The 106,011-nt window shown below is 35.3% G+C and overlaps 5 protein-coding genes across 10 annotated transcripts in view; 3 read left to right on the top strand and 2 right to left on the bottom strand.

Moving 5' to 3' along the window:
- Positions 1-4,560: 4,560 nt before the first annotated feature.
- Positions 4,561-42,407, bottom strand: LOC128226808 (uncharacterized). The gene is made up of 25 exons (XM_052936870.1): positions 42,295-42,407; positions 40,709-41,038; positions 39,893-40,437; positions 34,118-39,440; positions 24,834-25,494; positions 24,169-24,285; positions 20,013-20,148; positions 19,164-19,209; positions 18,714-18,822; positions 18,050-18,204; positions 16,704-16,902; positions 16,287-16,395; positions 15,896-16,054; positions 15,431-15,662; positions 14,711-14,863; positions 13,697-13,887; positions 13,135-13,402; positions 11,969-12,066; positions 11,662-11,748; positions 11,228-11,451; positions 10,724-10,808; positions 10,310-10,494; positions 10,011-10,083; positions 9,427-9,558; positions 4,561-9,188 (listed from the first exon to the last, which is right to left on the bottom strand). The coding sequence occupies exons 2-25, from the start codon at positions 41,001-41,003 to the stop codon at positions 9,075-9,077; spliced, it is 9,696 nt and encodes a 3,231-aa protein (XP_052792830.1). The 5' UTR covers positions 41,004-41,038; positions 42,295-42,407; the 3' UTR covers positions 4,561-9,074.
- Positions 42,408-42,758: 351 nt separating this feature from the next.
- Positions 42,759-58,770, top strand: LOC128225592 (28S ribosomal protein S29, mitochondrial-like). Its single transcript, XM_052935480.1, has 13 exons — positions 42,759-42,839; positions 44,687-44,973; positions 46,221-46,322; positions 48,696-48,804; positions 50,113-50,205; positions 50,390-50,538; positions 51,609-51,683; positions 52,486-52,565; positions 54,573-54,654; positions 55,436-55,495; positions 56,835-56,942; positions 57,650-57,764; positions 58,563-58,770. The coding sequence occupies exons 1-13, from the start codon at positions 42,824-42,826 to the stop codon at positions 58,646-58,648; spliced, it is 1,362 nt and encodes a 453-aa protein (XP_052791440.1). The 5' UTR covers positions 42,759-42,823; the 3' UTR covers positions 58,649-58,770.
- A 65-nt stretch (positions 58,771-58,835) lies between these two features.
- Positions 58,836-62,335, bottom strand: LOC128225593 (uncharacterized). Its single transcript, XM_052935481.1, has 7 exons — positions 62,313-62,335; positions 61,000-61,119; positions 60,804-60,849; positions 60,175-60,341; positions 59,689-59,778; positions 59,384-59,468; positions 58,836-58,962 (listed from the first exon to the last, which is right to left on the bottom strand). The coding sequence occupies exons 1-7, from the start codon at positions 62,327-62,329 to the stop codon at positions 58,876-58,878; spliced, it is 612 nt and encodes a 203-aa protein (XP_052791441.1). The 5' UTR covers positions 62,330-62,335; the 3' UTR covers positions 58,836-58,875.
- A 96-nt stretch (positions 62,336-62,431) lies between these two features.
- Positions 62,432-101,904, top strand: LOC128227510 (early endosome antigen 1-like). Of its 6 annotated transcripts, none has more exons than XM_052938128.1 (44): positions 62,502-62,535; positions 63,185-63,267; positions 63,452-63,585; positions 63,785-63,888; positions 64,088-64,322; positions 64,537-64,572; positions 66,029-66,195; positions 66,780-66,911; positions 67,224-67,316; positions 70,813-70,867; positions 71,169-71,378; positions 71,628-71,836; positions 72,077-72,226; positions 72,826-72,956; positions 73,185-73,359; positions 73,596-73,745; positions 74,050-74,151; positions 74,559-74,667; positions 74,799-74,911; positions 75,243-75,332; positions 75,523-75,669; positions 75,852-76,030; positions 76,288-76,347; positions 76,972-77,117; positions 77,362-77,564; positions 77,841-78,065; positions 78,272-78,376; positions 78,644-78,781; positions 79,197-79,358; positions 80,839-80,853; positions 81,329-81,484; positions 81,785-81,916; positions 84,640-84,813; positions 85,077-85,175; positions 85,766-85,900; positions 87,482-87,645; positions 87,892-87,985; positions 89,723-89,752; positions 97,261-97,396; positions 97,646-97,737; positions 98,058-98,126; positions 98,377-98,579; positions 99,103-99,181; positions 99,787-101,904. In XM_052938128.1, the coding sequence occupies exons 3-44, from the start codon at positions 63,477-63,479 to the stop codon at positions 99,841-99,843; spliced, it is 5,370 nt and encodes a 1,789-aa protein (XP_052794088.1). In that variant the 5' UTR covers positions 62,502-62,535; positions 63,185-63,267; positions 63,452-63,476; the 3' UTR covers positions 99,844-101,904. The 6 variants fall into 6 exon arrangements, with proteins under 6 accessions (XP_052794089.1, XP_052794088.1, XP_052794091.1 ...); XM_052938130.1 differs by lacking the exon at positions 89,723-89,752 and adding an exon at positions 88,577-88,591 and having other exon boundaries at positions 62,503-62,535; XM_052938129.1 differs by lacking the exon at positions 63,185-63,267 and having other exon boundaries at positions 62,432-62,535.
- A 3,140-nt stretch (positions 101,905-105,044) lies between these two features.
- LOC128227969 (RNA-binding protein RO60-like) overlaps positions 105,045-106,011 on the top strand; it is a 5,089-nt gene continuing 4,122 nt past the window's right edge. Inside the window, exon 1 of the mRNA XM_052938961.1 lies at positions 105,045-105,208. Coding sequence (XP_052794921.1) covers positions 105,089-105,208 — 120 coding nt within the window. The 5' untranslated portion in view covers positions 105,045-105,088. The remainder of the gene's footprint in view (positions 105,209-106,011) is intronic.

The following is a 106,011-nucleotide window of genomic DNA, read 5'->3' as shown; positions in this document are numbered from 1 at the left end:
CCCTCTTGTTAATTGTTTGTGTACATAGAACACACAGTGTTAACACTTTTATATTGATTTAAACAGACATTATATTACAGTGTCGTAGATCATGCAGGCTAGATAGTTTTCAATTACTCATCAATGCATCTGCATTTAATGCTGTTTTGTGCATCACGTATATTCAATTATCATTCCCAATTATGTGTTTCTGTTTGTGTGCATTAATGTTTTATAACCTTGAATAGAATCCATTCATACATCAGATGTGATTAACTTCATCTTCAAATGACAATAAACACTGTTCAATTCATTTGACATCTTATACTTTATTTTATGTACAAAAAAATATTTTGTTGGTCAAACTGTTATCTGTTTCTCTAGTGTCAAAGCGATGGTCACATTCTATGATGTTTAAGAGAATGAAAAATGGTTCTCCAACTTTTGGCCCTGACCTTGTTGGTACGTGGCTGGAGTTAGTCAGATGAAGCAAACATTAATAACTCTCATAAAACCTTTAAACCCTTATGTGGATTTGACCATTACAGTAAGTCACTGGAACAAACACTCTGCACATTGTTATATTCAATCCTCCCATTGGTTAAGAGAATGAGTGAATAAAATAAATGATCTTGCACCTTGAGTTTGAGCTTGACCATGTTTAAAATATAACTGAAGGCTGGATGTGAGGAAGATCTAAGCAAAAGTTTTTTCGAAAGCCCTCACAACTGTTTCGTTTTGAAGCAGACGCGCACTCAAGCAATCACAGAAGGTATGACAACCCCCCGTTAGTAGCCTAGACACAAGATGTTTTTAGTGATTCAGGCAGATATTAAAATGAAAATCACAATACTGGTCGATCATTTATGGGCAATGCCAATAATATAAAAACAAATCTTAAAATATGGAACTAGTTCACTTCATAAAATATATAGCTTAATGGCACACATTGTCAGATACCCCTTGCACTACTTGCGCTATGCTTCGTGGGCATATTGGGGTTGAAAAAACTCGTATATCATGAATACTTAATGAGGCAGTTTCATTGGTTCCACAAGGATCAAATGTGGAAAAATGCACAGACACTCATACTCGGATTCCCGAAAAAAAGTATACTGCTGAAATCTCTAATTGAACTCAGTCCGCAAATTTTAAAACAGCTACCTGGACCACTCACCTGTGGAGACAAATGACAATACAGGATTAATGAAGAGTATTTAATTGTAAATTATGATTTCATTGGAAGAGGGTTGTCCTCCATGCCTCATGCATATGCATTAAATGAGATTGTGTCCGTCAATTTTCCCACAGTATGTATGAAGTGTTACGGAAGGAGTACCATGGTTGCTAATGATGAAGGGCACGTAACTATAATTTTATACAAATAGGTGGTGGCTAATGAGAAATATGCCTACCATTGGTACACTTCATTGTGATCATGACTGTGTAGGTTCAAAACAAACTTCTGCAAAAGCCAATATAGCTGTAAGCAAAAACTAAAATAAAAGGGCACATAACTCTCAAAAGACTTTCACAACTAAAAACAAGTGTCACAGTGGTATCTTTAAGACTGGAAGTTGTTCAATCCACTATCTGCATTTACTGCTTAAATTGTAAAAATCATTTTTAAAGCTGTACTCTCACAGATGTACCATTTTAATAACTGTTTTCTATTTTTTGTCTTGGAAAGAGCGAATTTTTGCGTAATATCTGCAAACCAACGATAAAAGATTGCTGACAAAAGATCAGATCGCCATTTTCATATTTCAGTTCAAAAATTAATGTTTTATAGCTTAACGGTTTAAGAAAAATGCATAAAACATCAATTTTTGAACTTAAATATAAAAATTTGCAATCTAATTTTTTGTCAGCAGTTTGATTAAACTGGTTTCCATAGATTTTCTCGTTCCAAGACAAAAAATAAAAAAGTTATCAAAACGTTCAATCTGTGAGAGTGCAGCTTCAAGGTCATGTTACTTAAAGACAAGTAGATTGTGTAGAAAAAATATATCAGACACTACTACACATTATGCTGGTAGCGTATACCAAATATCAGAGCAAAACCTTTAAAACGGTGCGTTAAGTTTGCCCATCATAGTCTGAAATGTAACAAAAGCTGTCAGAGAGACAGCGTGCTTGACTTTCTGCCGCTTTTAGGTTAAAGGATTGCAAAGTTTTGGTAAAACATGCATAGATCACTGTAAATTAGATTACATGCAAAACATTAACCAGAGTTATCTAACTTGATTAATTAAGTAGGTTGAATGGTGGAGTACATTTGTATAAGGCCTAAAAAAATAAATTGTATGGTTCGGGTAACATGGTCCCCAAGAATAGGTAGGGTAGCTCTGGATTTTTTTTTTTTTTTTAGTTTGGTACAGGTTTGTTTTTGTCCTTTTTCAACAGAATTTCAGTTATATAAGGACATTGCTGAGCATCGCTACAGTTAGGTGGTGTGTCATTGCTAGTTGTGTTGCCATTCGTCACACACCTTCCGAAAGCAAAACATTTTCATAATTAATTGTGACAATACTGACCTACTTCAGCATCTCAAAAACATTTCTCTGCCATTCTCCAAGAAGTAAAGTTAGGAATAAATTATAAACTGTACAAATGGTAACATACCCAGGTTTCAATCCCAGTTTAAAAGAAAGTCACATTTTGTTAGGCACCAGCCTATGTCAGAACTCCCAGTATTTTATATTTCCTTTCAATACTAGTAGTATGTTTGCCCTGCTGCTGTTTTATTTAAACTATTTTTTATGATTGCATCTGACAACATGACAAGTGAAAAGGGTCATGCCTTGTCCTGCAGTGGTGGGTGGGGTATATTAAAATTAGACCGGCATTCAATCTTATGTGTGGGAAAAATTGTACTATTATCCAGAGACATTTTGTTCCATTGTATATACCTTACTCTGAAGAGTGTTAAGTCGGAGAATTTCCTGATAAATTGTTTGACAGGAATATCATACAGCTGTTCTTCATACAAACGGGTCCATGGCCCCTTGTCGGATGTTGTCAATCTCGGATACAGATCCCGGCTCGAACAAAAACATTATCTCTACATCTTTGAAACTCGTCTTGGGTGTTATGAGCTTAAACTCCCGACGTTCTGGAGTGGTTTTTTTTCGCAAGTCGCACCAAAAAAACAGTAGGGTCGGCGATATTTTCCAGGTAGGGTCGGGTGACCCGAACCACACAATTTATTTTTTTAGGCCTAATGTGACAATGGCTCAATGCAGTACATTAAGTTTTGCTGAGATATGAACTTATGTGTGCTTACATGCAAAACCGAATTATATGTCAAATATTAAACCCCCCTTATTTGTATCATATGGAAGATAGATTCATACCAACCTTTTGGGGAAACTCAGTTCCACTAAACACTCTACACTCTGATAGGTAAAACCTATTTTACACTCTCGGACAAGAAAGACAATTATCTAAGATGTATAATCTTACTTTCTTAGTTAGGTAAGATGAATGGGAACAGGTGTGTAAAATTTCAATGCATTTCATTTGGTGTGATATCAACTTAAGTGTGCTTACATGCAAAACCCTAACCAAGATGTTATGCTGACGCTAGGGTGAGTAGTATAGCTCTCCTTAGCCTTCGAATAGTCTAGTTTAAGGGCATGTAACTCTTAAGAAGAGAAGGCTATGGGTCACGAAAAATATGTTGGGCACTACTAACAATTATGTTGGTAATGCGTACAGAGTATAAGATTGTCATCTCTTAAACTGTGGGAGAAGTTTGCTACATAAAGTCAAATATAGCTAGAAATTTGTAAATCATGTTCAAGGGCATGTAACTATGACAAGATATGCCGTTTGTCATAATAGAAATGTTTTTGGCACAACTAAACATAATGGTGGTAAGTGTGTACAAGATTGGCAAACTGTCACAAGATACACCCATCAAATTATGGTTGGACTAACTAATTGAAATATGAAGTGACTGGAGCGACATCTGTGGTCATCAACTTGGCCGAGATCTTCTGACCATACACATTGTTCGAGTTTGGTGATGATTGGATTATAGCTTCTTGATTAACAGTGTGTTTAAGGGTTTATTGGAGTTACACTTTGTGTGCAAGTTTTAATATTGCTATCTGACTTTTGACCCCATGTATGATCTTGACCCTGAAGGAACATGTAATCTGCATGTCATTTCCATACAGTGATCATTGTTTTTTTGTCAACAGTTGTTAAATTATAAAGCAGACACAACATTTGAAGCGGTGCATAAAATGACAAAGCAGCAAATATGCGTTCTGTAAACTTAAGTTATTTTTTAACTCCGTTTTATTATGCATATTGAACAACTTCAGCTTTGTTTTGACTTTTATCTGGTGGATTTGAACAAAGTTGTTGTGATGGTAACAAAATGCTGAAAAAGCAGCGATTTCATTATGATCAGAACTTTTGATGTTCAGTGAAGTTCCATATGTGCACAACTTAAAGAGGAATATCACTCAAACCAATGCATAACATTTTAGGTTTATTCAACAATGTATAGTGATTGCATTTGAATGTATTTTTATTCCCGTATCATTAAAAACAATCAGAACAGTCACAATCAGTTTTAAATCTTTATTTTTGTGTAATCATCACAACAAATTTTATAAATAACAATGAAAATCTGCTCACACAAAATGCTTTGTGACTTAACAGGCAGTATTAAATAAAACTGTTCATACAAATAAGCAATATGAGACTGAGATGATATGATCAACAGAAGAAAATCTACATGCTAAACAGGCTAGAAAAGATAAAAATTATCTCCGGAAAAGTAACAATAAAAATATTTCACAACACATTTAGAACAAGAGCTGTCACAGTATGTGACGAATGCCCCCGATTGTGACATTGACATATGAACAAGGTCAGTACATGAAAAGTTGATCTTGCCTTTCAAATACATATGGCAAGTTATTTTAAATTGCCTCTAAACATAAAAAATACCACCCATAGTTGACAACCGACACTGTTATGTCCTTATATATGCAGCAATCCATTGTGAATAAGCACCCAAGTGTGACCTTGACCTTTGAGGTAGGGGCACGGGTCTTGCACGCGACGCGTCGTCTTGGTATGTGGAACACATGTGGCAAGTTATTTTAAAATCTGTCCATACAAGAGAAAGTTACAGCCGGGACACGACAACCTATACTCTATGTCCTATATGCAGCACTCCATTGTGAATAAAGACTAAGTGTGACCTTGACCTTTGAGGTAGGGACAGGGGTCTTGCACGCGACATGTTGTCTTGGTATATGGAACACATGTGGCAAGTTATTTTAAAATCTGTCCATACATGGGAAAGTAACAGCCCGGACACGACAACCTATACTCTATGTCCTATATGCAGCACTGCATTGTGAATAAACACTAAGTGTGACCTTGACCTTTGAGGTAGGGGCACGGGTCTTGCACGCGACACGTCGTCTTGGTATGTGGAACACATGTGGCAAGTTATTTTAAAATCTGTCCATACAAGGGAAAGTAACAGCCCGGACACGACAACCTATACTCTTTGTCTTATATGCAGCACTCCATTGTGAATAAACACTAAGTGTGACCTTGACCTTTGAGGTAGGGGCACGGGTCTTGCATGCGACACGTCGTCTTGGTATGTGGAACACATGTGGCAAGTTATTTTAAAATCTGTCCATAGAAGGGAAAGTTACAGCCCGGACACGAGTTATTGAGCCGGACACACGGAAGGACGGACGGACGGTGCGATTTTAATATGCCCACCTTTGGATGCATAAAAATAAAACATTGTAAAAAGGAAGTCACCAGACTTAACAATATTGCTGTAATATTTTAGGATTATTTTTTTTATATTTTGTACATAAATGTGAAGCTGAAGGATTTCATGACATAGTAATAAGCCCCTCTGAAGACAGCATTAGTAGTTTTCTAAACACCAAAACTAATGACCAATCATATTGTTAGAAACTGTAAATCATCATTTTTCAAATAGGTTAATAATCATTTTATGTCAAAAACAAAGCATAATGAATCTTGAAACTATCTTAACAGTAAATAGTATTTAATTGGCGTACCTTGTTTTAGAAATCGAAGCTTTAAAAATAAAAGAAGAATGTTTTTTAGTAAACATCAGGTTACAAGTAGAATTAAGATTTGCGTACACTTGTATGGGAACCTTTCCTAGCACCAATATCAGATGTAAATAATTATGATAAGTATGGCAGAATAATAATAGTTTGATAATGCCGGACTACCCTCCCTGAAACTTGTTCTTGATAACAGACACTATTCAGCTAAAACACCTGTGTTCGAATCTCTAAATAGGTAAGTTATACATATACATGTGTTTAAACAAAGATGTCATTTAAAACCTCTGAATCTGAATATATACTTCATTTTCAGGTATTATAAAGAAGATTGCTGGTTAAAACATTAAAATGTTAATAAAATCAATTTTATTTAAAAAACAACACATTCTCCCTCCTTACAAAAAGGCATCCAATTCAACAGAATGTATGAAAGCTGCAAGCATCAAGCTCATATACAAAACAAAATAAATAGCTGCCATTTAAAAATATGCCAGAACATGTAAACAGTATTTACAGATATAAAAGCCAAACATTGTCAATGGCAGTATGTCCAGAATTAAAAATATTTTCAGGTTGTATACTGTGAAATCATTAATGTTCGTGGGGCATTAATGTTCGTGGTTTTCGTGGGTTGGGTGAACCACGAATTCAAGATCCCACGAAATATAAACCCTTTATTCACTTTTTCAATTGCCTTGTTACGTACATACTCTAGTATATTCTTTACAGAGGTCGCAGTATACAGTGTTAAAACCTGTCTCACTGTATAACTTACGATCATTATTCTGTTAATATATTATAACTGCCATTAACAAATAATCAACCAAATCAATTAAATGTGTTTTATGCAGCAAATGACAGCTATAAGCACGTGTCCATACTCGATTTTTTTATTTAATAAAATAATAAATCGATTACTAGTATATTGAAGGTTACTAAGCACCGAACGTGACAATATACGCACCTTTTCGGTGTTTTCACAGTTTGCAAAATTCTTAATTGGCATTCAATGGCTTCCCGTATCTGTTTTTATGATCAGGGTACATCTTCTTTTATTACCTTTATTCCCAATTAAATCGATAAGTGACATGGGTATATGCACTAATTGGCATGTCGTACCACATTAGCGAGTGTCATAAACCGAGTGACGTAGAAGACGGAAATCACGGGCCAGCGCGTGGATATTATGCAGACGATCTAGGACGATCGCATCTTCGATTTTTATTTTTTTTCAAAAATGAAAATCCACGAATTCAAGTACCCACGAAATTGTTTTTTTTCGGCAAACCACGAAATTTCATGCCCACGAACATTAATGATTTCACAGTATATATATGTTGATGGACATTCCAACTTTGTACATCCTATTTAAATGAACACTTGTTTTATATGGAAAATAATTTCTAATACCAAACATAAGTATTGTGAACACAATCTAACAAATGCAAATACAAAACACTCATCTTCATAACCAGTTAACATGTTACCATCAACTATAATATATAACATAATGGCACTCAGTATTTAATCTAGAGACAGTCAATGGTTTTATTCTGGTCAAACTTTGGTGATATAAGACTGCATGTTATATATATTACTATCGGACAACCTGTACATATGTGGTAAATTGAGACAAGTGATACAATGTACATCGTAATACCATTAACAATGACCAAACATCTACAATTCACTAACAACTTTGTTAAGAAAACTTTCTAAAACATAATCTTGCATAGAACTATACTTAACAATGGCAAATTTTATTGCGTCACTCAGAAATTATAACATTATTTCAGAACTGTAACACATTACTTCAATCTCCTTCCAATTCAACAATTATCGAAGGATTGCTGGCTTCAAAATAGAGAGACTATGACATGGCTATGATACAAATTGTTCAAAATGGCATAACACAAATGGCTATGTACAAAACAACTCCCGTTAATATTGCACCCCAGTGTTCTGATCCTTATGGCTGTCTATAGAAAAATATACAATACCTCCTTAAACACAGAATATACATGAACATGACGGATATTTACATTGGCATTGCTGTATTTACAAATCATGGCTAACATACATATTTACAATATTTACATATGTACAGAGATGCTTGGAGCTATTGATATTTTACATTGTACAAATGGTTTTCAGATTTGGCTGATTATTTAACCAACAAGTCAATTATATAATAAATACATGTACAGTCAAACCCTGTTGGCTCCAACTGGCTTGGCTCCAGGTTAATTCGCCAGTCTCCAGGAGTTTCAGCCATCAGGGTTCAACTGTTTGAGTGAAATTTATGCTGAGAAACACAACAAAGTAGCGAATGTACAATTGAACTTGGATCAGAAATTAATATAAAGCAACTCAATGCAAGTTAAGATGGCAAGAGATTATACATCTATGCTAATTGGAAAGTTTTGAGTAATTACTGCAGCAAAATACATGAACCAGTTTTAATCTCCACTCCTAGTTACAATACTTGCTAAGAATATGTATATTTAATTCTACACACACTGCACCTTATATTAGTAATTATTTCCGAAGACTCCAGACAGAGTGTAATCCTTCAATTAGGAAGATAGTGAGATTATAATTAGGTAAATGTCAATAACCCTGGCTAATACAGGTACATCAAGGCAAAGTCTTCGATCATTAAATCAAACTTCAAACAGAAGCTGAGGATCTCATTGTGGTCAAGTGTGGCCATGGCTGGTATTTAATTTATAGGGTAAAATTGTTTGTGTCAGAGGTGAATCAATTCTATTTCATTAAGTGAGCATAAAAGAAACCTTTTAATGAGTAGCACAGCCATGTGTGAAAATGTTAACTTTTGGTGTTCATAAAATGACATAAAATTGACATCTCACTTGAACAATTTTTATTTTATGTTAAAGCTTATAACAATAATTTAAATTGGCAATTAAATGCAAAGTCGTGCTACATTAATAATGAGAACAAGCCATTCGAGAAATGATGTCATCGATATGTAATCAGGGTTGTCTATTGGTGATGAGTGAGCAGGTAGGAGAGGTCATTGCGCTTCTTGCTCGGGGAGGTAATGCCTGTACACAAGGACTCGACTATCTTGTTCACTTTGGCTCGCTTGGTCTGCCTCTGTAACAGAAGCATGGCATTACAGCACTGTTTATTACATGGCACATATGCTTTGGCATCTGGACATGAGCCAGTATACTTTAAATAAACAAAATATCTTTCTGAAAATCAACATCATTAATTGTTTTTTACTAAAATCTGAATAATAATGCAGTTGAGAAAACAAGAAAGTAATGACATTCACATCAACCATCAATATATTTTTCCTTAAATTTAACGTGTGGTAACACCATCTTACCATATTGGGAGTGTTTATCCCCGGCTGGACCTTTACTGCAGTCTTGCCGTCAGCCTTCCTCTCACCGCCCTCTGTGCTGCTTGTGCTTTTCTCCCGCCAGTTTCGCTTGTAAGACTCTGGAACTTCGTGCGGCTATAATACACCATGAAATATATACCTTTACAGCTGCAGTAAAACTGACGTTTTAAGTTTAAGTATTTTTTTTGTCATGATCTTAAGATAATATTTGTATGACTTTATAGGCATAACGACATTTATTTTTAAGAAATAAACCGATCTCTTTAAGTCCAGTAAGAATTGTTTATCTAGTCGCAGTAATACACAACTTGGTAATTTTGACGCATTGTTGTCATCCACAATATTTTCTCTGTTTAAAAAGTTGCAACTCAATAAAATGATTATGTTATATGAGCTGGTGTTTGTACAGTTTATTTCACTTATAAAATTACTATGTGTTATCATAACATAGTTTTGTCCTATTACTCAAACAATTCATCCAGAAAATTAAAAGAGCACTTTATAAGAAGTTTGTTCATGAAATGCAAATGAAATACTGACAAGTGTCAGCTAGCTCAGACACTTACAGAGTATGTCCTCTTTGGGTTTAATCTCTTTTCATACATTTCAAAGCAATAGGATTTGGTGTTGACAGGTATCCTGAAATCACATAAGCAAAACATGAGACTATCACAGAATGAGACTATCACAGAAAGTGAAACAAGAACATGAGCAATATTATACAGACACCGAACACTTGTTTTACATCGGTACTGTTGTAAATGTTTAGTTTAAACCTGTGATACATCATGAAGTTACAATCTGGAAGTACATTTATGAACTCTAGAAGCATATAACAATGAGGTTGTCAGTAAAATTGTTCAACCTTTGTTTCGGAGAGATCTTGTAGAACAAGTGGAGCGTCTTGTCCATGCGGTATTCACAGATGTAGATGTCATCATCCCGGTGACCCTTGGGGCGACCTTTACAGTAGGTCAGGAGGTCAAGCACGCAGCAGTAGCCAACAATCGAGTCCAGGGGAAATATCTCGTACAGAGGAGTCCGGAATACCTGCAATTTATGTACACAACAGTTTCAGAATTTATTGAAATAAATTCTTACTTTGTTTCTCAACAATGAAATTTGATGATTCCTTTCTGTCATGCAACTGTGAACAAGGCAACAAGAGATTTAAAACCAGCCTCATCAAAACATTTTTATATACTGTTGTTAAGGATGCAAAAAGAAAGAAGATTAGAATACATTAATTATTCAAAAGAATATTGTCACAAAATGTTACCTCATTTGGAAAGAACTTTCTATTTGGCTCATGAAAAGTTTCATGTGGTCTGACATATGTGTGGCCAAAGGCAAACTTTTCTCCCCTGAAAAGAGAAACAAATATTCTTATTTACAACCTGAAATATTCTAAACTAAAACAGCAACCATATTTATGTACAAGTTGTCACTTTATCTTTACAACATTCTATCTGACATTTTTTATACTTTCGAGATAAGTTTCAACTTACAATAAAAGTGTGGTGCAGATATATAGAACATTCTGTTACTGGCAATATTTAAAACTAAAGTGTATTAATAACTTCTGATACCATCAAGATATATAGCTTTTGTCTACGTGTTGTTCTTCTTTTAATCAACACAAATCAATAAAATAAACTAATCTGAATGCAGTACTGTTATGTTCATTTTTCCTTAAGAATATTTTAATCAAATTTTGATATTTACACAATAATTTAAATGGAAACAGTTCTGAGAGGTGAGACATTAAAGACTTTCTCCTTACTTGTCATTCTTCCATAGACGTTCAATCCTAAATATGTCCATCTTGTCCTTGTTGAGTCCGCCCGACTTCTTGTACGAGTACCTCTTTGACTGGTTCTCCTTCATCACATACACACAGGAGCCCAGTCTGATCTGCATGTCGTCCCTCATCAGTGTCATAAAGTACCGGTTCCCGTCATCAGGCATTTCATCCTCGTCATCAGAGTTGGGAACTATCTCAACCTCCTGGTAAAAATATTAGCCTTTCAAATGAACATTCAGTTAACTGACATTTACAAGGAATTCTCAATTTGTTCCTGCTTCTATACAAGTAGTGAGCCATGAAGTGATACATTAACAGTGACAGTAACAGTTTGATTTTTTTAAGTCCATGTTTTACCATATTGTTACGTATTCCTTTCACAAGCTGAATGCCACGCATGTCCTAGTACCTACCCTGTCTATGGGCCGTGGTTCACACTCATCACACAGGTAGTTGTCCTCATCTCCCTTTACCTTCATGCAGTCTGTGTGCTGCCAAATCTACAACAGTACAAGGTAAACATGCATTATAGCAGTCAAGCGCTGGCAAACATATAATCACTTGGTAGCCAGGTTTTCAAAAGGGACGGTAAGGTATAACCTATGACTTTATGACAATAATTTGAGACTAAATTATGAACTTTAAGGGGTCAATTTCTAGATGATCATAGTATATATTCTGAGGTTACTATTCTATTAAATTACCAGTTGCTGTACTCACATAGCATTTCTCACACTGGATCATGAGTCCCTCGTCCTTGTAGATGCCGCAGATACAGCGGATAACTTCCTCCTCTTCATCCTCCACAACCCACTCTCCTGCACAAATACAAGGTCACATGTACACAAACACATGTCATAAATCATCAAGGTAACACATTTTCATACACATCTCATTCAGGGCTTCTAAAAACCGGCAATTTGCTGGTCTAGACTGATTTTAACCAAGCCAGACCGATTTCAGTTTCAAAAACTGTAATTAAAATCGGTCTGGCTTGGTCAAAATCTGAATCGGCTATGCTGGCTCTAGAGCCTTCTTAAGAATTGCCACATTGCAAAAAAATATTGACAGAAAAGACGTCACGAAAATGTGTGACATTTCTATATAATCAGACTATTGAACAGGTCTTTCTTGTTTTTAGGGAGGGGGGGGGGGGGGGGGGGGAGCCCTGATCTCATTAACTATCAAGGTCAAATATACTCATTACCATACACATTTCATAAATTGCCACATATTCACGCACACAGGTGATAAAAGGTTAAGGTCACATATACTTGCACACATATCATAAATGGTCAAGGTCATGTGTACTCACAAACTTGATAAATGGTCAAGGTCTCATATACTCACACACACATATCATAAATGGTCAAGGTCACATGTACTCACAAACATGATAAATGCTCAAGGTCAAGAACTTGCACACATGTAGTAAACGGTCAAAGTCACAAATAATCATAAAAAGGGTCAAAGTCATGCAAACTGTCATAGGTAAAGTATCAAGATCACTAACACTCATATTTCAAAAGATATTTTTATATAACATTCAGTAAATTTTCACAAACAAACTGTTTACTTTAATTAGCGGACAAACTTCAGAAATATTCAATAAATCATCAGCATGCCCTTAAGTAAAATATAAACAATTTGTTCACATCAAATTGATAATGACAAATAATTTCACTTTATAAATTTGATTGAAAACAGTGCATTACTTGCAAATTGGGAAATACATCACTCCTGCTTTCTTTCATTTCAATAACTAACCAATTCCAAGAACTAATAACTGCTAAGGGAATTATATTTTAATATAAAACCCACTCTGTTGATTGTGAAGATGTTTCAGTGTAATAATTTTAAAAGGCTATTTTTTTATCTAAACCTACCTTTATTGTCTGAGACCTCACTGATGTCAGACTCAGATGAGACAGACATGGTGGGCGTGGCAACCTGCATGTTTTCTCCTCCTTCCAAGTCAGACATGGCCCCACCCTGGGGCTCCAACACCGTTCCTGGGCCAGGGTCAGGAACCCTAGCCTCCCCCGCCCCCAGGATCTCCTGTAATTTGTACATCTGGGACTGCTTGGCTGTACTGTACACTGCCCTCAGTTGCCGCATATTGTCACCCATTTTGGACTTCTTACCACAGTAAGTCTGGAATATAAATTTATCAGCCTGGTATTTTCAAGGATATTCAAGATGATACAATAAAATGTTTCTGCAATTTCTTGATTTTATTGAAATGATAACTCAAAAAGGAAAAACAATCCCAGGTTGTAAAGCCATATTAAAAATCTAAGACTCAATTTCAAGTGATGTATATTCTTGAAAATAACACTTACAAATTACTTACCTTGCCACCTCAATCAAAACAACACAATCTTTTATTTTCATATTAAAAAATAATTTTTAGTATATTAATAAAGTATTCAACTTTTGTAAGTGTACCTCAACATTGTTGAAGAGTTTCATGACGTCCTTCTCAAAGTCGTCAAGTGAGGTGTACTCCCCGGAGAGTATTCGGTTCTCTATCATGGTAAGGTCAATGGGCTCCTGGATCACCTGGTAATACCACGGGTGCTTCTTCCGCGCGGGCAGGTGGTACAGGTCCGGGATAGCCAACACATTCTCATCCTCATCTAAAACAAGAGTTCCATTGTGTTCATGAACTCACTGTGAAAGCATGATTTAATTAATACATTATTGTTCAACTTGGACAGTCATAAGATTCGTTATAACTCAATGGCAAAACAATAAGGTTGTCTTCTTCTTGATGTAGATGAATGAATGAATGGTCTTTGATTCGAGAACAAAAACGGTTTAATGGTATTGAAAAGTTCAATGCATAAAGCACCACTGCAATGACCTGATATGTCTGAATTGATATTTTCAGACATTATAACTCATTTTCAGGAGGGAATTACAGATCAGTATATTCAAGAGAAATTAAACATTTTCCTGGGAAGATTGGTAGAAAGAATTGACAAAATAACATGAATGCAAAACGAAACACGATTATTACTTTATTTCCTGGTATCCAGACGGAAAAATGTGACAAAAAATCACTCACACATTTCAACAGACATAATGCACTTGCAAATAAGAAAATAAAGTAGTGAAAAAGTATAAGCATTAAACTAAAGCTTATGCATACAGACTCCGATGCTATGGAACAGAAAGACTGGGTGCCAAAGCTTTCTTTTGTACATCGAAAAGGGGCATAACACAATTTTTTTTAGCCTTTTAAACATCTGTATATTGGCTCAGACAACATTTGTTCTAAGTTTCAAGTGAATATCGTGTACAGATTTAAGTTAAAGCCAATTTTAAAGGCTTTTCATGACAATGCAACCAATGACACCAAGGTAATCTTAATTCCTCTACTGTTCTTGAAAAAAAAATAGACAAGCTCAAAATATTATCAATCAACATCTCAATGACCAAGTCTGCAGTGTTCCATACCTTTAGCAGCAGTGATGGCAGAGAATATTTCACGACACACCCCGGCCAGACGCGCCATCTTGCCCACCTCAAGGTCCTCCTCCGCCACGGTCTGACGTCGGGTCTTCACTGAACGAGACGTCTTCAGGGCTGTCAACTGGGTCGTTATCACATCTACAATGAGGGAACATGACATATGTAACATGTTTTCTTTTGACATTTGATCAATGCTAATCTTCTTTCTTCTCCATTTTTAAAAGTCTCTTTTCAGACAGAAATGTACATTCTTTTTCACCCTGATTCCAAATGAACTGTTTCAGCTCAGAACTGACATCTTCTTCAAAACTTTTATGTCATCACTAGGTGAAATATATCAGACAATCATGATTTAAAAACAAGAGCATACTGGAGCAAATGCCCACATTTTTCTGATCAATTGCCCAAGTTATGGGCTTTATGACACATGTGTATTGTTTCTATCAACTTGTCTACCAAGCAGTTTGTGTTATGGTCATGGATCTGTCATAGAGAACTTTATTTCATCATCCATTTAATAAAACATTTAAAAATGCCTGTTCAGTTTAGAAGTGGTTAATGAAGTAGCCTTAAATTAATGTTCAAGTTCTTTTTTTTTTCTTTTTTCATCCTGACGACACCAAGGCTTAAATAATATGCTGAACCAGAAAAGCTGATAATATTAATACCGTGAGTAATATAGTCAGTAATATACAAAAAAAATACCTTTCTTAGTGAAGTGCGTGCCTTTCACATAGTCCTCCTCGTTGGCATGTTTGTGGACCACCGGTTCCTTGGTGAACTTCTGTCTGAGTTTATCCAGGTTTCTCACCAGGAAAATGGCGTGCATGCGGGCATACAGACGCTCCTTCTTCTTGATGGACAGCTGGGAGATGAATGGGGGGATCAGTTGGTTACCGAACACAGGAGCACTCTGGCTCTGGGCTGCTGACACATGCTGCAAAATAAACAAAAACAAAGCATTTAAACATAAATGGAGATATTGCAAAAGCAGAGATTATGTCTAACTATTTGTTCTAAGATCACAATAATTGATTTTCAATCCAAATTGATCGCATAAATCTTAAAAGCATAAATAGTCAATTCATTAATTTAAAGCAACCCTTTTAATATGTCATAGATAATGTATGAATATACTGGTAACTTTCTGATGTATGACATGAAACAAACCTTGTTGTTTTCGCCAATCTTGTCAGGTCTAACCTTGGACTTTCTTTTGTCCTTCTGATGTTTGCCCTTCACCTTAGAGAGGCCCTTCTCTGCAGCCTTAGCCTTGGTCCGGCCCCCGATTAAACCTCTACACACCTGGCTTCCACACTTGCATATTTGCTGTGAAATCAGAAACAAAAGGTTAAAACTATCCAGTGACAATTAAGGGGGAACTGCTTTACCATATACACAAACTGCTTCAAGATAAATGTAAAAGAGATCAAATTAGCGTTTTAGTTTATTACGCAGCAAGAGAAAATTCATATCTATTATAAAACATTAATTGATATGTGTTAACAATAGAAATCAATACACTATAAAGTAGGGTCCAAATGAAAGGTGTTGTGTGTACCTGTGCATCATGATTGAAGGATTGGAAGTTGTAGTCATACACCAGCTCCGTTCCAGGCTCGATGTCCTTCTGGGCATACAGGCACATGTGATACATACCATTCACATTCCTGCCAAACAAACAAATTGGAAATGAGATCTTTTTTCTTTTGAGACTTTAAAATTGTTCTTAACAGCAATAGCATTTTTGGATTACGGTATGTGCAAAATTGTAAATTCAAATGGCCGGAATGACATCACAACTTTAAGTGAACATTCCAAAAATATTTTTTATGTACGTTTGACATGTAATGTCATAATTGAACTCATATTTAACTTCAAACATTTGTACTAACCATTGAACAGCCACAAAAAATTCTAATTCTAGCACCAAACCATTTTCAAGGTTCAAATAGGCCAGTATGTAAGCCCTGCTCACCATTTCTGCATCTCACAGTTGGGTTCACAGCTGTGGTTGATGAAGCGTGCCACATTACCCATGCGGTACCCATCTATGACCATGCCACCATCTAGATTGAGACAGTAGTGGTGGCACTCCTGGGAGTACTCCTCTGTCATCCGCCGCCGGAACTCCTGCTCACTCACCACCTCGCCCACATACTCCGTCACAAGGTCACCTGTTTATGGACATTTTTAACTTGCGTTGGTTGTCAAATTTCTGTTTAATTTGGTATCAACTGCCTTAAATTTTAAATAATTCATAAACATATTTGATCAACAGTCATGCACAAAACAAGTTTCAAGAAAATCTGCTAACAATGTGGCAGTCTGTAATATGATACCGTGAAATCAATAATGTTCGTTGAACATTAATGTTCGTGGTTTTCGTGGGTGCGGTGATCCACAAATTCAAGATCCCACGAAATATAGTCCTTTTATTCACTTTTTCAATTGCCTTGTTATGTACATACTATGTTATGTACGTACATACTATGTTATGTACGTACATAGTATATTCTTTAGAGAGGTCGCAGTATACCGCTGTATATATCACAGTATATTTTACTATTATTATTTTGTTAATATATTATATTTGCCTTTAACAAATAACAAACTAAATCAATTCATTGTTTTTTTGATGAACCAAATGACAGAAACACTTGCTGTAATGTGTGCTATTCATGAAAATCTCCAGGTTTACAAGATGTGCATGTTGAATGTCGGTACTCGACTTTTTTCTTTAAAGAAATATTTAATCGATTACATTGATTGTTTACTCAACTACATGCACCTTCTCGGTGTGTTCACAGTTTGCAAAACTCTTATTGGTATTCAATGGCTTCGCCTTTCCATATCTGTGATCAGGGTGCATCTTCTTTTCTGACCTTAATTTCCAATTAAATCGATAATTGACATGGGTATATGCACTAATTGGCATGTTGTACCACTATTGCGAGTGTCACAAACCATATGACATAGAAGAGGGAAATCATGTGCCCAGTGCGTGGAGGTTATGCAGACGATTTAGGACGATCGCAGATTCAGAATTTTTTTCAAAAATGAAAAACCACGAATTCAAGTACCCACGAAAATGTAAAATTTCGGAAAACCACGAAATTTCATGCCAACGAATATAAATGATTTCACAGTATTTATTAAATTAAAAAGAAATGCATCTAACATTTTTTCTCAAACTTTGTCTTTAAAAGTAACTAAAAGTGCATCCTTCACCTTTCTATCAAGACAAAAATACAAAATAAATAAAATTTAAATGGTTCATTTGGCTTAGATAAGGATAATATGGAAAAACGCTTAAGAACTAACCGCCCTTGATGGGTTTGATGGTGCGGACACCGAATCCCCGTTCTTTAGTAAGGAACTTCTGGAGTCCAGGGGCAAACTGGCGCTTCTGTATGGCCTGGTTCGAGCAGGCCGGACCACAGGGGCACATGTCTGTGAAACACTCAGAGTATATCAACCTGAAAGCATAGTTGTATTGTTAGTACACAGATATGAATGGTGAAGTAAGGACTTTATTAAAATCATTTTCTGCACGCAACATTTTGTTGTAAATAAAAAAACAACACCATCTTTAATAATCAATACAAGTATATAACTTCATCTTGTGGTGAAAAGATCATAAAATACAAGACACAAAATGTCAGACATATCCAATTTCTGTTTTTACTCTTATTCTACAGCCATAGCCCGATAAGTAACTACAAATATAATACAATAAATGTGTCAAGCTCGGAAATTAGGTTTAGCAAATGACATTTAGGCTCCTATTAAGAGAAGTATGTACAGGAGCAAAGGAATTGCTAATGAAATTCTACAATAATGTTCCACACAGTGATCTCGTTTACCTGAGCAACTAAGGGATAGAGCCAATTCCCCATATGAACATGTTTGTCAATTTCTTTTTATCTCAAAATGAATAAGGCCGACCTTACATTCATAGTGTTGATGCAAGTGTACACATGTATACCTGTTAAGGCAGTCCTCCCCACAACCTTTCGCTCCCTGGCCTAGTGGCACTGAACAGTTACAGGTATGAGCCTCATAAGGGCACGATGGACGCGCATCCACATAGATGTCTGAAATCGGCAGAGGATAAGTTGGCTGAGTAAGATATCGTGAAACAAGGATAATGCTCTGGCCATGCTTACACACAATGGAAAAAGTAATATAATTTGTCTTTTAAAATACCACTGCCAAGATTATAATATCTTTGTATTGAAACTATATAATTTAACATTAATCAATGTGTGAAAAATAATTTTTCAAAAGCCATTATTTCAGTCTCATTTTACATCCTGCTTTCCAAAGTTTGAAGGGCAATATGCCAATTATCATCCATGCTTCATTGTTAATTTATTTATGCAAACTTAATTGAAAGAGGATTTTGCTGCCATTCAAAAACCTAACCCAGACTTACTGTTTCTTATCTTCCTGTACTGCTGCCCATCACCCTTCTTCGGAAGCTATTAATGTAAAAAAAGGAAATAAATAACTGTTTTAAGTCAATAAAGTCATTGGGAATCAAAATTAGAACATGGAAAAGGAGGAACTGTGACAAACACAGACATTATCCATCTCAAGAGATAATTTACCACATAAATTCTCGAGGGAACTATATACTGTTTCGCTTGAAAAGCATTTTAAGAAAAATGAAAGACAATATAATTTATAAATGTTCAACACAACAGGGGATAATTTCTGACAAGAAATTATGATGATGTCTATATGGGGACTGTAGCCAAAAACATAATAAATTTCTGCCTTCAAAAAGAATGCTATGTGCTTTACAAAATGCCCCTGTTCATATTATTTCTTAATAAAACATACTCAGCATACAAAATAATGTCCTTGAGAATCCACATCACAATTATGAGGACAGACATATAAATCACTTAAACACCTAACAATTACGAAAATGTTCTTGTTCTGCCGAGAATAAACCATGGTTATGTACTGGAAATTAAATGTAAAGCAGCTGATGCACAAGGGTAACTGTTCTTCACTCAAAACAACTTATCAAACTTATTTTGTGAATGAATTAGAATTAAACAATAATGCTGCATTAACAAAATCTTGACAGAATCTTCCCAGCTTTCAATGGCAATTTTTTTAGAATACCATAAAATTTGCAATTTTTCTTTTTTATGAATAGACATCCATCAAGTCAAATGATACGTTATCACTAAATGGTGCAACAGCTTATGTGATAACTAGCAAACAAGCAGTGACAGTATGGAAGTATGTTTCCAGGGCATATTGTTTGTACCATATCATTGTAGTGTAGCCACCAGGTGTCGTACGGGAGCTGGAAGTCAGTCACTGTTCGCAGCATGTGGTGGCCGAAGTGGAGGGGCGGGTCAAACGAGAAGATCATACTGCTCATGTCTTTCTCCTTCACACCACTGAAATATATAAGAAATATTCTCATATGAACTAGTTGAAGAAGTACAACTGGAACAATGATTTCAGTTATTAATTACAAGAAAGTGTTATCTTATTTTCACCTTTTTGGTTCAAGGACAACCACTCAACATATATATCAGTGTGATTCTTTTACAACTTTTAACATACAAATGCTGAAGGGGATTACCATAAACAAAGTTATTCATTACTTTCAGGGATTTAAACCGTTAATAGAAACTGTAAATCACATTTATAATAATAAGGGATTAATAGAACTTCCTCATTCCAATAAATATTTTCTATCCATCAACAAGTTTAAAAAGCATAAGTTGCAATTTTATGACACAATGCAAATATTTACACCAAATTTGGTTAACAACAATTAAATAGAGCATCACAGATTTTATATTTTATTAATAATTTTGCTTGATTTATATGCGTCCCATTTTCCACTCTCTTAAAGTGCAATAAAGTCAATTTAAAAATGAAATGACATTATGTCTGAAACCTCTGAAATATTCATAACATTGACAGCACTCCCTTGTGCTCAGAATAATTAGAAATAAAGTAATTGAACTTGATATACAATTACAGTGTTTCTAATGATTATTTAAATTCGCTATAATAAAGTTGAAAGCTAATTTGTAGCCTTTCTTTTCCTGTTTAAGTACAGTGAAAAGTAAATCAAAGGTTTCTTCCCACTCCTCATAAATAATTGGTGTAAAATAACGCATTAGTTTGGGGGAAAGCATGACAATATCTGCAAACTTAATCTGGGTGTTCAAATAATTTGCCCATGATTCACATTATCTGGCACCTTATCTTCATTTCTTCGTTATCTTGATTTTTCATCATACAAAAAGCAACCTTTAAACAAAGCTTACTTTTCGCAGTCTTAAAATGTTGTCAGTCAACTCAAGCAAATCATTAACACGAGAATCATCATGTGCATTTTAAATAAATGTATTGTATGACATTTACTGATTTTAACATTGTTTAAATTTTACAACAAAAAACATAATCTAGTGATTATAATTGAGTTCTGCTTAAAAATCAATGTTGACAAGCATTGATTGATAACACGAGTTAGTATTTACATAACATGAACACATTCACAATTAAAACCGTGCATCATTATTTGCAAACTATTTTAACAAACAATGTCAAATTCAGCAGCTGAATTCTCCAGTAGAAACACATTAATGATTGGTTTTGACAGCTATTAAATACAATTAGCCCAAACAAATTCACTTTGGACACATAACTAGAGTAAGTCAATTAAGATTTTTGTGACAGTTAATGCAATTTTGCATCACATTTCGTTGTATAGTACCTGAAGCAGGTGTTAACAAGCAGTAAACTACCCCACGTCACCCACCAGGACACACCAGGACAACCGCTACTCACAGGGACACAAAGGCAAAACCCATTAATGTTCATTTTCTACATTAACCAATCAGCAGCAGCCTGTCCATAGATTTATGGCAATTTTACAAAAATCTGTCCTTGTTGTCAACTTTCAATGTTAAATGATTTCCAGTGTTTTCCTTGTATTGCTGTTTAATTATAAAAATCTGACTACCCGATAACATTAAAATGTAAAAAGTTACTACCTTTTTCTTCAAGCAAGAAACCAATATTTTTCATTGTTTTGTGAAAAATAAAAAAAAATCTCAAAATTTAACCTGGTCAATTTTTCATTAAAACCAGTTTAAAATTTCTATTGAAGTAAATATAACAATTCCCATCAATTCCCACCAAAATGTTTCAAGGACAAAATGTGACGGTTAGAATCAAATGAATCAAAAGAATAAATATATACTTTACAATTTGTAAAATGCACACTCTTAACCCTTTACTTCATGTAAACCTAAGCCATTTCAGGCTGCCAGTGTATGGCTTATCAGTTCATATCAGTACCCTACTTCATAGGAGATTTTTGATATTATTGGAATTTTAACCCTCATGTACTACAAACCTATTTTCTTAGTATTTCTTTTGGTTTAATCAATAAGTCATCAATGTAAAGTTTATAGAGAATTAAATTTCCAATCCAGTCATATAAATTTTATTTTGTTATCTAAATTATTTACGCATGATATTCATAAATAAACAGAAAAATATGTCAAATTTGATGAAAATTAATTTTTATTACACTTTTATTTATCAAACATAACACAAAATATTATATAAACAACATATTTTTATAATTCATTTAATGCAACCTGAATTGAAACAAAGATGGACAGAATTAAAAATAATTCACAACAAAGAAGCACGGTATATTTATATATATGAAACAGAAGAAAAAAAAAGTTGATCAACAGTCACAGTACGTATAACTTTCGGTTATTAAACAATACAATGAACAGATAAAGTTATTATTCAACTACTAAATGAGGCCTGCATGTTGTTGTTTTCTAAATTTATATCGTTTATTGCATGTCCAGGTATTGTCATTTGGGTTTGATTTTAAAAATCCTCATTTCTCGTATCCTTGTGTGCGTGACGCCGAGGTCCGAATTCGCCATCTCGACGTCGTACTCAAACTAATTTTAATCGAAGTCAGAATGTTCCGATTCGTCAGACAAACACTGAAATATAAATGACATTATTCAGGAATGTTGTTTTAAACTGAAGTTAACAAGGGCAGAAATTAGCTCTACATTGCATTCTTGTGTATTCGAAAACACGTGTTTCAACAGCTGATCGATGTTAAATTGGGTCATGTCAAAGTTTAACAATAGGGATAGTCATTATTTTATAACACATTTGTACTTACTTTCAATTTGTAGAAGCAGATGCGCATTTTTATGACCGGATTAGCGAAACAGAAGTGACACATATGTCCCATATAATGATTTATGGCCTTTGTTTATACAAGCCAGATGATTTTTTGTTTATCCAACATGGCCGACATTTTGACACGTTTTCGAACCATGACCTGTGACGTCAGGCGCGTGATCAATAAAATATAGTTGTATTATTGGTAGTTAATTATAACTTGCAGTATTGTGTAAATTTCCACGAGGAAAACGAGAAAGGAATGCCCACAAACCTGCGCAGTCAACGTTTTACGCATCTTGATACCAGTGACCTTATTTCGCGATTTTCCGAAATTCTTTAAATAGTAACATAGTGTTTTTTTTAGTGCATTGTATTTATCGATGTTTATACTTCATGAATATGAATTTATAGCGAATAAACAAGCATCAGGTATGAAAATAAATGCCCCTACATTACGAATACGTAGGATTACGTATCTATGAAGCTATGGATAAAACGTTAAGATCCGTATCTATGAAGCTATGGATAGATAAGTAAAATTGCGTATCTATGAAGTAAAGGGTTAAGACTGTATTTCACAGCCAATATTCAGGTAATTCAATATTAAGGCTTCAATGAAGATACTGAATCAAGAGGTCAATGCTTTTTACCTGTCACACCAAGATAAAAAGCGGTAATTTCACATTGCTATCCCAGATAATGGCGCTTTAATATGAAACGAATCATGGCTCCAATTTCACTATTTTATGTACAAGCCCACAGGAAGAAAATATAATTATAATATCAGTGAGTGTATTTGTTGTTGATCTCCTAAATTAATAATATAGCGCTGATAAATAAGTAGTTTCCTTAACAAGCCAAACTGAAAATTGTGTTTATGGGAATATAAAACATTCCATAATACTTGATATATTACTCTTTGAACTTTTCACATTTCTGTTCTTTACCTATTTACATCTATAGGCCAATAAAAATTGAACAACAATAATTGCTAACTAGTGGTGAACTTGAATTAAATGTAACATATTTTACATTTTTCTTGGATTACAGTGAAATGGCCTCAAGTTTGAGATATTTCTGCCATTTCAAATTGCACACTGTAACATTTCAATTTTTGCTTAAATTCAAGAACTGTCAGTGTCATTACCGGTAAGCATATGTGACACAACCCAATTTTCTTCCTATTAAACAAGAACACATTCATAGCTTATGGATGACCTGTATGAACCTACCTCTCGTCCTTATAGGAGTCAGAGTAAAGGCCAGCCTTCTGGTAGCGCTTCTTCTGCAGGGTCGACTGTTTCTTCACAATGCTTGTGTCACTTTCCCGGCTCTCCGCGGACCCACGCCTGAAATTATGTTATACTTTCAAAAACAAGTTGGTTGTCATCTAATGAATCTAGTGATTTCTCTGCGTTAGATATCAATCAATCAATACATGAGTATAGGTCTTTTTTTCTAAAACTAAACAGACAAAGATGAATGATGATATTTTTTAATCAATCAATTTTCAAGGCATATCAAAGGATAAATGTATTTGTGCTTTTTATGTTAGCAAATGATTCTCGAAACTGACATTCAAACACCACATATGGATAATGCATGAAAACTACTGCAGTCGCTTACAAATATCAATGCACATGATCATAACAACAAAACCAATTTAATTCACATTGTAGCATCATTAGTCCCTTGGAGCCAATTACCCTTTAAAATCCATCAAGTCATTTGTTACGAATAGTCACTATAATTAGTAAGAACGCTGATTTGTTTCCGAGGAGTTTACTGTAGAGATACAAATGTTATGGAAATTTTAAATTAAGTACTCTTCAGAAATTACTTTAAAAATATGTACATATATGTATATAATTAAACAGACCAGCACAGTTTATCATACCTTTTGCTCCCCTTGTTTCCATCATCGTCATCAGGATCGCTATGGCATCCATCTTCCCGATGGATTGTGGGAAGTGGTTGGGACTCCGGGCAGATTGTCTGGCGAGACGTCCTCACAGCACCACCCTCGGTCACTCCATCTCCTGGCAGCTTCCTTTTTTTAGCTTTCTTGGTTGATTTTAACTTGTCTGATTTAACATGTTTTCTTTTTAAGTTATTTCTATTCCCAGCACATTCATCTGACCTATGATTAGCACTAGCATTAATCTTTTCCACCTCAAGATCATTGGAATCATTATCACAGATATCATCAGCATCATCAACACTAACAGTAGCTTCAGAAGATAGATTTATTCCACCAAGAAGTGAACCTTTCAGAACGGTCTTATCCTTTGAAGAATCCTTACTAGTTAAATCCATTTGACCACAGGTGACACTACTGCCAGATGTGACCTTGTGCCCATTTCCAGATCTGGCCACTGACCCCACCTTGGTGGTGAAAGTTAAGGTGGTTGCCATGGATACAGGGTCAGCCCCAGTGACCTGGGGCCGTGGAGGGGAGAAGGCCGCAGAGGATCCAGACTTGGCCACGGAGGCAAAAGAGATGTCATCACTACCATCATCACCAAGCTTGAATGTATCCTTCTTACGCTGGACATCTCCTGGAAACAGGAAAACAGAAGTTAATCTGTTATAATCTTGATTTTACAATGATATCAATAATTTTTGGAAAATCTGGGAGGCATTCACATTTAGTGTTATCAGTAGGACGACTGTGTATATTTCAATGAGATCACCTCAGAGCAAACATGAACACTCATTTTTCTTGTTGTTTTTTTCAGGCAAAAAAGGGGCATAAATCCTCTTTTATTAAAGCCAGAGTATGGGTCTTGATATACACATGTATTATCTCTGAAAATCTTGGATGTTTATTTTAATTATGGCTAGGGTTGAAAATTTTGCACAACAACAACAACAACAAACAACACCAAGGCTATGACAAAACTTCAAAAACAACAACAAACAAGCTACTTTGAAAAGCAAAGAAGCTAAGTTGTTTTTAGTTGCTTCAAAAACATTAGATAAATCAAGTTTTAAGGTATGGATGGAACTAAGACCTTCTTCAGACTTAAACTCAAGAAGGTCATATAATTTTTATTAGCTTCAAGACACTCCCTCAATTCTTTCCTAGAGAACAGCTACTGCACATGTGTTTCTGACATGTATACCAGTGACATACATTTCCTGCAATTATTCTCAAAATGTTTCTGTTCATGATTGCACCTAACTGTCAGGACATAGGGATGCTGGAGTACACAACATTTAATTTTATTTACCTTGAGTCTTGACAGTTAACAACCGTACTCCAAGAATATACACAATCTATCATTTGTGTCTCTGCCGACCATGTTGATTGATTGAATACTACCATTATGTATCCCTTAGAACAGTAAACGGTATCTTGTCTGCATGATAAATGTTGCATTAATAGCATTAAGAAAGTTTATGTTTTGACAGAATATCATGATTTCCAAAATATAATGAGGCTTTATTTTAACAGGTCGAGAACTGATCATTCAAACAAAACTGATATGATAATCTGAGCAATCATATGATTGAGATGTTTTCTTCTTTTAATGATTCATAGTAATTTCTCATTCATGTGTGTCATAACAATTTTTTTTTGTGGTAGCAAGTGCTTCCAATCACCAAACAATGATAATCATCCACAACATCCTGCAGGCTGGGATTGTCAGCGGCAAACTCCACTGGGTATAATGGCTTATTGACAGTAACTGTAGCAGGAGCCGGGGAAATTTACAGGCAATTACTCTTCATGTTGGTTGTGAATCAGCCTAGATTAACTGACAGGTAGATCTATGAGTATATAACCAGTTAGACTCCAGTCAACAGTAGGAATCTTAAGGAAAGTTTGAGCTCTTAACATGGCAAGACTGAAGAGGTTGCAAAGGAGTTATTCTCAACTGACAATTTGTGGTTTTCCGATTACATTCATAGACTCAAACTTTGATAACAAAACGTCTGCTAAAATGGACAAACTAATATTATTATAATGATAGTTTTTCATCTCGTTTCTAACGAAATCATTTTCTCTATTTGTCACGTTTTTATGTATGAGATCAATGGTGTGTAATTACTCTTTAAACCTTAGGATTATTTGTGTGCATTAATGCGATCAAATGTCTCCCATTTTCTTCCCCAGAATTAATCCAAACTGTATGTTTTATATGCTCATTTGATAATGGCGTAGCACTTATCTGCGTGTGTCAATCAATAGAGGAACTCTCTCAACTTTCCTGTGGAATAAGGGAGGACCGCTGTAGATTTGGAACCACAGAAAAACATCTTTCAATCAATATTTGTTACAGAATAAATATGTTTTGTTATCAAATGGATTAATGGTAAATGTTTCTAGAGGGAAGATTTTTCTCCGATCTATCTTGTGGCTGGTAAACTTTGACAGGATGGAGTGATATTGGGAGACTGGCAATACGTTCCCCAACAAGGATGCTCATTACATGTTTTCCTGGAAACGCTCGCATTAATGGCCTTATGCTCAGATATTTTTACTAAAAAGGACGTGGCCCTTTCAGGCCCGAAGCCTAGGATAAGTAAAAATACTGTCGGGCAAGTAGAAATTCCAACTTGTATGCCGAACAGGCAAGTCATGTATTCAGTTTGACTAGCTTTTCAAAACGGCTTCTGGACTGGTTATTATGCCGGATGTACATGTTAAGCACAAATCTTAATTCATGAAATGTAAACAGTTGATTTCATTCGCTGATTCTGTTTTATAATAAAAACAACAAACACTAAAATAATATATTTCAATGAAGTGATGTTTGGCCTTCGTTTTGTTGAAGTTGCCATGCCAGGAAAGAAAACGCCAGGACTGGCCGGAAAAATAACAATAACAGACACCATAATAAAAAGGACGAAACTATGAACAAACAAGAGCTGTCACAGTATGTGACGAATGCCCCCGAATGTGACAATGACCTATGAACAAGGTCAGTACATGAAAAGTTAAAGATCAAACAAATACATCTGGCAAGTTATTTTAAATTGCCTCTGAACATAAAAAAATACCACCCATACTTGACAACCTACATTCTTATGTCCTTATATTCAGCATTCCATTGTGAATAAACACTAAGTGTATCTTTCACCTTAGAGGTAGGGACATGGGTCTTGCACGTGACACGTCGTCTTGGTATGACGAACACATGTGGCAAGTTATTTTCAAATCTGTCCATACAAGAAAAAGTTACAGCCCGGACATAACAACCAATACTCTGTATCCTTATATGCAGCACTCCATTGTGAATAAACACCTAAGTGTGACCTTGACCTTAGAGGTAGGGACACGGTTCTTGCACGCGACACGTCGTCTTGGTATGTCGAACACATGTGGCAAGTTACTTTAAATTCTGTCCATACAAGGAAAAGTTACAACCTATACTCTATGTCCTTATATGCAGCATTCCATTGTGAATACACACTAAGTGTGACCTTGACCTAAGAGGTAATGACACGGGTCTTGCACCCGACACGTCGTCTTGGTATGTCAAACACATGTGGCAAGTTATTTTATTATCTGTCTATACAAGGGAAAGTTACAGCCCAGACACGACAACCTATACTCTATTTTGTTATATGCAGCATTCCATTGTGAATAAACACCAAACCTTGACCTAAGAAATAGGGACACGGTCTTGCACGCGACACGTCGTCTTGGTATGCCGAACACATGTGGCAAGTTATTATAAAATCTGTCCATACAAGGGAAAGTTACAGCCGGACACGATAATCTATACTCTATGTCATTATATGCAGCATTCCATTGTGAATAAACACTAAGTGTGACCTTGACCTTAGAGGTAGGGACACGGGTCTTGCACGCGACACGTCGTATTGGTATGTCGAACACATGTGGCAAGTTATTTTAAAATCTGTCCATACAAAGGAAAGTAACAGCCTGGAAACGACAACCTATACTCTATGTCCTTATATGCAGCATTCCATTGTGAATAAACACTAAGTGTGACCTTGACCTAAGAGGAAGGGACACAGGTTTTGCACGCGACACGTCGTCTTGGTATGCCGAACACATGTGGCAAGTTATTTTAAAATCTGTCCATACAAGGGAAAGTTACAGCCTGGACACAACAACCTATACTCTATGTCCTTATATGCAGCACTCCATTGTGAATAAACACTAAGTGTGACCTTGACCTTAGAGGTAGGGACACGGTTCTTGCACGCGACACGTCGTCTTGGTATGTGGAACACATGTGGCAAGTTATTTTAAAATCTGTCCATACAAGGGAAAGTTACAGCCCGGACACGACAACCTATACTCTATGTCCTTATATGCAGCACTCAATTGGGAATAAACACCTAAGTGTGACCTTGACCTTAGAGGTAGGGACTCGGTTCTTGCACGCATCACGTCGTCTTGGTATGTCGAACACATGTGGCAAGTTATTTTAAAATCTGTCCATACAAGGGAAAGTAACAGCCCGGACACGACAACCTATACTCTATGTCCTTATATGCAGCATTCCATTGTGAATAAACACTAAGTGTGACCTTGACCTAAGAGGTAGGGACACGGGTTTTGCACGCGACACGTCGTCTTGGTATGCCGAACACATGTGGCAAGTTATTTTAAAATCTGTCCATACAAGGGAAAGTTACAGCCCGGACACCAGTTATTGAGCCGGACACACGGACGGACGGACGGTGCGATTTTAATATGCCCACCTTTGGGGGCATAAAAAGTGAAAGACAATTCCAGCCATCGTGGCAAGCCAATAGACCTTGACTCATGTATGAAAGTGGTAGAAATACCATATTGTTCTTCATGTACGCAAATCCGGGTATAATCAAATGAAACTGCATTTGTTAAAAGAACCAATCTTAACGAATAGATGTCACTCAGAGAGTGAATTAAATGAAAAAAAGAAGCTTTTTTTACTTTTATTTGGGCAAGTAAAAATGGATTTGGGCAAGAACATTTTGAATGTTCAGAAAAAAACTTTCAGAAACTCGTTATCATGTGGTGGTTTCTTTATTATGATTATGCTACTACTGCCACTTAAAACATAAAAAAAGTATATTTAGGAAAAAAATATATAATTGTTTGTTTCGGGTAACCTTCCCAATATTCTAGGTAGGGTAGGTAGGGATTTTTTTTTTTTTTTCAAAATCTGTCGTAAGTTCAGAGTGTTTTCTTGCACATGGCAGTCTTTCCTACATTACTGTCATTGCCTGACTTTGTTTTATCATATAAACAATAATTCTGATTAAAATCTGCATTTATCCGCCCTTCGTAACTCTCTATTCGCTAACGAATATTTTTTTTGCTCTGAAACGGAAAAAAATAGTTAGGGTCGGCACATGTCGGGTTAACCGAAACAGACATATTTTTTTTTTAGGCCTTACCTAACGGTAACCAGTGTAATATATAACACCACTTATTAATAAATAATTGGCAAACTGCAGTGAGAGAATTTTTCCAGTCATGGGGATCTGGTTCCTGTACCCATAAGAAAGGCTCACATCATTTAAGCTTTGATGGAGAATTTCAAAATTTCACTAGTGTACCAAAAAATTTCATTTTATTTTCTTGACGTTTTAGAGTTATGGCCAAGGTTAAAGTTTTTGCACAACATATCCGCTGTCTTCAATAACAATACCAAGGCTATGACAGTACCTCTAAATAAAACTTTGAATAACACACTAACAGAAAATGGCACATTAAAATTATAATTAATGTTGTTTTTTCCTATTTGAGGAAGATTTAGTATTTCAAGGATATGAATGGGACTCAAGTCTAAGGTGACAAAATTTGGTCATGAAACAGGCCCAACAATTGCCCGTAAGTCATGAGCAAAATTTCCAAAACAAAACAGACGTTTTAGCACCTCCATTTTAAAGTTAGCAAGCACCCAAATTTAATATTGATGCCAAGTTTCACAACTCCCTCTGGTGCAATAACATCACATAAAGCCCACACTTCATCATTGCCATGAATACCCTAATATAATTAAGTCTGACATTCAATACAGAATATCATCCATTTTTCCTGAAATTGCCCAGAAATCATGACCAATTCTCCTGTAAATAGAATATTACTTAGGTTTTAGCAGAAGAAAAATGTGAAGCAAATCATTAATACGCTTTATGATAATTCAAAACACAAGTATTGCCTAAATTCCTTTTTCAAATTGTTGTCTGAGCTTGCAGAAGGTTAAAAGTTTGGCAGCCATAAATTCCAATTACAATGCAGGCTTTCATTACCCTGTGATTATTTTGTAGAGTTTCTATGGTTTCTAAAAGATTTGTAGAAAACATTTCTAAAGTAACAGCCAAAACTTTAAGATGTCAAATGGATACATCTTAAAACAACTGTCTTTAAAACTTGTTCAAAAGATTGTAAACAAGCTGCCAGTCACCAGATACCATCAGTCTGTTTTTATCTCTTAAATTTGAGACTTGATTTTAAATTCTATTAGACACATCAACCACAATTTCCTCTGCTGCTTGAAAGTCTAATTGTTGAAATATCAAGCACACGGGTGTTCGTGGAAAGGAGAAGGACATTAGGTGCAATCCCACAGAAGTATCTGTCTGAGTAGTTTTTGCAGGGCAATTGATTATCTAACAACTTGATAATGTTGGGCATAATGAGCCAAACAGAGTAAAAAGACCTTTTGGCTGTACCAAGAGCTTTCATTAAGAATTTTAAAGTTTCTTTGAAATGAGGAATTTTAAACATCTGTTCCACAAGTTTCAAACTTCACAAATTTACATTTAAATAATTCATTTTACTTGAACTTTACAATGAAAACTACATGAGCAAACTGAGTAGTCAAAGGACTACCAGACACAGTCTCTGTATGACCGGGAATTTAAACAACATAAAATGTGAGTACTGAGCGAATCTAAGACTGGTTTATAATAAGTGACCATAAAAGTAAGAATGACACCAGGTTTTGGATGTTTTAAACTTCTACTTAGAGTGTTATATAGCGCCGTTAATGGAAGCCCTGAATATGAACATGTTTTAGAAGGTACATGTCTCTCTGTTCGGTGTAAGATTAAAAAAATATAATAATTAAGGCTTCACACTGATAAAGTCTGTAAGTGAACAAGTCAGTAAGTGAACATGTCTTTTAGTGGACAAGTCAGTAAGTGAACATGTCAGTGAACAAGTCTTTAAGTGAACAAGTTTGTAAGTGAACATGTCTGTAAGTGAACATGTCTGTATGTGAACATGTCTTTTAGTGGACAAGTCAGTAAGTGAACATGTCAGTGAACAAGTCTGTAAGTGAACAAGTCTTTAAGTGAACAAGTTTGTAAGTGAACAAGTATGTAAGTGAACAAGTCTTTAAGTGAACAAGTATGTAAGTGAACAAGTTTGTAAGTGAACAAGTCTGTAAGTGAACAAGTCTTTAAGTGAACAAGTCTGTAAGTGAACAAGTCTTTAAGTGAACAAGTTTGTAAGTGAACAAGTCTGTACGTGAACATGTCTGTATGTGAACATGTCTTTTAGTGGACAAGTCAGTAAGTGAACATGTCAGTGAACAAGTCTTTAAGTGAACAAGTCTTTAAGTGAACAAGTTTGTAAGTGAACAAGTCTGTACGTGAACATGTCTGTACGTGAACATGTCTTTTAGTGGACATGTCTTTTAGTGAACATGTCTGTACGTGAACATGTCTGTACGTGAACATGTCTTTTAGTGGACAAGTTTATAAGTGAACAAGTATGTATGTGAACAAGTCTGTATGTGAACATGTCTGTATGTGAACAAGTCTTTAAGTGAACAAGTTTGTAAGTGAACAAGTATGTAAGTGAACATGTCTGTACGTGAACAAGTATGTAAGTGAACAAGTCTGTAAGTGAACATGTCTGTACGTGAACATGTCTGTACGTGAACATGTCTGTAAGTGAACAAGTCTTTAAGTGAACAAGTTTGTAAGTGAACATGTCTGTAAGTGAACATGTCTGTACGTGAACATGTCTGTATGTGAACATGTCTTTTAGTGGACAAGTTTGTAAGTGAACAAGTATGTAAGTGAACATGTCTGTATGTGAACATGTCTTTATGTGAACATGTCTGTAAGTGAACAAGTCTTTAAGTGAACAAGTTTGTAAGTGAACAAGTCTGTACGTGAACATGTCTGTATGTGAACATGTCTTTTAGTGGACAAGTCAGTAAGTGAACATGTCTTTAAGTGAACAAGTTTGTAAGTGAACATGTCTGTATGTGAACATGTCTTTTAGTGGACAAGTCAGTATGTGAACATGTCAGTGAACAAGTCTGTAAGTGAACAAGTCTTTAAGTGAACAAGTTTGTAAGTGAACATGTCTGTACGTGAACATGTCTGTACGTGAACATGTCCTTTAGTGGACAAGTCTGTAAGTGAACGTCCTTTAGTGGACACGTCTTTATGTGAACAAGTCAGTGAACACGACTGTAAGTGAACATGTTAGTGAACAAGTCTGAATGTGAACATGTCAGTGAACAATTATGTAAGTGAACAAGACTGTAATTGAACAAGTCAGTGCACAAGTCTGTATGTGAATAAGTCTGTATGTGAACATGTCTGTAAGTGAACAAGTCTGTAATTGAAGTAAGCAAGTCTGGAAAACAAGTCTGTAAGTGCACATGTCAAGTGCACATGTCCTTAAGTGAACAAGTTCATAAGTGAACAAGTCTGTAAGTGAACAAGTCTCTAAAATTCTGTTTAAAAACAGTGGATGGAATGAAAGAATGATTTCCTGTAAATCATGGTCTATTTTCCTGCATTCTTAAGTGCTGTAACAGACAGGTGTTATATGATATGATGCAATTTATCAGATTTACCTGGATTTTAATTCTCAATTTGCTTGTTTTCAGATGATAATGTTGCAGACACAAAAGCAATGAAGCCAAACATTTCTTGTTAACGACTGCATCTTCACAGTTCAAAGATGCTACATAAGTGTTGAAAGATTTCTCAATTTTTCATTTCAATTTTTTTTTTGACAAGCGTAACAAAATGGCTTTAATCAGATCTTTACAATTAAGAATTATTTAATATCTTTTGGTATGTACCAGTAACATGAATATTACTTTTTACGGTTTCCACAACAAAGGATTAAGTATACTTATTTAAGTTAAGAATATTTTAAGATGTAAAACGAGATTATGTTAAATAAATGGAACACAGTACGGACCTATATCAGACTAGGGTTTCCAAGCCTATACTTACCAAAGGCAAACTCAGACGGTTGATGTGGGGCTGACTGTTTCCGGGGACGTCCAACTTTACGTCTCTCTGGCTTTCCATCATCCCCTGCACCGATGGAAAACAGCTTATGGCGCTTCTTCGGCGGCAGGTTACACTGTCTTTGACCGCTGCCATCATCTAGGTCCATAGAACTCTCACCAAGAATGCTTATCCTTCTTCCTAGTTTAATCTTGTCTTTAGTCGACAATTCATCATTCTTTGGCTTTAAAGGCTTAGCTTTTTCAAACACAAACAGCTTGTCTTTTTTCTTTTTCTTCACATCAATTCTCACAATCTTAAAAATAGATGGCAAAGGCACCTCCCCAGGTCTTACTCTAAGATAGGTTTCGCCACTTGGAGAAATGGCCAAACTTGGAAAAACATCAGTAACTAGGTCAACTTCAGCAATGAAAACTGGGTCAACAATGTTCTTATGCTTGCTCTTAAAATGAAACATTTTTTTCTTGTTCTTTTTCCGCCTGTGTTTACTCATCTCCATCCACAGCTGGATGGCTGACGTTTTAGCACACAAGTTACTCCCAACACCACTGTTGTCAGAGTCGTGAGAACTTATTGACTGTGCAGGTTCCCGAACACTAAAGTCATGTCCTTCAGTGTCCATCTCCTGGTCAAGCCTACCAGGTGAGATCAAGGCATCAGATACACTAGAAGGATGTCTTAATTTATTCTGTTTAAAACCCTTCTTCTTCCCAGGTTTCCTTCTTATATCAAGACTTGGTCCTAGGGCAGCAACATTATCTATCTTTTTAAAACTGGAATCATTCTCTGAATGAATATCATGTAAAAGTTTGTTTTTGTTCAAAACTGGTCTTCCTCTTTTTTTTGGTTTCTGTCCAACTTCTGGCAAAGGCCGTTTTCTAGGTCTCCCCCTTTTCTTTTTCTCCTCTCCCAATCCAGGCATGACCCTACTTTCCCTCCACTGCATCATGACGGGAGGAGCAAAACCATTCTCTTGCAGGCTCTCAAATTCATGTGCTCCTTGAACACTTGCTGCTGCTGAACCATTTGGCATTGTTTGCTCCACATTTAGTTTTTTTACCTTGTTCAATGCACCTTTAGGTCTACCTCTTGGTCTTTTCTCTTTCACAACATTACTTTTGACCCTATTTTTGGAACCTTTGGGTCTTCCTGGGCCACGTTTTATGAACATTTCTTGATGGACTTTATGAGGAGGCTGAGCTGCTTTGCACTTAAATTTGTTAAAGCTTATGTATCTGTACTTATTTTTGTACTTCTGCAATGTTAATATTTTTGACTTTTTGCGTTTGTTAGGTGGCCTGCCACGTTTCCGCTGTAATGGAAAGACTGCTGTAATATTTGAAGTATCAGATGAACCCTCTGTTATGATTTTGTCTGACAGTTCATCTACTGGGCTATGATCATCATTGTCCCAGTTTTCAATAACAGTCTGAATGCCATCAATAACATTACGGATTTCAAACTCCGGGTTTTCCATAGCATTTAAGTTCTCATCTATTTCATTATCTAAATTGTCATCATTATCTTCACATTCTGAGATAGGCTCTTGGTGTTCTGTTTTCTCATTATCAGTTTCATTTGCAACCCTACTAGTTGTTTCTATCTCTTCAGTGCTGTGTAGATCAGCTTCAAGTTCTTCATTGTTATCACCGTATGAGTCAGTAATTTGGCTGCTATAGTTTTCAACTATTGCCACTAGCGAGTTAACAATATCCTGACAAAAGTTTTCTGATTCAGATGAAACTGGCACAGGTGTCACTTCAGTTTCTAACTCAATATCTTTGTCATCCTGTTTTGGTAATTCAGATTCAGACTCATGCAATACCTGAGCATGTTCAGTATTCATCGAACATGATGCTTTAACACAATCCTCATGTTCTTTGAAATTATTTTCTATAGCACTTTCATTTTCGTCTGTTTTTATATCAGAATGTTCCTCTTCAATATATTTACCCTTCTTTACTTCAGTCGGCTCTGTTTCCAAATGGGACCTTTTTCTCTTGTTTTTCTTTTTTGACTTCTTTTTCTTTTTATGCTTGTATGTCTCCACATCTGGAACCTCAAGTGGTAGGTGAGAAATAATCTTTTCCACTATTTCTTGTTCAGGAGAATTAGTAAGAAAATGAGATTCACGATCATCTTCATGTTCTGAGGGTAAAATATCATTAACATTAATTGTTGTCAAATCACTTGATGAATTCAGTGGAACATTTGGCGCAAAATTAGCACTGTTTTGTATTGCACTGGCAGCAACATCTAGCGTATTACTGTTTTTTATGAGCGAATGTTCATTATTTCCTGTTGTACAGTTGTCACACTTCTCTTTGGCACAATTTCTACTTAAATAGTCAAATTTATCTTCAAGCCTCTGTTCTTTCTCTTCCTCTGTTGGTAGTCTGCCTTTCTGCAACAATGTGCTTGACTTTCGTGACTGCAGGAACTTTGCTCTGTTCTTCTTTTTGCTTGGTGAATGAGCACTGTTCACACAGGATGACACTGAGTTTCTTGAATCAGACAATGAAGCAGAGTTTGTTGTAGTGTTTACATTTAAACAAGTATAAGCAGATGATGTTGAAACAACAGGAGATGAAAGAGGGGTGTTCTTGGAATACACAGTCGTTGTTTCAGACATTGATTTAACCGATGTTGTGACAGAGAATGAACTGACACTTGAAGATGCAGTTGCACATAAAACACTTGAGACTAGTTCATTTGAAGAAATTGAGATCTTGTCATTGGTAACAACTGATGATGCTGATGATGGTAATAAATGAGAGTTACACAAAGTTTTTAAACAATTTTTTGATGTCTTGTTACCATTAGCACTTAAATTTTCACTAGATACTGAATTTGGAGATTCATTGCCAGCAGGAGAACCAGCTAAAGATTGAATGCCACTATCTGAAGACTTTTCATCATGTTCAGGAACATGTTCTTGTTCGAGTCCGTCATTTATTTGAATCAAATTACCAGGTGGATTGTTAATCAAATGATTGCCAGAATCTGGATTTTCATGATCACTTTGAGATCCTATATTCAGCATATTATGAGTTTCAGTGTGTCTAGAAATTCTCTTTTTGATCACCAAACTATTCCTTCTACTTTTCTTTGAGTTTGAATTTGGTCTCACCAGACTTGACAAGCTGTCAGCTAAGGTTTGTGCCTCATGCACCAAGTCATGCTCTTGGTTATTATTCAAATACATTTCCCTTTCACTGTTTGTCCCTGCCACTTCATCTTCACATTTTTTCTGATGATCAGTTTCACTTTTTCCTGAATTTTCTTGCATTGCTTCATCACTCACTAAATTTGAACTGACAGTGTCACTTTCTGAAGTCTCGCTCCGAGGAATATTGTCACTCTGAACTTTCAACTTTGGTTTGTATCGTTTCTTTTCATTACCCCATGACCATGGTTTCACTTTTCGTTTTCTCTTTTTCTTTGATTTACTGTCAGGGTGTTGAACTAACAGAACAGTTTTAGGCTCTGCAGTTTCAGCAGATTTCTCAGTATTTGTTTCATAAGAATTATGCACAGTAGCTTTAGACAGGGAAAGTGTTTTGTGTTTTGTTTTTTGGGTTTCTTCTGACTGTTTACTGGAATTATATGAGTTTACACTCAATCTTGCCTTACATGTTCTTTCAGGGTATTTTTTCACTACTGGTACCTTAGTATCTATTTGTTTATCAGTTTTACATGTTACTGATTCAGCTTCTCCTGTACGCCTATCTGCAGCCTTTAAAACATTTAATGTCCCCTCCATTTTTTCATTTTGTTTGTTCTCTGTAGATCCACATGTGATTCTTTTACTAGAACTGTCACATTTACCTTTAACCTGCTGTTTTTGTTGAGGTACTGTTTTTGCTTTTTCTGTTTTAGAGTCTTTACTTTTTATTTCTTTGATCGCCTTGGCATTTTTGCTTCTATTGGTCAGTTTGTCCCCTGTTTTTATTTTACTATTGTCCTTCAAAAGTTTACCAGCACTGTTTGATTTCAAGGACTTTTTTACCTTTTCTGGTATATCAGCAGGTTTTTCAAGCTTGCTCTTTCGAATATTGTCTGCTGGCTTGCTATTATCAAAATCAATTTTGTTTGTATCTTTTAAATCAACTTGTTCATTTCCATCTAACCCATGCCTGGTCCGCTTTTTTAGTGGTTTTGATCTATCATTTGAATATTGGGCAGAAATTTTGTGATGAATGGAAGGTTCATGCAATAACTTCAGTTCATGGGCCAATCCTCTAGTGGACTGGTTTTTGCTAGCATTTTTCTCTGAGATCTGATCTCTTTTATGATCTTTCTGTTTTGTTGATCGGCCAATAAATTTCTTTGACACTGTTTTTGATGGTTTTTCCTCAGAAATCTTTTTAGCTGGATCAACTAAGTCTTTCATACTTAAATCAATCCTCAATTCTTTCAAACCTGGATATTTCAATTTAGCTTTCTCAATAATATTTTCTTTTGAAACAAAAACTTCTTCTTGGCAGCTTTTATCTAAACTTCTATGTCTTCTTCCACTTTTAGGTTTGAAGATTGGCTTTCGTTGACATTTTGTTGAATTCTTACTTCCAACATCTGTTTGTTTCTTAATAAATGTTTCAAATGAACCAATATAATCATTGCTAATATTTACACTGTTTGTGACTTCAGAATTACTTGCTTTTTCATCATTTACTTCATCTTTAACAGAATCCATATGACTTGCATCTTGCTGAACTGGAAACATTTGGAACACATTCCTCGATTCACTTGAAGATCTACTGGTTCTGCCTTTACTGATTGTTGCACTTACTTGACAATCTTCTGAAGTATCAGATTTAGAATCAATAATCCCATTATTAGTTTCAGATTGTTCAGTTTGTAAGACAATATTTTGATCTTTTTCCTGAATACTTGAATTCTCATCTAGTTTGTCTTTATTGGACAAAGTAGGTTTTGCAACATCACCTTTGTGTTTATGAGTAGTTGAGTTTTGATCATCTGATGCCTCATTGACTTTTTGTTCATCATTACTACAACCAGAATGCGGTTGTTCATTTCCACTGTTGATTACTTTACCATCATTAAGAATGTCATCTGATTCTTTATTTGACTGCTCATCAGAACTTTCATCTTCACCAACATGTTTATTAGCACCTTCAACATCAATTTGTTGTTCAGAAGATTCATTCCCTTCATTTTCCTGAGAACTGAAGTACTCTGTCAAGGATGCTTCAATAGTACCAATCTGGCATTCATCTTGGGATTCTTCATTCTGTTCTATGTCTTTGCATGAAGTTGCTATTTCGGCTACAGCTACTTCCGCCTGAAAAAGACAAGAATTTGCTGCATTTGATGTAATATCTGTCTACCTATTTTATCCTTTTTAAGTTATAGAATTATAATTTTTTAACAAAACTGACATCAAATGCAAAGCTTTGTATCATTAATTTGCAATTTAAAGACCTGCTTCAACATCATACAACCGCAACGTTTCTCAACCCTAGTACTTCTGTTCTTACAAGGCTATCTCTGCAAGCAACAGAACATGCTACACATGATCTGCATTACTTCATGGTCTCCATCAGTACATATTAATAATTTAAATGCTTTCAAACTTTTTTACTATCATTTTTGTTTAAGATGACCTCATCATCAAGGCAATGAGATAATTCCTCAACTTTCCATCTTCAAAAACAAACAAATGGAAATTTCCCTGATGTGACTATCATTAAATATGACCATATAAATCACTTACAATTTCTTATTATGACTTACCTTTTGACCTTTATTTTCCGTAGAGGAATAAGGCTGAGCTTCAGTATCACCATTCCGAATGTCACTAGGTTTGTTGTCATTATTTGGCAACTGAGGGGTTGATACAAATTCTGTATCATGCAATGAAACTTCTTTAGATAGGTTTCCAGTGTCTTTAACTGGCAGTCCATCAGCATCATCCTCGACACTTTTTTCAAAATTAATGGTATCGTTTTTATTTCCATTACTAGAATTACCATCTTCATTGTTATGATCAAGTTGGTCTTTTTCAGGAAATTGGTTTGTACATATGATATCAGCACTGCCATTTGAAGAACCAGGTGTAGTATCTTTAATGCTAATTAAAACATTATCGCAATCACTCTTCTGTGGTTCACTGGTGTGTTTTACATTTCCAGTTGAAGCATCTGCATCATCTGCTGTGTTATTATCAATAGCTGGTACATCCAACTCGTTAGCTGGTACATCTAACTCGTCAGGAAGAGGTATTTCAGATGGAGAACATGGCTCTAAACCGTGGCATGTTCCAATTTCTGCCTCTGACTCTGAAAAGCAAATTGAATTGTTATCATTATTAAACAATCAAGTTAACCAAATGTTTATCAGCTAGGTTTTCTAAAGGTATTGTACAACTACACCTAAAGAATATCTAAACATCTCCAAACAAGTATTATCAAAGTCAATCATTAAAAGTATTTGTTTGCAACATGTAGTAGGCTGAATGAGAAGTATCCTTGGTGTAAAGAATATTGTGCTAAATGGAAAGTAAATTATGTCATGAATAGTGCACTGGTCAACTTATAAATGTTTAATTACCTTTCTTCTCCTGAGAAGTTATATCATGGGAGGTGACGGAAACACTTCTTGCAGCAACATCACCTTGTTCACTCTGTGTACTTCCCTTTGTTTCCACATTGGAACAGGTCTTTACAGGAGTTTCTAAAACATTATCTACAACATTTTGTGCTTCTTCCGCCTTTTCACCATGTAAATCTTCCTCACATCCATCTTTAACAACTTCTGCTTCATTAACATGCTGTACAGCATGATCTTGCAATAAGCTCTGACCTTCACTAAAGCCTGTATGAGCAGGATCATCTGCTGTGTTCATTTTTGGATTTTCAGCCTGCCATTGAAATGGCACACCTGGAATGAAAAATATATGTTAAAGTTATATATCAAACACTGCATTAATCAAATATTCAAATCAATCCATTGTGACTATTGAATCACATTTAAATTAATTACAAACCAAAATACTTGCTCAAAGTTTAAAACACTAGACAGACATCTGCCTATTTTGCTATAAAAATGGATTGACAAATCTGCATATTTTTTTCTCAAAAAATAAAAATTCTATTTTATAATTCAATACCATTATAAGATCATTTCATAATCTCTATTTTGATTGCTTAGTCAAAAAGGACCTCAGAGGCACTTAAAACCTAATGCCACCAAATAACATTACTGCAAAGGTAACAACCCAAACTAAAATCAGGGGTGTAGCTTGCGATATGGACACACTCAAAACATCAGATGAAAAACACACAACAACATATATTACTACTGTTTGCAAATAAACTAAGTGAAACATGCTTGTCAATCAATTTCACAAACCATGAAAGCAATGCCATTTTACAACGAAGAGACTTTCGTTTGTACATCATCCACAGTGGTTTCCAACAAGTCATGTTTCCATTCTTTAAGTTTTGTTTTTTACCAAGCGTAATTTAGAGCTATGATTGAATTTTTCAGTTGAAACCAATAGAAGTGTACATGTATGAATGTTTTATTATGATAAGCTGGCCTCATGCATTAAAGTATATGCCAAATAGCTAATGGCGCTAGTCAATGTGAGAAGCCATATATTGATTTTCAATTTCATGCAATATGCATTTTTTGCTATCAATATGCTGTCAATAAAATCCAGTTATTACTTAAAAGTAAGACTGTGTTTATTAAAAATTTGCCTTTTTCTTGCAAAATTCGCCTTTGAAAGAGCCCCTGCCCCCCTCCCATATAATTGATAAGAGACAGCCCTGATTTTATTGATGCTGTTTATGTGTCATCATTAAAAGCCACAATACAACTTCTCCCAGCAGATGTCAACACACCACAAAAAAAAACATTTAAAAAAGTAATACATTACATATCATTAAGAGGTTAAAACATTCTGACAGTTTGAAATTACAGTGCACAATGGAAATATTTTTCAATCAAAATACTTGATGTTTAGATGCGTAACAGTAAACTAAGGAATATAATAATATGCAGTGTGAGGAATGTCCCAGGTCAGGACATAAACAAACTTGAACCGCCAAAACAAACACAAAGAACTAAATCAAAGTCAATTGTAATGCTGAATAGGTGGCTTAGTTCAAACATTGAATGTAAAATCTTACCATCCAAGTCAGACTTTACTGCTAATTTGATACCAATTGAGCTAAATGGCGATAAAAAGTTTTAGTCCACACTATTTACGACTTTTCAGACAAAATGGCTGTCTGCGGTTATGAACTGAAAGGAGCAATTCGCTAAAACACGTTAAAGAATTAGCTTTGCATCGAATTTGAGTTCCAACACAATGTTTATTCACAGAAATAAAAATATATTTGTAAACAATTAAAAAATATTGTAAAATGCAGAGGTTATGCTGGCACAAGAAAAAGTATCTAATTGAATTGTCGAAAATGAATACGACTCCTTATGACCTAGTTTAAGAAAAACAACCTGTATGCAAATTAGATATTGACTCAACTTTTTATTTAAGAATAATGATTTTAATTCGTTTTTAAAATGATAACATAATCATATCATTATTATGATGGTTTTACAATATTTTTAATAAAAATATATTACCCGAACTACACAACCAAAAATGGCTGCGCCCATGTGAATGTCATAAATTTTGATTAAAACGAAATTTTAAATATGAAAAGAACACGTTGTAAGTAAATATAACGGTAAATGTGTCAATCGATATTTAATAAAATCCCTAATAAATTAAGTTGAATATTATCTCATGTGCCACCACTAAACTTTAATGTTGAATCAAATGGCTATAATTCGGACTGTTGCATTTCACTGTTACATTTCGGATACTTGTCCACATGCGGGTTATTGCGTATTCATTTCACACGGTTGTCAGCGAATAGTTGGTGTTGTCCGGGATTTAATTTTGTCATGCACCGAGATATTTTAGAATGTTTTGCACATGTGTTTGTTACATAAAGACAGCGTATGTAGTTCCCACGTCCCTACCAATCACTGCATCACTCCTCCAAACTTGATCACAGAGACTTGAATGTATGATGCAGATCCCAACAGCTGCCCCTGGCTTACTTTTAATAGTCTCCTGTGGCCTTAGCTGAATAAAATCAGTCTTGATCCTGAAATAGTCTAAAATAAGAGACGTGTTATACGGGATTCTTCCAATCCCTAACATCTAAACGGGTTTGTGCAAAAACTGGGTGGGTTTGAAAAATATTGAAATTGTATTTAGTGAAGTATTTTGTGTTTGAAATGGATAATAAAGGTTTATATTCATATTTTTACATGTAAACACAAAGCTATTTTGCACAAAACAATCATTAAACACATGATCTACCTTTCTAATAAAACAAAACTTGACTGACACAGACAACAATTATGCCAAGCAGAACAACTCGACTCAATCATAATAACTCGGCCACCTCCGACAAGCTTCGTGATAGACCTCGTAAATACAATTGTAACAACTCGGCCATGACCGAAGTGCTCCGATTGATGTAAAATTGTGAACTGCAGCCTTGCGTTATGTTTTGACAGAATGAAATGAAGAAAACACCAACAAACTCATAATTATTCGTTGGATATTTATTTTTTGTGTACGGAACTAATATACAAAAACATTATCTAGTAATATTTCTTGTTTTTATGATATTTTATGGACGCAATATGCTTTAACCCGGAATCCCGATCGGAACAACTACCCACTTTTGGTACAAAACAATTTGTACGTGAAGGATTTGCCATATCAAAAAGAAATCCGTCAACGTACAATTATTTGGACTAGATTCTGAAAATGATAAAACAACAACATTTTATGGGCTGCTTATCACAATCATCATGGGACACAATACAACTATTAATCATGATTTGTCGACAATATTTCAACTTTCTATAAAATCAAAAAATTCCATAGGATTATATAATTGACAAGAGAAGAAACTCTCCAAAACACGATTGTCATGAAACCGGTAAACATCCAGTTCAGACATGAATTTTATAGCTAATGTACCAATCCTAAGCATATCACTGCGTTTTGCTCAAAGAATAATCATTTTTACATTGAAATGACACAAAAATCTTACCGGTTATTCCAAATTGTAGCAGAAATCCGATTAAAAATATACACACTGTCGCCAAAATTATGCCATACACAAGTCTATTCGACTAATTATACTGCTGTTGTGAGTGCCTGAAATGATCTCGATGATATGATGATACCATCAGGATCATCTAAGCGCTCATAACAGCAGTATAATTAGTCGGAAAGACCTGTGTATGACGAAATTTTGGCGATAGTGTGTATATTTGTAATTGGATTTCTGCTACAATTTGGAATAACCGGTAAGATTATTGTGTCATTTCAATATAAAAATGATTATTCTGATTACAGAGGTATACAATTGACAGGACATTACACTCCTGTTGAGGAAACATCACAATGATCACATAATTCAAACACTGGATAATACTCTGATATGTAACAAAGATACACCCTTTGATTGTTTCTTTAATATTTATTTTCAGGTTATTTCAGTTTGATCAAACATTGTTCCGGTCAACCATTGTGTAGATCTCAGCCAAGACTCCAAGAGTTACACTTAGCTTCATGTGATCAGAAATTGCCTTTATTGCATTTCCTAACAGCCAGACATGTTCAAGGGACTTGTAGCAGATTAGCTTACAGTACTTCAGTAGAAGAAACCTTAGACCCAGAAGCTGAGAGTGAACTTCCGCCACCACCAACCAGAACGGTTTCAGTGGATCCAGAGACATCAGTTAACTTAAATATCAGGACTCAAAGTAATGATCCAGTAAGTTTCCAGTAAGACGGTCACACTAAGAACTCAATGTTCAAGGGGTCACATTCGGTAGTAAAACTTTATGCAAATATGTCATCTGTAAAACTGTAATTAGCCTGACGTTGGTTATGATTCAATCATTCAATTGACTAATTAAGGAATTATATGTCGGGGTTAATTAAAAGCACATGGTTGTATAGTCCAGTGGCTAACTGACCACATCTTACAAACAAGTAACCAGAGCAATGCATGATGATGCCATGGGCGTCCTGTTAATTCTATCCTGTTTGTGTAATCAATCATCACAAATTTTCATCGCTTGGAGGCAAAATTCTTGTCCCAAGCTTGGAAATAAAAGTTAAGAGATAATGCTATAAAGGTGAAGTTTCAATGTTATTTATTTAACAGCAATTATTAAGAAAGTTACATTAACTTATACTAAGTCAGTCTCCTTTGCAATAATGGTGGCATTTTATTATGGGATAAACTGTAGGAGCTTGGAGGAAACCCACTTGTCCGGCTTGCTAACCACCAACCAAACTCACATGCCCTCTGGCTGGGACTCGAACCTTTGTTGCTGTGGTGAGAAGCGAGTGTGCTAACCACCGTGCTAACCGGACAACAAAGTTCAAATTTGTGATAAAGCAATTGAAAGCACTTTTATCACAAATAGTTAAATGCTTTTATTAACCTATATTTTATTACAATAGGTCTATTGAATTATGACTCATCATCGATGAATTAAGTATAATACTAGGTCTAAACCAATAACTAACACTGCGACATGTTGTCATGAAACCTTCTCATTTTAGGGAACCATGATTACGGTTAATGTCTTTGATTAAGTTTGAAAGTCAGATAAAAAGTTCCAGCAACGCTAGAGTTGTGCATTACAATATGGTATCATACATGTATTGATGGATATTGCCTACAAGTTCCATGTTCAAATTTTAAGTAGACTGGATTGATTGGGGTGAAGAATCGCCTAGCCTCTGAGGGGTCCTAGGTTCTTTATTTACTTGTATAGTAAATTTTTTGAAAATCTTCTTTTCTGAAACCGCAAGGGTCAAACTCTTGATATTTAGTATGCAGCCTCATGTAGTGGTCGTTTACCAACATCCTTTATAACCACTGACTATTTGACTTGTCATTTTAATCAGGTGAATGATATAGGGTGATTTTGGCCCTTTTGTTTTGTTTTTGATATTTACTGACAATATTGCTTCATGTGAGTGAATGCGTGTTTTCTTTTTTTCAAGGCCAAACATACTTCTGATGACGAGGGATTGTTTTACACTGTACCTAAAGAGGAGTATGAGAAGTATGTGCAGGATGGACAGTGGCACACTTTTCATAGACAGGTACACACACTTCTTTTAAATGCCTGTTTTAAAACAATAGGACATATTATAGTTTTACCTGTGGATTGCGGGCAGGTATCCAGCGGGTGGTGTCCAGTATGTTGTCTGCTCAATAACTTTAGAAGCCTTTGTCCAATCATTACTGAAGTTGCTCAGAATGTGTATTGGCATAACGTCTTGGACAAGTTTGATAACCAGCCATAGTGCATCAGTCTTGTCCAATCATCCCGAAATTTAGTCAGAATGTGAATGGGCATAATATCTCGGAAAACGTCAATAACCAGCCATATCACTGTAGTCACTCAGTCAAGAGTTAAAGCTAGAATAGAAATGACCTTAAATTGGTCTTGTCTGCTCAATAACTTTAATAAGAAATGTTTGTCCAAATCCTCACCAATTTGGTCAGAATGTGTATGGGCATAGTATCTCGGTCAAAACCAGCCATATTACTCTAGTCGTTCAAGAGTTAGTGCCCTTTAATTATACCCCCACAAACGAAGTTTGAGGGGGTATATAGGAGTGAGCTTGTCGGTCTGTCGGTCGGTCTGTCTGTAGGTCGGTAACTCATGAAAGGCTAGACAGATTTGAAAATTTTTTGGTACACAGGTGTAACATCAGAAGATACAGGTCAAGTTCGATATTGGGGCTGGTGGGGCCAAGGTCAAGGTCACTGTTACTAAAAATAGAAAAACGGTTTCCGGACGATAACTCATGAAAGGCTTGACAGATTTGAAAAATTTTTGGAACACAGGTGTAACATCAGAAGATACAGGTCAAGTTTGATATTGGGGCTGGTGGGGCCAAGGTCAAGGTCACTGTTACTAAAAAATGAAAAACGATTTTAGAAAAACGGTTTCGGGACGATAACTCATGAAAGGCTTGACAGATTTGAAAAAATTATGTTACACAGGTGTACCATCAGAAGATACAGGTCAAGTTCCATATTGGGGCTGGTGGGGCCAAGGTCAAGGTCACTGTTACTAAAAAAAGAAAAACGGTTTTCGGACGATAACTCATGAAAGGCTAGACGGATTTGAAAAAATTTTGGTACACAGGTGTAACATCAGAAGATACAGATCAAGTTAGTGAGCTTGTCGGTCGGTCGGTTTCGATATTGGGGCTGGTAGGGCCAAGGTCAAGGTCACTGTTACTAAAAATAGAAAAACGGTTTCCGGACGATAACTCATGAAAGGCTTGACAGATTTGAAATTTTTTTGGTACACAGGTGTAACATCAGAAGAAGGTGTAACATCAGAAGATACAGGTCAAGTTCAATATTGGGGTTGGTAGGGCCAAGGTCAAGGTCACTGTTACTAAAAATAGAAAAACGGTTTCTAGACGATAACGCATGAAAGGCTTGACAGATTTGAAATTTTTTTGGTACACAGGTGTAACATCAGAAGATACAGGTCAAGTTCGATATTGGGCTGGTGGGGCCAAGGTCAAGGTCACTGTTACTAAAAAAAGAAAAAAGGTCTCTGGACGATAACTCATGAAAGGCTAAACGGATTTGAACAATTTTTGGTACACAGGTGTAACATCAGAAGATACAGATCAAGTTCGATATTGGGGCTGGTGGGGTCAAGGTCACTGTTACTAGGAATAGAAAAATGGTTTCCGGATGATAACTCATGAAAGGCTTGACAGATTTGAACATTTTTTGGTACACAGGTGTAACATCAGAAGATACAGGTCAAGTTCGATATTGGGGCTGGTGGGGCCAAGGTCAAGGTCACTGTTACTAAAAATAGAAAAATGGTTTCTGCTTCATAACTTTAATTGGGCATGAGATATTGTTATGAAACTTGCTGTAAAGGCAGCCTCTGTGAAGACAATGCTTGTGATTGAAAATGGGGCCAGTGGAGTAAAGGTTTTTGTGCACTGTTACGAAAATAGAAAAACGGTTTCCGAACAAACAATACATGCATGATAAAAGAAGATGCAGTGTGCAGTAACCTTCGAGTTGTGGCCTCTTTTCAAAGAATGGTTTGCCATTCGTGTTGCCAGGCGGCATTTGGGGGTATTGGTCACTCCTGTGACAGCTTTAGTTATAGAAATAACCTAAAATTGGTCTTGTCCGATCAATAATTTTAAAATACTTTGTCTAATAATCACCAAAATTGGGTGTCCTTAAATCAGGACGGGTGTATTTTGTGACAGTTGATGACTTGAAGCTATTGTTAATTACTACATTCTTGTTTTAGTGTAAAAGAAAATACAGAACAAATTTCCAAACATTGACAAATTAGAGGAACATTATCTGTAATACTAATTATACTTTTAATGTAGTGCAATACTATGTAGTACTTACTTATTGAAAGGTAAACTCATTCAAGCCCTATTGATCCCCGTTTCATGTTGTTTTGATTGTAGGTGAAGACCTTTCAGGAGTGTGCAATTATGGTGCGACGTCCTGCCCTCGACCTGTTCAGGATGGTTGATAGCTTAAATCTCAGTCTCCCTCCTGCCAGGTTCCTTTTCTGTATCTTTTACAAAACATGTCAAACACCATTGGTTTTGCATATTTACACCAATGTATGTATTATAAATATCATCATGTTTTTCGTTGCTTATTTGGAAGTTAGTCCTAAGGATATGTGTGGAAGACAGTTAAGTGGCTTGCGAAGCTACTGGCTAACCAGTCTTTTAACATTGCAGATATTAAGGTCTGAAAAGATTAACAGTCATTATAAACAGGGGAACTTCAGGCCCCACTAACCATATATTGAAACTTTTGAAAGAAAAAAAAACCCTGTGACAGCGGAGTTAAAATTTGAACAACATCATTATTGTTGACATATAGGGGTTTCTTTTGTCGGTGTCGGTGGCGGGTGTGTCCTGTTTTCACTTGTCCGGGGCATATCTCGTAAACTATTAGGGGTCTCAACTTGAAATTTCATTATTATGAGATAGATCTCAATGAGGACAAGTGCAGTGCACAAGAACTGTTATTCTATCTTCCATATTTTCAGAGTTATTGCCCTTTGTTAATTTTCATGCTTAAAGTTTTGTCCGGGCATATCTTGTAGAATATAAGAGTTATCAACTTGAAACTTCATATGTAGATAGATCTCATGGAGGGCAAGTGCAGTGCACTATAACAGCAACTCTTGCTTTTTTAGTTTTAGAGTGATTGCCCTTTGTTAATTTTCATGCTTAAAGTTTTGTCCGGGGCATATCTGAAAGAATATAAGAGGTATCAACTTGAAACTTCATAGCTAGATAGATCTCATTGAGGGCTAGTGCAGTGCAGTGCACAAGAACCGTAACTCCTGCTTCCATATATTTAGAGTTATTGCCCTTTATTAGTGGTATCAACTTGAAATTTCATTTGTAGATAGATCTCATTGAGGGTAAGTGAAGTGCCGAGAACTGTTACTCTATCTTTCATATTTTTAGAGTTATTGCCCTTTGTTAATTTTCATGCTTAAAGTTTAGTCTGAGGCATATCTTGTAGAAAATAAGAGGTATCAACTTGAAACTTCATAGCTAGATAGATCTCATTGAAGGCAAGTGCAGGGCACAAGAACCGTAACTCTTGCATCTATATGTTTAGATTTATGTTAATTTTCGTTGTTAATTTTTGTCCGGCTTAACGTTGTTACCTGCAGTTCAAATGCCACCTACACTTGAAAGTTAAATGGCAACATCATTGTCTATAAATGAATAAAATGCCAAATCTAACATCTATAATGTCAACAGTAAATAATTCATCAGGCGACACATCTGACTCGCAGAGTTCTAGTTTATTTTATGGCGCATTACCAGAAGTTTCTTTAACTTGTGTTAGATGGTCCACAGGGAAACGGAAAAACTGTCACACTTGCCCATGTTGTTCACAAATATGCCAAAGAAGGCTGGCTCACTATTCACTTCCCTAACAGTAAGTAGCTCACAAAAAATTTGCATTCAAATCATCAATTTATTCTTTGCCTTTTTGAGCAAATTTCAATAGAACAATCAAATAAATCACCAATATAATAAACATAGATGCCTTTTTATCTGCAATAAATAATTATATGAAAGTTGAATTTTTGACTTCTGAAAATTACGTTTATGTATTCCAGTGTTGAATTTGATACGGTATCATCGTGTTGTCCAGCGATCGTATGTTGCGTCCTTTTACAACAAGTCTCGCTATGACCTCACAGAAGATTCTGGTAGATGGCTTGCATTCTTCCTTGAACAAAATAGAGAACTGCTTGCAAAATTCCAAGTAAGTGGTTCTATTTATGTTTAATGCACTTAGGCTTCTAGTGTCTTAGTTTCTTACATGAATAAGACTAAATGCACTTTGTAAGTCTGCATTCCTAAGCAAGAAATAAATATTTAGGCTGGTACATTTAGCTAGGTGTTAAATTATATAGATTTTGATTGCATATCAATATTGTAGCATTTGTGTACAATATACAAATATGGCCGTTACTTTATGGATTATGGTAACCACTGTTCAGTGTGTGTATACCACATCGTAACCTTAGTGCAAGAACTCAATATCTGCTTCTATATCTATATGCAGTTATTGAGTAATTGCACTAAGGTGACGACATGATAAATTATGTCATGTATGCTATGTCGGAAGGGAACATTTTGCTTAAAATAATGACTTAAATCAAAGATAACTTTTCTTCTACTACACTATGTTAAATAAAAAAAAAGGGCAGTCTATCAGACTATGCCGCTTAAAGTGCCCAGTCTTCGTTTTATTGCCGAAGTTTGATAAGGTGACTAGTTTCATCAAACACTTTGACAAACCTGTTTTCAAAATAATATTTTGACAGTGCTCAGTCAGACGGCCATATTGTGAAAAGGTTTGTGAAAGTTTTGTTTGAAAGTAAATTCTCAATCAAACTCTGGTAAAAGAACGAAGGCGGGGCTCCGTAAGCGGTGTAGACTGCGCTATGTTTATCTTTGTTTAAAGTCTTCATTCGAAGCAAAGTAATGCCTTCCTACATAGAATATATGACGCAATTTATCACGTGGTATACACACACTAATTGTTTACTTTTGAATATTTCACTATTGTTTTTGTAACATTTGCCTGACAAATGTTCTGCATAAATGACTGATAGGTCTTGCATTTGAAGGTAAAAACGGCATTTAAGAATTAAGTTTAAAGTATTATTTAAGGGTTCTTAATTTTAAGACTTCCAGGACGTCCAATGTCTATACATGTGAGAGGAAAATTTCTTAAAAAAAGTAACATCTCATGTTAAAAATGGTTGTTTTTTAAGATTCCTTCAGATGTAACTCAGAATGCCCATTTTGATGTAGTTAATGTTTCAGACTACAAAGGACTACCAGTGGTCAGAAAGGGAGTCTACGTCTGCAGGCACACCACTCACCGATGTTGTGTTCTTGGTAAGAGGACATAACTCTCAAATGAATTCAAAATTTTATGACTGACCATATTGCTGTGATTTCACTGATTAAACTTCCTTCTGAATAAATATAAATGTTTGATCTGTGTATGTCCCAACCTGTCACGAACCTTGTGTTGCCTGTATCTTTGAAAGTATTTCACCTACACACATGAACCTTGTAGGAAATATTGATCAGCATGAGAAATTGTGTACCAGCAATTTGTGTTACATTTCTCATCTCACAAAAGTCATAGCCCTTGACTCGTTAAAGAAATAGTAAGATTGGTCTTAGAAATATTGTGTTAGGCTGATATATCAAGAGCAGATTGCTGGTTAGTTTTATAATGCACATGTATGCTCAAGTTGTTAATTCCAAAACACATGACAATAAACCATTCCCGTTTCGTGGCCAAGTCAGTATTCATCACCTGTATGATAGCTCTTGTTTTCAATAACACAGTCTATGAGTTTTTGTCTTGGGATACTTGTCAAACATGTACTTGAGTGTTTATTTGTTGAATTACTGTTACTTTTATAAGAACCACATTAGAGTTTTTTGGGGGTTTTTTACAACTCACAAATCAGAATGGTGACAAGGCAGCGCTTAACCATGCAGCATGTAGTGTGCGGATAAATTACAGCAATGTTCAATTATATTGAATGCTGTCCTTGACAATTTATTTGAGTTACTGCACCCAATACTCTTGTGATACAAGAACTTTACTCTCGGGTATAATTTTAATTATTTGGGTAGTGGGTGAAGTAACTATTACTATCAATATTGCATTATCTTGCTTCAGGGAATAGACCGGATCAAATTTGCTGCTGACTGCATTGGCGTTTTATTAAAAGAAATCAAGGCACAAGCAGCTGAGAAAGAGTAAGTGATCCATTAACTCCTTGTAAGTACATTTTAAAGAACTATGAAAGGAACTCTTGAAAGACACAGGTGTCACACTATGCAGGTAACAAATCCAGTCATCTCTGATCTAGTTTTGAAGATCATATCATATAAGTGCATCTTGATTGCTACCTTGTTAGCATTGGCGGGTGGTCATGCGTTAATAATTTTGCGTTAAAGTTTTCATTTTATGTAATAAAATCAAGAGTTTTTATCCAATGGTAATCAAACTTCATACAATGGTAGAGCATAATGGGAGGAAATGCAGTGTACAATAACCATAACTCTTTTCTTGCTTATTACTGAGTAATTGCCCCTTGTTGCTTTTTTTGTCCGGAGTTTAACTTGAAAAGTACTGGATGGAATTCATTGGAACTTCATACAATGGTAAAGCACAGTGAGAGGAAGTGCAGTGTACAATAACCATAACTCTGTTCTTGCTTATTACTGAGTTATTGCCTCTTGTTACCTTTTTTTTTGTCCGGAGTATAACTTGAAAAGTACTGGATGGAATTCATTGGAACTTCATACAATGGTAAAGCACAGTGAGAGGAAGTGCAGTAATCAAGAACCATGACTCTACCTTAACTAATTACTGAGTTATTGCCCTTTTTTTGCTGTCAGTTTTTTTTCCAGACATTAACTTGCAACCTACTAGATGGAATTTATTAACCCTTCATAAAATGGTAAAGCACAATGAGAGGAAATGAAGTGCACAAGAACCATAACTATATTACAGCTTATTACAGAGTTACTGCCCTTTGTTACTTTTTTCTTGTCCGGAGCATAATTTAAAAACTATTGGATTGGATTCAATAAAACTTCATACAGTGATAGATCATAATGAGAGGGAGTGCAGTGTACAGGAACCACAATTCTATTTCAGCTTTTTACATAGTTAGTGCCCTTTTTTACTTTTTCTTGTCCGGTGCATAACTTGAAAACTATTAGATGGAATTTAATAAAACTTCATACAGTGATAGATCATAATGAGAGGGAGTGCAGTGTACATGAACCACAATTCTATTTCAGCTAATTACAGAGTTACTGCCCTTTGTTTCTTTTTTCTTGTCTGGAGCATAAGTTGAAAACTATTGGATGGAATTTAATAAAACTTCATACAGTGATAGATCATAATGAGAGGAAGTGTAATGTACAGGAACGGCAATTCTTTTTCAGCCAATTACAGAGTTATTGCCCTTTGTTACCTTTTTCTTGTCCGGAGCATAACTTGAAAACTATTGGATGGAATTTAATAAAACTTCATACAGTGATAGATCATAATGAGAGGGAGTGCAGTGTACAGGAATTGCAATTCTATTTCAGCTAATTAAAGAGTTACTGCCTTAGGAGAAAGAATTCCACGGCCATTAAAATTCATTAATTTTTGTCAAATCTTTATGAAACTTGCTGTCTACTTGTTGTCTTAAACATTTGTGAATATGGGTCACCTCAGATCAAAAACTAGGTCACTAGGTCAAATCTTGCAGGCAACAACTAAATTCAATTGCTATTTTATAAACTTATATCCCAATCATGAATTTCATATCTACCCATGTTTTTCAAAATATTTAATTTTAATTAACTTTAAAAATATTTGTGTACATGAAATCTTAGATGATAAAGTGTGTCATCTAGGGTCAAAAGTTAGGTCTCTGGGACTGATCTTTTTGGAAAAGCTGATGTATTAATAAAATTTTCATGTCTCCTCACACAAATGGAATAGTTTCTGTTCATCAGGCTATTTGTATGAACGATATCTCCGATAAGTATAAATATGGGTCTTTTTGGTTAAAAATACTAGGTCACTAACTCAAATCCTCCGTTTGCAAAATTTCATCGTCAAATAAAAATCCGGCTTTAATGCGGCGTTGCCGCATTGGCGTCTTGTTTTGTATAAAAAGTGTGTTATTTTGTGACCATTTTATCAACAGATAGTGCAGAAAAAAATACACCTTTTACATATAGTTGTTAATATTGTTACAGTATCAAAGTGCTGGTAGCTGTTGAGGGTGTTAATGCCTGCTGGAAAGATATCCACAGCATCTTGGATGAAGCTAAGCAACCGGTACGTAACTTGTTCTTTATCACAATGAACAAATGATATGTTTTAAACATAAGAATTTATTGTATCCTACACATAGGTGTGACAGAATCAGTTAGCGATGATTTTTTTTATATTCGGTACATAATTATGGGCAGCTGGTGGAATAAGTACAACTATAACCATACCTCTCCCTATAGCAATGTTATACTTCTAAGTGATGTCCTTTTAGTTTCCATTATTATAAGTCTCTGAATTGCAGAATGGGCACTGTATCCAAAGCTACTTCATGAAGACACCTTTATTTGCATCTTATTTTTATACCTTTACAGGCTGAACAACTTTACAGGCTGAACAAATCAAAAAATATCCAATGCTCCATACTTGTTTAATGATTTATATAAAAATACTGGACTCAGAGATCAAAGTTGGGTTTTTCTGGCACTGACAGGGCTATCATCATTTAGAATATCAGATGTTACTTTTGTCTTCATCTTTTACACGTAGCATGGCAGACACAAAGGGATCAAATTGACTGGCGGTGTCGGCATCCACATCATTGCCTGGGCATCATACTGTCATTTTTCCTCTCCTTGTCTTAACAAAACTTGGCAGCAATGTTTCTGATATAATATCTTGACTGAGTTCAATTAGCAGGCAGGTCACCATTGTCCATCTAGAGTTGAGCCTTGAATTATCAAAATAATGGGCGCTCCCAACAAGTGACACATCTCATTAGCAGAATTTTAGTTATTTGAAACCAACCATAAACAATGTTTATTAGTATTGTTTTTATTATCTGCAGGTGAATGCAAAGCATGTGTCACTCCTTCATCATATACGCACACTGTTTGAACCAAACTGGGTATGTATCTATGTTTTGTATATTTTATTTTGGTTAAGTAGAAACCCAATTTATCAGTCCTGTTCAAACATCTATGTTACTGGGACTATGATGTTATGAACTGAATGCAATATTCTCCTAATGTTTTGAGAGAATACCAGTGTGTAGTTTTATTTATCCCCCACCATGGAATGCACTTAGTCTGTCTGTCAGTCTGTCTGTCTGTCCGTAACATTTTGTGTCCGAGCTATAACTTACTTATGCATTGATGGATTACCATATTATTGGGTACAAATGTTGTCCTCATTGAGATGATGTGCAGTGAACTTGACCCGGGTCCATACCTCAAAGGTCAAGGTCACATGAGACATATAAAGGTCAGAGTACATATGCTTGTGTCAGCGCTATAACTTACTTATGCATTGATGGATTACCATATTACTTGGTACAAATGTTGTCCTCATTGAGACGCTGTGCAGTGACCTTGACCTGGGTCCATACCTCAAAGGTCAAGGTTACACGAGACATTTAAAGGTCAGAGTTCACATGCTCGTGTCCGCGCTATAACTTATTTATGCATTGATGGATTACCATATTACTTTATCGAAAATACCTATTTCATCAATGTTATAAATCAAGGACTCATTTTCCTTCTATTTTTTTTAGCCAAAATAACCTTGACATTGAGCTTACCTACACTACACACAATATGAATAACTTTCACAAATATCCTTTTAAAATATGTTCATATATTCAAGAATATTTAGGTAACTGATCAAACAACTTGTATTTTCTATATTCCCACTCTTGACCAGTGGTTGTGTGCAATTTTGGTCAAATTCAACATATCAGTCAGGTTGCGAGAAAAACAAAATATACTAAAAAACAACTGCGGGGGATATAGCCGTCCTTTGGACTGCCTTGTTCATGTTATTTCTGTTCTGTGTGAGCATAGGTCAAGTCCAGAATTATAGCATTTATTTGTTTTTGTTCATTTACAATAGTTTCCATATTTTTTCAGTTGCTACAATACTCATATAGATATAAAACTGCTGCAGACCCTACTTATAGATTAAAAAAAAAGAAATTTGTTACAAATTTAACTCCCAAAGAAAAACATTTTAGAAATTCAAATACCGGTAAATGAAAGGCCTCATGCGTTTCCCTCGATAAATATAACATTAACACTATCGAGGTTAAGGATGAAAGTGTAGGGTTTTATGCAGGTTTTAAGAAGGACAGGGGCCTGCAGAAAGGGGACAGAGTGCTATTAAAGGGAGAAAAGGGCAAAATGTGTCGGGCTTTGAGGAATTTGAATTTATATATGTACATGTGTAATATCAGTAATTATATGATCCAGGTTGGTGGGGTGTGTGTGGGTACTCTGTGCCCGAGTGTGGATGCCCTTGATGAGCCCCTGGAGGACACAAAGGTTCCCTACACACCACAGTACCTGCTTAAGAAAGAGGTGATACTTCCAAAATAAAGTGGTTGTAAGAATGTTCTGTTTATTCTCATAGAGGAAAAACACTGAGGTATTACCATAGCCTTGGTGTTGTCATTGTTGTCATGCAATATAATATGTTAGCCATAATATGTGATCTCTGGTGAAAACATTTGGCGAATTATTCCCCTTGATTGGCTAATACGACAAGTGTTGGCGTATGCTTGCAGAAGAAGGTCAAATATTGTCAACCTCTTGTTTTCTTAGTAGTCAAGGTAGTTTTTATACCTTTGAAATAGCTAAATTACCTATATACCTATGAAATATCTAAATTACCTATACATATGCAAATGAATAGTATGCAGAGGTTCTAACAGATTGTCGGTCCTAAACAAAAGATGGTGTTTCTTAGAGTATGAGGTATCCATGCTTGAAGCAGGGTAAAGCGGCCAAGACCAGTTTTCAAATTGATTTCAAAGTCATGTATATTCATTTCATGGTACTGTTTCCCATGCAAATGTCCTAGCAAAAAGCAATCTTTACAACTGTAGAATAGTCTTTACTTAAAATCTCTCAATCCCAGGATGAGTCTTGAACTTTAGAACCCCTGTGTATGATGTATAGTAGGTAGTAGGCATATCACATAGAAATATATTCTTTTTTTATCTCATTTATAAAATAAATTTTAATTCGTTTTATACATTGTAATATGTTTAGCCTATCTTTTTCAGGGTTTTGAGTTTATGGACCCATTCATCCCAATCCAAGTTCCAGAATTTTCAAATAGGGAAGCATTTAACATGGTGGATTATTTGATTGAACGGAAATGGATTCAGAGACCATCAGGTTAAACATCTTGTTGATAATATATGCCTCAAATGAATGGTGTATCCTAAAATGAATGATTTATAATGTTTAAATTTAAAATGGGTGAAAATAAAAGGTGATATAAGGACATCATGAATAGAAAGATTTTAGTATTCGGAACATAAAAACAAATATGAATCTGTAATTTTCAGTTAAAATACATGTATACATGTATGTCTTTAGCTATATTTTTCCTAAAATGCTTGATAAAATCAAAATTGATGTTGTAAATGTAGTTACCTGTACAAATAAGAAGCATTTTATTAGTAGTGGCAACATAGCTGCATGGTGCAGATTTTAACAGCCTACATTTGTGTGTTGGCGGGTTCTGACAAACATAAAGATACTGTCAAATCCATAGTTAAGCAAGATGCCCGTTTACAGTGGAAGAGATCGGGAATATAAGTTATCAGCACTAAATGTTTTTGACATTAAAGAAAAAACTAAAACTGTTCAAGATTCGTGCACATTCAATAATGCCCACCAGAAACTTGCACATTTTGAAAATGCATCAGCATTGCTCTCTTAATTTCAAAACAAAAACTAAAAAGAAAATTCTATGCATTATTTCCCCCCATGTTATAGTCCTCATTTCTATATAGTAGGACCATTTACTTAACTGATGCATTCTCACTGACATAGGGCATTTAAGGAGCTCACATCACTCCCAGTAATCCTCTTTATTACAAGAGGGTGTTGTAGTGGGGTTATTTATCACATCCAGTGATAGCTCTAGTCTAAATTTGGTCATCATCATCACGTCTTCTTTCATTCCAGCCAAAACTCACGAGGGCAAAAAGGAACTCATTATGCTGAGCAACAGGAAGCCTAAAGACTTTATGGAAGTTAGTGCTCTCTGGTAGAAATAACCAGAGTGTGTGCTTGTGATGACAGAGTTTGTGCATTTAATGAATATTTTTGATGTATGAAAATGAGTACAAAATGTATGCCTTTGGGTCTATGATTAAATAAAGCTGTTGATAGATCTATGTATTGATATTTTCTCCTTGTTACACATCACAAAAGACACACTTCATGTATGATGTTAATGTACAAAGTTCCTATTGCATCTTATATATTTGAAATTCTCTCATTCTTCTTTCCCTCTTTTAAATTTAAAGGAAAATGCCACATGTGGCTGATCCAGGTCAGGGCTTACAGTCTTATCTTCATCATGCTGCAATATAAATATAAAAGTCGACCCTTACTTTCTATTTAAGGTAAATTGAACTACTAGTATAACATATAAGCTTGTCTATTTTCAAATAAAAAAGTAAACGGTATCGACATATAACCTTGGTGTCATCTTCAGTTATCATGCTTAAGGTTTTACCTTGGCCATGACTAAAAAAAGTTTGAAGAAATTAAAAACATTCATATTAAGCTTGGTGCACATGTTGCAACAGACAATGTGCATATATGTAGAGCCCCATGACTCTGCTGATAATTATTCCCCTTGGTTCACTGAAAAAACAACAAGTGACAAGCAATGACATTTGATCCTCAATGCTCTTGTTTATGTTGCATTTTAAAATTTAAAAAATAATACTTCATTTAGAGATGGAAGAAAACTATGAACAACTCTAAAACAAACATGCCTGTTCAGAAGGAAAGTCCTGCTGCATTATTTTTCGTTGATTTTGGACGCCATCATAAACAGACCCAGATGTTGATTGTGATTCTCTAAGAAACAGAAGAGCATTTCAAACAGACAAAAAACATTGCAAGCTTATAAATTGTAATAATGCTAAATTATTCATGGCATATTGAAATGCGAGATAAAATGAGTTTAATGATGAATTACCGTACTGCACCTCAGACCTCAGTATCAAGTTCACTGGATATTCAGTAGAAAGAACAGATTGTGATCAAATGATACATGATATATGAAATGCACACTTACATTTTTGCAATTTTTCTGTGGAGTTCAAGAGTATGTGTCTCTACAGCTGTAAGCTTTTGGGTTCTCTTCTTTTTTAAATGCACCGTAGGTCTAGAAATAAGATATATATTTTTCACACCACTATTTTAACAAAGATGCTGTTAAAAATGTTGCTGAAAAATTATCATCACTCAGCGTTGTGCATTCAGCTTTGTGAAAATGGTCAATCCTCTTCCAAAACAAGAATACAATTAGGCATTTGTTGAACCATACTCTGGTCACTGAGGTGTGTGTTCCTTTAGATTATTTACAGGTGAAATAAAGAGAAAACTCTTACTCATCAAAACTACATAATATGTTAAAAGTAAAATGACATAAATCTTTATTGGAATATGCATTTTCCATGCTGAAAATAATGGGAAAAAATGAATAAATTAATTTACTTTTCTAACAATCTTGGGTGCTTTTCATTGATAAGACTAACACTGATAAATTCTTAAAACTTGCTTTTTATGACCAAACAGTTCACTTGGGTGAGGAAGTTCACTTAATCTGGGAGTAAAGTCCTCATCTAGAACATAACAGGTGGTTTTGTTGGTGCGTTTTCTGTGACAGTCTTCGTCTCTTTGACTCTCCTGGAAGCATGTTGACCTTGAAACAAGGTTACTGCTGGCCTTCAATGAATAACAAGTTACAGCAACAAAAATCAAAGAAAGAAAATCAAATTTTGATGAATGTAAGATCTTGCTCAGATTTCAAAAGCTTAAACATCTGGCAATCAAGTTCTAGTGTAGACAAAATGCAAGTTTAATATTGAAATTTTAAAAATGAACCACTATTGATTGATTTGCCTATTTTGATGAACTTTGACAAAAATTCAAAATACACTACTGATGTACATAAATAAAGTTTTAATGGCAAACACCACTGAGATTGTGTGTTTTTTTTTTCTTTCTATATCTAATAAAAACATTGTATTTTTTAAATCATTTATTAATGCATTAAAGTGTTAATGCAGACCAGAGCGCAAAGCACAGCAGACAATTAAATTAAAATTAAAACCAAAACATTGACTTGAATACGGGTTTAACTTGGGACAAAAAAGTATTGTGCTGGTATTGCTGTAGTATACTTGCCATTCCAAGAAAGGATGCTGTTTTATTTTCTACAAGTGGATGGAAACTGAAAAAAATGAAGTATTTCTGTTATATTTTGTACTGTAAACAAAAAATCTATCAATAATGAACTGATAAACTAATTTGAACTATAGCTGAGCTAAATGCATTAATGCATGCAATGCAGTATTACAGATACATGTAGTAATAAACCTACCGAAAAGTGTTGTTATTTTGAGTCTTTTTTTGGAATTGACCACTGCTCTCCATCCCCACTGTAAAGTTTCCTGCATCCACCCCAGCCCCATTTTCCTGCAGTCTTGATACCCTCTTGGACCTGATATATAAAACAAAAAGGTTGTAATACAATATCAAGAATACAGATCTGATATTGATTTTGTTTTTATAATCAATAACAATTAAGTGATCATCATTCATAAATAATGATTGAGTAATGTTAATACAGCCTACAACTTCAAAAAGGCTCTTCAAGTATTGGCACTCCGCTGGGGAATAAAACATAACTCTGTAAATGTTTTCTTCTCAGAAGACTGTTCATCAAGACAAGAAGTCTTACCAACATGCTCAAACAAATAGAACTACTACCTCTACGAGATGGAAGAAAGGCTCAGCACTTAACTTTCATTTACAAGGTGGTCGAAGGACACATACTGGCAATAAACATACAGTAGGATACCTCAACCCAAGAGCCAGAGTTTTTCAATTAAGGCTAAAACTTTTCCTGAGCATTTCTGAGACAATCTTGATGAAAGATCAGTTTGCAACAATCAAAAGTGGTTAAAGTTAGGACCGGGGCATGTTTATGCAAACTCAGACATTTTCAAACATTCATTCTTTTTCAGAACGGTGTACGATTGAACTCTCAGTGACTTAACAGTGATTTCGACAAGTGTTAACCCGATAAACTTCAGTAAAACCCTGTTTGTGTAAAATACATTATTGGTGTTATGGTGTAACCACAGATTGTCATACAGTAAATGGCTCTTGGGGAAAACTGTTGGCCTCTTTAAATAGGCCGGTCTTTCCCCTCGATTTCGGGTTTTGATCTTGTCCCCAATCCGCTTCATATGGCATATTTAAGCATCTTGTTTTGCATTAAACAAGTTCACATTCTCGCGAGTGAACCTCTTTGCTTGCCATAGAGTTAATGTCAATTGAGTCAAACGTAAGGTTACTTGTGTCAAAATGATCATAGCCAATATGAAGAACCTTAACATTTCTTATATTTAATTTCAACACGGACAGGTCTATACAGTACACCATAACCGATGTCAGCTTGAAGTATAACTAGATTTTACATTGGCGTCGCATTATTTATCAAAGGCATGGCATATCATCAGATGTGTATTTTATCTCAAATAATATTAATCCACATTTTAAACAAAACATTGAGTTAATGTAATCGTAAAAGCCGACAGTGTTTGCAACAGAATGTCACAATGAAATGTTTCTTAAATACTTTGTAGGGTAGATCCATAAGTCCATCTTTGAAACAAAAGATCGACTTACGTTATGAAATTGTTCATCGTGTAAAAAAGTCGTCTGCAAACCGAAACCGAAAGAAGACAAATCTAAAAATAGTTTACTGTATATTGAACGGAAATAAACGAGTACAAACCGGAAACAGGCGAGATTAACCGAAAATGACGTCTACAGGTTACCTATGTTGTTTACAAATGGCGGACAATTAGTGGCAATTAAAGGGAAACAGAAGTTTATTTAACTAAATCAGGTAAGTTCTTTTAGGTTGTTTAACTCTAAAAACAATGAAACACTTATGTCCGTACAGAACATTACGTCGTTGTTCCATGATATATTTCAAGATGTTGATAGATATTGATAGAAATGTAATGTGTATTTGTAAATGTAACTGTTTTACAGCGTGTTTTTTTAGAAATAATTGAAATATAACACAATATTGCAGATTGATTGATGGCCAAGCAAATAAACTTAAAACATATCCTGACAAATATGATTGATTAACTGAAGTTTTACATGTTATGGTCGTGTTAGTAAAATCTTTGTTTTTAATTCAGGATAAAGCATTTTGTAATGATTATGTTTCCTTGGCAAAAATCCAGTGAACTGTTTACAAAAACCGAAGAATCAATATGTCAGCACCAATTAAGAAATAATAATTTAACGTATTTAGTGTTCTACAACACAGTCAAAATCATCAGATATTGTTCCAACATGTAATTAATTTGACACTAAATACTAATATATTTAATCGTAAGCTGTTAAATGTCCTACTGATTGAGTTTTCAATAAGCAATTTTTAAGCATTTTACTTGTGTTTTTACTTTATTGTAGAAAAAATATATGCTTGCAACAATTACTATACTAACTATTAAAAATATTCTGGTTGTTTAACTTACTAGTAGGGGAGGAGATCTTGGTACAGTCACAAGTTTTCCTTTGTTTTAAAAGGGATATATCAGGCGGCTTTTGGAAGATTGATCAGGTATTTGTTATGTATCATTTGTTGAGAAAAGTTACACTTTCTTTTAATTTTCTATCATTGTTGTATCACGTTGCGGAAAGTCAAGTTAAACAATGATTGACATGATTATTATTATAATAATGCTATGCTTCCATAAAGTGCATAATTCTTGACCAAACTTAAATTCTTTCTGTTTCCATTCCAGTTTGTCTACTTTCCTGCTGGTCAGGATGGCAACCAAAGAGAAAGTGAAGAAAAAGAAGAAGGTCCAGTCCCCAGCAGTTAAAAGAAAGACAAAGGCATCTCCTCTGCATGTTCCTGTGGTCAATGATTCTAGGGGTATTGGAATAGTAATTTATTTCCAAACTTTATTATCTAAAATTCTGTCTATTATAATCATCTGTTCATGAGATCTTGATAAAAAAAAATACTAATAAATGTAATATTTTGTCACAAACCAGCTCCACAAAGATAGTTTTTAATGAAGTTGAAAAAATTAACCATTATACACACATTACAAATTATTCTTGTGTCTCAGATGAGGAAGTAGAACCAGAAATATCTCAGGAGCAGGATGTCCAGGGCTCCCAGGTGTCCGTCCGCTCAGCTGTTGATGACAACATAAAGGACAATACTGTCCAGGTATGTGCAAGGCGATAGTTGGAACTGTACATGACTTTGTTTGAAAAGTATTTCAGTTTTAATCAGTATCACTCAAAAGTTTCTGTAATTTATTAATATAAGGCAATGATAAAGATTGCACTTTTTTATGAAAGAACTGTATTCATAATATACAAAAATGTTAAGTGCTTTTATACTAGTTTATCTTTTTGTAACGTAGAATGGTTCTGGAAGGCAACAAGCAAGTACAAAAAGCCCTAAAGCAAGTTCCTCAGACAGTAAAAAGCCAAAGAAGGATCATGTTGAGCAGAAGCTTGTGAAGGGTCGGGGGCAAAAGGAGTCCCTTAGTGACCCCCCACGGTCAATGTCACCAGTGACTGCTGTCCAGGTGACCAAGATGTCCACGCAGGGCAGCACTGTGTCCCTCCGCTCTAACCACTCTAGAGCATCCAAAGGTAACACATTGTGAACAATCAGTTAAATATTGAAGATTTTGATATCAGTCGAAGATAATAGTAAATCAATATTACAGATGAGAGGAACGATAAAACAGAGCTACTTGCTGTAATTTTTCTTCTTTAAGTAGATAAATATTTTCAATATAATTATTTTTCAATATATACATTAAACATATTCAAAGTGTCTTTATTTTAATATTTATAATTGCAGAGGCCTGGGTAGAAAGAAGTGAAAATGAAGTGAAAGGTAACTGACTTTCTATATTGGAGAGAGAACATTTGTGATTTATACATTTTTTTAGAAATACATTATTGATACATTTTACCCTTTCATAGTATATATGAACTAACAATCAATCTAACATTAACAACTGGTTTTGATTTTAACAGTAGCTGTAACATTGAACTGATTGATCTATGCAGAAAGGTAACTCTAGCAAGTGTGATTGCAATGGTGACAGGAGCTAGAGTATTAGTTTAAATTGACAATATTTGCATTTAAACTTTAAAATCCTCATTTATGTCAGTTAAGCACAACGCAGTAAAGAGATCAGGATCAAAGGTTATGGTGATCTCTGGGTCGAGTACCCAGGCCCCTAATGTGACCAATGTCCAACATAATGGTCACGTCATTTCTAAGGGGCTTGGTAGATTTGTGAGGGAGAACAAGGTTGCACCCACAGGTATACGGCATGAGTATCTGTATCTGGGCTATGTTACTGGCATACATGCATTATAAGACAAATTTTATTTGTATGACAATGCATGATGTCTTCATTACAATATACATGTAGGATTCATTTAAGCATATGATTTTGTGATGATACAAAAGGCCATCCTCACATTAATCGTTATTGATGTAAAATTGGGTTCAATATATTGGATCAAGGATAGTTTTCTTATTACCTGTTTGAACGTACGTTAAAGGGAGGTGTTGATGAAATAACTTTATTTTAAATGGAACAATTGTTTTGAACACATTCACTGCTGTCTTGAGATTGTTAATTCACTTTTTTAACGTCAATTTAACAAAGTCAAATTTGTTAAATATATTATTGCATGACAGTGTAGTCTCTATTACCTTTATATGTGAAATCCTTTAAAATTAATAGTATATGAAATTATGCTTACAGCTTGTAATTATGAAATATACATTCCCATGTAACATTGCATAACAATTTATTTTTTATCAAAATTCATTTTAGTTATATTCCTCTTCTATAAATGATTTTACTTTTTACTTTTTAACTATTGTTGCCAACACTAATATATCTCAGGAAATTTATGACATTAACAATATTTTCATATTAATGCTTCAAAATGCTAGCTAACATAGTTTTATAACACAAATATAGATGCTCAACCTAGCCAGTCTTCTAAACACTCTCTTGTCAGTCTGAAAGATGCTGACAAGTCACTTAGAGAGAATGGATTCAAAGGAGTTTCTGGTATGTAGTAGCATCTTCCTTACTAACCTAGTGTAAATACATCTAATCTACATCCTATTAAAATCAGCAGGACATTAGTTTTTGAATAGTAAGCTTCTGACAATTACGTTCCCTTGCCAATCTTACTATACTGTAGTGAACTAAAACATGTTTTGGTATTAATCAATATTTAAAGAAAGCGCTTACTGACTTTTTATGGCTTTGTACTCATTTAATAATTGTTGACTATATTTTTCTCCTTAATACTCTTTTCAGTGGAGGTGGAAGAAGACAGTGCAGAGAAGCATGCCTACATTCCGTACCTGTACGCACGCAACTGCATCGCCAAGATCACAGAGGACATGAAAGCTATGAAGACAAACCACATCATCATTGTGGAGAATATACAGGAACATTACAGTGACATCGAGACCGAGACTCAGGTACAAGAAAGATTTGAGTGTAGTGCTTTATGCTCTTCCATGATGTGGCTAAAATATATATTTTTCAAAAATAAGAGTAATTGTAGTAATAAAATCATCCTGTAGTGATGATAAGGTCTGAGACCATCACAATATATTCTGATAGTAAATTATATATTAAGTAAAATTAGACAAAACTGTATGATAAAAAGTGCTATGCTACAATTGATAAAAACATGTAGAAAACCATTGATTTGATTACTATGCCATACAACCATTTCATAAAGTATTGTGAGAGTCTCAGATCTGTTTAAATACAATCTATGGCTTTTTGAAAACATCAAAACAATCAGATTGAACGGGGCTTTGCCCCACTGTGACCTGTTCTAAGACCATGTTGTGGGCGCGCCAAGGGAACTAACTTGGTCAGCTGGATTCCTGGTGGTTAGTTCAGGGTTTTTAGCTTTTAACCATTCTTACCCCTGAAACAAGCAACCTTTCTGGGAAATGGACACATTTTTCTTTTTGTAAAATGGTTTTAAACTCATTATCTTGTTGTGACCACTTTATATTGCTTAACTGTCATTACTTTTAACTGTAAACAGGAGCAGTTCAACATGTTTGTGCTGTGTATACGCGAGGAATACTCAAAGAAACGTAACACGTTCCGACAGGTGATCGATGCTCACCAGGTTGAGCTGGACAAGAAGGAAAAATACTGGAATGAAATGCTTACGGTGAGAAATAGCTTTTTATTAGCTGTCCTCCTTGCTTCTGTAAGCATTGAGTTTATATGAAAGCCACCTAAGATGAGAAACACTATGCAGGATCTGCCTTGTTGGAATTAGTTTTATTTGAGAAAAGTTTGGGAAGAAAAACACAAATTATACTAAACAATCATAATTTGAAATATGGTAAGGTGGTGTTGCAAAATTTAGTAATAGGAGATTAATTATTCTCTAAGGACTACCAAAATAAAATAATAAATTGAATTTTAGTTAAGACATGCATACACATATTCTAACGGCATTTTTTATGGGTTTTTTTAGAGTCTGGCAGAGCGTAACAACCGTCTGTTGAAGGAGAAGAAGATGCTGCTGGTCCACAGCAAGACAGAGATAGAGAGGCTGGAGAGGGAAAAGGTGAGATAGGAAAGATAGAGAGGGAAAAGGTGAGATAGAGTGGCTGACGAGGGAAAGGTGAGATAGAAAGCCTGGAGAGAGAATAGGTGCGACAGAGAGGCTTGAGAGAGAAAGTGAGATAGATAGGTTGGAGAGGGAAAGGTTGTGATGGAGAGGCTATAAAGGGAAAATGTGAGATAGAGGATGGCTTGAGAGGGAAAGGTGAGATAGAGTGGCTTGAGAGATAAAAGGTGAGATAGAGGGGCTGGAGAGGGAAAAGGTGAGATAGAGAGGCTGGAGAGGGAAAAGGTTAGATAGAGGTGCTGGAGAGGGAAAAGTTAAGATAGATGGGCTGGAGAAGGAAAAGGTGAGATAGAGGGGCTGGAGAGGGAAAAGTTAAGATAGAGATGCTGGAGAGGGAAAAGGTGAGATAGAGAGGCTGGAGAGGGAAAAGGTAAGATAAAGGGGCTGGAGAGGGAAAAGGTAAGATAGATGGACTGGAGAGAGAAAATGTAAGATAGAGGGGCTGGAGAGGGAAAAGGTGAGATAGAGAGGCTGGAAAAGGAAAAGTTGAGATAGAGGAGCTGGAGCTGGAAAAGGTAAGATAGATGGGCTGGAGAGGGAAAAGGTAAGCTAGAGGGGCTGGAGAGGGAAAATGTGAGATAGAGGCTGGAGAGGTAAAGGTTACATAGAAGGGCTGGAGAAGGAAAAGGTGAGATAGAGAGGCTGGAGAGGGAAAAGTTGAGATAGAGAGGCTGGAGAGGGAAAAGGGAAGATAGAGAGGCTGAAAAGAGAAAAGATGAGAGAGAGAGGGACTGGAGATGGGAAAGATGAGAAAGAATAGATGCGGAGGAAATGTGTGAATCTATTCAAGACAAAGATAGAGAGGCTTGAGAGGGAAAAGGTGAGATAGAACAGTGAGAGAGGGAAAACATAAAATAGATACTAAGATAGGAAAAAGGCAAGAAAGATAATGTAGTAGACAGAAAGGGTTAATTATTTCAAGACAAAGATAAGTAGGCTGGAGAGGGAAAAGGTGAGAAAGAGAGGAGGGTGACACAAATCGTGAGATAGTTCAAGACATTGATAGAGAGGCTGGATAGGGGAAAGGCGAAATAGAGGGTCTGGAGGGGAAATGAATTGGGATATGGAAAATGAAGGAGAAAAAGGTCAAAAAGAGAAGGGGTAAGGTGAGATATAGAGGCTGGAGGAGGAAGTGGGATAGAAAGACTGAAGTGGAAAACAGGTCAGAAAGGGAGGCTGGAGACTGGAAATGTTGGATAGAGAGGCTGGACAGGGTGAAGGGTGAGATAGAGAGACTGGACAGGGTGAAGGTGGTGAAGAGAGACTGGATAGGGAAAAGATGAGATTATTCAAGTTTAATTATTTTTGTTTCAGAACTCCTTCACTTATGTTTGTTCTGTATCACAGTTACTATAGAGTTCAAGTTCATGTGTATATTTCGTGTATGAAGTGTATCATTTTACCAATACCTTTTTAAGAAATTTAAAGAAAACAATTCAGGTTTTTTACATGGCCAAATTGTCATTATACCCCCTCAAACGAAGTTTGAGGGGGTATATAGGAGTGAGCTTGTCGGTCGGTCGGTCGGTCTGTCGGTTTTCATGGTTTCCGTACGATAACTCATGAAAGGCTAGACAGATTTGAAAAAATTTTGGTACACAGGTGTAACATCAGAAGATACAGGTCAAGTTCGATATTTGGGCTAGTGGGGCCAAGATCAAGGTCACTGTTACTAAAAATAGAAAAATAGTTTCCGGACGATAACTCATGAAAGGCTTGACAGATTTGAAAAATTTTTGGTACACAGGTGTAACATCAGAAGATACAGGTCAAGTTTGATATTGGGGCTGGTGGGGCCAAGGTCAAGGTCACTGTTACTAAAAAATGAAAAATGGTTTTAGAAAAACGGTTTCCGGACGATAACTCATGAAAGGCTTGACAGATTTGAAAAAAAATTGGTACATAGGTGTAACATCAGAAGATACAGGTCAAGTTCGATATTGGGGCTGGTGGGGCCAAGGTCAAGGTCACTGTTACTAAAAAAAGCAAAACTGTTTTCGGACGATAACTCATGAAAGGCTAGACGGATTTGAAAAAATTTTGGTACACAGGTGTAACATCAGAAGATACAGATCAAGTTAGTGAGCTTGTCGGTCGGTCGGTCGGTCGGTCCGTCGGTTGGTCGGTCGGTCCGTCGGTTTTCATGGTTTCCGGACGATAACTCATAAAAGGCTAGACAGAGTTAAAAAAAATTTGGTACACAGGTGTAACATCAGAAGATACAGGTCAAGTTCGATATTGGGGCTGGTGGGGCCATGGTCAAGGTCATTGTTACTAAAAATAGAAAAACGGTTTCCGGACGATAACTCATGAAAGGCTTAACAGATTTGAAAATATTTTGGTACACAGGTGTAACATCATTAGATACAGATCAAGTTCGATATTGGGGCTGGTAGGGCCAAGGTCAAGGTCACTGTTACTAAAAAAAGAAAAAAGGTTTCCGGACGATAACTTGATCATGAAAGGCTAAACGGATTTGAACAATTTTTGGTACACAGGTGTAACATCAGAAGATACAGATCAAGTTCGATATTGGGGCTGGTGGGGTCAAGGTCACTGTTACTAAAAATAGAAAAATGGTTTCCGGACGATAACTTATGAAAGGCTTGACAGATTTGAACATTTTTTGGTACACAGGTGTAACATCAGAAGATACAGGTCAAGTTTGATAGATCCTTCAAAAACTAAATGAGCAAATATTTATCTTAAAAGTAATTGACACTTGGAAAGATGAACAAACAAAACAAATCCAGCATGCTTCATTTGAACCAGATGCCAGTGGAATACCAGCAGAACTTAAGTATGGCATATTTGCCACAGTAGTGCTTACTACAAATATTGACCTGTCAGATGGACTTGTTAATTCGGCTACAGGAACAGTCCCAGGATTTATTCCCAGGTGGATAAGGATGCATTCAAGCCCAAATATGTACTTGTAAAATTTGATGATGATCGTGTTGGAAGAAAAGCTCGTGAATGCTCTAGATGTCTTATTCCAGAAGAGATCAGCTAGAGCATCAGCTAGTTTTTCTTGTCAGCAGTGCAACTTCTAAAGTACTCAACAGATTTAAATAAAACAATACATGCATGGTAAAAGAAGATGCAGTGTGCAGTAACCTTGGAGTTATGGCCTCTTTTCAAAGGAATGGATTGCCATTCCTGTGTCCAGGCGGCATTTGGGGGTATTCGTCACTCCTGTGACAGCACTAGTTTATTTGAATTTTGTATTGTGGAAACAAATCAAACATCCATGTTTACTCATAAAAATGCATATAATTACAAATATTTTGAAAACAATTTAAAACATGATGTTATCATGCAGAGGATCTGCTGGCACAAGAAAAAGTACCTAATTGCATTGTCCAGAATGAATATGACTCCCACATGATTGAGTATCATTACATTTCATGTAAGAAATATGTTTTTACATAAGGAGGAGCTTGTCCAGCAGTACGCAGATGAAGGGGCTCACAGGGGAGCACTTGTAGGTCAGTGTCAAGATCAGAAAAAAAAACATGCACACCACTGCTAAAATGGATTCAGTTATAACAGGTCACATTCCTGACATAATAAAGTTCTAATCTTTTTAATGGTGCATTCTAAATAAATTTGTTACAGTATATCATAGCTTACAATGATTGTGAAATGTTTATTATGACCTTTCCTATAAACATGCTAAATTTTCATGAAACAAAATGTTTTTTTATTTTGAAATAATAGAAATATTATAACATGGTTTTCTGTCATAATTCTAAATAATAAGTAAATACTCATTTGTTGCCTATACAGCTGCTGTCCCCCAGGCATGGGAGGAAGAGAGGAAGGTTCTTCATGACCAGCTGGAAAGTGAAAAGGCTACAGTGGCTAGTCTGCGGTCTCAACTTGCATCACAGGGGCCTGTTGCCATGGCGCAGGTTACCTCCGGAGGCGGAGGCATGTCCGATGTGGCCAGGGTGGAGTCTAAGCAGATGAGCGCTGCAGGGGCTGGCTTCTCAGGAGGTGGGTGACAGTGTTACACTGACTTTATAGATGAATATCACAATAATTATGTTTCCATGCTTTGTTGATTGACCCCACAATTCACATTTGACTTTTAAGAGTTTCCGTGTAGTGTTCATTCACTTATTTAGAAAATTAGTGTTGAAATTCATTGGGCATTTATCTTTGTTGTCTTAAGATATCAAGCTAGAATTGTCTTTAAATATTGAGATTGTAATTGGCTTAAATATAAGTATTGCATATCTGCAGGGGCTCTCGCAGCAGCAGGGGCCATGACAGCTGCTCGGGACAACAAGCAACAGATGGAAAAGGAGAGACAGGAGATTGAAGATGAGCGAGCACAGTTTTCCGAGGATCGGGCAAAGTTTGAGGAGGAAAGAGAGATGTTTGCAGCAGAGCGAGCACAATGGATGGGTCAGATAGCTCAACTGCAGACTGAACTGGGGGAGAAAAGTGTGGTACGTTTGCAATGCAAAATAAGCTAACTTTTTGAATGAACAAGGGATTTCAGAAGAAATTAATAAACAAATTTTAATGATCATATTCGTTATATCTTCTGCAACTATTGCATGCCGTAAAATGTCAATGACAACAGGCCTTGACAATCCAATTAACTGCTTGTTAATGATATGCATGCCTTCTTGGGTGTTTAAGTTTAAAGAGAACTAGCAGAAAAAATAATTGGTATTTCTCTTTAGAGTGGAAATGAATGGCAAGTAAAACATGACATCATTGCGGGTCGACTGGCGGAGGTTGGAGACATCCAGGCGAAGTACCTCCTTCTGGAGAGTCAGTACCAGGCGCTTGCCGCTATTGTCAAGGACACTGACACTAGTTCCGCTACCAAGGTAAGATATTGTCACTGTAATTGTAACAGAACTCATGAAAAAATGGTCCTTCAGAATGTTTGAATTATACCTTATCATCAGTTAGCATCATACTGTCTGTTCATTACTACTAAAAAGGTTTGCATTTAATCTAAATAAATATAAAAATAGTTCAATAACATGTAGTTCAGTTTTGCTATAATTCAATCCATTCCAACCAGTGCAAAGAAGATGCCAATATAATAAGTATGTGCATTGATTGTTGATAAGGATGGTTTCTATTAAGTCTTTTGCAGGGAAGTCAACTTGTGTCAATTGTTCAATTCTTTCAATGTACCGATAATGTTTAAGATATAATTTGCTGACATTAAAATCATCAAAAAAGTAGATTTTTTTTGAGAATACATGTAGTGGTTGAAATTAGCACATGCATGTAAGCCCATAGCAGTGTATTATGGTAATTTTTTGTTTATTGATTTAACAGTCTAATTTCAAAGACTAGACCGTTAGCAGTAGGCGGTTGAGGTTGGAAGGACATCGAACGATCATTAGCAGTAATTAATTTTCAGCTGTGATTAATCCAACATAACATATTGTATCGTGTCCACACATAAATACAGGCCCAGCTTGAGAAGAATGGTGAAGAGAAGAAGATGATGGAGGGAGAGAAGGCATCGCTGGACAAGGAGATCACACAGTGGGAAAAGCAGTTTGAAAAGGCCAACAAGAGAAAACCAACTGACGATGACAAGTAAGGCCAGGGCAGAGGCTGTGTCTACGCCATATGTTGAGCTTGAAATAGAATTCTGTCGCTTTACCTTAATATCCATACTCTTGTCACTTTTCATTTATGAACTTTTTCCTGATTCTTTTTATTTTCTTTAGTTATGGACAATTTCCTATTTTAACCAAGCAAGTTAAACAATAAACAATTTTATGGGACATTGGTCTGGTATTATGTGTATTGTGAATATTTCAGGCCGGACAGTATTCAGGAGATGTACACAACCCGACAAGAAGTGGAGTACATGGTTACCTCACTGGAGCAGAAGGAGAAGACCCTGCGACAGGTGGAGAGTGGCTCTGTGCCGGACGTGCCTGATGTCACACACAAACCAGTAGATACCAAAGAGCCAGAGGTCGTCACTGTACAGGTACATAAACTATTAAATGCACAGCCCAATCAGACTTTCCGCCTTTGGGCTGCATGAAATGTTGTTGAAAGCTGCTTAATTGTATACATTTTGAAAATATTATCCCGCTATGCTGAAACTTTCATTACTTTAAGAAACGATCTCTTATATACACAGCTATTAGAATATACATTGGTGGCTAGAAAGATGTTAATTAAAGTTAAGAAAAAAATCATTAATTGTATTTATGCCCACAGGTGAAAGTGCCCGACCCAAGCATTGTTGAGGCCCTGGAAAAGAGCCAAGGGGACATTATTGAGGTCAGAGTGGAAGTCACCAAGCTACAGGAGCACATAACTCTGCTGCGCACCGAGATCAGTCAACAAAACACGCAGATACAAACACAGGTGGGGAGGGTTGATCTGTGTTTATATTTCATTGTGTAAAGGTATTTTGATGCTGAAATTTATATTTTTCAAACAATTTCAGAGGTAAAACATTTTTTTAAAAATCTTAGGGTAATGGTTAGAATTAATATTTGCTAGTTTTAACTGATTTCAAGTGGTAAATTTACATACCTTTGATGTTCATGGAAGTTTTACCGAAAGGGTACTTTTATTTCATTAAGTAGGCATTTGTTTATAAACACAAAACAGCTGTTATCATCAAATCCATAAATAAAATTAAATAAGTGGTATATTTATCTCTTAGATGACACATATAGCAGAGCTGGAACACCAGATTGCTTCGATGCAGGCTGAGGGTGTGGTCGGTGGCGGAGTTATGGTTGGGGGTACCAGCGTCTCTCAGGAGGTCCTTTATCATTTTTTATATTTATATGAAGCTTTCCTGGATTCAGATGGAATAATACTGATAAAAATGAATTTTCGGAAAATGGAGTGCCAAAAATTGATATATACAAAATGATTGTTACCCATGGGCAGTAAAATTAATGTTACTATACCTTGCCTGAGAATATGCAGATTATATATAGAGTTTCTATTTTTGAGAAACCAATATTTAAATTTTTGTTGAACATTTGATGCAAAATTATACAATTACATATTAAATGAAAAAATATACGAAAGGAGAAAATTACAATTGCTGGCTTCTTTTTTTTTCCACTGGCTACAGCTCTGCAGCCAGTAACTGAAAATTAAAGTATTGTTTTCCATATGTTTTCCTAAGTAGTTCCTAAGCATAAAATCCCTATATTTCAGGAGCTCGAAAAGCTGAAGGAGGAGAACCGGAACTTGCGCCGTGACATGAAGAAGATCCTGAAGCAGTACGAGAGGCTTGCTCAGAGCCAGGCAGACAAGGGGGTACCAGGTAATATACATTTTTAAAAAAAAATTGTTTAATTGAAGTCCAGCTTGCAAATCGATAAAACACAAAATTAAATTTACGATTGTTCCTAAAAATCAATCTACAATACCCCATGAATCTGTATAATCTTCCAGCAAGTGTGGCCGATGATGACACCATAGCAACCCTGGACAACAAGATTGCTGATCTGGAGGCTGAAAACGAGGCTCTGAAAGATGAACGCCTCATTCTGCGGGAGAAGGTCAAGGTCAGTATATTTCAAAGCTAAACAAAGTTCATATGCTTGAAAGAACACCAAATTGTACACCCTTTAGCTTTTGCAAACTTAACCCAGTGCTGTGAATTCCTTGAAGAATTTACGTTGGCGTTATGGTTGCTTGGATTTAAATGATGATATTGGTCTTGAATAAATATAATAGTGTTACATAAAAATAGCTTTCAATATGGTACATACGTATTTATGTGTAGGATTGGTATCTGCATCTTTGGTTGCCTATGGATAGCTTATGAAAATATCTTGAACTCAGTATATATGCACAATAACATATTATAAATGAAGGAAGCTTTTGTCCTTGCAGACCATCACAGAGACAATTACAGTGACACACTTTGAGGACAACAAGAAGGCTGTGGAGGAGAAAGACAAGAGAATCAATGATCTTTTAAAAGTCAGTTATCTTTTTATTTAGCTTTTTGTTCTTTTAAATCTGCCCTTATGTAAGGCTTTTGCTTACATATATATTATCTTTTTTTGCCTACAATAAAGACAAGTACCAATATGACAGAGTCAATAAAAAATAGATGTAATTTTGTTACTACTAGTTCTTTAAAGTTAATAAAACTCCATCCATGTTTAAGGAGTTGACAAAGCTGCGTGAGATGAATGTGTCCATGGCGAAGGACATGAAGAAGATGGTGAAGTCCCACATGAAGACAAAGATACGCATGGACGAACTCATCAATGCAGAAAAGGCTGCCAAGCTCCTGGAAAAGGTTGCCATGCAGGTTGGTATTTGAAGGAATTTAATAGTGTCTATGCCAATTTCAGTTCAGATATGACCAATTGACCAATCAAATGACCAACAGAATTGACTTTCCGGATTTGTATTAAGACTCTGTTTTAGACAGATTTTTTATTTGTGCTGTTTGTTAAAAAAGCAGCATTATTCTTGTATTCCATTTCCCAGGTGCATGACATCCACAGTGAGGTTCCACCAGCGGCAGTGATGGTGAATGACCGGTTGGAGGATTCACTGACCAGAGTGACCAGCACCAAACTCATACTGGACAACAAGCAGGCTGCCTACCAGGCTTGGCTGGACACATATCAGAAGAAACATGGCAAGGCGCCTGGCAAGGGTGACAGGTGAGCAGAGTATGGAAACAGTTAGTGTTTGATCTACCCAGTTAAGCTGTTTTTTTTCTAGAAAGGATTTCAGAATCCTTGATATCAGTTGATTTTAAAACTCAATCATTCTTGTTATTGTCAATCAAACAAGGTCTTTTTTAATAAGGGTTATATTTGAAATTATATCTTATTGATACACTAAAAGACTTTCAGATTATGATTTTTTTTTTGTACATTTTGTAACTTTATATGAAAGTTATGCCTGATTTCTGTAGAACTGTTACTTGGAGGCCATATACAATTGAAGAAAGTGTTGTAATGAGATTGTATCTTGGGTAACTATCAGAATGCATGGTCTTGCTTATTTTGTGATAACTGTGTTCTTGTGAGCCTCATATGGTGGTGGCTACAATACAAGGAGTGTCTGAGTCTCATATATTCATGTATGTAGAAGAGACAAACATGATTTGATAGAGTTCTGTGGACATTTTGAATTATCTCCAGTCCGATTATTCCACGTTGGTTAAATTGACAAATTACCCAGTATTGACTCTTGTTACTTCTGAACAAAAATCAAGTTCAAATGTTTGTTTGATACTAAACATAGCTTGTGTGTGTTGGTGTTGCAATTATCTTAGTTATGAGATTAAAAGTAATTATGATTGTTTGTGTGTGAATAAATCAATTAAATTGTACATGTATTTAGTATATGTTGTCTTCTGTATACTTACAACTTTTTACAGTGTTTAAGGGTTTATCCATTGTATAGATTATATACATGTTTTAACATTTTCAATTAAGAAATTATCATTTTTACATAATATGATGATAATTCATTTATAAGGTATGTGGTTTATTAAAATTAAATTGTACTGTTCTCGATAAAAGAGTAGAAAGTCAAACTAGATGAATGAAAACAGTTTTAGAATTATAGTAAGCCTTCCTATGTTCATCTGCAGGGACGCATTGGGTGAGGATATACACGATGACTGGGAGCAGGCTAAACATGACTACAAGGAGGCCCACCTGCTCATGTCCGCGCTACAGATCATGAAGTCCGGGGATGTGTCCGAGGCCGTGGGGCAGGACGACACAGAGTCAAAAGGTAGGGGAGGGGATTTTAAGAAGTGTAAGGAATTTAGTGAAGGTTTAAATACTCACAATAATGGCAGTGTTCATAAATTCATATATAAGAACAGGCGTTTAAATTTAACATTCTTATGAAAAGTTTTAATATGTTAAGTCTTGAGTGGGATGATCAGTTTAATGCATCTTATTCAGGTAATTGAGTATGTTTCCAAAGTGTTCTTGTAAGTGTTGAGTGCTATGTTTATGCTTTCTCTTCCCAGCTGAAATTGAGATAGTTAATCTGGAGAAGGCACTAGCTTCCGCAGACAATCGACTGCTTGACCTTGAGGCATCAAACAAGAATGTGATCAATGAGCGTGACCGCTACAAGGAGAAGGTTGAAGAGCTGGAGAAGATGCTGGAGGATGCTGGGAAACAGATAGACTTCAATGCCACTCTGCTTGCTGACTCACAGAGCACTGCTGTATGTATACAAGACAAAGATTTATCTGGATTCAAATGACCAGATCATCATTTTTTTTAAATAATTTAAATTAATGATTAGTATTAGCTGAGGATTAAAAAGGTTGCTTTTTTAACATTTAAAAGTTCAGATATTTTTGCTTTTGTATATAATAAACTTAATGGAATTGTTAAATGAAATCATTTACATTTGTTCAGTTGTACAAAACTCGCGTTGTTAAGACCACTTATTGTTAAATTATAAAACAAAAATATCTAAACCTTGTTCAAATTTTAGGAGTTGACAGAGCAACTTGGAGAGCTCCGGAAGAAATCAGACAATTTTGAGGCGGAGCTAATGCAGGAGCGCATGTCGCACGTGAGCACGAGGGATGAGTTGGAGACGCTCAGGAAACAGATGGATTCACTCAAGGAGGAGATGGCCAATGAGAAACAAGGACTGGATGCCAAACTGGAGGCATCCAGGAGTGAGATGCAGGCACACATCACACTTAAAGAGGAGGTATGGCTCACATTGCATTTAACAATTCTCACTGGTATCATATCAGAAAATGTTGTCTGCTATTCATAATTAAAAATATGTCAAGATTTTTTTTTAACATGTTGATGAGTGTCTTATAGCCTGTGTTCAACTGGTAAGGTTCAATGATTTGAACTTTGTAAGGTTACTTAAGCAATATTATCACTGTCTGATTATGCCTTGTCTAGGAGCTGAGTGCAAAGAAAGCTAGAATTGAGCAGCTGGAGTCCGAGAAACTCTCCAAGCTGCCTCCAGACACGGCCGCAGAGATGAAGGCACTGCAGGACAAACTGGTATAGCAAGCAATAAAAAGTCACAGTTAATAAGACTGAACATTAAAAGCCTCATCTACCAGACATTAAGAATTTTTGAAGTTTTGATCTATTTTGTGTACTAAAATAATGTAAAAAAAAATAACAGAGGCAAAATTATTCTCAAGGTAGGGACCAAAAATATTCGCTAACCTGCATAAGTTTAATTCTGCAATGTCAAACAGCATTAAAATATAATTTCCCAAAACCTTGAATTTTTACATAACCTTGAAATATATTTGTCAACAGCGAGAACTAGAGCAGGATTCGAGCAGTTCCAAGTCGTCAACGGCTACCCAGAATGCCAAGATGGCCGAGCTGGCTGCGGCCCTTGAGGTTGCCACAAAGAATCTGGAAACCATTCGTGCTCACAACAGGGAACTGGAGGTATGTTTTTTGTATAGAATATGATATGATAAGATAAAACTATTTTTATAGATGGATCAGAATATTTTTGAAAGTCTTTGCATGGAAATGAAGCAACTGGCCTGTTAACAACAAAGTATTGAACAAATTTTATTTGGAAAATTCCGAAAACAGAGTACTTGAGTTCAAATTCCTCGGTTCAGAGTGGCAGGTACATCAAATAAATTTGAAAATCTTAAGAAATACCTTATGTGATCAGAGGTTTTCAAGAAAACTTTAAAATAATCATTATGAAGATATTTGTTTTCTTAGATATGTGCATACAATTATATGTTTTTACAGCATAGCTATTAAACATGCCTGAAAATAATATTACAAACAAAATTTACTCTCACTTAATCAAAAAGCAGGTTTTTCATGTTCATTTTCCTATCAGGTGAAGGTCAAGGCTGGACGCCATGAGAAGGACAAGGAGTCTAAGCGTGTTTCCCGCCACATGGAAGAGAAACAGCAGAAGGCCTCAACTGAGGACAAACAGCGCATACAGCTCCTCGTGAAGCGTGTTAAGGAGCTTGAGAACCAGCTCGGGAAGGGAGTGGTGAGTGAAGGCTAATGGGGTTATAATTTGGTATTGGTATGGTATACTATATTGATCAATCAATATGACTGTAGTGCCTATCATGATTAGTGTTGTGAGTGTTGATGCATTGTTTTTAGCTTGTTTGTTTTTCAGAAAAAGAGTCCAAAGTAAACAGATAGCCCTCCTGTCTGCATTGTTGTGTAAACTCTATAACCTTGTCCATAAGAATTTCATATATTGAATTTAAACTAGGTACACATGCTGCAAAAGATAATGTTCACATATGTAGTAGGGCCCATGACTTTGGCTTAATTAACTGTTTAGTTATGCCCTTTTTGAACTGAAATATAATTACAATAGTTGAATGTTGACATTTGCTCTACAGCACTTTTGTTGTATTGGTGTTTACTAAGCTGTCTCTTCTTTAGCATATCTAGAAGGTCAAATAGTTTAACTACAGTCAAGCTGAAAATAATGCATCACTATTTCATCATGAATGTTGTAGCAAGTGGCTGAATATGGCAAGTGATTCTATTATTCTAATTTAATTGGTATTAAGGGCAGGGTAACTTCATGTAAATGTTTTATTGTACCGGGTAAGAAGAATAGATAGACAAAAGTTAGCATCCATAAAATATACACAATCATGTTGATTCTGAATTGAAAAATAGATATTTTGCAAAATTGAAGTAACAGTTTGTTTTGGGAAATCTGAAAAAATCTCTTCTGCTTTAAAGTTACCAAGCAACACAATAAATAGCTGCCAAACTTTTGACTGTCAGAAAAACACCTTATCGAACATGTCTACATAATCAACGACCACAGTTAAGCTTGTCCCTGTAGCTTCAACATAAATTATTACCTCACGTAAATTTCAAGACTCAAGTTGTAATAGTTGGTTATTTCTATATTTGTTGATGTAGAAAAGGAAGGTAAGGGAACAGGAAAGTAACTCTGAACGTGCCTTAGTTTTGATTAGTTCAACCTTGAGGTGTGATAAAGCATGAAATTTGGAGAGTTGTTGAATTCATTTTTCAAATAAAATCAAGTTTATGCTAAAACGAGTACTTGTTAATTGTTTTAGTTAGAAACTTAAATTTGCATGTTTAGATTTGTTGTTTGCTGTGTAACCTCTTTGAAACATAAATATGCGTTTTGTTTTTGTTGTTTCTATGTTTTTTAACATAAAATTTAATAAATTATGTTTTTCTTATGATTGCATATTTATTGAATTACATGGCTTAACTTTTGCTATGTGATAAAAGTTCTTAACAATCACAGGAGCAGCTAATTGCATAAAATTTGGATACGTTATCCACTGGTTATGTTATCTTTAAGTATTTATTGGATAAATATTGACCAATTAATAATTGTGTTGGCTAACATTGACCACCAAACCAAACAACTTACAAGTTTTATTTAATTTGTCTGCAAAGCTTCTTTAATTCTTTTAATTTTAATTCAACTACATGTGTACATATATAATTGTCTTTTTCAGGCTGTAGCTCCTGTTGTAAGTACCCTTTCAGATTTGGAAAGACAGAATAGAAATAGAGTACATGTAGGAACTAATGACTGAATAAAAGTAATGTTTTCTTTCAAAGAAAATCTATAAAAATTTGAAGAGTTTATTTAGTTAGTCAAAGACAGTAGGCGGTGTCCAAGTTTGAATGGGATGCTGAATCATTGGAAACAATGTTTAAAATGCCAAAAAAGAACCCCTTTGCCTCAATGTGTATACATGTTAATGAGGTACATGTGTCAAACAATGGCATGAGTCAAAAAATGATGTGTGTCAAACAATGATGTTTCAAACAATATAGACTTTTGCGAACACTGCTCAGTGCTCTTTGATAAATGACCATGTAGGAAATTTACTGTGTAGATTTGGACTAATATTATTAAATTCAGTTCTGCCACCTATAATACATAATGGAAAAATTTGTGTAATTTCAACTTCCACTACGCCTTGTTTCCCTCCAATGCAGGCCGCAGCAGGTGGTGTAGGGGCAGACAAGGGTGATGTGCTCAAGCTACGTCGGGAGATCAAGGACCAGGCTGCTGAAATCAAGCGTCTTGAGAAAGAAGTGCGACTGGCAGGGCCAGGTGGGGGTGGGGGTTCCGCCAAGGATCAGGTCGCAGAGGTACGTGTAGAATTGATCATCATTTGAGTTAACCCCAAGCCAATAGTGACACGTCTTATTGAAGGCATCTATTAAAACTGAGCAGATTTGTTTATAAGACTTTAAGTAGTATGAATAAGGTGACCTTGCATATGGTCCTTGGTATCAGTGTTGATGATTTTTAAAGAGACTGGTTGTTTTTCCCTGTAACAATCAAACAAATAGGATGCATCATTTGGTTTTGAAGCATGTTTGTAGAACAGATCACATAATGAAGCTTACTATAAAAGGTTTTAACATTTCTCCTTATTTGTCTTACAGAAACACAAAACTGCGAAGCAAGAAAAGGTATTGAAAGAGATGGAGAAGCGAATGGACATGGAGAAAGAAAGGACTGCCCAGATGATGGCCGGACTCCAGGCTGCCGACGCTGAGAACAGTGTTCTCAAAAAGGTAAGTCATCCACACTTACTGATATAGATACTCTCAGCAAAGAAGGCAGCAGATTAGAGCATATTGAGTATAAGCTTGTACGTTTTTCAAGGAAAAAGTATGAAGGTTCGTTTATTGTCATATTCCTTTTGTTGGTATTTTCATTGACAGGCAAAAACTTCACTGTTGGCCATAACATCAAAAATTGTCAATATATTAATATGAAATTTGGTACACATGCACATGTGTAGCAAGTCCATCATTCGGTGTAGAATACTTTTTTGAGTTGAGCTCCATGATTGAGCTAGTTAAACAGATGAGCATTGACACACCCTTGCAGTGCTCTTGTTTTAGATCAAACTGATAAGGTTGTGCAGAGAGAGAGCAGATGGTTTAGAAATAACAACTTATTTCCATGTCAAGAAGGACATGTTTCTAATATAAAATATATACTACGAAATTTATTATGTCTCCCCCTCTCTGGGGGAGACATATTGTTTTTGCCCTGTCCGGTAGTCCGTCAGTCCGTCCGTACGTCACACTTCGTTTCCGATCGATAACTGGAAAACCGCATGACCTAGGATCACCAAACTTGGTAGGGAGGTTGGTCGTGAGGTGTAGAGGATCCCTATTGTTTTTGGGGTCACTAGGTCAAAGGTCAAGGTCGCGGCGACCCCCAATATAAAAAACATTTCTGCTCAAAATCTTGAGAACGGTTTGACCTAGGTTCACCAAACTTGGTAGGGAGGTTGGTCATGAGGTGTAGAAGATCCCTATTGTTTTTGGGGTCACTAGGTCAAAGGTCAAGGTCGCGGCGACCCCCAATGTAAAAAACATTTCCGCTCAATATCTTGAGAATGGTTTGACCTAGGTTCACCAAACTTGGTAGGGAGGTTGATCATGAGGTTTAGAAAACTCCTATATTTTGGGGGGTCACAAGGTCAAAGGTCAACGTCGCTGTGACCTCTAATGTAAAAAAATATTTCCGTGCAATATCAGGAGAATGCTTTGATCTAGGTTCACCAAACTTTGAAGTGAGGTTGGTCATGATGTCTTGATGATCCCAATTGTTTTGGGGGTAACAAGGTCAATAGTCAAGGTCGTGGTGACCTTCCATGTAAAAATCATTTGCGTGTTATATCTTTATGTCTCCCCCATTCATGGGGAGACATATTGTTTTTGCCCTGTCCGTCAGTCAGTCCATCAGTCTGTCAGTCAGTCAGTCAGTACGTCACACTTCGTTTCCGCCCAATAACTATAGAACTCTTAGACCCAGGAACTTCATACTTGGTATGCTAGTTGGTCATGACTAGTAGATGACCCCTATTGAATTTGGGGTCACTAGGTCAAAGATCAGGGTCAACGTGACCTTGAGGTGAAGAAACGGTTTCCACTCAATAACTAAAGATCCTTTGGGTCCAGGAACTTCATACTAGGTATGCTAGTTGTTCATGACTATTAGATGACTCCTATTGATTTTGAGATCAAAAGGTCAAAGGTCAAGGTTACCTTCAGGTAAAAAATGTTATGTTGGCAGTGACCTTAAGCTTAAAAATGGTTTCTGCTCAATAACTAAAGAAAGCTTGTACCCAGGAACTTCATAGTTGTTCATGACTAGTAGATGACTCCTATTGATTTTGAGATCAGTAGGTCAATGGTAAAGGTCACCGTGACCTTGAGGTGAAGAAACTGTTTCCGCTCAATAACTAGAGAACGCTTGCAACCAGGAATTTCATACTTGGTATGCTAGTTGGTCATGACTAGAAGATGACCCATATTGATTTTGAGATCACTAGGTCAAAGGTCAAGGTTGCCATGACCTTGAAGTGAAGAAAAAGTTTCCGCTCAATAACTAAAGATCCTTTGGTTTCAGGAACTTCATACTTGGTAAGCTAGTTGTTCATGACTAGAAGATGACCCCTATTGATTTTCAGATCAAAAGGTCAAAGGTCAAGGTTACCTTCAGGTAAAAAATGATACGTTGGCGGTGACCTTAAGCTTAAAAATGGTTTCTGCTCAATAACTTAAGAACGCTTGTACCCAGGAACTTCATTCTTGGTACGCTAGTCGGTCATGACTAGTAGATGACCCCTATTGATTTTGAGATCAGTAGGTCAAAGGTCAAGGTTGCCATGACCTTGAGTTGAAGAAATGGTTACCGCTCAGTAACTAAAGAACACTTGCACCCAAGAACTTGGTATGCAAGTTGGTTATGTAGATGATCCCTATTGATGTTGTGATCAGTAGGTAAAAGGTCATGGTCACGATGACTGTGAGCTGAAAAATGGTTTCCGATCAATAATTGAATAACGCTTGCGCCCAGGAACTTCATACAATGCAAACTTCGTTTACATTTTCCATGATTAATCAACAACACTTTCTTCTCTTCACTATTTAATATAATCGAATAAACCAAACTTCACTGTTGGTTTGTCTCCAGTCCAAAGTTACAAATTTCATGTCCATCATTTATTTTTTCTCAGCTACGACCACACAATAGGGGAGACAAGCGCTTTTTCAAAAAAGCAATCTCTAGTTTGAATTCATTTCTATTATTATAACTTATTGAACAAAATTATTAAAGGAGCATGACCAACTAAAGAGGTGTTACATGTGTAACGATTTAGATGAGAACACATATGTTAAATAATGGTTCTTAAATTCTTATGGATTTGGCAGGAAAACAAACTCTAAATATTGACATCAACTTAGACATGTTTTTTTTCATGACCACTGTTTGTCAGGAACTTGAGGCCAAGGAGAAGAATGTAGCTAAGCTGACAGCAGAGTTGAAGACAATTGGTATGGCTGCTAAAGAAGGAATAGAGGCTGCTGCCAAGGTCAAGGATCTGCAGCACGAGAACAAGAAACTGGGTGACGAGAATGTTGTGCTAACCAAGAACTTTGAGAGCGAGAGGGTGGGTTTATAAAATGATCACATTGTTATAGAATTTGGTCCATATATTATTCTGATTTTGTAAGTAACACTTTAATTATAAGCTGTTTATTACAATATCTGTGATCAGTTTAGTTTTTATGGAGATTGACAAAACATTCGGGACTAAACACTAAGTTCTTGATATTTCTGGAAAAAAATATAGAGAAGCTCAATTAAAAATCAAAGAACTTGTACTAATGCACCCAATGGTTTACGCTGACTTGTATATTACTGCATTGCTAGGTGTTGCGCAAGAAGTACTACAACATGGTAGAGGATATGAAGGGGAAGATCCGTGTCTACTGCAGGGCCAGGCCTATGAGCAAGACAGAACTTGACAGGGTATGTGTAGCACTCAGTTTCAGTGTCAGTATGTTCAATAGCTGTTGGATTCTGATTAAGTATGCAGATGTTTTGAGTATTTTGTAGGACTAACATATGTTTAAAGTTGTTAATCTTGGAGTTAAAAGGGAAATAAAAGAATCAAATGTAAAGATTTTGTGCAGCCTTGCAACCTTTAAGTGACACTCTTATTCAAAATCAATACATACACATATATAACAAACATCAATTTTGAGTGTTAAATCTTTAAGTTCTTACTTAACAATGCATTTATGGAAAATTTTAATTACTGATAACAAAGATTGTAACCGTCTATTTATAGCAGAAAGCGCAAAAATATTAAATGATTGGTGAATGCTAAAAGATTTACTGTAGTCTACTTTAGTCTTATAAGGTAGAAATACCGTGTTTTATGCTCATTTCTGTCAGATTGAACTCAGTGACCTTCATAAGAACCATTGTTTTTGACATGTATTCATCTTTTTTTAATGTTAAAACAATATTATTAATTGTGGTAAATCTTATTTGGGAGTAAGAGTGCATCTTTAATGATGGAAAAGATAAACAAAATCATTATCCTATTTGCACAGGGTAACAAGAGTGTTTTGAGCACTGCTGATGAGTACAGTATTGCGGTGAATGCTAGCCGAGGTCTGAAGGAGTTCCAGTATGATCAGATATTCATGGAAGACTCAACACAGGAGAAGATCTTCGAGGATTCTAATGTAAGATTGGGAATCCTAGGACAGGGTTCTGATGTTGTGATAACGTTTAAGCTCTTTATTCATGAAGCTTACAAGTCTTTTCCAAAGGAACAATGATTTCTAGTATATTCTTCATTTCATTGTTGGTCCTTTCACTTTCCTTTAGTGAACTTTTTTAATTTCATGGTGTAATTAAAGGTTGTTTCCCTTTAGGTATTGTGAGTTTACTTTCTCAATAATTTAGCATTAGGACAAGTAATTGCCGTTTTTTTTCCAAAAGTATGTAACAAATGCCATGTTTCAATTTCAAGACGTCAGATTTCATTTAAACTTTATAAACATATTCCATTATTACATTTGGAGACATTATTAAATTATCATCTCATCTTATGAAATGTTCAGTAGATGTAGTTGACAGTTGCATGCCATTAATCAATGTATCTTTTCAAAAATGTTTCAGGCTTTAAGATTTTCAATTTCAGTGCATTGTTTATATTTTATGAAAAAAAATCACTGACCTAAAAAGTATTAGTTGAGTGGTAATTACACAAAAGTTGATGCATAACAAATTAAAAATGAAGTGTCTACAATGATATAAAAAATAATGACATATGACGAAAAGGTGCTGCATTGTATCACAGCTGTACTCTTAGTCAAAATGTAATTAGACACAGGGAGCTCAAAAAATACTTCCTACAAGAAGGTTTACATATAGTGTCTTTTAAGGTATAAATTGGTCAAATGCTTTTGTGATGGGAAAATAAAAATACTAAAGGAGAGTATGATGGCCAGGTTGCTTATTTAGACTGTAAGTGCCTTGCTAAAGTAATGCTGTAATAGTTTGATTTGCAGTAGTTTAGTTATTGATCATTTGATATGTCCCCTATCCGATCCAATGTTGGTAGGAAATTGAAGTTTGTCATTCAGGAAGATCGATGTTTAATCATAAACTTGGGAAGAAAAATCCCTTTTATTGCATTTTTCTTTTATGATTTATGATTGAAAACTGACAAAGTGAGCTGTTTACAAACTCATAAAACACAACACGAAATGGTTGTTAAAAAAATGGCTTAGGTTGTCCAGTTAGCGCAGTGGATAGGGCACTCGCTTCTCACCTAGGCGACCAGAGTTGATTCCCAACTTGGGCGCATGTGAGTTTGGTTTGTGGTCACCAAGCCGTACAAGTGGGTTTTCTCCGGGATCTCCGGTTTCCCCCACAACACAAGACCATGTTCTTGCGCAACATCGTGCCAACGAGAGTGATTAATATAATGTTGTAATAACTAGTTTTACAATCGTTGTAAAATAAATATGTTTAAACTAAATTTGATGTTATTATTTTAGGTTAGTGTGCAGTTTCTAGTGTAGTGTTGATACCCCCTTCCACACTTGATTTCAATTATAATGTGTAATAAAATTTTATATTTCTACCACTTTTACTTCTTTTCATTGTCTAAAGATATTCTTGAATTCTGGGACAACCCTCAAATCACAATATTGAAAGATTATCTCCCTTAAATTCTACCAAGGTAATGCCTTTACATGTTGCTGTTTTACGGTTTGTTTTTATTTATGCAACACATTTTACTCAACTTTCTCTAGAACCTGATTCAGTCAGCCATGGACGGTTACAATGTATGCATTTTCGCATACGGACAGACAGGGTCGGGGAAGACATTCACCATGATAGGAGACAGGGACCAGAAATATCCAGGCGTTGCTCCTCGTGCCTTCAACAGGATCTTCGATCTTGGTGATGAAATGAAGTAAGACATGGTGATCATAGTTAGGCAAATGAATTCTATATATATGAAATACTTGGTCTTATGAATTATCTATAAATGAAATACATTTATTATGAGTGATTTATTTCTGTCTGGCCTTTGATAAAAAACAAATTAAACTCAAATTAATTGTAAAATTAAAATATGCAAAGTTTTGTAGACGTAACTTCATTACCAGTATTTTGTTAAGCAGTTAGATAACATTTGGCCCCATTGTTGTTTCTTCAGGAGCAAGTTTACCCTGCATGTGGAGACGTACATGATGGAGTTGTACAATGACAAACTCATTGACCTGTTTGCCCGCCCTGCTACCTCTGAAGATGTAAGTAACCAGGTGTCTGATTTCATTGTAAGTGAGCCACTGTTTACATCGGTAACTTTACTCATAAGGCAATAATATCACCTGTATTTTGGTATTGCAATTGTTTTACACTAAAGTAAAAACAATTATGATGATTTTCCCATTAAAAAAAACCCCAAACATTATTTAATTTCAAATTAGGTGTACCAGGTATTTGCAAATGAAGTAAGGTTGCTATGGAGACAGTGACTCATTTATTCTTTATGCCCTTCCATGTGTGTTTTAAGAAAGTGTGGTGCACAAAATCCTTCCACTTGGTATATTATATCTACCAGTATATTATTATTTATTCTTTAATTGTGTTGATTGATGGTTAAAAGATATGATTTTCATTTACCGTAAATACATGAATGAAAAAAATGATGACTGTTAAAGTGGCATTATAAAAAAGGTTTTATTTATAAATTCTTTTTTTTTGCCTTTGAACTAATGAATTCAAGATTGTGAATAATAATGGAACATAATCATGGAACATACATTCTGGATTCCCAATTACAATGTTTGTTTTGAAAATCTGATTGCTCTCTCATTGTGCAATTTCTGACATCATAGATTATTGCCCAGTCAGTAAGTTGAATAGAAGAAATTCCTGCAAGGAAACTTTAGTAGTAATGCTTATCTTAAGAATCTATCATCTGAAGAATTTCTCATCTGGATAACCTTTTCAAGAGTCTTACATTACAGCTATGATTCTATAAAATTCAATATTGTTGTACATGTAAGAGGGATGATCTAAAATAGCATAGAGATTTCCAAAAAAATCAATATTTGAATAACTACGGTACAGTATTTAATATACATCATTGTTAACTTGAGTCTTTATAAAATTGACTAATAAGAGTTCGAGAATAAAATGATGGAATGAAATGAGAGGTAAAAGATTCAATCATCATGGTAATGTTTACCAAGTGCAGTCCATACCCGTAATTCAAAACACAATTCAGCCATGAAAATGTTTAGATCATGATATTCTTCACTAAACTGGTGAAATGTATATGATGCAAATAGAAAATATCCTTGTCTGTTCAAATGAACAAAAGGCTTTTGGATACTAGACTTTACGTCATTGAAAATTAAGCATTACATTTTATAATGTTTTACAGTGATTTTAGAGATAAATATACAGAAAAAATAGAAATATATTATTATTATAATATGAAAATAAATCACTTAATAAAACTTATTATTGACTAAAATAAAACTTGGCGTTTATTTTCGTAATTAAATGGAAATTATGCAGTTGTAATCTGCTTAATGAATTTTTGGTTGTCAGAGCTCTTCTAAATGATTTAAAGTGAATCTGTACCGCAATCTAATTGGTGGAACCAAGAACCTGAACACTAAGCAGAGATACGAGGAATGTTTATCACATGAAGATATATGACAGACCACATACAATGACTGTATTTAACTGTATCTGTAAGTTTTAAATGTGTGATGCTAGAATTCAGAAATCGGTAGGCTTTGATATGCAATATAACTTAATATATTAATAGTGCTTAATCAAAGTATAAGTGCATAGTTATACAATTTTACGTTATTTTGGATCAACCCTCGTATATGATCCCGCCAATTTCTTGATACAATGTTGCCTGATATTGGTAGTGGGTTACTCTCAGTACCATAGTTTTCCTTTTTCCTTTTTCCTTTTATAACCCTTCATTTCAAGAACCCACAATTCTGTTTTGTTATTAAAAGAAAACGCGGAATTGGATGGACCTGATGGATGTGAGAAATAAATGCTGTGATGAGATTACAATTAATTTGTTTTTTTATGTCTAACTGTAATGATGTGATAGCATGCTATCAGTTGTTAGAAATAATTATGTTTTAAGTGTTACTGCCTTTATACTCAAAACAAAATTAATTAGCATACTTACATTTAAATTGTTTGCTCTAACTCAAATGCATTAAAAAACTTTATTTGTAATTTCCATGTGATTTTCATGTTATTGTGGTATGATTCAGTAAAAAGGTCCATTTTCCAGATTATAACCCAACTTTCTGTGTCTGATTTTATGTTCAAAGTTTACATGCAAATATTTAATGCTGTTTTTAAATACCAATATTGCGGTCACAATCACTAGCGGATATGGGGTGTTGGGGGTGGGGGCACCCAGCCCCTGCGCTACCCCTAAAATTATCATAGTGAACATTTCATGTCAATATGTTAGAGATATCACAAATCATTTGGATGATGTTATTGATAATTAATAATTACATTATCATCATTTTTTACAATGGTTTTTGAGACAAATATACAAAAAGAAATGTACAAAAACTAAGAAGTTTGCACTATTTCAGCCAGCACGGGTAATGTATTATGCACAAAGCATGTTGTACAAATAAAAATGTATAGGTCTAGAGAATTAATCATTGCTTAAGGCTGTGGAATCCCAACAGGTATATTTGCTGGGATCGTCATAGCCTCGACAGCGTAGCTAGCTTTGAGCACAACATTGACATTGGGAACCCGTTCCATGTTTGCTATGAAATATAAATTTCGCAAGTAAACTATATTTTATGTATGTGCATATTTCAAAATATTTGCATGATAAATTTATTTGTGTTTCATGTTTCATGAAATGTCAACTAGAATGGTTTGGGTGAAATGCAGACAATCCTGCTATAGTAACCTATTTGGCTTTAGTACCACATGCATATCTGTCCTTTGCCTTGCATCAACAACAACTTTAGTATGTCTTTATAGTTATTTCAGAAAATTATTTGTTGTTAAAGTTTGTAATTACTATAATTATACATGTAAATTAAACACTTTCAGCCTCAATAAATGTACTTTCATGATTTAAGTTAAGTTAAATTAAATAATGTTTTCATTTCATGATAAGGTTCTTTTCCTGGCATAAATTGTCTCCTCGGTAATCGCTCATCATTGTAAAATTGCAAAATCTAACATAGAACCTGATTATTTAAATGAATATGGTAGGTAAAGTTTAAGGATTGCAGTTTTCGGTGAGAAGATACCGATAGCTCAGTAAGTAGTGCTTCTAGCTGAGCAGCTAATCAGGGTCAGGGGTGCAAGGCCCATTGTATCTTTATGAGCTTTTACAAGAATTGGTCAAATACTGGTACACTTGAGAACTACTGATTTTTGTGAAAATATACATGTACAAGGTGGTTTCTTGAGGGAATCTAGGAAAACATGACCACTTTTTCTTAAGTACTTAATCTTAACATATTCCAGAACTAGATGCTTTAAATTTTTCTTTCTTCGAAAATATATCAACAATGATAAAATCACAACTTTTGTTTAAAAATACCATATACAAGGGATGTCCGGAAAGTTTTGAGACTGCGTTCATAAAAAACATACAACTCATAGGATGCATTTTAAATTTTAGCAGCTGACAATTTTATCTAATATAAACAAATCCTGAAAGTTTCAACAATATACCACGAAGTAAACGTACACAACAAACATTACAAAAAGTACAGGTCACAAGTCACGGAGCACTTCCTTGTCTCATTGCGTCACGTATTTTTTTTTCAAAATACCCTCTTTTTGCAAGTATACACTTACAGTGGTGTTCAACCCATTGCTTAAATATCTTTCCGTACCACTCTTCCATGATATTATGAACAACTTCCTTTTTAACTGAACAGAGTCACCAATTTCCCTCACTGTCCTACGCCGGTCTTCTTGTAACCTGTCCTGCACTGAATTTACGTCACTTTCACTCACGACTGACGGTCTGCCGCTTTAAATCACACACATTTTAATGCCCGTCCCTAAAAATGTCCATGCCAGTGAAATATCAAAGCCCTTGAACATTTTGGCTTTGATTTATCCCGTGTAAGAAATGTACAAGTATTTGTAGGAGCTATCCTGCTGCGAACACTGTGTTTGATCGTAGGGGGCTGCTCCGTGCATGACGTCAACGTTGCAGTTTTTTCGTACATCTTCGAAATACCTCACTACTTCCGTTGATCATTACAAACCTGTCTACAGTTAGATGGCTTTAATAAATTGCGGGGTGATGCAGCTGACATCATACTGTCGTCATATGTTTTGACGTGACGTTTTGGCATCTATTATTAAGAAGGAGTAGTATATATGAATTGTTAACAATTTTCAGAAAGAGTTAAATTCAAAGTGCTCCATGAAGCGCTAGATGGGTTGTCTTGACAACCATTTTCTTCCTTATTATGAGATTATATAATTTAATTTTTCAAAAGGAAACTTGTGAATAGTCTATATACACAGCTTCTTATTGTTTGTTGATTTATATTAAAACTTTTTGAAATATAGACTCAGTCTCAAAACTTTCCGGACAACCCTCGTACATGTTAGTAAATGATACTCGTAGAATATTCAAAAATGCGAGTTGCTCATAATCAATCAATGCAATCAATACCTTACAACTCACCTTCAAGCATGGTTAAGCCGTAATAATGTAAAAGTCACTTTTGAATACTTTTTATATATATGCTAGAAGTAAAATTGATGCTTCAGTTGTTCATTGTTTTGTAATTCCTCCAAACTCTTATTTTAATACTGTTGATGAACATGGAGTTTCAATAAATCTTCATGAACAAAACCTGTGTGGAGCCAATGACTTTGTATTATTTATGTTATATTTATGATGTAGAGGATAATTTTATAACTAATTCATGTGAACTCTTTACGCTAAATAGGACTTGCTTCTGTATTCGGTAAATGTTTTGAAATAGGGTTTGATGAATTAGTAGCTCTAGACAATTTTCTGAAGGAGTCTCTGTTTGATATTAGTGATTGTTGTTCACTGTTTGAAACTATTCAAGACCACTTAGCTTTTTGAATTGTAATGCTAACCATTTACAGGTTTATACTGATAAAACCTATTGTCAAGGCCTCACATGCATACCTGTCCCTTTGCCTTGCATCAGCAACAACTCTTGTATGCTTTTTATTAGCTCCCCTGAACATAAAGTATTCAATGTGAGCTATTTTGATGGCCGTATGTCCGGCGTTCGTTGTCAACATTTTAAAATTTTAAAATCCTTCTTGTCTGAAACTATAAGATTCATACCCTTGATATTCCATGTGCAGCCTCATGTAGAGGTCCTTGTAACAAAAAAATTTCTTTGGTCAAAAGTGGCCCCGCCCCAAGGGTCACAAGTTTGCTATATACTTATATAGTAAAAAGAAAAAATTTGAAAATCTAATTCTTTGAAACCGAAAGGCCCAGCCCCTGAAATTTAGTATGTGGCCTCATGTAGAGTTCTTTTACCAAAATTGTTCAAAATCTGTCCCACGGGTCAAAAGAAGCCCTGTCTAAGGTCTTAGGTTTTTATTATATTTATATAGTAATATGATAAAACTGATATTACTTCTATCTTTGTAAATCTTAGTCTTTTCAACTGCAAATCCCAGCCCTTTGTTATGGTATGTTGGGTCATCTAGTGGCTTGTTACCAAAATTGTTCAATTAATGTCCCTTGGATCGAAGCTGGCCACGACCTGGTGGTCGCAGGTTTTCGATGTAGTTATAAAGTGAAAACTTTGAAAATCTTCTTCTCCAAGGCTTAAGATAATTTGTATGTTGCCTCATGTAGTGGCCATTAACTTTGATTGTTCAAATTATGTCCCCGAGGGTCAAAGCTGGCCCGGCCCAGGGGATCCCAGGATTTCTATATACTTAAATAGTAAAATTTTGTAAATGTTCTTCTCTGAACCATAATGACCCAGACCTTTGATATTTGGTTTATAGCCTTTTGAAGTGATATTTTTACAAAATTTGTTTAAATAATGCCCCTGGGGTCAAAGCTTGCCCTGACCCCCGGGTAATAGGTTTTTCCATATACTTATAAAGTAAAAGCTTTGAAAATATTTTATAAAACCTCAAGCAACCAATTTCTTGATTTGCAGCCAATGACCTCTGTAGCACCCAGAGTCTTTCTTGGTTACCACTTAATTCCTTGGCAACAAATGACCTCCTTGGCAACGATTGACTTACTTAATGACCACTCACTTCTTAAGCAAGCAATGAACTCCTTAGCAACCAATGACTTCTCTAGCAACCATTTTCTTCCTTGGCAACTACCTGCATCCATAGTAACCAATGAGTTCCTTAGCAACCTATGACTTTCTTAGCAACCAATGACTTCTTTAGCTTTAAATGACAACATGAACAATTACCTACATTCATAAACAATGACTTCCTTAGCAACCAATGTCTTCCTTAGCAACAACTTAATTTTTAACGACTACCTTCACCCATAACAAACAATGACTTTCTTAGCAAGCTATGACTTCATTAGTAACTAAAATCTTCCTTTGCAACCACTTTCTTTCTTAGCAACCAAGGACTTCCTTTGCAACCAATTACTTTCAGCTTACAGCTATAGCAACCAATGACTTCATTTGGACTGATGCAAATAATGAGAAAATAATGATTAACTTAGAAACTCCCTTCATCCATAGCAACCAATGACATCCTATCAAGCAATGACTTACTTAGCAACAATTGACTACCTTGGCATTCAATGACTTCCTTAGCAACCTTTGACTTTCATAGCAACCAATGACTTCCTTAGCTATAAATGACAACCTTAGCAACTTCGTGAATTCATAGCAACAAAAAACTTCCTAATAAACCAATGCATTCCTTAGCAACATAGCAACCAATGACTACCTTAGCAACCAGATAACTCATAAGCATCCAATGACTTCCCTAGCAACAAATGACTTCCTTACCAATCACTATCTTCCTTAGCACCTGCCTTCATCCATAGCAACCACTGACTTCCTTAGCAACCAGTGAATACCTTAACAACCAGATAACTCCTAAGCATCCACTTACTTCCTTAGTAACCAATGACTTCCTTAGCAACAAAGGACTTCCTTACCAACCACTGTCTTCCTTAGCACCTGCCTCCATCAATAGCAACCACTGACTTCCTTAGCAACCAAAGACTTCCTTAGCAACCAATGACTACCTTAGCAATGAGATAACTCCTTAGTATCCACTTACTTTCTTAGTAACCTATGAGCTTCTTACCAACCACTATCTTCCTTAGCACCTGCCTCTATCCATAGTTACCACTGACTTCCTTAGCAACCATCGCCTTCCATAGCAACAGTCGGCTTCCATTGTCATCACATCCATTGTCACTTAGAACAACCAGCTGACAAGCAACATGAGTTCCCTAGAAATACTATTGATTTCCCTTTACAAGGACCAACCTCCTTATCAACAATCAAATCACTCGGCATTCACTTAATTCCTTAGCAAGCAGCAACATCCTTAATAACCATTGACTTGTTAGTCATTTTAATGAGGTCAGCAATATATAGCCATTTGGCCCTCTTTTATATTGTGCAATGAATTACAAATCATTATATTATTATTGCTATCTCAATACTTTTTTAAAAAGAATGAGTTTTAAGCCCATTATGGCACATAGTGCTTATGTTGAGGTTTTATGAACACCTAATGTCTGATGTCATTCTTTAAGATAAAATCTTTACTTTTTCATAATTTGCCTGCTCAGTTTCCTAAGCCGAACTCTTGATGTATGTACATGAATTAATTTATTGAAAAAAACAACAAAATCTAGTGATATTTCTTTAATCTTTTTCTTTGCCACTCAATATTGTGGTTTGTAGAATCCTTTAAGATAAAGTCTTAGAATTCATAGTTTGTCTACTCAGCACTTTATATGTATGAACATGAATTAATTTATTGATTATGATATAAACACTAGTTTGTTTATTTTTATCTTTTAAAATTGTGGTTTGTAGAATCCCACACTATTTAAAAATAGAAGTAGTGTGGATTTTCCAATGGAATACTAAATATAGATTGAAAAACAAAAATAGCAATTCATACTATTTACCTTTTTTTTAAAAACAATATCAATGCATAAATAAAGTGACAACACCTTTTATATCTTCTTTAGGAAATGACAGTGTCATTATGAATAAACTTTTAGAGTGTGGAATTAGTTGGCTTGAATTTTCTTGCTATTACATGATTATTGTGTGGAATGTTGCTGACGTCTGCATTGAAATTACATTATGTTGACGTGAGGTTTCCCATCGTCACTCAGCAAATACGTGTTCTAACAATTTGCTGCGAAGAAAATCTTCCTGTTTTAAAGTTGGAAAATCCTGTGTGTTACTATGTTAAGATATTCTATTGTCCGTTAACGGATCTTTAGTACAAAGCAGTGGATTCCCAAATCTTTTTTGAAAACTGCGTAAATCTTGAACCGTCATGAGGTTGTACATCGAAATAAAATTTCTTAAAGAACAATGTTATCAAATTAATGTGTTTCAAATTGTTTGTTTTGTTAGTATATGTGTTTTTAACCCCAAAGAAATAAAGATGTTGCAAAACAATCAAATACAATTAAGATCACTGAATTGATATAGCATAACAGCATGTTATTACTATATATAAAAAAGTATAATGTGTAATAATTATATTGTTTATCTTTACTAAATGAGCATCAATGCATTTTTCCTTAACATTTACTTTAATATTATTTTATATTAGTTTTTTTTTAACGTAAGAATTTGTTGCAACTGATTTTTAAAACCATTCATAAATAAATTGCATTTGGCATACAACTGAGGCTTTAAATGTCTTAGGAGTTTTTAAAATACTGACTTATCACTATTATTGTTATAGTAATCACCTCTTTCTCATATATATTTACTTCTTTTACTAAATTAGTGTAATTTATTCATCTCATCAAAATCAGTTTTAGCTGCAAATTTAGCATACGTGCTCCTTACTTTGTTTATCTGTATTAAACAAGTCTATAAATGTTAAATTCAGAAAAGTGTATTTCTTTAACAGTTACTATAAAGACAAAGTAATTTGATATTAAAGTTAAATTAGTACCTACTGTATATTACCTTTATAAAAAACAACAGTGTTGCCGCTGTATATAGCTACGGTATTATTTCGTTATAAGTATAAAAACAATTCTTTAAAATGATTATTCATTTAATGCATTTTCATTTTTCCTTATGAAGGCAAGTTTTATGTGTCAATGCTTGATAATATGAATGTGGTCTAGTGGTTAAGGTGTCAGTCTCTCAGCAAAGAGGTCATAAGTTTGAGCCCTTCCAGGGGTTTGTAATCTTGGCCTCTCAAAATAATACATCAGTACTGGAATCAACTCAGAAAACAGACTGGAGAGTGCTTAAAGCTGTCTTCACAAACAAGCTAAAATATTATTAGTATTTACTAATCACTAATAAGTACCTGTTATACATCGTTGTAGGAGAAGTTGGAGATCAAGAAGGACAAGAAGGGGATGGTTTTTGTGCAGGGGGCTGTTGTGAAGAATGCACGCAATGCCAAGGAGCTTTTTGCCCTGTTTGAGGAGGGATCCGCAAACAGACACGTCGCCTCAACCAGTGAGTGCTCACAGTTTCACTGTTATTGTGATTGTGCTAACTTCTGTTACTCTCAATTTGTTTGAACTTGCCCATTGCTATCATACATAATAAACTGTCATGTACATGAATACCACAGTCCATGAGTTTGTGTCAAAACATTAGGTTACCAAAAATTGTCTGATTTAAAGATATTGCTTGACAATACTAGTACACAGCATTATGAACCATTGGGAGGTTAAGTACAACAGTTATTCATTGCCTCCTCAGAGATGAATGCTGAGAGCTCTCGATCCCATCTCATCATTGGTATCATCCTGACGTCCACCAACAAGAACACTGGAAATGTCACCAAGGGCAAGGTATGCTGGGGAGATTGGGCATCTTCCACAAATTATGTTTACATGGAAGACAATACAGTTTTAACCCAAGTCCATCTGACCAACCAACCTATCTGGTACACTCTTAGAGAATCATGTGAAATTGAAGTCCTCAACACAAGTAATGACAAGTCCATCTTCCATTCCATTTTGTAAAGAACAGAAAATTAATTGTTTTGTGGCTGAACATATCCTATCCTGTTTGATTTGATTGTCTGTAATAGACTTAGTGTTTTATTCTTGCATTATGTAGCATGAACCAAGACTTGTGGTACCAGTGTTTACCTAATGTTTTATTTCAGCTGAGTCTGGTGGACTTGGCGGGCAGTGAGAGAGTGGCTAAGACCCAGGCTGGTGCTGAACAGCTTAAGGTACTTAATCATAGCTGATATTCATCTTGTTAATTCATAAGTGTTTGTATTCTAAAATATAAAACCAAATTTGTGTAAAAGAATTGTTGATAAAGCCTGAAAAATGCATTAACACTGGGTTTGTCTTTGTTATTTTGTTTTCATCCCCTTTGTTTCTTAATATCTTTTAAAACAAATAATTCATTACCAAGATAGAACATGCACACCTGATAGAACAAGTTACATGCATGTATGTCATCTATCTCTGCAGGAGGCCATGTCCATCAACAAGTCCCTGTCTGCTCTCGGTGATGTGATATCGGCCCTGAGCAGCGACCAGCAGTTTATCCCGTACAGGAACAACAAGCTCACTATGCTCATGCAGGACTCACTCGGAGGGAACGCCAAGACGCTCATGTTTGTCAACATCTCCCCTGCCGACTACAACATGGAGGAGACTGTTATTTCACTCACGTAAGAGCTTTGGTTATTGATAAGAAAAAATGTGTGTTATTTAGTTTGTTTTCTGATAATGTTGGGAGTTATAAATCAAAAACGAAGTACAATTACATGTAAAATTCAATGGGCCATATGGCCATTTGTCAGAAAAAATTGTGTCCGCTATTGCAAAAAGAACAGTGAAAATATCTTTGTGTCTGGATAGAAGGGTTTTACCAGATTATGCATGTCATTTTAGTTGCTGTCAAGTAGTTGGAGGCTTATAAGGAAATGATGCGCATTATTTAAACAAAAAATGTTACTTTTGCAACAAAACTGGTAGGCGGGTCTTGTATTGCTAGCAAGCAAATTTTACAATAACTATCAGGAAATGTGGTTCATGAAAGGCTTGCATATATTTATGTAATACGATTTAGGACTAATTTCTGGTGATTGTTTTTACATGATTGTTAACTATGCAATTTATTCTTTTTGTTATGCTGGTATTTAAAGCATTTGTATCAATGTAAATTCACTTGCAAGTACTTTTACATGGCAGGTATGCTTCAAGAGTGAAATTGATCACCAATGATGCTTCCAAGAATGCAGACAACAAGGAGATAGCAAAACTGAAGGCGGTAAGTACATTTTCGGTGAAATATCATGTTATATTCTCAGCTATTTTTTTCACTGGGTGGGTGAAATAAATTTAGATCTTACATCGAATTAAACAAGTATCCTCTATGTAGCAGTCGATTTAAATACACAGCTTGAAGGCATGTTCAAACCCCCAAAAAATATATAAATCTAGTATTGAATTAATGTTGGTATAGACATATCATTTGCATTTTAAATGATATCTTTGGTTCTTTTTATTATTTGCTTATAACAGTCTTACTTAAAAGCAAAATTAATGACATCTAGTCTAACCACTTTCTTTACTGTTAGAATCATCGGCAATATGAAAACAACAACAACCTTGTTCACCTTGCTCGAAAACTTTAAAAATCCAGCCTACTTATGTCTATGATGACATCATTTCTTTAATTCTCCCTGAAGCTCTCTTTTTCTTTTTAAGAATTTACTTTCTTTTCAATGGATTTATTTCAAATAAGTTGATCTTACAGGATCCAATTTTCCAACCTACCTTATGAAATGTTACTTAATATAATCTATAATTATATGCATGTATCTTATTTTAATATCATATTTTACATTATACATTTTATATGATTTTATCTAGATTATATCAAAGATGAAGAAGGGTGAGACTTTAGATGTGGATTTGGAGGAGCTGTAGAAGGAGGGAGGCCCTGTCCCAGTCCCTGGTTTTCTGAGGACCTGCATTAATTTTTGAAGCGCATAGTACCAGGAAGGTAGTATGACCAACATGGGGTGAAATAGTGGACAAAACAGACAACCAAGTCCAAAATGACTGAAAATCATCAGCAGGGAGGCCCAGCAAGGTGGACCACCAATATGGGATTGGATCGGGACATATCAAATGACCAATGACTAAACTACTGCAAATCAAACTAATACAGCATTACTTTGTCAAGGCACTAACTGTCTCAATAAGCACTATACGTGACTTTAGTCGTTTTTTATTTGTTATTATATCTTTCTTTTAATTAGCATATCAATTGTTGCTGTGCGATTTTCTTTTGGTTTTTAAATCATGATGATATTCATTAATCACCTTTCTTTTGCTTCTGTTTAATCTGACATATTTTTCCATGTATCTGTGATACTTGTGTTGTTTACCATATCAAAGTTTTATATTTTCCAATGATGGGCTTTACAGTTCCATGTAAACAATTATCATGTGCTTTCCAGGCCATTTTATAATAAGAAAATTTTGTTGTATTTCACATGTGTTTTTATAAATGAATTATTTGTAAGCAATTGCATACATTTGAGAGAAAAAATCCACATATACTTGCATAGGTTAGATTGCCTTATGCCTCAAAACAGTTTATTTATGACTTTTATACAGTATGTATTTTTAAACTAGTTTTGGCTGAAATAATATTTTTTATTAATTGAGTATTTCTTGCCACAAGTCACTTTAGATGATGCTCTGGTTTGCATTTCAGTAACAATAAAATACCTGGAAATTGAGGCTTCTTTCTGTCATGATAAAATCGGTCTCAGTAACTTTTAAATATTGTTTTTCTAAGAATGTTTTAAACAAAAAATAGTGTATAATATAAGGCAGGTCCAATCTATTTTGTGATATGTCTTTGTATTATGTTATTTACATTAGGGCTGGTCCTTCACATTTTATGTTACCTCATATATACGGTAGATTCTTTGAAGCTGTGATATGTACAGACTTTGTTTCATTCTAACATGGGACTATGATCAGAGGTACCCAACTGTTATCACAATGGCATGAGTGTTTGTAGTTTGTCTTCTTCATCACAGTTCCTACCTTTTTTAATCAGTTTGTTGGTAAAAGCTTTCCAAGTATCAGTGTTAAAGCTCATTATTATATTTTTGTATTTTAATATATTATGAACTATTAAAAGGCATACACATTATTTCAAGTATGGTTTTAGGGTTTTAGTAAGAGGACTCAATAACCAGGTTATTAAAATTACTTTGAAATTTGAGATCAGTTATAAAATGTAAATATAACTATAAGCTAAGAAGGTAATAATAATAACAACCAGATTTCAATTGATCATTTAGAGATTGGGATTTAAATAACGGGTTTAAATGACATCAAGAATATCTTTGACCTCAAGCATTCTTCTAATTCCCTTGGACCTGAAAAATTCTACTAATTCCCTTGGACCTGAAGCATTCTTCTAATTCCCTTGGACCTGAAGCATTCTTCTAATTCCCTTGGACCTGAAGCATTCTTCTAATTCCCTTGGACCTGAAGCATTCTTCTAATTCCCTTGGACCTGAAGCACTCTTCTAATTCCCTTGGACCTGAAGCATTCATCTAATTCCCTTGGACCTGAAGCATTCTACTAATTCCCTTGGACCTGAAGCATTCTTCTAATTCCCTTGGACCTCAAGCATTCTTCTAATTCCCTTGGACCTCAAGCATTCTACTAATTCCCTTGGACCTGAAGCATTCTACTAATTCCCTTGTATAAGACTGCTGTTGAAACCATGTTGTGTTTCACAGAACATAGAACCAATATTTTTTTGGTTGAATTTTTTGTCTAAATCAATATATGAGTGATGGAATTGTCATCAACCTGACCTCATTATAATTTTGAAATAAAGTCTTGGTTCATGTACGAGAATGATAACAAAATGTATGTTGCTTCTTTATAAACACTACGTATTATATCCGCTATGTAGAACTTTTGTTTTGTAATAAAACTAACATCTTCAAAAAGAAGTTATCTTTTGATTTCATGAAATATGAATAATATGAAATATATACATATGTACCTCACTTTAATGTTGACCAAAATAATTTTGAGTTTCTACTATTATTAACACCTGATATTCAGATTGATTATTTCTGCATACGTTCTTAAAAGATGAGTGTGCTTCTTTATACATATTAAAATCAATCTCGTTATTAGTATGCCTAAAATGGCGCAATAATACTGTTATGGTATGTTTCAACTCGTTGCAAGTTCGGTCCCAGCATTTTGGTTGATCCGACTTGGCAGTATCCTTTTCTTACACTGTGGGACACCTGCCGCTCGTTTATCAAATATCAAAGAAATGGCACTATCTATATCAATTTTGACTAAATGAATGACTGTAATCAATCATAGAAGAAAAAATTGATAAAAACTTATCGGCTATGCCTTCACTCCATTTGAAACTATCAAACGAGGGCATATTAGGTTCGCGGCCCCCTTGTATATTATTATTAAAGTATCGTTATTACAGACGCGTAGGAGCTGGGGCAATATTCTGGCTAGTAACGGCAATGGGGCCGCGAATATTTGATACCGATTTTCTTAATAATCGTATTTTAAATAAAGCTACGCGCATACAGACACGATATTAAATAAACAGGTCATCATGTCATAATTAAACCTTTGACCATCTACCTAATTGGCGTGTGAAAGGGGTGAAAACAGTAGGCGGATTATTGAAGACGGGTAAGTGGAAGAAGAAGCAATAAGACAATAATTGTTTGTATCGTTTTTGATGTTTCAAAAACTGTAGTTGAAGAACTGAGAAAGGAAATGAGTCCCGTCACACCTGGATTTAGATTGCTGTGCCCGACTGGATGGAGTGTTTGAAAAATGTCTTAGATAATTATTCCGTTCTCCAGAAATTGTGGGATACCACCTATGACATCACAAAAGACACTGAGACCAGGGCGCGCATTGTTGGTGTATTGGTGTGAAGAGTCAGATGGCCTCATTCGACTTTCTCTATGGTGTGACACTTGGGTATGAACTGTTAAAGCACAGTGACAACCTAGGGCTCCGACAAAGACATGTCAGCCTCTAAGGTCACGATCTTGCCCATGTGTCAGTGTCTATACATGCATGTAATAGTGAATAAATGTTACTAAACGATAATAGTTTTATGTCTATCAACTATTTTAACCGAAAAAGGTTTAGATAAAAACATGAAAATAATATCTGAACTCACTGGAAATCGAGTCTTTCAATGCTTAAAAATAAAAAAAATCTCAAAACGGAGGGGACACCCCTCCCGAGCCCACCCCTTCCGCGGCCCCAATGTCAATTTCCTTCCTACGCGCCTGTATTATATTGCATAGGAGTTGATAGTTAAACAATAGGAAAGTGATCAGAACTATCAACATCATCAATATTAAATTAAAGAAGTTTATGTAATAAAATAACTGTAATAAAGTTATATAATATTAGACTGCACTTGGACCCCCATTAGCACATGTGATATTTCCTGCTATATCGTTACTTATATTATAACTTTTTTACTTTCTAAAATACACTTGCATGAACAAAATCTGGTTAAAGTGTGGTGCAAACCCACGCCGGCACAGTCAAGAAAAATTAGAAAAAAAATTGACAACAAAACCTCACACCCACAAGGACTCATACACCGACAGAAGTTTAACTCAACCTTTAAATAAACCTTTTTCGGCGATAACGGTATAACCTCAGTTTAGACCTAGATAGTCAGACAAATGACTCAGATTGTAGACTTATAAACCCCTTGCGAGCCTCTCGTATCTTCCAGTGATGTGTGAGGTATATTTCTAACCGAAAGACCTTGGTCAACTATTTCTAGAAAACAAGCGACTTGACACTGCTTTTTCTTTCCAAAAATAGACTGAAAATCCACACTTTCAGAAAATTCCCCCCCCCCCCCCCCCCAAGCGATATATTTTTTAAAATCCTGAACAAAATCGAATGGTTTCAATTGCACTAACAAAGCAAAGATGTGGAGTGAACGAATTTAAGATGGCCTAGGGAAACGGACCATAACATTGGATTTACCTAATAATATATTTTTTGAAAAAAGCGGTCAATTATGAAACTAGAGATATAAATTTACTTGTGCTGCCATTAAACCGTAAGTGTAAATAAATTAGCGGTGGTTGATCATAAAGTAGTATTTTTTGAAAGTCCAAAGACAACAACAACTTAACGTCAATGCGGCTTTCATCATTTCGATAAATCAGATTATTGCCATTGCCTTGATACCTTCATACATGTAGTAACGGACCTATCTGGTACTTAATGCAAATATTTTGCTTTAACTTTAAAATGTATTACTAATCTATTATATGTTGAAATGAAACATGGCACAAACTCTGCCTCAGTAATTATGCACATGTTAAGCAAATAATAAACCCATATTATTTCAAGTATTTAAAGAAATTTGTGCTAAAACTAAACCTTTTTCGACGTAAGTAGTTTTTTGATATTCAATTAAACAATAGGCGCATACAAATTATTAAGTTCACACAGCTTTCTTATACACTCTTCATGACCTTGTTTACAAATTGATCGTCGTTTATCTTTTTTAAAGATAATATTCGTGTTATGAATAACATTACTATACAGTACAGTAACGCTAATAATTTGCCACGCTTTATTTCATCTTTCAAAAAGTGCATTTTACAAAAACATGATGAGCCCCTTTAATACAACCTCATCACTTCTCTATATATACATGTTTATACTTAAGGTACTTAAAATGTCAAAATCCAATTTAAATGTGTATTAAATCTACAATGTCATGTACCTGTGAACCTGACATCGGACAAGTACTTGTTTTCATTTCATTTTTCGAAACATTCGATTTCTCATCTTTTGATCTATTTCAATAAAATTTTAAATATTTATAACCCTTTATGAAGCATATTCCAATATGTTTGCAATAAATTTTATTTATTGTTTAAAATAAATGAGTTCTGAGTGGATTTCACTCGTTGCGTGGATTTAACTGTATCAACCCGTACCGCTATATAAATAGATACAGATAATTTATCTTGGGATCCCATGCGCTAGGGTTTTGTTATGCGTTCTTATATTATTGTTTGGAAAAACCGGTGTGATACTATTTTAAGAATATTGAATCATTTCATGACTTTACTTCAAGCAACATAGACGTGCCGAAGAATGGGCACTCTGCAATCACGACCGCGAGACTCGAGTGTAGGAATCTCGAAGAAAGGTGTAACTGTTATAACATTCAGATTTGGAGGAGATGATGAAGAGGAAACGCCGAAGACAGCGGAGGTAATTAGTTATACTATTATATCATTAGTAAATTATTATTATTTCTATTAAATTGTACATTATACTTAATCATATTTGTATTGTTTGTTGATGTACATACAATTATACTTGTGGACATATATTACATTGTGTATTGTATATACATATATTATGGACAAGGTTCGACATTATTAAAGCATCGTTTACGTTCAGCAGTACTGTATGCCAAGGTTTGGATAATTAAGATTAAATATTTGGGAGTCGACAATTAATTGAAATTAAATATTTGGGACCTACTCGGAGTCTCAAGAATTATGAATCTATGCAATGTGTTCATTACCTTCAAGCTACGTAAGCTACCTAGGCTACGCCTACGGTGGAAGTCACTGCACGGGAACTCGAACTTAAATTATAAAAAAAAAAATGCATTAAACATTTATTAATTATTTTTATTCGAGTTAACCCAATGTTCATTTGGACTTTTCAATGATAAAAACTTTGCCATGATATTAAACTGAATGATAATTAATCAAGTAGAGCTGATCAAACCATGATAATCTAAAATTAGAAACTTGACACATCATACCCAGTTTACTTTCCCATTTTAAATCTTACTAATATAAAATAAAACCGCGGCATTCTGGTATCTGAGTGGTATAATGACCAAACGCAAATATCTTAAACATAAATATACGTGACCTAATCATGAAACAGACAACTTGGTTCCAATCCGAAACCATCACATTGACGTATGCTACTTCAATTAAAACAAAACCCCAGAAACAACTGGAATAACAGTTGTGAGTTGGAAATATGAAACCAAA

This window comes from Mya arenaria, chromosome 3 (genome assembly GCF_026914265.1).
Source record: "Mya arenaria isolate MELC-2E11 chromosome 3, ASM2691426v1".
In the NCBI taxonomy this organism is placed as follows: Eukaryota; Metazoa; Mollusca; class Bivalvia; order Myida; family Myidae; genus Mya; species Mya arenaria.
The sequence above is the reverse complement of the archived record's forward strand: the minus strand, read 5'-3'. Positions and strand labels throughout refer to the sequence as shown.

Bases quoted from the DNA above. Each gene is read 5' to 3' on its own strand.
- LOC128226808 (XM_052936870.1), bottom strand. From the start codon at position 41,003: ATGAACACAGCAGATGATCCTGCTCATACAGGCTTTAGTGAAGGTCAG. The intron at 16,396-16,703 runs GTGAGCAGGGCT...TTTGTTTGGCAG, and splicing joins AACTGTGAGATGCAGAAATG to GAATGTGAATGGTATGTATC. The intron at 12,067-13,134 runs GTAGGTTTAGAT...GTATTTGTGCAG, and splicing joins TGAGGTCTCAGACAATAAAG to GAGAGTGGGTTGTGGAGGAT.
- LOC128225592 (XM_052935480.1), top strand. The intron at 54,655-55,435 runs GTACGTAACTTG...TATTATCTGCAG, and splicing joins TGGATGAAGCTAAGCAACCG to GTGAATGCAAAGCATGTGTC. The intron at 55,496-56,834 runs GTATGTATCTAT...TATATGATCCAG, and splicing joins CACTGTTTGAACCAAACTGG to GTTGGTGGGGTGTGTGTGGG.
- LOC128225593 (XM_052935481.1), bottom strand. The intron at 59,779-60,174 runs GCAAGTTTTAAG...TCTTATTTCTAG, and splicing joins GAACTGTTTGGTCATAAAAA to ACCTACGGTGCATTTAAAAA. The intron at 59,469-59,688 runs GTAAGTGTGCAT...TCTGTTTCTTAG, and splicing joins CACAGAAAAATTGCAAAAAT to AGAATCACAATCAACATCTG.
- LOC128227510 (XM_052938129.1), top strand. From the start codon at position 63,477: ATGGCAACCAAAGAGAAAGTGAAGAAAAAGAAGAAGGTCCAGTCCCCA. The intron at 67,317-70,812 runs GTGAGATAGGAA...TTTTTACATAAG, and splicing joins AGAGGCTGGAGAGGGAAAAG to GAGGAGCTTGTCCAGCAGTA. The intron at 78,377-78,643 runs GTATAGCAAGCA...ATTTGTCAACAG, and splicing joins AGGCACTGCAGGACAAACTG to CGAGAACTAGAGCAGGATTC.